Source organism: Lolium rigidum, chromosome 2 (genome assembly GCF_022539505.1).
Source record: "Lolium rigidum isolate FL_2022 chromosome 2, APGP_CSIRO_Lrig_0.1, whole genome shotgun sequence".
In the NCBI taxonomy this organism is placed as follows: Eukaryota; Viridiplantae; Streptophyta; class Magnoliopsida; order Poales; family Poaceae; genus Lolium; species Lolium rigidum.
The window spans coordinates 223,191,264-223,316,155 of NC_061509.1; the positions used below are offsets into that span (position 1 = coordinate 223,191,264).

At 44.7% G+C, this 124,892-nt stretch overlaps 5 protein-coding genes, 6 non-coding genes and 3 pseudogenes across 11 annotated transcripts; 11 read left to right on the top strand and 3 right to left on the bottom strand.

The window, feature by feature from the left end:
• The first annotated feature begins 39,104 nt into the window (after positions 1 to 39,104).
• LOC124688211 (pathogenesis-related protein 1-like) lies at positions 39,105 to 39,959 on the top strand. Its single transcript, XM_047221921.1, has 2 exons — positions 39,105 to 39,378; positions 39,466 to 39,959. The coding sequence occupies exons 1-2, from the start codon at positions 39,192 to 39,194 to the stop codon at positions 39,729 to 39,731; spliced, it is 453 nt and encodes a 150-aa protein (XP_047077877.1). The 5' UTR covers positions 39,105 to 39,191; the 3' UTR covers positions 39,732 to 39,959.
• An 11,233-nt stretch (positions 39,960 to 51,192) lies between these two features.
• On the bottom strand, positions 51,193 to 52,872 carry LOC124690589 (amino acid transporter AVT6A-like). The gene is made up of 5 exons (XM_047223955.1): positions 52,476 to 52,872; positions 52,221 to 52,379; positions 51,938 to 52,141; positions 51,380 to 51,845; positions 51,193 to 51,304 (listed from the first exon to the last, which is right to left on the bottom strand). The coding sequence occupies exons 1-5, from the start codon at positions 52,870 to 52,872 to the stop codon at positions 51,193 to 51,195; spliced, it is 1,338 nt and encodes a 445-aa protein (XP_047079911.1).
• A 5,195-nt stretch (positions 52,873 to 58,067) lies between these two features.
• Positions 58,068 to 63,742, top strand: LOC124690590 (putative U-box domain-containing protein 42). The gene is given in 6 exon segments (XM_047223956.1): positions 58,068 to 58,187; positions 59,060 to 59,114; positions 59,511 to 59,636; positions 60,148 to 61,064; positions 61,164 to 61,473; positions 62,092 to 63,742. Coding segments are annotated over 6 exon segments (3,138 nt in total). The 3' UTR covers positions 63,702 to 63,742.
• Positions 63,743 to 64,608: 866 nt separating this feature from the next.
• LOC124693848 lies at positions 64,609 to 64,686 on the top strand. Its single transcript, XR_007000296.1, has one exon. It is a non-coding gene; the product is annotated as a small nucleolar RNA R160 (small nucleolar RNA).
• A 68-nt stretch (positions 64,687 to 64,754) lies between these two features.
• Positions 64,755 to 64,835, top strand: LOC124693847. Its single transcript, XR_007000295.1, has one exon. It is a non-coding gene; the product is annotated as a small nucleolar RNA R160 (small nucleolar RNA).
• A 260-nt stretch (positions 64,836 to 65,095) lies between these two features.
• Positions 65,096 to 65,174, top strand: LOC124693845. The gene has a single exon (XR_007000293.1). It is a non-coding gene; the product is annotated as a small nucleolar RNA R160 (small nucleolar RNA).
• Positions 65,175 to 65,265: 91 nt separating this feature from the next.
• On the top strand, positions 65,266 to 65,345 carry LOC124693843. The gene has a single exon (XR_007000291.1). It is a non-coding gene; the product is annotated as a small nucleolar RNA R160 (small nucleolar RNA).
• Positions 65,346 to 65,411: 66 nt separating this feature from the next.
• On the top strand, positions 65,412 to 65,491 carry LOC124693844. The gene has a single exon (XR_007000292.1). It is a non-coding gene; the product is annotated as a small nucleolar RNA R160 (small nucleolar RNA).
• Positions 65,492 to 65,573: 82 nt separating this feature from the next.
• LOC124693846 lies at positions 65,574 to 65,652 on the top strand. Its single transcript, XR_007000294.1, has one exon. It is a non-coding gene; the product is annotated as a small nucleolar RNA R160 (small nucleolar RNA).
• A 1,390-nt stretch (positions 65,653 to 67,042) lies between these two features.
• Positions 67,043 to 70,282, bottom strand: LOC124688212 (protein FAM32A-like). The gene is made up of 3 exons (XM_047221922.1): positions 70,191 to 70,282; positions 69,876 to 70,024; positions 67,043 to 67,347 (listed from the first exon to the last, which is right to left on the bottom strand). Exons 2-3 carry the CDS (start codon positions 70,018 to 70,020, stop codon positions 67,094 to 67,096), a joined length of 399 nt encoding a protein of 132 aa, XP_047077878.1. The 5' UTR covers positions 70,021 to 70,024; positions 70,191 to 70,282; the 3' UTR covers positions 67,043 to 67,093.
• A 1,773-nt stretch (positions 70,283 to 72,055) lies between these two features.
• Positions 72,056 to 73,038, top strand: LOC124690591 (annotated as a pseudogene).
• Positions 73,039 to 77,680: 4,642 nt separating this feature from the next.
• LOC124690593 lies at positions 77,681 to 79,094 on the bottom strand (annotated as a pseudogene).
• A 274-nt stretch (positions 79,095 to 79,368) lies between these two features.
• On the top strand, positions 79,369 to 80,412 carry LOC124690594 (annotated as a pseudogene).
• Positions 80,413 to 89,298: 8,886 nt separating this feature from the next.
• LOC124690595 lies at positions 89,299 to 98,523 on the top strand. Its single transcript, XM_047223957.1, has 14 exons — positions 89,299 to 89,715; positions 91,189 to 91,274; positions 91,383 to 91,688; positions 91,820 to 91,903; positions 92,850 to 93,255; positions 95,140 to 95,225; positions 95,334 to 95,639; positions 95,771 to 95,854; positions 96,362 to 96,515; positions 96,876 to 96,963; positions 97,042 to 97,334; positions 97,424 to 97,546; positions 97,654 to 97,944; positions 98,264 to 98,523. The coding sequence occupies exons 1-13, from the start codon at positions 89,299 to 89,301 to the stop codon at positions 97,933 to 97,935; spliced, it is 2,715 nt and encodes a 904-aa protein (XP_047079913.1). The 3' UTR covers positions 97,936 to 97,944; positions 98,264 to 98,523.
• Positions 98,524 to 124,892: the final 26,369 nt, after the last annotated feature.

Consider the following 124,892-nt stretch of genomic DNA (forward strand, 5'->3'; position numbering starts at 1 on the left):
AAAGTTGCGTACATATCTGAGGATCACTCACGTAAATTGGCTTAATTTTCTGAGTTACCTACAGAGAATTAGAACCAGATTCGTGACAGCAAAGAAATATGTTTCTGCGCAGTAATCCAAATCTAGTACTTACTTTACTATCAAAGACTTTACTTGGCACAACAAAACTCAAAACTAAGATAAGGAGAGGTTGCTACAGTAGTAAACAACTTCCAAGACACAAATATAAAACAAAAATACTGTAGCAAAATAACACATGGGTTATCTCCCAAGAAGTTCTTTCTTTATAGCCATTAAGATGGGCTCAGCAGTTTTAATGTTGTGCTCGCAGGAAATAGTTTTTGGAGCAAAAAGAGAGCTTCAAGAGGTAAATTCAAAAAAAATTTAAGTCTAATATGCTTCCTATGAAGAGGAATCTTGTACACAAATGAATTCATGAAGAACAAAGTGACAAGCATAAGAGGATAAAACACGAGTAACTTCAAGATTCTCGACATAAAGAGGGGAAACTTAATGTTATTAAGATGCATATAACCATATTTCCCTCTCTCATAATAACTTTCAGTAGCATCATTGATGAAATCCACAATATACCCATAACTTAAAACATTCTTATCATGGTTCATATGCATAGAAGTATCATTAAATTTGGCATAAGAAAAGTTATTCTCATTAATAGTAATTGGAGCAAGATTATTATCAAGAATTTGAACATGGTAAACAAATTGCATATTAAGGGAATTGTTTTTGGTAATCCAATCATGACTATGACAAGTTTCATAAGGATATTTAGAACATATATCATAGCATTCTTTATAATAATCATCAGAGATCGGGGCACGAGTGTCATTATAGGAAATAGAATAGTTATCTTTCACGAGTCGGTTTATCCGTGTCCACACCATCATTGTTATTAGAAGGAGATGTATCAAGAACATAATGACCAGTAGCTAAAGGATTTTCAAACTCCTCTTCCCCAAGCTTAGAGCTTTCTATATCATTATGGGAGGAAGCATGGATAGTACCGACACTATGGCAATTATTATCATCATTTTCAGAATTAGTTTCCCGAGAGATTTGTAATATCAAAAGTAGTGTGCTCATTCGAATCATGATCGCTAATGTATGTAAAGGGCATAGGAAGATCATCGTATTCAGATTCATTGTCACAATAATCATTAGGAGCAACATACTTACGGTTACCTAGCGTTATCTCATTCACGCGGGGATACGCCGTTACATCTTTCTTTTTATTCTCCTTCTTCTTCTTCTTCTTCGTTCCCTTCTTCTTCTTCTTCTCTTCCTTCTCCTCGTTCCCTTTTTTAGGAGGAAGAGGCTTGAAGGGTGGCTTGTCCGCATAACCTGATTTACTTTCAGAAACAATAGAAGAAACTTGGGAGGATCCCTCCTTTTCATTAATTAGTTGAAAACACACAGCGGTCCTATCATATCTTGGCAAGGTGTCATCTTCTAAAATATTTTGTATGTAAGTATTTGTATGGCTATTATCAATGCAATAAGAAAAACACCCATGCAGGACATCATCAATATCAAGATCACTCATATGTAACAAAGAGATTTTTCTCGACAGTTCTTCACACCCCAAAAATAAAGTAAGTTCATCATGCTGATTAGGAGTAATTTCATCATCACAATACAAATTTGCAGTACTTATTGGGTTCAAATTATTATTGGAGGAACATTGAAAATTAAAATGACCCACTTCATGGCAAACTTCACAAATAAAAGGATAGAGGGCACAAACTTTTTTACCAAGATCATCTAGAGCCCTAAACCACTTTCTAGTTTTTTCATTAGCATGATGGATACAATATTCATCTTTGATTTGATTAATTCCACAAGGTCTATGTATTCCACAAAAATTAACATGCTTATAGGAAATAACATTCTTAGGAGTTTGAGCATGCTCATTACAATAATTAACAACAATTTCATTCTTCATGCAAGCCTCTTTAAAAGGTTCATGATACTTATCAAAATTCTTTTTAGGCAATTCTAAATGAGAAGCAAAGGCTTTATAAAGATTTGCAGCAACTTGAGAGTCAAGACCATAAGTAGCACTCATATTTCGAAATTTATCGGTATCCATAAAAGTTTCAATGCATTCATAATCATAATTTATACCCGACTCTTTACCTTTGTCGTTCTCCCAATCTTCAGCGTTCTCCTTAATCCGATCAAGAAGATCCCTTTTAAACTCTTCTTTGTTGCGCGTGAATGATCCAGAACAAGTAGCATCTAGCAAGGTCTTATCTTGAAAAGAAAGTCTTGCATAGAAATTATCAATGATGATATTACCTGGAAGCTCATGATTGGGGCATTTGAGCATTAAAGACTTCAATCTCTCCCATGCTTGGGCAATACTCTCTCCATCATGAGGCCAGAAATTATATATTCGGTTTCGGTCTTTGTGAATTTCACTTGGAGGATAGAATTTAGAATAAAATAGAGGCACAATATCCTTCCAATCAAGAGAATGCTCATCTTTTAGCAGTTTATGCCAATGCGCCGCTTTACCGATCAACGACATAGAGAATAATTTCTTCTTCACTTCATCCATAGAGATACTCGCACACTTGAATAACCCGCATAATTCATGCAAAAACAGTAAATGATCTCCAGGATGCACAGTTCCATCCCCTTCATAGCGGTTATCCATAACACGTTCAATAATTTTCATAGGTATTTTATATGGGATACTTTTAGTAGGTGCATTTAAAATATCACAAGCATCATTAGAGTTATCGCATATGGGAGATAAAGTGTTATCAGAGCAAATTTTCTCACCTGAAGATGGGAAGCTAAAAAGATCACAAAAACTAGCTTCCCCAAGCTTAGACTTATCCATAGCATTAGCCGTAATTGCATTCATACTAATAACATCGCTACTAGCATGCAAATGAGGTTCCATTGGTTTTTTAATGTTTGCACCAAACAATTCTAAATCAGGAAAAAGATTAAAAAGCTCACTAAATTTTTTGTTGTTTTCCATTATGCCTAACTAGTGAAAACAAGAAACAAAAAGATGCAATTGCAGGATCTAAAGGAAATAGCTTCGAGCACAAACACAATGGCGCCAGAAAAGTGCTGTTACCTGGAACCGGAGTATGAGTGCCTTTTTACCTTTCCTCCCCGGCAACGGCGCCAGAAAAGTGCTTGATGTCTACGGGAGCTTCTATTCTTGTAGACAGTGTTGGGCCTCCAAGAGCAGAGGTTTGTAGAACAGCGAGCAAGTTTCCCTTAAGTGGATCACCCAAGGTTTATCGATCTCGGGGAGGAAGAGGTCAAAGATATCCCTCTCATGCAACCCCGCAACCACAAAGCAAGAAGTCTCTTGTGTCCCCAACACACCTAATAGGTGCACTAGTTCGGCGAAGAGATAGTGAAATACAGGTGGTATGAATAAGTAGTAGCAACGGCACCGAACGGTGCTTTGCCCAGGACGATAAACAAGCGGTAGTAACGCAGCAGTAGTAACGCAGTAAAACGAGTAAACAAGCAGCGATAGCGATATTTAGGAACAAGGCCTAGGGATTAGACTTTCACTAGTGGACACTCTCAACATTGATCACATAACGGAATAGATAAATGCATACTCTACACTCTTGTTGGATGATGAACACATTGCGTAGGATTACACGAACCCTCAATGCCGGAGTTAACAAGCTCCACAATAATGCTCATATTTTAGTAACCTTTAGTGTAAGATAGATCAAAAGACTAAACCAAGTACTAGTATAGCATGCACACTGTCACCTTCATGCATATGTAGGAGGAATAGATCACATCAATATTATCATAGCAATAGTTAACTTCGCAATCTACAAGAGATCATGATCATAGCATAAACCAAGAACCACACGGTGCACACACTAGTCACCTTTGCACACGTGCAGGAGGAATAAAACTACTTTAATAACATCACTAGAGTAGCACATAGAATAGTAGTGATACAAAACTCATATGAATCTCAATCATGTAAAGCAGCTCATGAGATTATTGTATTGAGGTACATGGGAGAGAGATGAACCACATAGCTACAGCGGAGCCCTCAGCCTCGGGGGTGGATTACTCCCTCCTCATCATGGAGGCAGCGATGGCGGTGAAGACGGCGGTGGAGACGGCGGTGGAGATGGCTCCGGGGGCAATTCCCCGCCCCGGCAGGGTGCCGGAACAGAGACTTCTTCCCCCGAATTGGAGTTTCGCGATGTGGCGGCGCCCCGGAGTCTTTCTGGAGGTTCGTCTTTTTTTTCGATGTTTTTAGGTCACGACGGCTTAAATAGGCGAAGAATCGGAGTCGGAGGGGCCACGGGGTGGTGCCACCATAGGGGCGCGCCCCCCTTGGGCCGCGCGGCCAGGTGGTGTGGGCCCCCCCTGGCACCCCTCCGACTCTTCTCCGGTGCTCCGGAAGCTTCCGGGAATTATAAGGCCTTCGGTCTTGATTTCGTCCGATTCCGGAAATATTTCTTTACTAGGATTTCTGGAACCAAAAACAGCAGAAAACAGCAACTGGCCTTTCGGCATCTCGTCAATAGGTTAGTTCCGAAAAACACATAAAAATGATATAAAGTGTGAACAAAACATGTTGGTATTGTCATAAAACAAGCATGGAACATCAGAAATTATAGATACGTTGGAGACGTATCGGCCACCGGTATTCTCCGTCGGGACCAGCTCCGGGGACTTACAAAGGAGAGATGCCACTCCGAGTCCCATCCTCCGCTGCCGTTCGCATGGGCAGCACCGGAAGTGCCGAACTCATCGGCATACGTCGTCTACAAGATTGGTGGTGATCCTAGTGACTACCAATTCCTACCCGAGGCACCCAAGGAGATCCCGCACGGATACGCGTGCGCATACGTACTGGATCGCAATACCCGGGCACTCTCGAACCAGGTTGCAACAGCGAGGGCCTCTGGAACAGCAGGAGGAACGTCGGGAGCCGATCTTGAGAAGCAAACGTGGTTAGCTAAGTACGCCACTCCGACAAACCTCCAGAGCCCAGCTCCTGCAGTTGGCTCAGAACCGGGAAAGCAAGCATGGCTGGCTAAGTATGCCACCCCGGCGAATCTTCACGGTTCGACACCTTCAGCCATCACCGCGGATCAGATTTGTACAATTCTAAAAGATCAGTTCGGCATGATGCCGAAAAGGAAGACGTTCGGCTACACCAAGCCGTACCCCAATGATTACGAATTGATCCCGCTACCACCCAAATATCGGCTCCCGGACTTTACAAAGTTTAGTGGATCAGATGGTTCCAGCTCCATCGAGCATGTAAGCCGATATTTGGCACAGTCGGGCACGATCTCAGCATCGGACGAGCTGCGTGTGAGGTTCTTCGCACAGTCCCTCACGGGATCGGCTTTCGGGTGGTACACATCGCTGCCACCGAACTCCATCCGGACTTGGAAGCAGTTGGAAGAGCAGTTCCATGAGCAGTATCACTCAGAGGCTTCCGAGGCTGGCATTGCCGATCTAGCACAAGTACGACAGAAGCGCGGGGAGACAGTGTCAGAGTACATCCAGCGCTTCAGGACCATTAGGAACCGATGCTATTCGGTTCACGTTAGTGAGAAAGAAGCAGTCGAGTTGGCGGTGGTGGGTCTCTCATCATCGATCAAGGACGTGGCCTCCCAAGCAGACTACCCTTCATTGGAGCACATGGTGCGAAGCCGTCGGCATATGAACAGCGCCACCCGGATGTTTACCGAGGACAAATTCAAGCGTGCGGTGGCCCCGGTTGAGGCAGACGAGGATGAAGGTGCTGCGGGAGATCGAGAGGTAGCAGTGGCTGAATGGACTCGAGCGGCAGGCCCCGTGTCCTGCAAATGGGTTAAGCCACAAGGCCCTCCAAAAGGGTTCGACTTCGACGTGACAAAAACTGAGCAGATTTTCGATCTCTTACTCACGGAGAAGCATATAAAGGTACCCGAAGGCCACAAGATCCCCACGGTGCAAGAGCTGAACGGAAAGCCATACTGCAAGTGGCATAACACGTTCACCCACACCACTAACGACTGCAGGGTGTGGCGGCAGCAGATCCAAATGGCGATAGAAAATGGACAGTTAATTTTCAACCAATACGCCATGAAGGTCGATACACACCCATTCCCCGCCGTGAACATGGTGGAATGCACTTACCCCGAAGGTTGCCAGCCAGGATCCTCGTTCAGCATCAACATGGTAGGACCTGGGCACCACTCTGGCAAAGATGGAAACGAGGGCAGCTGCTCTCGTAGCAAGGACACAGAGGAGGCCGCTCCACGCGATCGGCTCCGTCATGATGGCAAGCGCTACGTCACAGAGGGAGAAGTGAAGAACATAAGATATCAGCGACCTCTCTCCGATCACCTCCTCAACAAGTATGTGAGTCGGTATGACCAACGCCGACGATCCAGCGATGAGGATGAAAGAGATCGTCCGGCTAGAGAAGCCGAAGACATCGTCGGCACGATCGCGATGAGGAGGAGCACGAGCGCCGTGCCAAGGAAAAGTCGGGGGAGCGAGACGACGAGGACGAGCACTCGGGACTGTCCCTCTTCAGACACTGCTGGGATTCAGGAATGAGCCGATTGCCCACAATCGGCAATCGCCCAGAATGCAACCAGAAGAAGAAGGAGACAGCCAACGAGTCCGTGTTCAAGCGCCTAGGGCCTCTCCCGCCACAAAGCAAACGTGCTAAGTCCCCTCGGTTAGAAGATCTCGAGGATTCAGAAGACGAGGGGGAAGAAGAAGACAGGTACCACCGGCCAAGGTGGTGCCCTGATGGGCTCAGCCGTTCCCAAAAGCGCAGGGTTCAGCGATTGCGCGGCCCGGAGGAAGCCGAAAGGTTATACTTGCATACACCGAGGAAGGCACGACCTGATCCGGCTGCGAAAGTTCAGCGAACCCTGGATGAAGAGGGTCGTCCACGGAAAATGGAGTGGCGCCCCAAGCAAAGGAAAGCCGATGATGAAACATCGGCTGGCACAAACATGGTGCTCGTCCTTCCGATGAAGCTTAGTGCTCCACGATTACACGATGCACTCAAGGTGGACGACAGCAAGCGCACCAACATGATAAAGTCAGAGATTGGGCTGGTTTTATCCACCGGCCTGACCGAGTAGCAAGAACAAACCAATGAGCAAGTATGGCGAGGCTGATCCTTGTGATCGGCCCCAAAAGTTTATGGAGGAACATTACAAAACCTTCATCGAGCAAGCAACGTGGAGGCCGATTCCAGCAATCGGCCAAAATTATCCTCACCATCCATTCTGCCTGGGTTCAGCATTTAATCCAACAGGGGATACCCGAAGAGCCGATACCATCAATTCTCTTGACAGAATCGGCTCGGGGGGCACCTAGGTGGATGAAACACGAGGATATGCGAGTAGGAATGTCTTGCAAGTGCCCAGCAGCCCAAGATATTCTTTGATGATGGGTATTGAGGTATGGGGGCCAATACATAAATCGGCCGTAAAAAATTCAAAAAATTTTAAGCACAGCCGATGCAGCAGACATCGACTTAAGGATAGAAAGCTGATGCCGCCGCCATCGACTCTAGAACAATTACACGAGACCCACGAGAGCAGCCTAGGTTGCAATAAGCCTCGGTTGCAATAAGCCGACAACCCTGTGCGATAGTTCAGCGGTGACATCAATTTGACATGCAAGACACCGGCGTTCAACGGAAAAAAGCTGATCGATGGGGCAAGTTTGGCTGGCTCTTCCTGGTGGCTGTTTCGGATTACCAGATTACCTAAAGTCAAAGCCTTTCCTGTAATGATCTGTGCATCCTCGCTGATGTTCTCGCCTTGATTAAGGCTCGGGGGGCAGCTAATTTGGTGGATGCTCTATTTTTCGGGAGCCGATTGGAGATGCATCGGCTGACCCTGTATCGCGGCCTTCTCCGAAAACACTGAGCTGCTTGCAGAGGAAGACTGCTAAGGCTACAGAGGGGAGTTGGAAAGGGAGGCTGTCGTCTTTTACAGGGTTTGGACCGTCTTGTTGCTACAAAAAAGGGAGGAAGACTGGATTCTCAAAAATGGCCGATGAACAGTCATCGGCTATAGATTTGCGTAGTATCAAATCACAGTCTGAATTTGAGAAGTGCTTGACTGACGGTCTAATCGATATCTGAGCCCGGCTTCATGGGCGTCTAGAAGAGGAGGGGTCTGATACGTTGTTGTCGGCCTTGGTGAGACGAGCTGGAGGATTGAAATTGAACTAATTGAAAGATAAATCGGGAGAACAATTTTCATTAGTTCAATGGAGCAGCTTTACAAGGAAGAGCCGATGGCTCTCAAAAAGAGGGATCTGGTGCCTAGTGCACTGCTACTACTAGTCCTACTCTACTAGTCGTCGCTGTCCTCATCATCGCCGTCGTCGATGTCGTCGGCGCTGCTCCCAGGAAGCTCCTCGTCGCTGCTGCCCCAGCCTTTGGTCGGAGCTTCGTCTTCCTCGTCATCCTCATCATCCTCGCTGTCCGCCCAAGAGCGGAAGCGTTTCGTCGGCGGGTACCCAGCGGAAGAGGAGGAATCATCTTCCTCCTCCTCCTCTTCTCCTTCTTCGTCATCATCTTCGTCCTCGCTGTCCGCCCACATGCGGGAGCGCTTCTTCGGCGGGAGCTTGGCGGAGGGGAGGCCTTGGCCTTTGCTACTTCTCCTTCTTTCTTCTCCTTGTCGGAGGAGATGGGGTTCGCCCCGGAGTGAAGGTCGTCCTCATTCTTGCTCTTCGGCGAGGATTGGAGGGGGAGGCCTGAGGGAGAAGAGGAAGAGGAGGACATTGTTACAGGAGGAGAGGGTTTTTTGGTGCCGACCGCTAGAACAGAGGGAGGGGATGAAGAGGACTGATCAATCGGCACGGTTAAATAATGGGGAGCCTAGTGGAGATTTAATGCCACAGCAGTTTCCGAGGAGATGATGCCCAACAGGAAAATTTTGCGGCCACGTGGAGAAGTGGAAGGGGCAAGGCATCATGATGAAGGATTCTGCGGCGGTTTCTGCTCTGCCACGACATGACCCGACGAAAGAAAAGCATAATGATTTTGGAAATGTCATTTCCAAAACCAGGGGGCATGTGTTATCACCAGAATTTGACCGAGTCAGAGGTGGGCCGCGATCAAGATGGACTTGAAGATATATATAGAAGAAATACGTGAATCGGCCTTACATGCAAAGTTTGGGCTAGTTTGCCCTTGTATCTGTAACATATTAGGTTACGTGTCGATTAGGAGCTAGAGTTTTACCCGTGCACGGTTAGGTGCACGCTTGAGTTAGAAAGTCCCCTGGACTATAAATATGTATCTAGGGTTTATGGAATAAACAACAACCAACGTTCAACACAAACAAATCTCGGCGCATCGCCAACTCCTTCGTCTCGAGGGTTTCTCCGGTAAGCACCATGCTGCCTAGAGCGCATCTTGCGATCTAGGCAGCACAAGCCTACCCACGTTGTTCATGCGTTGCTCGTGCTGAAGCCTTTTTGATGGCGAGCAGCGTAGTTATCTTAGATGTGTTAGGGTTAGCATTGTTCTTCGTATCATATGCTGTCGTAGTGCAACCCTTATACATCTAGCCGCCCTTACACCTATCTTAGGTGTAGGGGCGGCACCCCGCTTGATCATAGTTTAGTAGATCCGATCCGTTACGGTTGCTCCTTGTTCTTCAAGGATTAGTTTAATATCTGCAATAGTTAGGCCCTACAAAGGGTTGGAGGATCCAGCGGCGTGTAGGGTGGAGTTTGCTAGCCCTAGACAGGATGTTCCGGGGATCAACCTCGTGTTGGTTTTTAGGCCCTGTCTAGGATCGGCTTACGATCACCGTGCGCGAGCGCGAGGCCCAATCGTGAGTAGGATGATCCGATTATGCGGTGAAAACCCTAAATCGTCGTAGATCGCATTAGCTTTATCTTGATCAAGTAGGACCACCATATATTCGGACACCTTGTACGAATCATGGGTGGATCGGCTCTTTGAGCCGATTCACGAGATAACCCGAGAGCCGATCGAGGCTCGTATTTAATGTTTACGTGTATGCCATGCAGGAAACTAAGCGAGGCATCATCCAACACCTTCCTGACCAGGTATAGGTCAGGTGGCACGCCCTTGCGATAGCATCGTACGTGTGACCAGGAGGCTTTGCGGGCCGTCGCTCTGAGGGACTGGGGCCAGCCGCAGCCCTAGTTGTTCCCGGCTCTACTGTGTTGCCAGTCGCTGCCCGCCGGTGGGTTTCTGACGCCAACAGGTAATCTCATGATCCTAACAATGTATGTACATGAGGAATATCAGTTAGAATTGATATTGCAAGATTATCTAGTCTCTATGTGGTATGCCATCTTCATGAGAAATTTAAATTCTAAATATCCATTAATATCTCTTGTTGGATCTTATTTTTCTCTTGTGAAATTAAATTCCTTATCACATTATGGGGGAGTAATAAGCTTTGTGCATATTACAAGCCTAGAAAATGTGAACATTTGAGGTTGTGTCACATAGAATTGATATTGTAAATTATCTCTCTCATATGTGGCATGTTTGCTCAAACAAGTTCTAATTTGCTTAAATGGCTTAATTGCTAATATCTTTGTGGATCTTATTTGTGAAAGTTCTTCTTGGCATGGTTTTTCACAACATGTCCCTCAATACACTTTTGGGAAACCATGTGCCTCAAGTCATTCTATTAATTGCTTTGCATGTTGGCATGAATGCTATTAATTGCTTTGCATGTTGGTATGACTAATTGAAGCCATCAAGAAACTCTCTTTGCATAATGGTTAACTCTTATCTTTTACCATATGCTTTATTTGGTGTAAATATGATCTTACGTATACTTACAAACTACCACCGGGAAATATTTCCTAATACCTCTTGTCGTAGGACAATTGGCAATCTATTATGAGGTAGATATTTATTGATCATATTTACATTGGCTCATGTGTTTAAATTGCCTTATTTATTGCCATGAATTAGTTGTGCTTTGACTCCCATGTGTCTTCCTTGCATCTTATGGATCTACTTTGTCTATTCAAACTTTCTTAGCATTTTTAGTAGATATAGGTAGCGAGATGATCCTAGTTTTGTGAATTTTGTATTCATATGCAAAATCCTAGATAATGCACTAATCTTGGGGGAGCTCTCCTATATTTGTTATAATGCTTAACATCTCTTGATCATTATCAAGAATTTTGTTTTGGGAGACAAAACTTTTCTTGTTGGTACTTCGTGCCATCATAAAAAGTGTTGAGGGTTTGGTTTATTTGTGGGAACCTTTCTCTCTTGGGAGTTGTTTATCTCATTCCTTTGTCTTTGGGTTTAATTAGCTTCTTACAATGAGATAAGTCTTTGGAGTCAATCTTGTGTTGATTCGATTCTTTGATATAATTTGGACAACCATTGTTTCTTGATTTATTTGGAGTTATGTCCAAATTTTATCTTACTTTGGTTCTTGAAAGTATTGTGCATGCATATTTAATATATGTATATCTTATGGCATGTGTGACTTTCTTTGATCCAATATATAGGGTAAACGCCATCTATTCCTAATTTGGCTAAGATGTGCATGAAAGTCAATTTCATATCTATATGCACATAGTTTTGTGGAGTTTGTTCTATATGTTGTAGTGTATCTAACTACTTTGAACCCAATTAGTTTGGGAACCATTTTGTATTTAATTTTGTTTTAGGTACAAGGAGATATGTTGGATGCTTGTCTCACACTTAGAAAGAAGTGGTGACTCAATGGTAATTTGAGGCAAGCTAGGATGATCAACGAACTCCTATCTACTACCTCCACACCAATGTTATCTCGGCAACAAGTATCTTCTCATGCATATTTTTCTAGCACCCAACCGTGTGGTTGCATCTTGGCATGAATCTCTTGATTTGCAAATATTATGCTTCTTGCAAAGATTTTAATGAAACCTTTTTATTGCAAATGTGAGTAAATTGTGATGAGCACATATGTTGGGAAGTATATAAAATCATGTTCATGATTCATCCATCCCAACTATGCCTATCTAGCAATTTTATTGCATATCAATTCCTCAAGCCTCTCACATGTGCAATATCGATGAAAGTGCAAATTGAGTTATTTGTTTTGGTATCCTTTCTTTGTGATACTTGTTGCTCCTCTCAAAGTATCTCAACTATCTTCTTCCCTTGTTGATATTTTTGATGTCTTTGATGTATTTATGGTTGAATTTCATGAATGTACAATAAGATAAAATTGAGCCTTTGGCCATGCTATTAAGCAAAAAATTCTTATTGGTATATTGCATGACTTCGTCTTGGATATCATGCTATTTTTCTTGTGTATATATTTTGTGTGTGCATGTTTCTTTGTGGATAAATATCTTTGTGATATTGCCCACTTAGAGAAACTTATACACATAAGAGATGATACATCTCCATTTGATATCTTATTTATTTATTGCGTGTTGATTGGTCATGCTAAGCAATATAATTCTTTGAAGACTATGATGATGTTTTTTGGTCATCCTTCTAATAGTCTTATAATATGCTTTATCATGTCTTTCACATATCCTCTTGGTTGAGCCTTTTTTTTTGTGCCTCTTACTTGTTGCTCAACTAATTTTCAAGTGTTAAGCTTATTTTTCTATATATGATCTATTGCAAATGTGTGTGTTTTAAATAGTAATGAGGGAGTGAGGATTCCATGTTATGCATATTGTATTCAAATGCAACATTTTAATTTATACATGTACCTTGGGGAGCTTCCACATTTATTTAAGGCACTATTTTGTGGTGATCATTAGAGTTTGATTCACTTGGTATACTCCAATGCAAATTGTCTAGTTTTGTGCACAAACCTTGGGGAGCTTCCTCATATTATTTAGAGCAATCTTCTTGATCTTATCATAATATCTATCTTTCTTTTGGTATCTTCTTTGTGGTTCATTTGGTTGCTTGCTTCATTTGTTGAAGCTTCTTGACTTTGTTATCTTTTTGCAATCTTTGATCCTATTTATAGTGTGATTCCTTCCGAATATTCTTCATTGGATACGTGCATTTGATTCCACTCAAATTATGAGAAATGCACACGCTATGGAGGAACTCTCACTATATTGGCCTTCTAAATTTTTCACCCATTTCGGCAATTGGTGCCAATGGGGGAGAAGTTTGGAGGGTTTAAGGGAATTTGGTTATTTCTTTGCTTTGTGCTTAAGCATGTGCCTTTATTGCACTGCATCTTGTTGCTTTGCATAGTTGAATATTTAGAGGAAACTCCACTAGGCTTTGAATGCCAATATATGCAATGAAAGTCAAGATCATTCACACATGCATATATTATTGGGGAGTTTTCTCTATATATTCAACTTGTTTGTTACTTAAATTCCTTATATAAACCCTCTCAAAGAGATTGTCATCAATTACCGAAATGGGGGAGATTGAAAGTACATGGAGCCCCTATGTGTGGTTTTTGGTAATTAATGACAACCCCTATGGACTAATGTTTGCATTGAGTTATATTTGTAGGTGTTGTCCATAGGCAATGATTGAACCATATGTTGGCTTCAAGGTTGCAATAAGAAGAAATTGATGAAGAATATCAAGTGCCAAGTATGTCTTGAAGATGAAGATGAAGTGAGCCCTCAAGTTACTTCAAGACATCAACATGATGAAGAATGAAGAAATGAAGTGCAAGTTCAAGATGAGCCATCTCGAAGAGATCATTTGCTTGAAGCTTGCAGCTTGCCATCCATATGGTGATCATGGATATGTGAAGATGTGCCGAAGAATAAGCTCTCCCATGGTGGATTATGGGGAGAAATACACAAGACTTCGTCAAACAAGCACAATCAAGAAGGGCGTTCCATCTTGTTGTGATCAAGATCGTCATCATCGAGCTCAAGAGGAACGCGCAAGGTTAAGGTTTGCTCTTGATAGGGTTTCTTTATTACCGGTCTCATGGTGTAGTTGGAGACCGGTTTATAGTTTAGTTGCCGTACTATCAAGAGGGCTCTCGAGTGAGTAACTCGATCGTATCATTCAGAGAGAGCTCAAACCTTTGCATCCTTGCATCATCTTTCTTGGTTGTTATTTGGATCTTATCCATGTGTTGATTTAGAGCTTGTGGTTATTTCCATAGCAAACTCTAGTTCATCGAAAACGGATTCCGCATGAATCACTTGTTGCGTTTTCGATATTGGAGTTTTTCTTGATTTCTCGTATTAAGAGGTTTCACTCTAAATTGCATAGAAAAATCTACCCCACCTGTTCTTAAGTTTTTCTCTCTTTTTGGGGTAGCTCTTGTCATCATCTTTACAACAAAATTGGTTTCACCTAAATCCGAGTTTCCTAACTCAAGTTGTTGCATTTTCCATATTGGAGGTTTTACCGGTTTGTCTTTTATAGATAGGTAAAACCTTTATTCATTTGTTTCTATCCTCCCTTGCTGGACTATGATTTTTCTATGCATATTTTTGTAGAGCTCGTTGTTGTGATTTCAACGAGTCCAAGATCATCGAAATCGGAGTCCGGATGCAAAAGTTCTTAAGGTTTTCGTATCGGGTGTTTAGGTAAAAAGGGAGGCCGGAACTGCCGCCGGGTGCACCCCGGAACTTCCGCCGGAAGCACCCCGGAACTGCCGCCTGGACAGGGCCAGCACTGCCGGCCTGGCACGATTTTGACCATAACGGTCAGATCTGTTGGGACCTATTTAAGGGGTCTTCTTCCCCAAAATCTGTGCAACTCTTACTCTCTCTCTCCACCATTGTTGACCTTGAAAGCTTGCCATATCTCTCTACTCCTCCAATGCTTCTTGAATCTTTTTGAGGAAAAAGTAAGAGGAGATCTAGATCTACATTTCTACCAATCAAATCCATCTCTTTGTGAGTGGAATCCTCTAGATCTTGATCTTGGTGTTCTTTGTGAATTCATGTGTTCTTCCTCTCTTATTCCCCCAATAGCTTTTATAGCTTTGGTGGAATTTGAGAGTGAGGGAATTGCCATTGGATTTGGTGCATTGGTTTGAGTTCTCCACGGTGATTCGTGGAAGTGAAAGCAAGAAAGTTGTTACTCTTGAGTTCTTGGAACCCTAGACGGATTTGAGGCCTTTGTGGCGATTTGCTGGGAGCCTCCAGTTAAGTTGTGGATGTGTGTGATGTCTACGGGAGCTTCTATTCTTGTAGACAGTGTTGGGCCTCCAAGAGCAGAGGTTTGTAGAACAGCAGCAAGTTTCCCTTAAGTGGATCACCCAAGGTTTATCGAACTCAGGGAGGAAGAGGTCAAAGATATCCCTCTCATGCAACCCTGCAACCACAAAGTAAGAAGTCTCTTGTGTCCCCAACACACCTAATAGGTGCACTAGTTCGGCGAAGAGATAGTGAAATACAGGTGGTATGAATAAGTAGTAGCAACGGCACCAGAAAAGTGCTTTGCCCGGGACGAGTAAACAAGCAGTAGTAACGCAGCGAGTAGTAACGCGATAAAACGAGTAAACAAGCAGCGATAGCGATATTTAGGAACAAGGCCTAGGGATTAGACTTTCACTAGTGGACACTCTCAACATTGATCACATAACAGAATAGATAAATGCATACTCTACACTCTTGTTGGATGATGAACACATTGCGTAGGATTACACGAACCCTCAATGCCGGAGTTAACAAGCTCCACAATAATGCTCATATTTTAGTAACCTTTAGTGTAAGATAGATCAAAAGACTAAACCAAGTACTAGCATAGCATGCACACTTGTCACCTTCATGCATATGTAGGAGGAATAGATCACATCAATATTATCATAGAAATAGTTAACTTCGCAATCTACAAGAGATCATGATCATAGCATAAACCAAGTACTAACACGGTGCACACACTTGTCACCTTTGCACACGTGCAGGAGGAATAAAACTACTTTAATAACATTGCTAGAGTAGCACATAGATAAATTGTGATACAAACACATTGCAATCATAAAGAGATATAAATAAGCACCTCACTATGCCATTCAACAGTGAATAAGTATTCTGTGAAATATAGCCTAAGAGACCCACACGGTGCACACACTCGTCACCTTTACACACGTGGGACAAGGAGTCTCCGGAGATCACATAAGTAAAACTCACTTGACTAGCATAATGACATCTAGATTACAAGCATCATCATATGAATCTCAATCATGTAAGGCAGCTCATGAGATTATTGTATTGAAGCACATAGGAGAGAGATGAACCACATAGCTACCGGTACAGCCCCGAGCCTCGATGGAGAACTACTCCCTCCTCATGGGAGCAGCAGCGGTGATGAAGATGGCGGTGGAGATGGCAGCGGTGTCGATGGAGAAGCCTTCCGGGGGCACTTCCCCGCTCCGGCAGGGTGCCGGAACAGAGACTCCTGTCCCCCAGATCTTGGCTTCGCGATGGTGGCGGCTCTGGAAGGTTTTCCGTATCGTGGTTCTTCGTATCAGGGGTTTCGCGACGGAGGCTTTATATAGGCGAAGAGGCGGCGCAGGAGGGTCGAAGGGGTGGCCACACCATAGGCTGGCGCGGCCAGGGCCCAGGCCGCGCCACCCTATCATCTGGGGCCCACAGGGCCCCCCCCGCGGCTCTCGGGTGTTCTGGATGCTTCCGGTGAAAATAGGAACCCGGGTCTTGATTTCGTCCGATTCCGAGAATATTTCGTTACTAGGATTTCTGAAACCAAAAACAGCAGAAAACGAGCAATCGGCACTTCGACATCTTGTTAATAGGTTAGTTCCGGAAAATGCACGAATATGACATAAAGTGTGCATAAAACATGTAGGTATCATCAATAATATGGCATAGAACGTAAGAAATTATCGATACGTCGGAGACGTATCAAGCATCCCCAAGCTTAGTTCTGCTCGTCCCGAGCAGGTAAAACGATAACAAAGATAATTTCTGAAGTGATATGCCATCATAAACTTGATCATATTGTAAACATATGTAATGAATGCAGCGATCAAAACAATGGTAATGACATGAGTAAACAACTGAATCATAAAGCAATGACTTTTCATGAATAGCACTTTCAAGACAGGCATCAATAAGTCTTGCATAAGAGTTAACTCATAAAGCAATAATTTAAAGTAAAGATATTGAAGCAACACAATGGAAGATAAAGTTTCAGCAATTGCTTTCAACTTGTAACATGTATATCTCAATGATAGTTTGTCAACATAGAGTAATATAACAAGTGCAATATGCAAGTATGTAGGAATCAATGCACAGTTCACACAAGTGTTTGCTTCTTGAGGTGGAGAGAGATAGGTGAACTGACTCAACATAAAAGTAAAAAGAATGGTCCTTCGAAGAGGAAAGCATCGATTGCTATATTTGTGCTAGAGCTTTGGTTTTTGAAAACATAAAGAGAGCATAAAAGTAAAGTTTTGAGAGGTGTTTGTTGTTGTCAACGAATGGTAGTGGGCACTCTAACTACCTCATCAACCAGACTTTCAAGAGCGGCTCCCATGAAGGACGTTATCTCTACCAGCAAGGTAGATCATCCCTCTTCTCTTTTGTTTACACATGTACTTTAGTTTAGTTTTTCTTTATTTATGGATGACACTCCTCCCAACCTTTTGCTTACACAAGCCATGGCTAACCGAATCCTCGGGTGCCTTCCAACAATCACATACCATGAAGGAGTGTCTATTTGCAAAATTAAGTTGCTTACCGATAAATCGAGCAAAACATGTGAAGAGAATTATTAATGCAAGTTAATTAATCGGGGCTGGGAACCCCATTGCCGGCTCTTTTTGCAAAATTATTGGATAAGCGGATGTGCCACTAGTCCATTGTGAAAGTCCGTCGAAGTAAATGACAAGATCGAAAGATAAAACACCACATACTTCCTCATGAGCTATAAAACATTGACACAAATCAGAGGTGATAAATTTTGAATTATTTAAAGGTAGCACTCAAGCAATTTACTTTGGAATGGCGGAGAAATACCATGTAGTAGGTAGGTATGGTGGACACAAATGGCATAGTAGTTGGCTCAAGGATTTTGGATGCATGAGAAGTATTCCCTCTCGATACAAGGCTTAGGCTAGCAAGGTTATTCGAAACAAACACAAGGATGAACCGGTGCAGCAAAACTCACATAAAAGACATATTGTAAACATTATAAGACTCTACACCGTCTTCCTTGTTGTTCAAAACTCAATACTAGAAATTATCTAGACTTTAGAGAGACCAATTATGCAAACCAAATTTTAGCAAGCTCTATGTATTTCTTCATTAATAGGTGCAAAGCATATGATGCAAGAGCTTAAACATGAGCACAACAATTGCCAAGTATCACATTATCCAAGACATCATACCAATTACTACATGTAGCATTTTCCGTATCCAACCATATAAAAATGAACGAAGCAGTTTTAACCTTCGCCATGAACACTAAAAGATAGAGCGAAGAACACATGTGTTTATATGAACCAGCGGAGCGTGTCTCTCTCCCACACAAGCATTTATTCAAACAAAAACAAAAACAAGAAACATACAGACGCTCCAAGCAAAGTACATAAGATGTGGCCGAATAAAAATATAGTTTCAGGAGAGGAACCTGATAATGTTGTCGATGAAGAAGGGGATGCCTTGGGCATCCCCAAGCTTAGACGCTTGAGTCTTCTTAGAATATGCAGGGGTGAACCACCGGGCATCCCCAAGCTTAGAGCTTTCACTCTCCTTGATCATAGTATATCATCCTCCTCTCTTGACCCTTGAAAACTTCCTCCACACCAAACTCGAAACAAACTCATTAGAGGGTTAGTGCATAATCAAAAACTCACATGTTCAGAGGTGACACAATCATTCTTAACACTTCTGGACATTGCTCAAAGCTACTGGAAGGTAATGGAACAAAGAAATCCACCCAACACAGCGAAAGAAGCAATGCGAAATAAAAGGCAGAATCTGTCAAAACAGAACAGTCCGTAAAGACGAATTTTAAAAGGGCACCAGACTTGCTCAAATGAAAATGCCCAAATTGAATGAAAGTTGCGTACATATCTGAGGATCACTCACGTAAATTGGCATAATTTTCTGAGTTACCTACAGAGAATTAGACCCAGATTCGTGACAGCAAAGAAATCTGTTTCTGCGCAGTAATCCAAATCTAGTATTCACTTTACTATCAAAGACTTTACTTGGCACAACAAAACACAAAACTAAGATAAGGAGAGGTTGCTACAGTAGTAAACAACTTCCAAGACACAAATATAAAACAAAGTACTGTAGCAAAATATCACATGGGTTATCTCCCAAGAAGTTCTTTCTTTATAGCCGTTAAGATGGGCTCAGCAGTTTTAATGATGCACTCGCAAAAGATAGTATGTGAAGCAAAAGAGAGCATCAAGAGGCAAATTCAAAACATATTTAAGTCTAACATGCTTCCTATGCATAGGAATCTTGTAAATAAACAAGTTCATGAAGAGCAAAGTAACAAGCATAGGAAGATAAAACAAGTATAGCTTCAAAAATTTCAGCACATAGAGAGGTGTTTTAGTAACATGAAAATTTCTACAACCATATTTTCCTCTCTCATAATAACTTTCAGTAGAATCATGAGCAAACTCAACAATATAACTAACACATAAAGCATTCTTATCATGAGTCTCATGCATAAAATTATTACTACTCCCAACATAAGCATAGTCATTCTTATTAATTGTAGTGGGAGCAAATTCAACAAAGTAGCTATCATTATCATTCTCATCAAGTGTAGGAGGCATAGTATATTCACAACAAAATTTACTCTCCATAGTAGGTGGCACCAAAAGACCACTATCATTATAATCATAAATAGGAGGCAAAGTATCATCAAAGAAAATTTTCTCCTCAATGCTTGGGGGACTAAAAAGATCATGAAAACCAGCTTCCCCAAGCTTAGAACTTTCTATATCATTATCAACAATGGTGTTCAAAGCGTTCATACTAATATTACTACCAGCATGCAAATAAGATTTCATAGGTTTTTTAATTTTCGCATCAAACAATCCATGTTTTAAATCAGGAAATAGAATAAGAAGCTCATTGTTGTCCATTATGCCAAACTAGTGTAAACAAGAAACAAAAAGATGCAATTGCAGGATCTAAAGGAAATAGCTTCGAGCACACACACAACGGCGCCAGAAAAATACTTTACCTGGGACCATAGTATGAGTGCCTTTTACCTTTCCTCCCCGGCAACGGCGCCAGAAAAGTGCTTGATGTCTACGAGAGCTTCTATTCTTGTAGACAGTGTTGGGCCTCCAAGAGCAGAGGTTTGTAGAACAGCAGCAAGTTTCCCTTAAGTGGATCACCCAAGGTTTATCGAACTCAGGGAGGAAGAGGTCAAAGATATCCCTCTCATGCAACCCTGCAACCACAAAGCAAGAAGTCTCTTGTGTCCCCAACACACCTAATAGGTGCACTAGTTCGACGAAGAGATAGTGAAATACAGGTGGTATGAATAAGTAGTAGCAACGGCACCAGAAAAGTGCTTTGCCCAGGACGAGTAAACAAGCAGTAGTAACGCAGCAGTAGTAACGCAGATAAAACAAGTAAACAAGCAGCGATAGCGATATTTAGGAACAAGGCCTAGGGATTAGACTTTCACTAGTGGACACTCTCAACATTGATCACATAACAGAATAGATAAATGCATACTCTACACTCTTGTTGGATGATGAACACATTGCGTAGGATTACACGAACCCTCAATGCCGGAGTTAACAAGCTCCACAATAATGCTCATATTTTAGTAACCTTTAGTGTAAGATAGATCAAAAGACTAAACCAAGTACTAGCATAGCATGCACACTTGTCACCTTCATGCATATGTAGGAGGAATAGATCACATCAATATTATCATAGCAATAGTTAACTTCGCAATCTACAAGAGATCATGATCATAGCATAAACCAAGTACTAACACGGTGCACACACTTGTCACCTTTGCACACGTGCGGGAGGAATAAAACTACTTTAATAACATTGCTAGAGTAGCACATAGATAAATTGTGATACAAACACATTGCAATCATAAAGAGATATAAATAAGCACCTCACTATGCCATTCAACGGTGAATAAGTATTCGGTGAAATATAGCCTAAGAGACCCACACGGTGCACACACTGTCACCTTTACACACGTGGGACAAGGAGTCTCCGGAGATCACATAAGTAAAACTCACTTGACTAGCATAATGACATCTAGATTACAAGCATCATCATATGAATCTCAATCATGTAAGGCAGCTCATGAGATTATTGTATTGAAGCACATAGGAGAGAGATGAACCACATAGCTACCGGTACAGCCCCGAGCCTCGATGGAGAACTACTCCCTCCTCATGGGAGCGAGCAGCGGTGATGAAGATGGCGGTGGAGATGGCAGCGGTGTCGATGGAGAAGCCTTCCGGGGCACTTCCCCGCTCCGGCGGGTGTCTGGAACGAGACTCCTGTCCCCCGGATCTTGGTTTCGCGATGGCGGCGGCTCTGGAAGGTTTTCCGTATCGTGGTTCTTCGTATCAGGGGTTTCGCGACGGAGGCTTTATATAGGCGAAGAGGCGGCGCAGGAGGGTCGAAGGGGTGGCCACACCATAGGCTGGCGCGGCCAGGGCCCAGGCCGCGCCACCCTATCATCCGGGGCCCACGGGGCCCCCTCCGGCGGCTCTCGGGTGTTCCGGATGCTTCCGGTGAAAATAGGAACCCGGGTCTTGATTTCGTCCGATTCCGAGAATATTTCATTACTAGGATTTCTGAAACCAAAAACAGCGAGAACAAGCAATCGGCACTTCGGCATCTTGTTAATAGGTTAGTTCCAGAAAATGCACGAATATGACATAAAGTGTGCATAAAACATGTAGGTATCATCTATAATATGGCATAGAACGTAAGAAATTATCGATACGTCGGAGACGTATCAGTGTGCCCCAACCTTTGTGTAAGGTCCGGTTTCCGCCTCGAAGAAATCCCTTAGTGGAACCGTGACCTAGGCCTTTATGGCGAGGGTCACCGGAGATTTAGGTGAGGCACCTTCGTGGCGCTCGGTGTGTGGTGTGAGTACCGCATCTTGGGGTGAGGCCTTTGTGGCGTTGGTGTGCATCGAGTAACCACATCTCAAGGTGAGCCTCTTGTGGCGTTCGGGAGCACTAAGCCACCACACCTCTCCACCGGAGATTAGCACTCGCAAGAGTGTGAACTTCGGGATAAATCATCGTCTCCCGCGTGCCTCAGTTATCTCTATACCCGAGCTCTTTACTTCTGCACTTTACATTGTGATAGCCATCGTGCTTGAAGTTATATATATCTTGCTATCACATAAGTTGCTTGTATTGCTTAGCATAAGTTGTTGGTGCACATAGGTGAACCATTGCTTAGAATAAGTTGTTGGTGCACATAGGTGAACCATAGTATATAGGCTTTGGGCTTGACAAAGTAAACGCTAGTTTTATTCCGCATTTGTTAAGCCCATCTCGTAAAAGTTTTAAACCGCCTATTCACCTCCCCTCTAGGCGACATCCGTGTCCTTTCAATGATGCTGCTGTGAAGCTCAAGTCCAATGAAGTCAGGATTGGACCAATGACACGAGCTCGTGCGAAGCTACTCAAACAACAGGTGAACTTGTTCCTAAGTGATACTTTGATCGATGAGAACTTTATACTGCCTAAGTCCTTTTACTTATGTACGATTAAGTATGAAGAAGGAGCAAGCATCGCACGAGGAGGAGAGGAGCAGCTGGACAAGAAGCTGGACATGAAGACATCCCATGGAAGCGCGAGGGAGGAGAGGGAGGCATGCACGAGGGAAGAAGACGAAGTCCAGACTGGCGCCAGGCCCGGTCTGACCGGCCGCCACGACGACACGCCCGGTCCCAGGCCCGGTTCAACCGGGCGCCAGACCGGCCCAGCCCGGCGCCGACCGGATCCCCAGCTGGTGCCAACCGGGCACTTCCAGTAAGCCCGGACCCCTAGCCCGGTCACCACCCGGTGCCAGTCCCGGTTGAAACCGGATGGCCCGGTCCCAAGCCCGGTCGACCGGCCGTATGACCGGCCGACTCCGAGTCTGTCTCGACCAGATCCGATCTGGGTCGTTTTTCTATGTGTATTTTCGACTTCTGGTCGTCCTGAACTCCTATATAAGTGCCCAGGACGCCCCCAAATTAGGCAGACGGCGCTTAAGATAAACCCTAGTTAATAGTTGATTGCTTTGCAACTCTATCGAATTTCTACACCATATTGCATTGATTTGGTGTATACCCTGAAAGTCTTGTATGATCTGTTGTTCCATTGGGAATTAGACGGTTGCAACTTACCGCTTTGTGGTCGACGGCGACGTACGCAAGTGTGTGGAGTTGCGAATATCTTGCAGGGTTGAGAGCTGTTGCATTGGCGATAGGGACCAATCGAGAGACTTCTTTGCTTCATACAGGTTATCATCAACTTCCTCATCAAGTTATCTCCACTGTGTTCATCCCATGATCATCATCACCACCGTGCCTACTGAGAAGATCAGACAACCCCTTATCACATGGCCAATTGTTTGGTGGGCATGGGTGGTATGGAGACTGGTTGGAGATGGCTTATGTGGCTAGGAACACTTGGCTCTTGGAGTATCCGCATGTTGGGTGTAGAAAAGAGTGTCTCATGGGTATGAAGAGAGGTGGCAAATCGATTCAAATGAATCGTTGGAAATATTTAAGAATGGAAATTCAAAGGGCAACATAAATCACCAAATAAGCTAGATATTTTTTTCAGATAGAAGGATTTTTTTGAGTGGTAGAAGACACCAATAAAACAGTGGGTTTATTTTTTGGGTGTTAGAAGAAGTCTCATAAAATCCTTCTCGTGGGAAGCATAATTTAGTTCACATCTACTTTGAATGATAAGTCCATCATAAAAAGTGCATAAAAGTAACGAAGATGATGATCCATGTTGAGGGAAATGTTCGAGAAAACTTTTAAACCTTCCATAACTAGAGTTACCAAACTTTCACCTAGGCGGCGATTAAAATGAGTGACCATGTGTCTTGCTCCATAGGTTCCACTTTCTGGATAGGAGCGAGTCGAGAATGTAGTGGATATGCTAGTTACCAAAATTTCACTTGGGCGGTGATTAAAATGAGTGATGTGTCTTGTTCCATAGGTTCTATTTTCCAGATAGAAGCGAGTCAAGAACGTAGAGGATAAACTGCTTCATGTGTCAGTTGTACATATGGAGAAATCTTTATACCAAGTGAGTGCATATTTTGTACTCCCTCCGTTCCAAAAAAAAAGTTGTTGAATCACCGCTAAGTGACCAAAAAAATTCAGTTTTACATCTCTATCAGTAGAATTTTTCATTATAAAAGTGCCACAAACTTTTTCAAAGTAATCAATATGCGAATATGGATCTTCAGTGTTGGCCCCTATGAATTCATTAGTGTACATCAAATCAAGTAGGAAGGGATTAATTTCATATCCTCATGATTCACATTTAAAGATACCTTTACAAGCATTTATTTGTGGCTCTCCAAGCGCTTGAAGCGAGGCTAGCTTAATGATGTGGTCAAATGATTGAATATGGTGAGGAAAATACATGGTGTCTGCCCAGTACCTACAAGCATCTCAATACAGGTAGTTAAATAAAATAACATAAAATAAAAAAGAGCTAAGCTCACCTGCAACGGTGCTAGAAAATATATTGATACCTGCAAGATCACAGATCGCGTGTAGCTAGTTTTCATAAGTAAGTGTATCAAACCACGGTGGAGCCGACTGGTAATAGTTTTATTGATTCTTGTTATCTTCACGAAAATGTACATATGAGTTATCCTTAATTCTAAGAAAGAGTGTTGAAAAGTGTTTTGGTTTTGGAAATTTTAAACAAAGTAATAAATAGTATTAAAGTGAACGGGCCCGTGCTATCGATGGTAAAGTGAATGAAACTCAACAGGGGTGAAGTGTTCCGGCGGAGTTGGGGATTTACCACTAGCATCATTACTAAGTTGATTAGGATTTAATATGTCTTTGTTGCACGTGTGAAGTGAAAAATAAAGGTGCTTCCGGAAGTACTATTCTACACCCCTCGTAACCACTATCTTTCCTCTTGCGAGCCGTGGAGGTCCGGTAATTAAGGGTCTCCCCATGGCTATGGTCATATGCTCTTGTACCCCGTACCCCTCGTTGAGATATGGTTGAAGGAGGCGGCGAATTTTCCACTCTACACCCACGTACCTCCAACCGCGCTCAACGATGATTGCCTTCAGTGTCCCTAATGGAAAATATTGCGTGGTGCACAACATACAACACCATTGAAGACAACCACCACTTTCACATGTTATAAATAAAAAAAATATTAAATCTTCATTTTAAATCATAGAAGTGACAGGGTTCCTCCATCTCCCTAGGAGTAAATGGAATTACTCACTCATGGAGGCAAACAACATCATCATGAATAAGTGAATGAATAATGAAAGGATCGAATGGATACAAGTATAAATTCAACTCAAAGTTAAGGATTACAACATGATGAACAATGAGGATGGTGATGATGATCAAGATCAAGATCGATTCTGGTGCCTCCTTGTCCCAAGTATTCTCCTCTTATCCATTCAATGGTGTGGTGGTGGTGATGAACATTTGTGGAGCCGGCACTGCAATAGGGCTCCACTGTGTGGAGATGTGATGGAACGGTTGATGGCGGCTAGGGTTTTCCCCTCCTTATATAACTTCTCAGAGGTCGGTTTTGCATCTGGGGTAATCCCCGCACTAGATATGGCCTTCAGACCTTCGCAAATATTGTTTAGTTTGACGAAACGGTCCCGATGGAGGTCCGTATGGTCATACCAAACGGTCATCACAACCATACGAGTGGTCGTTAAACCTTCTGATTTCCTTCAGTAATTCGATCGTCATTTACTCATAAGAACTCTGATTGAGGTGTTCTTTGGCTCATTGGATTTGTTTGAAGAAGGCTACAATATCATGGTGTTGGATCTTTATTATCTTTTCATATAGAATGTCACTTTTCCACCCTTGAAATGGCTAAGTCAGGGTGCGTGTAACTCTTCCATATTGCACCCCTTTGGCTCCTTTCCGCGTGCTTTGTTCATAAACATTCAGAACACCTACACACACATTAATGACATGAAAAGGTGATAAAATACAACTAAAAATACTAGTTGTGCAAATCTATCATGAAACTGAATCAATACTTGTAATCATGCATTTTGGACATACTAAGAGCTTGATAGAGCATGTAATGAGACAATAAGTATATGTTTATGTAATGAAATCATGTCGTTTTTTGGACTCATCAAATAAGACCGCCAAGAGCATGTTCAATGGTGACCTCTGCCGTGAAGACATCCCACTCCGATCCAAGAGAATCCACGTCATCGGTGTCGGAGGAGGGGTCTCAATGACGGAGGGTTTATGCACAAGAGTCCTGCTTGGCATACTCAAGGGAACCCTTCGAGGTGAGAAACTCCTCCATGGCTTGGGTCTCCGCCGATGCAGTGCCTACTCATAGATGTCAATGATGCTGAAATCATTGGTGATGAGCTCCAAGATGCCGAAGTGGATGGAGCCACCAGGAGCTTCCGAGCTAGGCGTGCAGGCGCCGCTAGGATGGCTCTCGGCAATGACGATGTTGCTACCGCGAATCGGAACGATGAACCCATAGAGATGCTTGAAAGTGATGCAGAAAGCTCCTACCTGGCACGTCAACTATCGTGGTTTCGATTCCTGGTCATAAATTTATAGGTGCAAGGGCTTGTGATCACGAATCGATGGGCTAACAACCTCAAGACATGCTATATTTCTACAAGTACACACACACCATATGATGATCCGATAACAACTATACATCCTCTGTTGGCTTTATTATATGGAGTGTGTGAGGTGCTTAGGTGTTACAGATGGTGGTATTCCGGCTACAAATCTAGCTGGAACGTTTGATAGTGAGGATGACAGCTAGGAGTCTAGCCGACGTGTCTATTACGGCTAGGATATAGCTCTCTTGCATGGTATATTACATGATTGACCATGCTAGAAGTTACATGATAATTATGATACACTTCGCAACTAGGTAAAATGAATGACTTACTTCTAGTGTTAATGGATACCTATATATAGTAGTTTACACTAAACCTAGGATATAGATGACAAAATCTTCGGAGTGGTGGTTTGGAGGTAATGATCTAAGCCAGCCACATGAGGCTGGTTTTTGTACATGTGTGTAAGAAGATGAAGATGGGACTTAAGCTGGAAACAAAACTGATCAAGCATCTGATGGAGCTGGTACTTCTTCTGGGCCTTCTCCTGGTCAACAATCCGATATAGCGGGCACATCTGATGGTGTTCTTGGTGGTGAACCAACTACAGATATTTCAGGCCATAACTTAACTATGGGTACAAATGCAACCTGCTTCAAATCAGGTGCGCATACAAGTGTGTCACAATCTAGTGAGGACAGTGGTAGTGATGCCGAGGTTCATTCGACACCTAAAGCACTAGTATGCCTTGCAATGCTTGTGCTTATACAAGCAACGGTGGAAAAGACGTGCAGATAGGGAAGAAGTACAGTAAAATGATCTGAGTTATTGATGGTCGAGGAGAACCGCCGCCGCCATGCGACCCAAGCTTTGTCAGGCGATGCCCTTGGTGGCGGCGGCGGGAGTGGTCTACGCATGGAGGAGGACGAGGGGATGTGGGCGGCATGGTGGCACCGCATGGAAGCGCGGTATGGGCAGGGCTAGGGAGAAGTCACGGTGAGCGGTCGTCGTTAACTAGTCATATTAATAAATTAAGGTCTCGTTTGGAACGTGTGTGCTTGAATACTACTGTTTTCCCTTTTCAAATTATTAATTTTAATTTTTTTACCGTTCTGAGTTCAACTTTCCTAGATGAAATTTGTGTAAAATCGATGTGATTAGGACGAGGGGACGGGGCCGGGGTGGGCATCCTGGCACAACGAGGCGGGGAAGGGGTAACGTTAGGGAGAGGTGGCGGTGAGCGGTTGCTGATAATTAGCCACATTAACATAGTAAGGTCTCATTTGGAACATGTATGCTTGAATACAACTGTTTTCTTGTTTAAAATTATTAATTTTAAACTTTTTCTTTACCGTTTTGAACTGAGCTGTTCTAATTTTAACTTTAAAGTTGTTTGTGTCAAACCAGCACCTAGAGGTAGGCAGCCAACAAGATGCATGTCCGGGGCGTTGAGAACTTATTTTAGCTGCTTTTTGTTGTGAAATGTATAAATAGATTGCCTAACCCTTTCCATCAGTTCGGATTTTTGGTTCAAGTGGCTAGTGCATGAAGCTTGACATGGTATCAGAGCCCCAGGTCTCGAGTTCAAATCCTGGCTTTCACATGGTTTTCGCAATTAAGCCTAAAAATTATTGTTTCCCCGGTTTTCGCAATTAAGCCTAAAAATTGCTGTTGCCCCCCTCTTTAGCCACCGCTGATGCCTTGTTTCGGTGTGCTCTTCTTCTTTCACGTGTTGACTTTCTCTTCTCCCGTCACACGCGAGTGGGGTGTTGTGAAGCGTATAAGTAGATTTCCTAACCCTTTCCATCAGTTCGGACTTTTAGTTCAAGTGACTAGTGCATGAAGCTTGACACTTTTCTTTTTTGGCATGATTATATGAAACACGGATCTGTTTTATAGGGAGAGACATGTGGGTTCGGGACTTTGGGAGTGAGCTGTCGCCTTCATGGGCGGGTGCCGGTAAGATGTTTTACTAGTATGGTAAAAGAGCGATCAGTGAGGAAGCGAATCAATATTGGCTGCTCTTCCACATGGCTGAACCGAGGTCACTTCATAACAGTAGCTCAGCCAAAACGATGGGCGTTTCCTCAAATCGAAACTCATCGGCATGGCCTCATCGCGAGACCCGAAGCAAGAAAATTGAAGATTGTATGCTTTCGGCTCTCTCGGAGGCCCTCATGGCCGCATAATGGTGTTGAAGGATATAGAGAGAGAGATATGCGGAATATGATGGATGTATTATTAAGCCTCATGGGCGAGTATATATAGGCGTACAGGGATCATCTTGGAGTCGGCCTGGGGTCCGGTACGACCGGCCTGGGCGCCGGTCCAATCGGCCTTGGGCCCGGTCTGACCAGCCGGGGCGCCGGTCCAACCGGCCTGGAGCCCGGTCTGCCGGCCTGGGCGCCGGGTGACTGGGCGGAAGCCCCTGGATAGCGGCCCGGTAGGCACCGGTTCTGGGCCCGGTTTGGTCCGGTCCGACCCGGTCTGGAAGCCGGTCCTGTCGGTTGTAGCGCCGGGTAATCCGGTCAGGTGGCCGGTCTGCCGGCCGTGGCGTCGGCCCGTCCGGTGCTGAGGACGGTCGGCCGGGTCGTGGCGCCGGCCGCCTGACGGATCTGACCGACCGCGGCACGATACGCGCCATGGCGCGAACGACGCGCAGATCGGAGTCGATTGCGGCGTTGTCGATGTAGTCCCGGTCGATGGCGACGAAAATGGGTAGGCGATGGAGACCGCGCGAGCAAGAACAGCCTACTGCGATGCACGTAGGGGCGCCCCGTGTGCGGCACGTGCGGCTGTGCCGTGCGGTTGATGACCGGTGCAGGTCGATGCCGTTGTCGGAGTAGAGGTGCAAGAGGACGACGGCGATGGGCGACTCAATCCGATCTATGATCGGTAAACCAAAAAGGAAAAATGCCGGTCGAGCGACCGGCGACGCAAAAAGAAAACCAATCTACGGATTGGAAAAAAAAAGACTCGACGGGCAGCGGATCAACGGATCGGCGGACGAACTCTTGTACGGGTTGTGCGGCCCCCGGAGTAGGCCATGGAGATTGACCTTCCCGGGAGCGGGGTGGGCGGAAGCGCGGTCGGCGGCTAGGTCAAAATCAGCGCCGCTCTGATACCATGTTGAAGAATAGAGAGGGAGAGAGATATGCGGAATATGATGGATGTATTATTAAGCCTCATGGGCGAGTATATATAGGCGTACAGGGATCATCTTAGCAAGATCTATCTTTATCCTGAACTACCTAAACCGTACGTATACTCACAAATGGCTACTTCGCAAGATATGTGACAGCACGAAGCGATATCATGCCAAGCACTAGCAGGGCACGCATGCACCCGAAGGCTACTCGGCTAGATATAAACGAATCGATGCGGTTAGGGCTTATCCTCCTCGAGAAAAAAAAAAGATTCCTATTTGATATCATCTCTATCCAATTCGCATCGGACGCATCCTTGCACATCACGCGACTATAAAAGTGTGCTATCTATATTCGCATATGATCCATCTTTACAAGTCTTTTCCTTTTTATCTAGGCGCCGATTCTTCTCTTTTCGCACTTTGGGCCGCTAGAACTAATATTGTTATGTATTGTCATATTACATGTGGTTTTATCATATTGTAAATTATCCTTGTTGCTAACTTTTATTTTTCTCTACCCCTTAGATGTTACTTCCTCAGTTAGGGATTACAATACCAGCGTGTATCCCTTGGTCATAAATTTGACCAACGTAATACAAAGTATATACTATCAAACATGTATCATTAGAAAGTTCATATATCTACTTTCTAATGATATAATTTGTATGCTATATAATTCATATTATGTTGGTCAAATTGACGATCTAGAAATACATGTTGGCCTTATTATCCCGAAAGGAGGGAGAAACATGGATAAGTAAAATTATATAAAAAAAATCAATTGTATCAAACGGGTGCTTGTCGATGTGCATGTTGAGGAAGCGTACCATATCTTTTTGTTAGGAAACACTCCATGCATTGGTGCATACAAGTTTGGTACAACAATAGAGGACAGTGGCATCTATGTTGATGGACTCTCGTGCAAAATTATAGGCTTTCATGTTAATCTTTAGTTGTTACCTTTTCCACGCTTTCTCAACCCATGTTGTCTGGATCTGATGGGATTTGGTTGTGCGCACTTATATTTTAGGCCATGTGGCTTTAGGAGGGAGTGATGTGAAGCTTCGATGTCTAGTGCCATTATGGGATATGTCAGTTTTCTATTTACATGGAGAAGACAATGACGGAGAATGTTATGACGAGTGAGGTCTGAGGTATAGTAATGGCGGACTGAGTCTTCATCGTGAAGAGGATTTTGTTTGATGTTCTTGTATTACAGCAGCGACATCAGTAAGCAGCGGCGTCAATGTCGGAGTACAGAGTCTTATGTTTCAGAGTGAAAATTCAAGGTCTGATCTTAATTGGCTGTGACTAAAATTTTTTGAAGGCATTGTTTAAGAGGGCGGACTTGCTCCAAGGTGAAAATATGTGTGGTATGGTCTTAATTGGTTGTGTCTAGTAATGGTATTGTTGAAGACATTATTTTGAGAGCGTGGACTCCGGGTGCTGTCTTGGCACTGGTTTGTGTTGCAACTGAAAGGTTTTGATCACCGTAGCGAGATCTTTTGTGTTTTTTTTTTTTTTGTAGTGGGGTTGTGTGCATTCGTGATGTTTTTAGAATATTTCGCTGTCGCACATGACGGATGCAATTGGTGTCTTCGTGATATTAATATATTCTTTTTTGTTAAAAAATATTACCTACTTTTATTCAAAGTGTAAATGATGATTGCTTGCATCTAATCTCATGATTATCTCTTGTTCTATATATCATTCCACCACTTTTTGTTATGAATTTTCTACCAAGAGTTCCCATATTTATAGTTACTAGTAAAATGCCCGTGCGTTGCCACGGGAAAATAAAACATAAATAGAGACGATTTCATTTTACTGCGTGATATAAGTATGACGATTTGTAGTATTCGTCCCAACACTATAGTTTGATATTTTTATTCTTCCTCCTAACAACTCTTAACCCCTCTAATGACCAACCATGTGTGTTCTTTATCTCTTTTTACACATTCGTCTCAATCTAGCGAATTTCAACCATGTTAGCCATCTTTGCTTAAGACAGTTAGCAAAACTTTTATGTAAGCACGTTAATAATAATAAGAATAGTTTTGTTGACACTAAATCAAATCCGAAAAGTGCAACAATCTTAAACAATAACATAAAATGCAAAAATCAATTGGAAAAATATAGAGTGCCTCTCTTTCCTATACACTGTGTGCATTTCTTGATTAGTATTATATAAGAACTATATTGACAATTGACAATTCTCTGCAATGCATAAAACAGTTTATTGTAAATCCTTTATATCCCCTTGATGTTAAAAAAAAATCCCCTTGTAAGTGGCCACTACATGCTTCTCGAAGGGAAAAAAAAGGTCGGACATACAACTCTACATCTTATGCTTATAAGTTTTTTAAGATAAAAAGCTGTATGTAAATAGTTATGAACATTTTCGCATGAAAATTAAGCCACATAAGATGTACGCATAAGATGTTTCTTCCATTCATTTATAGTCGAGAGTATAAGTTTAACAAACTAAAAAACATTTTCCATTGAATTGTGTCTTCTGGAAATGTGAAAATAGCAACACTAATCACTAATAAATCATATCTGAACATTTAAGTTCAAATTGCCATACTAACTGGAAAAAATACGACAATTGAACAACACATGTTGTTGGTTCAGATTTTACCAGGGACATGAGTACAGAGTACTCCATTACAAAATAGCATGGCACCAAGTGCGTATTCGCAAAGGCATTGACCTCAAAAGCTTACTTCCTACTACACAGACAATCATCTCAAATAAGAGGAGATTAATTCTTAGTACTACAGTGTTAAGGAGTATATACATCTCCAAAATTTATGCACCATTCGATATGTGTATTGACTGCTCTCCGGTGCATCTATGGATGGTGGAGAGTATGTTCTGTCCCGATTTGAATACTCCAGAACGTCCAGACAACCCATCGTGTGCCACCGCCCTGGTCTTGGCACATTACATCAATTAGCCACAAAACCACCTAATCCTCTTCTTGCCTTCCTCCTGCCTGTCCTTTTTCTTCCGCACTCATTGCCAGACCACAACATTTATGCGCTCTCCAGGCTTAATGCCACTCCTCGTGGATGGATGTCCGACCATGTGAACCTGAAAACCATGTCGGACGATTTTAATAATCAAAAAGATGTACTACTTCTAAGGTAAAAAAAAGTGTTTATTTGAATTTTCCTCTTAACTATGGATTACAAAAAGAAATAAGTTGAATTAAAACTTCCAATATACTTCAAAATCCATATTCGTCGGCAGAAGCAAAAGTGGTTTCTTACATGACATGGCATTGGGATCTCTCAGAGCCTCCATAGAGCGTTGCTTGATAGGGAACCCTGCAGCAGCAATACACGGCATTGGGATCTCTCAGAACCATCAACGATCCAATCACAAGAAGATACGTGATAATAAATATAATAAATCAGAATCTACCGGGGAATGGGAGGAGTTGCGGACCTCGTCATCTTCTTCACACCAGACGGCGTCGCCTGACAGAGTCGTCGGAGGAGAGGTTGGCGTTGTCTTCTCCATCGCCGTGCCCCATTCCGGACAAGGCGCTGATATCACTCGGGCAAGACAAGCGAGATTCAGGGACGAAGAATTGAGGCTAGCTGGGTTTTGTTACGGTAAGAGATTTCTTTTACCATCAAACCAAATCTCATCGTGTTGTAACTTCTGCACCATGATTCCAATTAATATTAAAAAAATCTATACACACGGTTCCAATATGAACATGCCTTCTATTGGGTAGAACCGTTGCTAGACTGCAGACCAAGTAGTCCGAGGAGAAATCAAATTGAAAGGGATTGGTTTCTTTTCGAATCCAGTTAGAATATTTGCAGCATGACCAAACCAGTTTTTAGCATGGTGCAAGATCAGCGGTAGAAGGACATTCATTTTTAGCAGCATGACCAAACCAGTTGTAATTTGTTCCTACAAAGCGAAAAGAACAAATGACTAATGCTATATCAAAGCATTCTCTATTCCTCCAATACTACTCTGCAAAGTTGCAAGGCGATACAAATGCCAGAAATGAGGCATCATTTTAGCTAATGGATAAACGATATCAGGTCAAACTTTGCAAATAATTCTAACCTACATTAGGCAATGACAAGGTCAAGACACATCAAGCACAAATGCAGGACATAAATATAACACATATCTGAAGTCAAATTAGCATTCAGCCACACGGTTCTATCCTGAAGTTTCAGGATGATGTATATTTGACATTAGATTTTTAATAACCGGACAATGCAAACTTGAAAATTATCAAAGAGAGAAATGGGAGATAAAAGAACTGGTCATCGATTTCCTATACGGAGAAAAGATTCCTGTTGGTTGTTTAAATTACAGGAGAGGGTCTGTGTGCATATGAACACCTCTTCCTGCGCCTGGCAACAAATGACAATGTTAAAATTGTTCCTCAGGCGAACATCGGTGAGAACTAACCTCGGAGATGGAGCTTCTTAAAGAGAGAATCCATGCTCATGTTGCTCAAGTTTGGAGTTAACATGAATGAGCTGCCACCTAAGTAAGTTTGCAGTTATGGTCATGGTGTGTTGGTAGCGGCTCTGGTGTTCAGAACTGGACTATCAGATGACCAGAACAATTACCCGCATGTGTTGCAGCAGATTGTTCGGACTGGCTTCCTGCACCTCCATGGTTCACCCATGCTGAAGATGTGCATGTCGAGTCCTACATTTGCATGTCTAAAAAACATTCAGAACAGAACTCAGTGTTAGATCAGTAGTAGAATTCTGATATAATGGTTCATTTCCTATCCTTAAATACATCATTTCTCATGACATGTTGACGATTTATTCTGGTAACAGAGAGACAAGCTCTTCTCACGAGGGAGACGTGCTTTGTCTCGGACCGACGTCATAGAAATATTTCTTACTTAAGGGTGACTATATGAAGAATTTCATTTTATGATTTCCATAACAGGGACGAAGTGGTACCTTGCTGCCACCAGGGTAACAAAAAATCAGAAAGCAAATGCAATGCTACATGTAATTAATTACTTATCCACCACTGCAGTGTTGGCATGATCTTTTCTGAAAGTACCAATGAAGCCTCGCACGAGAGTAAGTGAGAACTTATACATGCAATTTTAATTTTTAGTGGAGATTCAACCAAGATTCATATCCCAACAGATACATGAAATTAAAATGCATTGACAAGAAGCAAGATGTGTAACTCACTTTATTACTATGCAAAATACGCAAATGATTTGGCATGGCATATACGCACAGGTACTCTCTATGCAGGTACTATCTTCACTCAAAGATATATTACATGCAACCAGTTACTGAACTCGCCTTTTGAACCATGAGAAAAGCAGCTAAATATACGACATTCCACCTAAATTAGAAATACAATTCAATTCCTTATGTGATTTTTGAACCTATTTTATGTGATCTGTGTTAAAGATGCAGTTGTACACAGAATGAACATGACTTGGATGACTTTGCTTGTACATAGACAGAACTAACCTGCTAGGCCCGTAATATCCATTGTCACTTTTCCCTTCCTGATTGTTGGGACTGAGCCACACTCCATAGAAGAACCGTTCTTCTGTTGGAGGGCCTGTCATCAGCATGCTGCCCACATACGCAATCCTACAAACAATAGCCATGCACTGTTTATAATTTCAGAATTTTGAGGACCAAAATGGAGAACCAAATTGATATTTTGGGATTGATTGGTGCTTCTTCTAAGTGGTCCTTTTTAAAGATCAACATGCCCCTATTCTCCTTAATGATTAATTCACTCTACACTACTCAATGTTATTTGTTCGTTTTAGCTACCATTGTCATCTACTCTATTGTACTAATCAAAAGCAAACCAATCAACTTATGCCCAGCCTGTCAAGACTGCCATCTGGTTTTATCCAACAATTCTTAAATAAAATAAAAATTAAACAACACGACACTTGTTGCTACACCCCAAAACGAATTTCATCCTCGCGAAACTTCAACCCTGAAACTCATCTATTGCATTTCTTTTCCTGGAGTTTTAAGCTTCTGATGCTAAATAAAATAGAGTATGATAGAGTTGAAAGCCTAAAACCTGCTACTTTATAGGGTTGGAGTATACGTAGCTTATAGGATTCTAGAGAAAGCCTCCCAGTTCTCACTGAGCGTCCACTGATCCTCTGCGCCGGAGGCGTAGTAGTTGTACACCATCTTCGCAGCTTCTCGAACTCGGACACATTCTTGAGCATCTCCGTTCCCCTTCTCAAATATATCATTATTAGTTCGCAGTACCTAACAAAAAATGATAACTCGGTGATGAACCACAAGACAAGCATGGAGGATTAGATAATATTAAATAACAAATTGAACATTGGTATGTAGCAGAGAATAGTGCTGAAACAGAAAATCTACTTATCATTGGATAATAATGGCATAAGAGTAGAGTGACCATATCAAGGACTCATGACCACAATCTTTACCACCATATATCCTGCTCACACAATATCTGGATGTCTTGACCAGCAACAACTTAGTGCAGCAGTAGCCGATGACTGGTTGCCCATGTGGCTGAAGGAAGGGACATGGGGTGCTTAAGGATGAGAATTATGCAAGAAAAGTACCAGCAAGAAAAAATGCATCTGTTGTTGCTAATGACAATATTGAAGCAATTCTCACCTTCCAATCTTGTCGACTCTTTTAAAATTGTTGACATCTTCATCATTCCAGGACTGCAGCAAATGAAAAGCAGTATGCATATACACTGGTATAAATATTAATCAAAATGCTTGTTTGAGATAAATATAAAAATTGTCGATGAATTATTGTAAACATGAAACTGGTAAACAGTGTGTTAAGCTAAACTTTTAAGTGCATCCGTTGGATATGGTTCAAGCTAAACTGGTGAAGTTGTTATAGTCTAAATGCCAAATGTATATGGAATTATTCAAAGTTCAGGCATCATACCTTTTTCCGAATCTTGAAAGACAAAATTATATGCCATGCCGATAATCTGAAATTTAGAGTTATAGAGATAAAAAAACATGCAACACCCAAATCCTCTGCATGGGAATCGCCAAATAATATGTTGGCCAACATAGAATGACAGACAAAACATATGCAATATATAGTTGATCCGCTTAGAGCAGACGAATTCAGGGTTGGCAGCTAACTTGATGTTATCCATGAGGATGATCCGCATCTACATAACATGAGAAATGAAGTTGAGAGTGACCTCCATTCCCTGACAGCTCCCTTCGCGTCACCATCCTTCTCATACATCATGCACATGCTTCTGTATCTATTGGAAACCTACCAGATCTATTAGCCAAGATGAAATTCGACAAATTACAAAATAAAAACAGGAGAAACGAAGGGGAGCCGCAGTGCATCCAGGCCCTGAGGTTGAGGCGGCAGTGGAGGCGTCCGGCACGGGAGTCCGGGGAGTGCAGCGGCGGTGGTTGTGGAAAAGCGGTGGAGCAGCAGCCAAGGCCGGGGAGAAAACTCCTGGTCGTCATGGAACAGCTCCTCAGCCGTTCGTGGTGGTGGTCGTGCTCCTGCGGCGGCCGGTCGTCGTGGTCGACCTCTTGCGGCGGTCAGTTGTCTTGGTCGAGCTCCCGTGGAGGGAGAGGTCGTTACTACAGAGGGAGAGGGCGGAAGAAGATGGTCGGGATCCGCGGATGGGGACGACCAGCATAGACGTGGGAGCTCGCCGTCAACCAGGAAGAGAGCGGCGGCGCCCAACCCTAGTTCGCGCGAGAGAGAGACGTAGAATCGCGGGATCCTCGCTGGTTGGGGAGAGACAAAAACATAACAGAGATAATGAAATTGGGCCAGGCCCATAACTCCATAAGGGATGAGGCGATAGACGAAGCACGACGACGCGGACGAAGGGGTAGTACAGCCAGGACGACCAAACGTATTGGCAGAATACGGAAACAGTTTAAACTTTTTAAGTAGTAGAGATTTCTACTCCGACCTTGTCATTGGCCTTATTATGGTTATTCACCAAAATACCGATGTTTATTAATTGTCCCTACTTATATCTAAACGATATATGTTTTGTTCAATCCTAAGCATTCTTTTTTCTTAAGCCCGAAAACAAGAACTGTTTGGCGCATGGGGCGAACAAGATTTTGACATATTCGTCCATATGGAGCCTCTGCAACATATGGTGATAATCGCATGATACAACACTGGTCCACAAATTGCTAATATTCGAACAAGTGGTGGCGAAAGTTGGTAGGAGAGAGAAAATAATTTTTTATTTGCGTAACTATTCCATCCAAGAGAAATGAATTTTTTTATTGGCACAAATATGCCGTTAAATCTGCTGAAAGGATACAAATATTCCCTATCTCCTGCATTTGAAATACTATTTACATTTCGACCTTGTAAATGCCGGCAATGGCCACAGTTGACCCTTAACAAAGGTGTGAATACATCTTGCATATATGAATGCACCCTCAATTAATGTGTCACGAATTTAATCAAAGATTTTTTTGTAGCGGGTCTCTAAATTTTAAAATAAGAGCAACTTATATATTTTAGACGTAAAAATTATTTAAAGTCTTAGCAATTCTAACTTATTTGTTCCTTCTTTTATTTTCTTCTAGGGTCTTCCTGGCGCTTCACAACCTCAAAAAATTTATTTGCTCAACTGATGCTCTTGCATATGAATAGCAGGTCGCATAGTTGTGTGTACATCCGCTTCGAAGCAGTGTGTTCTTATTTGAACGTAAAATACATTGCCTCATCGCCATATTAGAAAATCTTGAAAATAAGTAAGCTACATGGTGATGATAACACACAGGAAACACTTCGTTTGATGGAATAGTAGATGATTCCTGATTGAATACAGTAGGTTTGTGTGATATGCGAATCTATCTTGCGCCCATGATGATTAGCGCTACAACTCATGAAGCTAGGCACAGCACTGCGTATATGCAATGAGGAAAAAAAAGGAAAGGCAATACACATTAGATGCATCCTTAGTTCCTTACACATCACGCAACTAGGAAAGTGTGCCACCTATATTTGCATTGGACGCATACTTACTCATATTTTGCATTTCTTTTATCTGGACCGTCCATTCTTCTTTTTTCCTTAATTTCTTGCATTTGTTCTTTATAAATCAAACCTTTCTAGCATGTTCTTTCAGATCGATCGAACGACGGTGCCATTCAGTTTGAAAAAGAAATCTTGATGTGCTCACCAGCCCATGCTTCTTCTATTTAAAGCATCCGCTTCCTCTCTACAGGCAACCCTTCAAACATCATATCTTCTCTACGTACAATAGTCTCAGCTCACACCATCTGCACCATTTGTAGTTGATAATAATAGCAATGGCCTCTACCAACAGCTGGACCCACGAGATCGAGTCGCAGGTGGCCGCTCCGCGCATATTTTGTGCATGCGTCACCGACTGTCACACTCTGGCACCCAAACTCGCCCCACACATCATCGAGAGCGCCCACCACATTGAGGGAGATGGTGGCGTCGGCAGTATCGGGCACTACAACTGCGGCTCAGGTACATTATCACACATTTGACATACATTCATGCCACCCTGCTGTATTGCATACATGTGCAAATCATAACACTGGGTTGATTGTGCAGCTGTGCCCTTCAACGTCGTGAAGAAGAAAATCCAGTTCCTCGATGTGGACAAGTACGAATGCAAATACACCATCGAGTGTGACGGCATTGAGATGGCCACGTGGAACATCAAAATTAAGCCAACGGAAAATGGTGGGAGTGTGGTGAAGGTGGAATGCACGTACAAGTGTGTGGAAGGTAAGGACATGATGCTCAAGGCCAAGGACTCTGGCATCGATATGTTCAAGACTGTTGAGGCCTATCTCATCGCCAACCCGGATGCCTAAAACTAAGTTAGCAAAGAGGGTCATACATAATAATGGTGCTTTCTTCCCAATCAAATAAAACTGCTCCAACCTCGGTGGTATGGCAGAGCAAGCTGGGTGTGAACTTATGAAATTAAATATAAGGAAGTTGGGTGCGTACTTCAGTGTGGGTTTTTTTGAAGGTGTTGTTGCTTTCTTATGTATCTTCCTCGTGGTTCTGCACAAGAATAAAAGAAAGTATGTTAAATACATGGCACTGTTATTTGGAATCAGTAGGTTCTTTCCAGACATAAAGTTAACAAGTGTTAACAAGACTCAGAATCCATAGTCTATCAGTAATGGATGATGAGCAATACGTAGAAAATGCACCACTGATGACATGGAGCCATGTCTGTTCTACGGCTTGGCTCTTCAATTGATTCAAGCCTTAATTGATCAACAACTACTTAAAAAGGAGAACCAAAAAGAATAGTTTCCAAACCACACTTTTAAGAATGAGAAAGAATATTCAAGACCTAGAAAAACAACACAAAATCACTACCTAAGCGTAAAACTTGTTGATTGTTAAATATAGATTAAGCCATATAAATTCCCAGTTCTATATATTACTCAAGGCATGTATAACATAATTTATGTCCCTATATCATTTGACCTACGTAATAGAAGGTATATATTGCAAAAATATACATATCATTACGAACTTGTTATACTTTTTAATGGTATGACTTTGATGCTGTATGTGTAATTTAGATTATACTTATCAAATTGACGAACTAGTAATATGCGCAAGACATGTAGACCAGCGCGGAGGGAGTACACAATCAGAAATCTTGCCATATGATCACATCACTTTAGGATTTCCATCATTAGTTAATTAATCCAAAAGTGACTTAATATTTCTAGGATTCTCTGTTCTAAACTACTATATGCTACATTAATGACATGCCATAATTGCATAATTATTCACATGACTCAACTATTCCGGAGTGGTTTCAACATCAATATCGTGTACACCACGAGGACCAGCAGCGAGCACGAACTCCGTTGAGTAGGAACCTTTTGGCGCTGCTGTTGCTGTGTTTGACAAGGCCGGGGCGATCGAGCTCACTCCACAACAGCCAAATGAACAGTGTGCACCTGTGACGTGGCCACGTTACATTTCCGTCTCGCAGAAACACGGTAGCTCAGATAGAGAACTAGTTGAGGGATTATATCCCTTCACCAAGAACTAGGAATTGAATAGAGCGTTGGAGAAGTGTTTGGCAGCTGCGGCCATCTGCCCCGTCAAGCCGCCGCCATTGTTTCATTACCTCGACACGCCAGCTACGACAGTACGACGCTGGCGCCACTGGCCAGGAGAAGTTCTGGGATTCTTCTTCTTCGAATTAGGCTTTCGCCCCGCTTTATAAATAAAGCCACACACGGCCAAACCGATACAAGGTAGAGGGGGAGACCTCTTTACAAAGCAGATCAAAGATAAAAAACAGAGAATAAAAAGGAGATGTCACACCCTCCAAGGTACAACCGACACTCCTATTCATACTCCATGATCAGGTCGGCGCCTCCGTGTATCTTTAGATTTAGAGGGACCGCACCTAGTTTGCTTTGTGCAAGAGACCCGAGCCGACCGGTAGCGAGTCAAGCTCTCACAGGCGTTTGTCGAGCATAAACGGTTTTGACAGCCCGAGCCAGGAGGTCCGGTGAGAACCCGGATGTGAATAACCTGCAATTATATTTTTAAAGGGTCTGTTGCAGTCTCGGCAATAGAGAGAGCCCCTCAACCAACAGTCACATTGGCAGACGCACCGAGATAAGGGGTTGAGCTGTAGATCACCCAGCACATACATATATCTTCTCTGCTGAATATTTAAGGACGTACTTCGAAGACTCTGGCAGATCGAGGGCCACGAAGATGGCAAAGACAACATGAACTGCCGCCTTCATCAGTGTGTGCTGGCATGTGAGATCAGGGAGCCTCGATCTATCATTCGCACCATTGGATTGTGATCAATCGCCACCGAAAAAAGTTCACAACATATGGTCACGTTACATTTTCCCTCTCGTACATGGCCACCCTCATAATTAAACTTGTAGTTGTAGCGATACATGTCGCTAAGCAGATGGCTTCGGATTGATTGATGTATTATTTTGCAATTCTTTGTAAATAATAATATAAAAAGGTTATGTGTAGGCTTGTTTTACGGTACCGAAAAAATACTTTAACTCCAGAGGGAATTAATTGGGGAATCATATACTTATTGTTATAGCCTGAAGAACTAGGAGAACTTTATCTTGTGAGCGCTGCAGAAGTGTTTGGCAGCTGCGCCCATCTGCCTCGTCGGGCTGTTGCTAGCACCGTCGCCGACGGCCGGCTCGTCGTGGCCGTCGTTAGAACCAGAGCAAAAGCGCGCCAGCCAGGAAGCCAGCGCCGCCGGCCAGGAGAAGCTCTCTGATTCGTACTCCATGATCACCAATGGCAACGCACCTCCCAGAATCTTCAGAGTTGGAGAGACACTTTGTTCACTCTATGCAGGACGTGGAAACGAAGCTTAATTTGATTGACGTACTGCTGCGCCTCTTTTACAGTTGCTAGCTAGTACCCATTTTATAGAAAGATGTATTGGGGGAGAGAGATGTGTGCTGGGTTTCTTGGTGGTGAAGTAGCAACGTGCGAGATTTTCGATTGGTTTCGTTACTTTCGTAGACTGTTCTGCGTCAAGGTGAAGCGAATTAGGTGATGATAAGGAGTATGCTGAGCTGAGTGCGGCGCCAGCGCAGCTTCCTCGCTGATGCTGGGCGACCTAAAAAGAATGTTTCAGTTATCTATCTCACGACCTGAGACTTGAGAGTGAAGTTTGGAGAAAACATGTCGTTTTGCTCCCAAAGTCCAATCCTACGTATAGGAGGATGACACGCGCATATTGACTCTTCCGAGTTATGACATCCCCTATGAATGATTGTCCAAAAGCCCTCAGCAGAGAGCAAGTATAATAAGATACAGTCAGCAGACTATAATATTTAAAATAATATAATTTTGCTGAGTTGGATGAGAGAGAAGAGAAGAGAGAAGAGAAACATGCTACAGGATAATAGTCAGCTGCAGCGCGTGCTCCTATACACTTTGTGGGTTGACTACAAGTAAACTATAGATAACATCGACAGGCACGTTTGGAACCTGGGTACGCGCGTACCCAGTTTTCCAAAAAATGGAAAAACGATATTTAAAAGTTTCAAAAAAATGTGAAGTAAAATTTTGCATGTACATATTATGTTGATACTTACTCGTGTGTGTTTTCACGAAAAAATATCATTGTATGTGGCCTACACAAAAATGACAAAATGCCCTAATTACAATAGTGAATAGGAATTTGTACTATTCACAGATCCGAAAAATGCATTTTGTCATTTTTGTGTAGGCCACATACAATGGTATTTCTTCGTGAAAACGCACACGGGTAGGTATCAACATAATATGAACATGCAAAATTTTACTTCATATTTTTTTGAAACTTTTAAATAGCATTTTTTTGAATTTTTCATAACTGGGTGCGCGCGTACCCAGGTTCCGTTTGGCATTTTCGTAGATAACATGGCAAAAACTCTTCTATTATTCTTGCTCTTAACGATTGCACCAACCACCAAGTGAATGTCCTTTGCATGCTAAGTTACGCCCGCACAGCATGCGTGCGAGTGTGACGCCTTGGAAATGGGGTGGACCGTAGCCTGGCATCTTTCAGAAATTTCTTGAAGAACAAGAAGCAAGAAGCACTAAAAAGAAAACACGGCTTATGCTTGGAGCTGCCTGGAGCTTTAGCACCGGTTGTACAACCCAGACTAAAGGGTGTATTAACATCGGTTCGAGCGGTCAGGACGTCGCAGGGACCTCAGGGTTTTAGAACCAGTTCGTGCGGGACCTTTAGCACCGGTTCGTGCCACGAACCGGTCTAAAGGGTTAGCGTCAGCCGCGTGGCAGGTGCGAACCCTTAGCACCAATTCGTGCCACGAACCAGTGCTAAACGTGAGTGGTAAAAGGTGCTTCAATTTAAACAACTACCGGTAAGTACTACTAGCTAGGTCCACGCATCTCTTTGATTCTAGTTTCAATACCATTACCGTCCTTGATCATTATTTTGATTCAACTCTGTTCTCGTAAAGTGCATGACGCAAAAATGAAAATAATTTACGTGGATTCTACGTTTGCGAGTTCATTCGCCAGACGACTTGCGAGACGGGGAGAATTTTAGAACAACTTCGAGTACGTAAACAATATTCACAATTTTTATTTTATTACCGTCAATTGTGTTATGTTTCATTCATATATATATTGACCCCCTTCTTTAAATTAGATTGTACGGTTGCGGGACAGTCTTCTAGCAATCGAGCGTGTACGAGCAATTCAAAATTGGTCGGATTCCTACTTAACGAGGTCATAGAACCAACCGGAGAATTCGATCAGCACTTCGATTTTGGACAATAGGGATTGTAATAGAAATTATATTGTATATATGCATGAACGTGTACCATTACATAATATGTTGGACCAAGCACGATGAAAGAGGTCACTTCGATCTCGATATTCATAACGATGTTGTGTAATATAATGGTTTGATATATGTGTGCATCAACGTGTTTCAAATGGCGAGCCCTGTGCGTGGTAGCCGTGGCAGGAAAATTGCATCAAAATGCTGCCGCGGTAGAACCCGCAACCACGCCTAGGCTCGCCACGTGGTCACCCTTTAGCATTGGTTCGTGAATCGAACCGGTGCTAAAGGTTCTCCCGCCCGGGCTCTCGGCCGCCGCCACGTGGTACGCCTTTAGCACCGGTTCGTAACACAACCGATGCTAAAGGGGGAAGCTTTTAGTGTTGATTGCGTTGCACCGGTTGCACAACCGGTGCAAAAGGCAGTTATGAACTGGTGCAAAAGGCAGTTATGAACCGGTGCTAAAGGCCTGGTTTTCACTAGTGTCGTTTGAAAACAGTAGACGGTTTAGAGACATCGTTGACCGTGTGAAGTTAAGAAGAGTAGTTGACCAAGAGTGATTATGAGCCAAGTATGGGAAAGATTTGTCAGATTTGTTAGAATGTGACCTTGGATTCGAAATGAAGATGATCTTGCATTAGCCATGATTTATAGGAGTTAGAGGGGATATATTTACACCTTCGGGGTTTACTTGACTATTTTAGAAGGATTTTTGGTTGAATCATTTGTGAAGGTAAGATTTTTTTGTCACTGTTTTTACTGTTTTACTTCTATGTTTTGAGCATGGAAATGGGAATTTTTCACTTGTGAAGATCACAAATATCATAATAAATATTTTGTAAAACCATACATACATTCTTGTCCATTAATGAATGGTGGGACAAGCTCATTGAAGCAAAACCTAAGAAGGAGCGGCATTCCGTCACTCGTCGCCTCCTCTACATCCATTGGAACGCATGGAAAGAGAGGAACCACCGAATCTTCAATGGGAGAAGGCTCGCGTTCATTGCTTATAATGCAAATAAATTCAAGATTTCTCACCACTTCAAAATTGAAGGTTATCAATCCTGGGTGATTTCTACTTGATAAAGTACTCTATCAAAGATAGTCTATGAAGTAATTTAGTACTAAACTTTTTTACGTCATCATAACTCTTCAATATATTAATGTGTATTTTTAATCAATGCATTATTCGGTACACTATATAGAAGACAAATTTTTTGGATAGCAAACTAATTTACAACTGAAAAATGCCACTCGTTTATATCAACTTGCAATTTTCCATACATTTCCCATATTTATCGTTGTAAATATTTCTAGTCGTACACTAAAACTGTACATTGTTGCATATGTTGTTTGCATATTTTTTGGGGTGTTTAAGAAAATTATTTTTTTCATAGTGGGATTCTCCATAAATTCAACCAAATCAAAACTTTCACATTTTTCACCCAAAAATTAGGTAAATATTTCACAATTTATTTGAGCACTACATGTATTATAATGCATTTGTATGTGTCTTTTCCCAAGGAATCATAAATATATATAGAACTTGATAGAGTGATTTATTGTATATGGATATTGCAAATAAATTCAAGAGTTCTCACCACTTCAAAATTAAAAGTTCAGATATAACTAAGTGTATAGTTCTAGAGTGTATGGAGTGTCAACTAGTCGTATGTTCTCAAATCTCAATGCCGAAGTGTCAACTAGTACTCATTTGTTATCAACCTTTGTTATTGTTTCTAAGCTCATCCATTTAGAAATATCTTCCAACTTGCTAAGAATTTACATTCGCCTGCCACCACATGCAAATCTGGCCTCAACCAAGTCCAAGCCCCGACATGGTTCTTGAAGCATCTCGGCTATCTCTTACATGGGACAAACTACTAGGATTTCAGCCGCTGCCTTCGATCCCCGTAGATGCATTCCTTCCCGTCGCAACCCAGGCCCGTGACCCGTCTAGCCAGTGCTATCGTGTATACGAGTGTATACGTCACGATAATATGATAAGAGGTTATCCGATCTTCTCAGTAAGCACGGTGGTGCTGATTAACCCATGATGAACACAGCGGAGATAACACGATGAAGGGGTGGAGATAACTTGTATGACGCCGATGAAGTCTCTCGATTGATACCTGTCGCCAATGCAACAGCTCTCAACCCTGCAAGATATTCGCAACTCCACATATTTGCACACGTAGCCGTCGACCACGAAGCGATAAATTGCAACCTTCTAATTTACAATGAAATAGCAGATCACACAAAACTTTCAGTAGCAAAACACCAGATCGATGCGAATTGGTGTATAGATTCAATAGAGTTGCAAATCAATCAACTAAGAACTAGGGTTTATCTTAAACGTGGTCTAAAGCTATTATGGGGGCGTCATGGGCACTTATATAGGGGTTCAGGATGACCAGAAGTCGAGAAAATACAATAATAACCGACCCAGATCGGGATCTGGTCGAGACTGACTCGGACACGGCCGGCTGGGAGGCGGTCGATCAAGCTAGGGACCGGCCGGTCCGGTTTGGACCGGGCTGGCACCGGGCGGGGATGCCAGACTTACTGGATGGTTTGTAACATCCCAAATTTCTAATCAATGAAGAAGAAGATTTCCAAATACTCAAATTTTAGAAATAACAAAAACTTTTATTTGCATATAGGGCCATGCATAGGACTTGTGCATTATTGTGTGAACTTGCCATGATGGTTGCTTGTGTGCTTATGTGTTACAACTCAAAACCCTAAATTGATCATGAGAAGATCATCAAGCAAATCAAATAAAAAGAAAAGAAATAAAATGGAAAGTTCACAAAACCCTCACATATGGTTTATGCTATTTTTGCAAATCTTTAACCTAGACCATTTTGGCTTGCACCATTAGTTGTATTATGTTATTAAACACTTATTAACACTTTTGAAATCAAAGAAACTCAAATCAAATCAAATTTGAAATCAAATTGTGCTCACGTGCACTAATGGTCAAATCTGCCAATTTCAGTCTGATCACTACTTTGAGCCTCTGTATTTAGAGATTTTCAAACCAGACAATTCGAACTCTTTGCACCTCATCCAAGTACACATCAAGGTGAACAACTTTGGTAAGACCACCAGTACCAATTCATCCTAGATCAAAAGTTATGCTCAAGCCAAGATGAGACTTTGAAGCAAAACTAAGATCATCCCATTTTGCAAATTTTGCAATTCTTTTTATTTTTAAATACCACCATAACCAATGTGTGTTGTGGATCATCTGAAGCAAGTCCAATCCGTCCCTATCACCATTTTTCAATTTTTTATGCACAAGGCAATTGGACAAAAACTTGGGGATCCAATTCAAATTCAAACCAAATTCACTATTCTCAATAGTGCTGGCCAAACCCTACTCACCATTTGCCTCTACTATGTTCCCTGGTCCTCTCTAACCCTAACCTCTGCATAGCAACACTAGGAGGAGGGCAAGCATGGCCAAACCCTAGCCATGCCGGCCATGTTCCCATAGACATGCCTCCCCTCTTTTCTCTCCACCCTAACCCCTGCAAACATGCCCTACTGAACCCCCTCGGTCCCCTGAGCATGCCTACACTCGCCATTGGTCGAGTGGTGGACGGCAGAGGCCAGACCAACGCGCGCCCGCGACGCCCTGGCGCGACAGGAACGGCATGGCCACGCCATCGCGTGTCTGCCGGAGCGCGCCACGGCCACGCGTCGCCTCGCCACCTCGCGCCACCCCTGGCCCCTTCTCTTCACGTTGAGCCTCCTCGCCGCACCAGGAACCCGCCAGACACGCTCACAACGCTGACCCGCGCCCGCCGCCGCTGGAGACGACGACCGCATCCCGCCATTGCCGCGCAGCACTCCGCGACCACCCGACCGTGTTGGGCACCGCCTAGCCTAGCCAACGCCGCCCAGAGGACCGCCAGGACGTACTGAACAGGACGCGGCCATCGCCTAGCTCGATAGCTCGCCGGAGAGCCCGTGCCATGGTTGCCATTGCCGCAGTACCCTGCCCCTCTTCCGCGCCTATAAAAGGAGACCCCTCCTCGACCATTTCTTCACACCACCGCACCCACCTCATCTCCCTCGACCTCCTCCGCCACTAGCCCATCGACATTAGCCGATGTTGCTCGCCAATTGCAACACCACTGCCGTGCTCCACCGCAGAAGCTCGCCGTCGATTTCGGCCACCGTTGGAGACGCCGCCGGTACTAGGGAGTTCGCCGTCGTCCTATTGAAAGATTTTGAAGGTGAATGTGACTTGTGAATGATATGGTGAACTTTGATAAAACTGATGGTTGGTTTGAATGCGATACCTTTCCAATATTTGAGTACCCCCACAATACCTGATTATGGGTAGGGCTTAACTAGAAGTTTATGCATCTTAGTATGGGTTCCCTCTGAACAAGCATCATAGGTGTTATGCCGAGGCTGCAAACAGAAATTGTAAAGCACCAAAACCCTAACGAGCAGCCTATCGATCGGTAAAACTAGTCTCTTGTGGGAAAGTTTCTAGTCACGTATATCGAAAGGTTGTGTCTATGGTTGGGAACACGTAAACCGTATGCTATGTGGACTTGGAGCAACAAAAACTGAAAACTAGATGATATCAAAACACAAACCCTAGACAATCTACTAGATGAAAGGAAAAGATACGCAAAAAAAAACTACGAAAAGCAACTAAAACTCGAAATTGATGCAATCTAAGGCTATGGCAAACCCTAACCCTAATATATTTGGCTTATTCTGGATAGGAAAACACTCACAACTCAACTATGGGGTGGATTGTGGATGGCTTACCGAGGAAACACTGAAATCTGGTACCAAGATGATAAGGGGTTGCCCGATCTTCTCAGTAAGCACGGTGGTGGTGATTAACACACGATGAACACAGCGGAGATAACACGATGAGTGGATGGAGATAACTTGTATGACGCCGATGAAGTCTCTCGATTGATTCCTGTCGCCAATACAACAACTCCCAACCCTGCAAGATATTCGTAACTCCACACACTTGCGCACGTAGCCGCCGTAAATTACAACCTTCTAATTCCCAATGGAACAGCAGATCCCACAAAACTTTCAGTACAAAACACCAGATCGATGCAAATTGGTGTATAGATTCAATAGAGGTGCAAAGCAATCAACTATGAACTAGGGTTTATCTTAAACATGGTCTAAAGCTATTATGGGGGCGTCCTGGGCACTTATATAGGGGTTCAGGACGACCAGAAGTCGAGAAAATACAATAATAACCGACCTAGATCGGGATCTGGTCGATACTGACTCGGACACTGCCACCGGCCAGTCCGGTTTGGATCGGGCCAGGAACCAGGCTGGCACCGGGCGGGGGTGCCAGGCTTACTGGATGGTGCCCGGTTGGCACCGGTGTGGGAGCCGGCTGGCGCCGGGCTCATCCGGCATGGCGGCCGGTGGGACCGGGCGTGGGGCCGGGCCGGCCGGCGTGGCGGCTGGTTGCGCCGGGCGTGGGACTGGCCTGGACTGCTTCTCCTTCCTTCGTGCATGCCTCTCTCTCCTCTCTCGCGCGTCCATGGGATGTCTTCATGTCCAGCTTCATGTCCAGCTCCATGTCCAGCTGCTCCTCTCCTCCTTGTGCGATGCTTGCTCCCTCTTCATACCTGATCATACATAAGTAAAACGATTTAGACAGTATAAAGTTCTCATCGATGAAAGTACCATTTATGAGTGAATTCACCTGCTTCTTAAGTAGCTTCGCACGAACCCTTGTAATCGGTCCAATCCTAACTTCATTGAACTTAAACTTCACAGCAGTATCTTCTTCATCTTGCAATGATGAAGATAGTGATTCGGTAGGGATGTCCTCGTCATAATAAGAAATGAGTACACAACACAGGGATCTCGTAGCTAAGCTCAAACAAAAGTGTGGAGCAAGGAAACATAATGTGCCTTAGCTTAGACCACAACGCGAGTAACAACCTTTCTTGTGCCTTGCGATTTTTTTCCTTGCTAATGTTAGAAATACTAAAATGGTGTATATGGTGGATTATATGAACCGTAGGTCAGCTTGAAGGTGATCAACCATGCGTCTAGGGATTATCTATCTCCAACGGTCGTTGTAAACGGCGATATCCAAAAAGCCGACTAGTTTAGCGTGTGAGAGGCGTAAATTGATACTCCAACATATGTTGCAACCGGCGCTGTAAGATGGAGCGCGGGATAAAAACGCTATCTCGCGCACTATATCTACCGCGCCGGAAAGAGCGCGCGACACAAATCGCGCGCAGGAACAACTATCCATTTTTACAGCTTCAAAATTTAAAGCTTCTGTTAAAGGTGGATATGGCCTAACGCGCGAAATACGCGAATAAAACACGCTGTAAAGTGCTTTTACAGCGCCAAAATTTAGCGCGACTGTTGGAGATGTTCTTAGTGTGTATCATCTTCTCTCCTCACGGGGTGGATAGCCCATGCGGCATTTCAAAACTATAGAGTTATTTTTTTTTAGCTGTACAGGTTGGTATTCTGCAGCTCTACGGCATCTGTGGACTTGTTTGATGCAACTTTTGTTTCAATCCAGTCTCTATACAAAGTGTGTCCTTCTCAATTCATTCGTTCTTTTGTAATCCTACTCATGCATCGTCACGCTATCAAATAAGTCAAATCTCCGGCTGAAAGAACACCTATCTCAATGGAAATTCAACCATGCCAATTCAGAAGGTCCGCTTACGGCCTTACGCCAATTCCGAACTTCAACTGGAGGCACCTTGGATCTTGGATAGATACAGAGCAACCATCCACAAAAAGGAGTCAAAGAGCTATATATTTCGTAGTGTTGGCATCCAATCCTTACTCAATTTCTACACATGATGCAGAGCCGCGGAAATATATACACTTGAATTTATACGTGGAACTCAAGCCAGTCAGTCTCTCATCACCAGCTATACAATATACAGAGTGCCATGGTGGAGACCAACGTTCGGCGTCGGGGCTGCCATGCCACATGCCAGCATGCCACCAAATCACAAGGAGCAAGCGTCACTATACACGGCCACTCCGTTGGACACCGCCGCGATAACAATCATGAACACCGCCAGCAACTTGTCCCTCTTCTTCGCTATGCCGTGACGATCCCTGACAAGGAAATCAGACGGACAACCATTAACGTCCACGACGAAACACTTGATATCGAGAACAAGTTAAGCTTACCTGAGCACCATGGCGGCCGGGAAGATGTACGCAATGGAGACGGCGGCGGTGGCCCCGGTGAACTGGAAGGCTAACCAGATATTGGGGATGAAGTTGGCGGCGAGGAAGATGACGGCGAGGAGCGACGCCGTGAGCGCGGCGAACCTCCGGTTGTCGCACGCGAGCGGCCGCGCCGAGGGGAAGAGGAGGCCGTCCATGTTTAGGCGGAGCGCGTGGAAGACGATGGGGAAGACGAGCATGAGGTGGAGCGCGTAGCTGACCCTGACGGCGTCGTTGAAGACGGAGCCGTAGGGGATGCCGAGGTCGGAGTCGAAGTTGGCGAGCACGTCGTCCAGCGTGTCCTCGCCGAAGAGCATGAAGCCGAAGAAGCTGGTCGTGACGTACACGACGGAGCACAGCACCAGCGACGCCCGCACGATCGGCTTGATCTGGGCTGGGTCCTTGAGCTCGTTGTGAATTGGGTGCACTGAATGCAAGACAGGAACAATGTCAAATCAGGCGATGCCAATGCACGCAGAAGTGGCCAGACTGAGTTGATCAGATTCAGCTCGTATGTACCGTTGTAGTGGCAAATGTAGGCGGTGACAAGAACTGGAGCGGCCGTGAAGATCCTGAAGATGGACTCCCAATCGTGGACGTCGGGGAACAGCTTGGGCATGGGGATCTGCCCTCTCGTCAGCTTGATGACGGCGATTCCGGCGGTGATCACGACGAACACCACGGCCAGCGCGACCGACACGGCCGAAGTGTACTTCAGTGAATCTATACCGAACCAGCAAAATGTTCAGGAAAAGAAAAGGTATCTGAACTTCCTGTTACTATCTGAACCGGCCGCACGTACCGACGCGCTTGAAACATGTGAGCGGCGTGAAGACGCCGAGGGTGGTGATGGCGAGGATGGCGAAGCGACCGTTCCAGCGGTTGTGCCCGAACCACCCTTCGAACACACCGTGATGGTGGACGCCGCTCGAAGAAGGAGAAGTTCCCGACAGCACATCGCCTTGCTCGTTCATAACATCCAGGAGTCAGACCGAGCATTTCCCAATAGCTTAGATGAAGAACAAGAATATAGACCGGCGATGCTCGGCCGTGGTACCAATGATGATCATGTAGACGACCATGACGCCGACGTTGTTGACGACGACACACAACTGGAGGAAGCCCCTGCCGAGCGCCCCGAAGGCGTCGCCCATTGCCTCGCCGTAGGACGCGGCGCCCACGGCGTTGCTGAACCGCATGAGGAGCTCGATGGAGGAGTCCGTGAGCACGGCGGCGAGCACGACCAGCGTCAGGCCCGGGACGAGGCCCAGCACATTCATGGTGGCCGGGAGCGCCATGATGCCCGCGCCCACGATGGTGGTGGACAGGTTGAACACCGCGCCCGCGAAGGACGCGTCGCCGTCGCCCAGGTCCACGTCGTCATCACGCTTCCTGGTGAGGAGCGGCCTCCTCGCTTCCGTGTCTTCACCGGCGCTCGCCATCGGCATCACCATGGCGCCAGAACCCGAAGGCTCCCTCCGAGGATAATGTGGTTTGCGCGTACGGAATTCCAGCTTCGAATCTCCACGCACCCGCTGATCAATTACAACATTGCGGAACTCCTGGTTTCTTCGGAGAGTCCGGATTCCGGGACGACGTCCGGCACGCGCACCGGCCGCGCAGGCGCAGGAGATAGCGACTGAAGTCGGGGCCGAACCTTCTAACTTTGGCCGGAGGAGGAGACGATCGCCGTCTTATAATTAGAGCGCCTCGTCCCGGTTCGAAGAATTTTTTTAGAGCGCCTCCCGTTTTAGCAACCACCTGCTAATCACACGGGGCTGTACGTGACCTGATAATTCCTCACAGTCATAGTGTCCCTAGCCTGCTGGATCATACGGCGCGGCTGCATGCCAGAGTGTCCTTTCTCTCGCCGTCCGGCGCGCCGCCAACCCAAATCTTCGGCTCCGGGCGCCGCCACGCGCCCACGCCCGTGCAGTGCTTCTTTACTTGCCAACGGTACCGCCGCCGCCTGTGAGCAATCAAGCCCTTTGACATGGCAAATTTTTTTAAATTTTTATTTTTTTTTATTAATTTCACAAATATTGCACGTTTTTATGAATTTCAAAAATATTGTGGCGTCAAGTCAGCCCATCCCGACATGGACTTTTCGGGCGAGGCGGACCCCAAATATTTACATTCCATGAGCCCCGCCTAGTGATAGAATTGGTTGGGCTGGCCAAATCTGACCGAGTCTTGTCGGCCTGGCGGAACCCGACTAGACCTAGCTTGACTGATCCGCACGAAGAGCCATCTGATGTTTCGTTGGTTTACATACATGTCGCGCACACCTACGTCGAAAAGAAAATTCAAGTATATCCTTCTGTGGGTAGGGATGTCAATGGGTATCTATTACCCACTTATCCAGTGGGTAAGAACCTATTGGAAGTACGTGTATGGTACAAAGAAATATCCATGGGTATTTAAATCGTAAAATATCATACCTATTGGGTTGGGCGGGTACGGATATGTGATCATAAAACCCATACCCGTGTATCTTTATACCCATTAGATATTTCACAAGTAGGGTCTTGGTAATATTCTAACGTCACATTAGCTTGGTCAAACCTCAAGCCGGCAATGGGTCGGGTTTGGCCGGGTCGAGCTCTCCCACGCCCATGCCCGATTAACAAATGGGCAAGGGTCTGTGCCCATTACCCTGCCCATGGGTGTGAGATGTCACCCACGCCCGAACCCGACGGGTAACCCGACCCGATGGGCACCCATCGGGTCTGCACAGTCAACACAGCAAACAACAGCATTTTCAGAATTTTAAGCACTAGTGCATAATCCAGTGTTCAAATGCATACCAAATAGATATAGATAGTCTCAGAAATATATATAAGTAGCAGTCAAGGCATCAAGCAGGTTACAAACTCACAAATCAGATTACAGAAATAAATAGTGCAGTCCATCTCTGCAGACTCACAGGCTCACAAACTCACAATCACATCACAGAGGCTACAGAATGACACTAATATTCAAGTCTTGATATTCAACTATTGAAGCATGATTACACAAATGTGAACGCCTAGGAATGAAACAACACATCTTCACTTGGTCCAGAAATGTGAACGCCCAAAAATCCAACGCGAAGCAAGCAGCAAGCACCCTCACCTGGTCTTATTCTTCAGTTAAGATGGACACATCTTCATCCTAACAATTACAAGCATACAATATATATATACATGAATGAGTGTAAGAATTATGTAAAAACATGCAATGTATGAGTGTAACTGTATGACATGTTACCATTGGTTCTTCTTCATCAGCAAGAACAGACTGGAACTCGGCATAGAGAGTAGAATTGCAATCCCCTAATAAAAATTCAGAAAATGACACACATGAGTCAAGACATGGGGGCAGTAGTAAGAATTGTTACTGGAAGCAAAATACAGTATAACAAAATATCAGTACCTAACATGTCAGCGCGAGACCAAGCTTGCATACACATGAGGGCTTCAGCCATATTTGGAGCAAGCGAACCACGGTGTGCACTAAGTACTCTACCGCTAGTGCTAAAGGCAGATTCAGACGCAACAGTTGTTACCGGTATTGGCAATATATCATGAGCCATTCTTTGCAAAGTAGGATACTTGATGCCTCCAAATTTCCACCAGCCGATGATGTCCAGCTCTGTAGTCATTGGGATATTGGGCTCTTCGAAGTATAGATCCAATTCAGTGCGCACACGAGAAGCAGTCACAACTGGCTGAGAAGACATATAGGCACTGAATATCTGCATGGCTTCATCTGTTCCAACTGTGGAAGCAGCAACGCTGCCATGTTTGGATGAGCAACCATCATTCCCAACAGGTTGATATTCTTCCAACAGATCAACCATTAAATTTCTGATTCTTTCTACTTCCATATTTGCATATTCATATCCATAAAGGGAACCAAATAGAGCCTGCAGCATATGCAACTTATATCTAGGATCAAGGACTGTTGCAACAGCCATAAGACCATGGACATCTTTCCAATATTTCTCAAATTTTGTTTTCATTTCCTCAGACATCTTTTTGATAAGAGGATCATCACTAGTGGACCATTTCCTTATTGATAAACGAATGGCAGATATTTTTGGGAAGAAGAGATTGGCTGTGACATATTTAGTACCCGAGAAAAGCACGGTGATGTCAAAGAATACTTTCAACCTCTCGCAAAGCTCTCTTGCAAAGTTCCAATCCTCGTCGGTTGGACAACAATTTTCTTTTGCAAACAGTTTTTCTCGTTTGTTTAGCTTTTCAAAGATTGGGATGTATTGTAATGCAATGTCCAGCATTATATATGTGGAATTCCACCTAGTTTTGCAATCCAGATTTAACCTTCTAGTGTATGCAATATTTAGAGTCTTAGCCATTTTCTCAAACCGTTCATGTCTTTTAGGTGTGGCTGACCAATAAGCAACACTATCACGGACTCTACCAATACCCTTCTCTAGTACATTCATTCCATCTTTGACAATGAGATTAAGAACATGTGCACAGCAACGCATATGTAAGTATTTACCATTCAGCATAAGAGATTGGGTATTCAACTTATCTGTCAACTCTTCAACAGCCTTGTCATTACTTGTGCAATTGTCCAAGGTAATTGTAGATACCTTGCCCTCAAGATGCCAATCAACAAGACACTCATACAAAGCTTGACAAATAACTTCTCCATTATGTGGACATGGCACATAAGCAAACCTGAGACAATATAGCATATAGGTTCAGGTTTGGAATGATTTAACAAACAAATCAGAGACAAGATAGCATACACATTCAGATTTAGAATGATTACCTCAACAAGAAACTCTTCAAGTTCCATGATTCATCAATATAATGTGCAGTAACAACCATGTATCCTTTCTTCTGATGGCCTGCCGTCCACATGTCTGATGTGATGGCTACTCGATATTTCAAGTTTGCGAAGTATCTAACCATCAATTCCTTTTGGGCAGCATGCATTTCTAATATATCCTTTCTAGTATAACATAGAAAATAAGACACAATAAGAACAATGGTACTACCAACAACTGAATACAGCAATTTAACTAGATGATTACCTAATGGTATTCCTGCAGACCATCTTGAACAATGGCTGTAATGTCTTGCAGAATTTCCGAAATAAAGCATGCTCAACAATTGATAGTGGATATTCATGAACACAGATCATTAGGGCAAGTTCCTTCCTTGCAAGCGCTGCGTCAAACACACCATCATTATTCCCGAAATTAACACTCCCATCAACATTCTCTGTTAGCTTTAATTTCTGCTGTTTTAGGCCCACTGGTGCACACTTAGCACCACAAGTTTTTAAGTGATTTATTAAGTGACTAGTACCACCTTTACTTCCTGCACTAAGCCATTTTTTACAATACATGCATTGAGCTTGGTTTTTGACCTCGTCTTTAATAAACTCATCCCATACTGCAGATGTATGCCTTCTCTTTGTGCCTCTAGCAGTAGCAGATACACTAGCACTTGCAGAAGGTTCTGTACCAGTACCTTGAGCTTCATCGAAAGGAGAGTTACTAAGAACACCACCGACAACAGCCGAGCTTGACACTGCCGGCTGAGAAGAAGTGTGCTCCGTGGAAGCCATTCAACTCTTGTGACCTGTCAATGCAAAAACACAACAAATGAGATGGTTGTGGCGTCAAACATTCACGGATTTGCGAGCAAGAAGCCAAGAACACATGCCAAACAGAGAAAAAATGACCAATATTCCTAACCTACTGTAGTGATGCACTGCTGCAGTGCTGCTGGTCAAGAGCTGCTGCGTTCGTGGCGGATTGAGAACCGAGCTCGTGGGCCTCGTGCCGTTCGTGCGCTCGTGAGATGCAGGCACATGTACAGGCCGGCAGGGTCACAGGCTCACAGCCGGCCGGGAGATGTAGGGGGCAGCAGCGAATGAGACGGCGTGGCGTCGTGGCGGCGAACGCAAGGTGATGGAGGGGACGGCGGCCGTGCCCATGGGCGGACGTGCCCATGGGTAAAATTGCCGGCTTGACTCAAACCTCACACTTTCTAGTTGAGAGCCGTCTTTTTTGTGACTATCATAATCCATATCTTTTTTACTATTGATCTTTATGGGGAAGTGTTGTTGCTTATGAGAATATGTTGTTATTTATAGTATGATGTTGTTCATATGTAAGTGTTGATGCTTATAAAGGGCCTGTGTTTATAAATTATGGTTACCTATTGTTGTTTATGGCTATTTTTGCTCAATTTGATGTGTTGTAAATGCAAATATTTTTATCTGAAAATACACATTGACCCTGATGGGTATGAAAAAAATGTATACCCGTTAATGGATATGGGTAGCATATACACTCAAACTAGTCAGGTTAGCCCAACCTGACTCGACTAGATCTAATTGGATTCGGCCAGCCCGACCAATTCTATCACTAGGCGGGGCATATGGATTCGAACCTTTCTGGTTTGTCCACCTGAAAAGCCTAGTCAGGGTAGTCGAACCCGATGGTATAATATTTTTGAAAATATTTAAAACACGTAAATTAAAAAAAAAAACCGCCACCTTTTTTTTTGAGAAAAAAGGCTCTTCTAGTGGGCCGCAGTGGCTGGGTATATGTTGCTCCCATTGGGCCAAGTAAATGAGCTGAACGGATCATTGGGCTGTGGACATGTGGGCTAGCCAGGCCATGTCGGCGGCGGCGGCGGCGGCGTCAAGGGAGGAGGAGGAGTCGGTCTCCGGCGTCCGCGGCCGAAAGTCGGCGCCTGCCACGCGCGAGACAGGATCCAAATTCAGTGCTCAGCTTCCAGTGACGAGATGAACTCCTCCGCGCCGCCAGCCCCTCGCCGACGTCGACGCCCGGGCACACCTCCGTCCGCAGCCCCTACTCCGGTACCTCCCGGTGATCTCCCATTCTTCCCTCGCCCGTGCTCACATCCGCTCTCAGCACCTCATAGCACATTCCATTATTGCCGCCTCAGAGACACGTTGCACACATCACCCTGCGTCCTGCGATGCATTTGGTACATGGTAGTTGACTAGTTGTCCTTAACTGACGCACGCCATTGACTACTGTTAACACCATGACCTCAACAATCAGGTAGATGCGTACAAAAAGAATCTGTCCTTGTGTCATACCATATCCTCACTTATTCTATGGTTGCTCAACAATTAACATACATTGTGTCCTTTTCTGATGCTTTTTCGTAGCTATAACCTGACTTTCTTGCATCCATTCCTAGTCTATATTCGAGCATACTAGTATATCATAGAATACAAGTAGCCAGTAAAGGTTTGGCACGAGTCAGTCCATCAGTTTCATTTAGGGCACTATGGAAGAATCTTTATCCCGCAGTTTCACAAGCCAAAATTCGTGACAACTGACAATTAGCTTATGCAGTTGAACTTGTGTTGACTTTGGTCCCAGAGAATTGTTCAAACCTGCCTAGATTGTATATAATAGTATGATGGGTTAGTTGTGGTGACATTTTTTAACGTGCTTACATTTTAGCCCAATCTGAATGTTCAAAGTAGCTTGCTCTCGCTATCACCTGCGATTGTGATCTGCATCTTTTACTTTACTGATGCATCATCCATGGCTTCATGCTGAGAGTAAGAAATCAAATGTTATGACTTGTTGGGTACTGATGATATCATTTGTGCTATCCTCTATTAATCTAGGGAAACTGGAACCATTCCACTGCAAAGTTTGCACTTCTGAAAGCCTGTGGCCAGAGTATGACATCCCAATGCAGACATCCAATGCATACTTCTAAACTGCAATTTCTCTTTGCAGTGGAATGTCTCCCAATTTACCATTAATCGATGATGTATAGCTTTCACCGATAAGGATGGCGCTGTCATTAGGGTCTCTCGGTAGCTTGCCAACCTACCGCCTAACTTTGTTTCTATTAAGAACGTCATACTTCCTGTTTGCAGGAATGTTGTCATTCTGTCACCAAGATTGACACTCATTTGTCGTGTTCTTCTTTTACTTGGATAACATCATCAGACATTTCCTGTGATAAATAAGTGCATTATTAGAAGGGGGCATAGCAGTACCCAACCGGAAAAGCTGTATACAATTCACCCATTTTGCTGGCTCTTCTCTATTTGCACTCCTCTATAGTAGATTGTGCTTCACAGAAGGCATGGCAGGCTCAGTGCTGGAGATAAAAGAGGCAAACATGCTCATTCTATAGCTCCTCTACAGTGTACACAAAATCGCAGCGTGCAAACTTGGAGGTTATGGATACAGGTATTGTATTATAGCTGTAATCTTCATTCGTTTGTTTGGAGACATTTTGGAAAAACATTGTGTTAAGCTCTTCTGAGAAAAAGATGTTATCCCTTCTTCAAGAAGATTTTTTTTATGCTTTGCCAGCCTAAGGATCACAGATTCATGGCTCTTAGTTGTCTTTTCTGATCTCTGTACTTCAGGTAGAAAAGGCTGCTGCCTGTTCATGCATAGTTTAGCTAGATAGAAAAATCATTAGTTTAAGAAGAGCACCACATGAAAATGTCAAAAACAATGCAGGTCTTCTCTGAGTAACCATCATAGTAGCTTAAGGCCTCATGTGTTCCCTTGTAATGTTTTTTTTTTTCTGAAACACTCTTCAGTTATGTCTGCTCCGATGTGTCATTCTGATTAATTAATTTGCATGTTTCATTAGCTCCCTTATCTGAACAATGTTTGTCGTAGAAGGCTCCTTTATCTGAACAATAACTTGCATTGTTCTTGTCTTTGCTGCTTCTGTATGGATATGCAGTCATGGTGATGGTACCCACTGCCATTGTTAGCCAAGAGGACTCCATGGAGTCAGGCAAGGCCATAATGGAGCGTCAAACAGCTCGGAGGGCCCCTGCCAATATGATACAGATGCTAGAATCTCTATTTACCAGTATCAACCTTGCTAAAGACCTCACTGCAAAGTGCAGAGGAAGAGCACTGCAACTCACAGATGATGAGATGCAAATCATAATACAAGATCTGGAGAATGTCATTGGGAACATATGTGATCATCTTGGTAGTATACCAGCATCAGCACTTGGCAGCAATGCTTACACAGATGTGGCAGACAGGCCCAATAGGAGGTCTGTCTACGACAGTGACATGCCGAGGCTGGTGGACTTTCTGCGGGGAATGTACCATGAATCACATGAATTTGGCGGGCAAATGTTCAACTCTCTCCCGGAGGTCACGGAATATGTTGAACCTCTGTATGATGGATTCTTCTGTCCACTGACAAATGAGGTGATGACTGATCCTGTGATAACAGAGGGCGGTGTGACATATGATAGGAGAGCCATAGAGGAGCATTTTGAGAAGTCTGCAGACAGTTCTGAACCTGTCTGTTGCCCTTTCACAAAAATGCCATTGCAAAGTAAGGCAGTGATGAGCAATGCTTCGCTGAAGAGTGTGATTGCAGAATGGAGAAGGAGGAATGAGGCAATGCGGATCAGGATTGCACGCACTGCACTCTCATTGTCGACTACTGAGGCTATGGTACTTGAAGCCATACATGAGCTGAAGTTGCTGGCCAAGCTGAGGGGGAAGAACAAGGAGCTGATGCATAAGATTGGGGTCACCAAGTTCCTATCACGGCTGTTGGACAACCACAATGCACAGATTCGGTGTGACACTCTGGAGCTTCTGTGCTTGTTGGTTGATGATGAAGAGGGAAAGGTAAGTAGGAATACAATTTAGAATAGTAGACATGCTCAATATCCAAGCCTTGCACTGTATATTATCATGAAAGTTTAAAACTTGCTTCATGGCATACAGGATATAATTGGAAAAACTAAGGCCATTGCCAGGACAATAAAGCTACTGTCAAGTAATACTACTGATGAAAGGCACGCGGCCATCTCTTTCTTGCTAGAGCTTTCAGAGTCACAGTTATTGCTGGAGAATATTGGATCAACTGCTGGAAGTATTCTGATTCTCACCACAATGAAGATTAATGATTCTGATGATCCAATTGCTGCCGAGAAATCGAGGGTAGTCCTCAAGAACCTGGAGAAGTGTTCGAAGAACATCAAGTATATGGCTGAAAGTGGTTACCTAGAACCCCTTCTGAGTCATCTTGTTGAAGGTATTGCCTCTGAAGAAATTATGTAACTCTGTTTCGTTCATTAAAATATGTTATGCTAGTTTAGCACAGTAATAGAGCATATTGTTATTGTTTCCTTATAAGTGTGATTATATTTGAACCACCGAGTTTTTTTAAGCATAAACCATCTTCTGGTTAAGTAATAGCAAGATGCATTGTGTTGCTACACACTAAAAAGATCATAATACATGTTTACAAGAATAATTTATTTAAAAAGACTATTTACCTTATTTAAATGAGGTGTGCTTGGCGAATCCGCAAATTCATAGTAGACATCATGTCTTTTGACAAAACAAAAAGATTTGAGTGGGCAGGGCAGAACAAAAAACCTAGCAGCATTAAAATGTGTACTTCCCAAAGCTGTTGGTAGAGAACCAAACAGTTTTGTACAAACCCTGAGCAGATGGATCATCACCACCAATTTGTTTGTTTATATGAGTAAAGAAACTCAAGTTGATTAGCTACACTACACATGTTAGAACCGTCTCAATTTTATACACTTTAACATCTGAATAAGATTAAGGGTGTTGAGTTGAGGCTCACGGCCTTCTGCTCCAGTAATTAATTGAACTCCAAGCTGACATGAAGATTCCAAAACAGGTTCTGAAGAGGTACAAATGGAGATGGTCAGCTACCTAAGCGATCTGGTACTAGAGCAGGAGCTCACAATTGATGTCAGCAAGAGCACATCGGACATTCTCATCAAGTTGGTGTGCAGCTGCAACACAGTGGTCCATAAGGCAGCGCTCAATGTCCTTGTCCAGCTTTCCTCGCACCACCCCAACAGCAAGGTGCTCGTCGAGGCAGGTGCTGTGCTGGTCATGATTGAGGAGCTCTTCATACGGAAGATAGATGACGAGCCCGTGAGCTACAAGGCCAAGGCTGCCACCGTCCTAGCCAACATTATTGAGTCTGGCATTGATCCAGACACCACCGTCGTGAACAAGGAAGGCCACGTTTTCTCGTCCAAGTACTGCATCTACAACTTCGTACACATGCTCAAGTGCTTCATGCCCGACGACCTCAACCTCCGCATCATCCGCCTCCTGCTCGCACTCAGCGCGTTCGCCAAGCCCCTGGATGTCATGGTCTCAGTTGTCAGGGAGAACCACCGTGGCCATGCCATTGTCGAGCTCATGAACTCCCCAATGCAAGCGCTTAGCATTGCTGCGACGAGGCTGCTCATCACTCTGTCCACACACATTGGGCACACCATCGCCGAGAGGCTCTGCAAGACGCAGGGGCAGCCGGGCAGGCTAGTCAAGAGCATCAGCCACGCCGGGCACGTCAGTGAGCGGCATGCTGCGTCGGTGACGCTCCTCTCAAGGCTACCGCACCGAAACATCTCGCTCAACCTTGGGCTCGTCCAGGAGGGTGTGGTGCCGGTCATACTGAACGGGATAGATGAGATGCAGAACGGCGCAACGAGAACCAGCAGGTACGCGGTACCATACATGGAGGGTCTTGTTGGCTCTCTGGTGCGTCTCACCACAACACTGTACAACCCGACGGTGCTGAAGGCAGCCAAGGACTACAGCTTGGCCTCGGTGCTCACCGAACTCCTCACCGGGGCTGCTGGAAGCGGCGAGGTGCAACGCCTCGCTGCTGTGGGGCTTGAAAACCTCAGCTATCAGTCCATCAAACTGTCCCAGCTGCTGCCCGAGGAGGACCCACGGCCAAAAAGGAAGACCATACTTAAACGCCTGATGGACTCAAGGGTACACAGCAACAAAGCCCCCCAACACCACATCTGCCCGGTGCACCAGGGAATATGCTCCACGGTGACAACCTTCTGCCTCCTCGAGGCCGGTGCCATCGAGGGTCTCCTTGGCTGCCTGGAGAACGACAGCCCCCGAGTCGTCGAGGCCGCGCTGGGAGCACTGTGCACGCTCCTCGACGACCGGGTGAACGTGGAGGGGAGCGTGTCCGCTCTCACCAAGCTGGATGCGGTGAGGCGCGTGCTCGGGGCGCTGAGGCGGCACAGGGAGAACGTGGTGTGGCACAAGTGTTTCTGCCTGGTGGAGAAGTTCCTGATGTATGGCAACGACAGGTGCGTGCGGGAGGTGACCGGAGACAGGACGCTGCCCACAGCGCTGGTGAGCGCCTTCCACAAGGGCGACGCCGGCGCCAAGCAGGCGGCGGAGGGCATCCTCACGCGGCTGCACAAGATGCCCGACTACTCGGCAATCTATCTGTCCGTGGAGATTTAGAGCTTGCCATGCTGCTGCCTGCTGGTGACTAGTATCCTAAGTTTGCTGATGGGCAAATGTTACATGTTACAATGTCTAAAGCAGAAGAACGTTGATACTTAAATCTGTTTGTTTAATTTCCAGTCTTGTGATTTGTGAACCTGGCCGTTTGCACATATGAATCAAAGAGATTGATATCTTGTGACGGAAAATGAACACGCTGAATTGCTTGTGTGAGCTATTCTTTTGCTTAAAATGTCACAGAATTTATACCAAAGAACAGACGATGCTGTGCCACTACCACCCAAGATGCTTATCCATTATAGGCAGATTAAGAATAGGCCTGATTAAGCCCAAAGTGGTAAAGTCGGCCCGTTTATATTTTTCAAGATCAGCCCATTTATATCTGGGATCGCTCGTTTCCCTTGCCGATATGTACCGAAGAGACAAACCCTAGCTTTCTCAAACCTTAGAACCCTAGCCGCCAGGGACCTGCTTAGCTCCTGGCTCTTTTTTGTTTCTGGCTCCTTTCGTTGTTATTTTTGTTGATTCGTTGTGTTTGAGTTCTTGGCCGCTTTGAGAGGGGTTAATCCTTGTTGCTTTAGTTTTACTCGCTAGGAGTACATATTTTTCTTCGTATTGTTTTCTGGATCTGATTGTTTTTTTTATGGTTAACTAGCACCATTAGCCCCCTGCGCTGTTGAGCTTTGGAGCAGGGAAAACTGCGGGAAAAGGGTATCTATGGGTGCAAAATCAATCCATGGGTTGGACAGGAGCTCTATACGTCTGTGGAAGCAAGCGAATTTCCTCAGTATCACTTCTTCTGGCCACATCGCATCGCCTTACTGTGTTATTATAGTTTGTTTTCATGTCTTTACTGTCTTCGCATCATTTATTTGAGTAGACCATTCTCTCGTATTTGTTCAGAAGCGAGTGAGGAGGCGAAATCATCTGAATATTTTTCTACTGTAGATAATACCAACATGGTTAGGGTTATCTGATCGCTTCGTGTTTAAATCTTTCATGAGTAACAGTTGTGTTTGTTCACCTGAGTTCTGTTAAATATAATAGCACGGCAAAATGAGGAAGTCTTACCATCTGAAAGTCTACTATTGTGGATAATGCATATATGGTCTTCAAAGTTCTCTGATTGCTGGATAATGGGCCTACCTAGATTGGTGCCTACCTAGATTTATATAGGAATTATTTTTCCTCGTTCTTTCTTGGTAATTTGCTCTCAAATTGCTTCTTGATGATGCTCGAGTCAAAAACGCATGTTTTAAGATGTTCTGAAGCAAAATGAGTACTTCATATGATCTGAAGTATCCGATGTTGATACTTTGTACCTACACCTTACTGATGTCCATCATGGTATTCTTTCCTTCTTGCTCAAGTCAAAGTTTATATAGTTGAAAAGCAAAATGAGGAGATTATATGATCTGAATATCAGATGTTGATACATCCATACATAGCCTTCAAAGTTCTCTGATTGCTCATTGTAGTTATGCCTACACCCTCTTACTGATGTCCATCTTGGATTCTTTTCTTCTTATTTGGAGTCAAAATGTGTTTTATGTAATTGAAAAGCAAAATGAGGAGATTATATGATCTGAAGTATCAGATGTTGATACATATATTCATAGCCTTCAAAGTTCTCTGATTGCTCATTGTAGTTATGCCTACACCCTCTTGCTGATGTCGTCTTAGTATTGTTTTATGTACTAGTTGAAAAGCAAAATGAGGAGATTATATGATCTGAAGTATCTGCTGTTGATACAACCATACATAGCCTTCAAAGTTCTCTGATTGCTTTAATGTACACACCTATGTTGCTATTTGATACTGTGGCTATATACTTGCATTACAAAATTGTAATGTTTTAGGCGCTTGAGAAGCAAAATGAGAGGATATATGATCTGAAGTATCTGATGTTGATACAACCATGCATGGTCTTCAAAGTTCTCTGATTGTTTCTCATGAACCCTTGAGTAACATGTTTTTCAAGTTCTTTAGCTACACTTTATCACTATTCTCTCCTATATCGTTCTTGTTGTAATTAGTGTCCTGCTCTTTACAAATAAAACTCTTGGCATGATAGCTTTGATAGCAAAATGAGATGTGTACTTCTTGATCTTGTAGGCAAAGAAGAACAATAATGTATTTTTTATCCTTGCAAAAGGGAAATGTATGGCACTCTTTACTTCTAGTTTTGTGCTTTGCATAACTAAAAGATTTGAAAAGTTGAGTGTACACATGCAATCTCTTATGTTAAAAAACTGAAAATTATTTTCAATACAATTTATCTTTCTTTCTGAAGAGGTTTATCTAATGGATTCTGCACTAGATTTATAGCAGCAATATTTCATGTGTGATCAACCTTCTACACTACCATGGTTCTGGGTTTCAAATATCTCAACACGCAAGTGAACGGCTGAGGGTCATTATGTCGGTTGGAATGATCGTGGAAGCTGGTCAAGGCTCAGCCGAGATTATATAGCATCCTGTTGTAGTATTTTGATCTGGTGTACTCAGTGTAGTTTGACTTGTACCAATTGTGTAATGTATGATAACACACCAATTTCTATTGCAGATATTCATTTTGCTCTTTTGTGTTGTGAGTAAGCTAAATAGATAGATCTAAATATATGTTGTTGTGTACTACCTCTGTTCTGTATTAATCGATGCACCTACAAAGCTACTGTGCATAGTGTTGGTTTCAATTAACGGTGGCGAAAAACCAGTTCTGAACTTGGGTGTAGATACTGTGATTGAATAATTTTAAAAAAAATAGTAAACAAATTCATTTTTTTTTTTGCGTAGACCACTACATGTGTCTTTTTTCGGAGATTTTTGGTGTGCAATTAGAACACTTTATGTTCATTGTCCAAAATTTTCCCATATTTTTTAATTTATTTGCTATTTTTCTAAAAAATATATTCAATCAGGAGCATGTACACCTACGTTCAAAATTGCCTTGTCCGGACGGAGGGAGTAAGTAAACAGAGCTATATGCCTAATGTAAATGAACTTCTTGTTATGTTAAAATTGACTTTCAGGAGATAGGTTGATTGTAGGATACAAACGGACAGTAAACCAATTTCTACTCTACTCCGATTGAGGATTTGCCAGTCACAAACCATACAAATGAGTTAGACATTGAAAATTTCTCATATGCAATGTACGAATGAGAAGGGTTCAAATGCAGACGTTATGTCCCATTAATTTGCGAGGGCGGATACTCACAACAGTTCAGCTATTAAACATTGTCTTGAAACACAGATAATGTGCAATCAGTTCACAGGTTCTCAGTTTTTGTTCTTCAGAGACGAGACAACCCATTGTTTCAGAGCGTGCCCATTGCTAGATAAGTCCAGCACAAAGAACATTCAAGTGAACCCAAACTTTCTTGCTTATTAACCAGGGCCGACCTTTGGGATATCGTAGTGCTCACTAAGATTCGCCAGGTACTGGTTGAAGTCCTGGATGCGATCCCTGTGCGACTTGTCAGCTACCTTTGCCAGCTTGTGCACATCAATCTTCTGCTTCTGTTCAATGTAACGACGTTCAGCTGGAGTGAGGTGATCATAATCGCCTTGTGGATCCCCTTCCTCTCCCATCTTGCCAGCTTCACTCAATTCAGGGTCACCAGGCAATTCAGAGCTTCCACCTGAAGATTAACATCGAATTCACCATTCAGTATATTCAGCAGGATGCGGTTTTAGATTTACAGAGTTATGTCAAAGATATAAATAGATACAATCAAGTTGCTGGAAAAATCAACAAGGCATACCATGAGTGACAACTACGGAGTATAGTTTTATTGTATGTATGTATTCATATTAACATGGGCAATATGAATACATACATTCAATAAAACTATATAAAGCAAATACCCTCTAGGTTCAACCACTCAGCAAATTAACATAAGCACCGTGCCATTGCTAATTGAGAGCAAGGTTCAAAAAGGCGCTGGGCGTTAATTAAGCGTTTGGGCACCGTCTAGAGCCTAGGTGGCTTATAGGCGCTGCCTAGGGGTGATTAGGCGTTCCGTAGGACATGCCATCAGGAACAGCTTTCAGGGTGCAGGAGCAGATTTTAGGGTGCAGAACGGAGAAAAGGCAGGGAAGGAATCGCTCTGACGCTGAGAGGATCGTCTAGTCGTGACACAATATAATCTCCACAGGATGAAATATGCTAGTATCTTGTACATACTGTTGGTATTTGGACCAGCCTTTGTGAAAATAATCTCCCCATTTTGAGTAATTAGGCTAAATCGGATATAGAGGGATGTATTAAACAGGAACCTCTAACCCAAGGTTCAAATAGGCATTATTCTAGGCGGGCATAAGCGCGAGGCGCTGGCCAAACGACACGCTTTTTCCCTAGGCGGTGGAAAAGGCGGGCAGCAAGGTCGCCCAGTGGCAGAAAAGTGGTAGCGCTGCAGTCGAAAGAGGTGGCGGAGTATCTGACTGCAAGAATGGAGACAGGCAGAGGAAGCAGCCACAGCTCCTGCAGTGACTGTATGTGTAGCTAATTTAGGGTGCATTGACTGTATGCTCTAAATTAGCTACAGTTCACATAAATACAAACCCCTAGTCCTCTTTATCAGCTCCAAATAATCAGTCCAACCAAGTAACAGCACTAAGATATTTCTACCTATGAGCCTATAGTGCAACACGACGGCCGTAATCACAGCCACGTCATCGATGATCTCGTCATGATGTTGGAACCACAGCAGCAGCACACGATTGCGCAGCCCAGGTTGTGTCGCGCGTTAGCAAAATAGGTTGCACGTTCACTCCATATATTATTGGTTTTTACCTATTACTACTGTGTCGTTACCAAACCAAGGAAGAAAGCTTGCTAGCCAAACTGTGACAATCTGCATCAGTAAAAACTCACTGCAGCTAATCTATCCAAGAACATGCAAAGGATTGACACCAACCATATATAGGGAAACAAAGTTTTGTATTAAGGCGGTCAGTATTTGCTGGCATGGGCATATGCAGCATGTTTAGACAAAGGTAAACCATCAATTAAGTAACCAGCAAATGGGTCAAATCAATTGTTCAGATTTGAGATGCAACAAATCAATCATGATTTCAGACCTAATGGACACTTTAATGCTCAAGGTCACGGTCAAACTCACGGCGGCTACTCAATCCAAACATATATACCAGAGTGACATCAAATAAATATAGTCTATAGGGGAAAAAAGCTGTCTATTAAGTGAGTCAACGCTTATGTTATTGTGAGACAATGGTAAACCATCAACTAACTAGCCAGCTGATGGGGTCAAATCCATTGTCCAGACTTCAGAGGGCAACAAATCAAACATCTGTGCTCTAAATTAGCTACAGTTCACATAAATACAAACCCCTAGTCCTCTTTATCAGCTCCAAAATAATCAGTCCAACCAAGTAACAGCACTAGGATATTTTTACCTATGAGCAGCCTCTAGTGCAACACAATTGTCATAATCACAGCCACGTCATCGACGATCGCGTCATGATGTTGGAACCACGGCAGCAGCACGCGATTGTGCAGCCCAGGTTGTGTCGCGCGTTAGCAAAATAGGTTGCATGTTCACTCCATATATCATGGGTTTTTACCTATTACTAATGTGCCGTTACCAAACTAAGGAAGTAAGCTTGCTAGCAAACCATGTCAATCAGCAGCAGTACAAACTCACCGGCTCACGGCAGCTACTCTATCCAAGAACACATGCACAATTGGCACTAAGCATATATAGGGAAGCAAAGTTCTGTATTAAGAAAATCAATATTTATGTATTTGATGGCATGGCATGGGCATATGCAGCATGTTCAGACAAAGGTAAACCATCAATAAACTAACCAGCAGATGGGCCAAAATCAATTGTTCAGAATTGAGAATGCAACAAATCGATCATGGTATCAGACCTAATGGACACTATAATGCTCAAGGTCAGCTTCTCAATCCAAACATATATACCAGATTGACATAAAAAAAATCTACAGGGAAACAATGTTGTCTATTAAGCGAGTCAATGCTTATGTTATTGTGAAATCAATTGTCCAGACTTCAGAGGGCAACACATCGACCATGGAACCGGCCCTAATGGACACTACAATTATCGAGGTCAAAACCAATTGTCCAAGCAATCTGAACAGATGCTAGCGGTAAGAGTAGAGCAGTTGTAGAAACGAGCGATACCTTCGTACTGCTGGCCATGCTCGACTTGCGACGACTCCTCACGGCGGTGCTTCTTCTTCTTCTTCTTGACCGCGCCGTCCTTGACATCCAGCGGCTTCCCCTTCAGCTTGAGCCTCCCCCCGACGACGTTCTTGTATTCCGACATCTCGCTGCAAACACCAAGACGCAAGAGAGATTCAGCGAAGCAGAATTACTACTCAGATGGTCTGCGGGGTCGGGTGGAAGTGGAATTGGAACGACGGCGCGGCATAGATTTGAGCCGCACCATACGGCAGAACAAACTAGACGAAATCGATCAGGGAAGTTAGGGCTTACGTTGCGTAACAAGAGGAATCGGCGAACCGGAGGAGGCGCGTGCTTCGGTGGGCGGGGCCGCTTGGCGGCGCCGGCGAAGGTCGAGGGCACGGGCACGGGCACGGCGGCGGTCGATTTGGCGAAGGGGATTTAACGATGCGAGACTACCGTCTACCGACCTGGCGGATTTGGGGTCGGGATCTTTTACCGTCGGTCGGTGTGGAACTCGGAACTCGGAAGTCGGAACCGGAGGTTTGGGCCGAGCAAAATGATATGGGCCACGTGGTGTTAGGCCGTCGAAGCCCGAATTGCTGCGCATCGACGTAATGCTACATGCCCACAGCCAACGAAAAGAAGGCGACCTGCTGAAAAAAAAACGAAAAGAAGGCGAGAGAATTGATGAGTAGTAGTCTGGTGCTAAACTTCCAAATATTCTTTTTTAAATCTAAACATCAGTCTCTGCATCGATTGATACTTATAAAATCTTTATATTGTGTTACTGTTTGTTTTCTTACAACTCACGGATCACATAAAGTTGCTATATGCAAAAAAAATATAGTTGCTATATGAATAAGCCATCGAAGAAGAAGAAACGAAGTGAAGCATCTTAGCATTAACATGTCAATCTTCTATCAAGTCATCGGGCGGAAATGTATACCTTGAGAAAGGAAGAAAATGGTATTCTCTTCGACCCATATTAGATGCCACTAATATAGATGTATCTAGACATATTTTAGGCCTAGTTACATCCATAGTAATGACAAGTAATATGAATGGGAGGGAGTAATTAATTTTTTAAACACTAATCCGTGATGCATGACTTGTCTAGCGTGCTCACTTTCAAATCTCAAAAAAGGCATGCTCACATTCAACCTAATTTCCCTGAAATGAGACTGTTGCCAGAACTTGTTCACCTAACGCCTTAAGTTGGATAGGATTTTGGGAAAACTCAGTACCCCCTAAGTGATTTCATGTGAGAGGTATGTGAGCTTTTACCGCTTTTTCTCTTGATTTCTGCAGTTGTCTTATGTTTGAAACAAACACATCAGTAGCTTTGTTCCCCTCTTTCTCCTTCTATTGTCCTAACCCTAGACGGACAGTTGGCGGGTGGGGGCGAAAGCAGTGGAATATTGGTAGTGACGACAACATCAACTTGGGGTGACTAGGGTATACCAATGTTGATCTAGGAGCTCCTTCTCTCTATTTTTCATATTTGTGTGCGCTTCATGTCTTCACGGTGGCTAGTTCATGACCACACGATCGGTTGATGACTAGTAGATTTTAATGGCCACCTGGAAAAGAGCGGTGAATTCGGTGATACCTTTATTGGTACAAGACTCTGCCATATAGATACCATGAATAGGCACACAATGCTCAAAAAATAAGATACATATATCTCCACGGCAGACAAATGTTGATATGTGGTTTCCCTCGTTTAAGAGATTGAAATGTGTGCTATTCTCCAGCAGCTATGGTTTATGTCTCTCAGCTTGGTAGTCCCTCCTCCGAATATGTTGCATATAGAAGATAAACTTTATAAAGTTTGATCAAGTATATGTATTGAAATTTGCAACATCTATAATACTAGAATGCATATAATATATTTTATGATGATTGTACAAATAATGACTTGATATTGTGGATTTTGTTTCCTCATAATAATTGGCCAATCTTGATAGCTGTCGCGAGTGTCGTTCTATGGGGAGCGAGAGCGACCACCACAACCGATCCATTGTTCACCTGCATCCGTTGGATTGGAGCCGGACGTGCACGCCCATCCCGTTCGCCCTCGCCGGCGCCGCCCGTCCGGTACACCAACCCAACCACAGTTTTAAAGCGCCCACGAAAAGCGGGGGGCGAGAAAAAAACACAACAAAACAAAAGCGAAGCGCAGCGAGTGGACGAAAGCAAACGAGGGCCGGAAAAGAGAGCGAGAGCAACCGGGCCGCCGCGCGAACGTCCTCTCCACGAATGGCGAATTATTCGCTCGCCGGCGACTGCTCCTCCGGCGAGGACCCCGCCTCCTCCTCCTCCTCGTCCGCGCCCGCCACCTTCCCGTCCTTCTGGCCGCCCTTCCCCTCCTTCCTCTCCGACTCCGACTCCGACGCCCCCTTCCCTCCCCGCTGCGCCACCGCCGCGCAGCAAGACCCCGCCGCCGCGTTCCTCGGCCTCGATTTCCACGCCGACGACGACGAGGCGGACGTGTGGGCGGAGCCGGACGAGGCCGGCCTGCCGCTCTGCTGGGACTGCCTGCAGCTGGAGGAGCACGAGGAGGCGCACCACCACCAGCGCTGGGACGGCCTCGGGCTCAGCGACGCCGAGGAGTGGGAGCAGGTCGCCACCGGCAGGGACGAGTTCGAGGCCGCCGCCGTGCGGAGCCTCGAGTGGGAGGTGCTCCTCGCCGCCAACAGCCTCGGCAGCCTCCTCGTCGACGACGACGACACGTACTTCCTCGACGACGCAGAGGACGCGCTGTTCGGGCAGCTCGCGGCAGACGCGGAGCACGAGCCCCCGGCCAAGGGCGGGCGGGCGGCGGCGAGGGCCGCCGTCGACGGCCTCCCGACGGTGGCGGTCGCCGACGCGCAGTGCGCGGTGTGCAAGGACGGCATCGAGGCCGGGGAGGCGGCCAGGAGGCTGCCGTGCGCGCACCTCTACCACGGCGCCTGCATCCTGCCCTGGCTCGCCATCCGCAACACGTGCCCGCTCTGCCGCCACGAGCTGCCCACCGACGACGCCGAGTACGAGACGTGGAGGGCCAGGCGGGCCGCCGCCGACGACGACTATAGGTATGGGCATCGCCGCTCGTCAGGCTGAGGCTACGCTGCTGAAACAGCCTGTAGTTTCAAACAGGGAGTCAGGGAGAGAGTGATTTGCTTCAAGGGCCAATGCGTTTGCAGTAGTTCAGTGTTGCTGCGAAAAATCATTTTGGCCAGGAGAGAGGGAAAAGGGGTTCAAATCGATCTGAATTGGAGGATTTTTCTTCTTGGTTTTGCACAGAATGATACGAATAAGGTGCATTTCAATTTCAAATAATGCTGTATCTTGACGAGAGCAGACGAGATTGTTCCTTTCGAATCAAATGGAATGCAAAGGGAATGAAAGAGAATCAGTGATGAGTCCACTCTGTTTCGAACGATTTGAGCATGCATTTGTATCTAGCCATCCAAATTTGATATACTGCTTCAGTCTTTTAACTCTACGCGATTTGAATTGTTCCTAGAAATGCTAGGCAACACAAGTTTCAGTTCGTTGCGGTTTTTGTGCCTAATTTTTGGGTAGAAACGATCGAACGGGAAAGTTATTCCAGCAAACCTCATTTAAGAAATCTGATTCTAAAGCAACAGCAACTTCTTCTTGCACTTTGCTGGTACTGGTTTATCCACAATCTGCAGTGAGGAAATCCCAAGCAGATTGGGGTGAAAGAGACAGAGTACACTAAACTCATTTGTTTCTTCATCTGTATTAGGACTAGTGCGCACTGCGCAGCCACGCAGGGTCTGAATCCAGCGTGGGCACTTGGTATTCCTTGGAGTGTTTTCGCTCGTTCAGCAGACGTAACGTAATCCGTGTGTTGTGTAAAGGGCACCTCGCCGTGCCCGGCGGCCGGCGTGCACGAGCACCAAGCTCGTGGCCGTGGGGGTGTTTCCGTAGCTTGGGAGCAGGGCGACGCGTCGAAGACGAAAGGCTGGGTAGGAAGAATGGAATCGGTCGACGTCCCGCCCACGGGCCAATGCATCTATATTCTCTTCTGCAACTTTGCTTGCCTCGCACACTGCTGCAATCTCTTCATGTGGTGGTGTGGAGCTGATCACTGATGCGGTGCATGAGGGCATCTCCATTGGGCCCACGTTTCAAACCGGTCCGTGCCGATAGGTGGACCCATCGCACACGCTCCAGCGACGCGATCTAAATGGACTGATCCGTTCGGCGCACATCATCGGTCCACCAAATTTAAGGAGTTGATGCGTCTGCCACAACCATCAAAACAGTCGTTGACCACTGCCAGCGCCACCTCAGCTCTACGCCGACGTTGATGTTGATGGCGCTGGGACGTTGCACGGGGATTGATGGCCAGCCCTACTTAAACTGCCAGGCATGCTGCTATCATCCCCATAGCCATCGACATCGCCTACAAACCAATGCCGCCACTTGTCCAGATGGCTCAAGAAGACTGCCAATAACCACGAGGCGAGGTCGTCATCCTACCGCTACCGGGAGTCTCCACCTCGTTGTAACCATGCGCGCACTCGAAATCTGTCACCCGAAATCTCTTGTCGCCTCCACGGGTGATAGATTTCGTCAGGCCTCAAGCCGCGATGACGCTCTAGCAGCCTTCCCAAGAAATAAGAGCGCAACGGACATTGTGTGCCCTTGCTGGAGTGCCAGCGAGGGTGGGCGCATGCTAACCCATCCCTTCACCGTGAAGTCTCCCTGCTCAGAGGATGGCACCTCAACAAGGGCACGGTGCTCGTGCCGCCTGTATCGACCGACGAGCCGACACTTCCGGAGGAGATGCGCCACCACGTCCAGCGGCTACCGCCTGCGCTACTACCTCACCTACCTACGCGCCGCGCATTTCTGTTGTGGGAGCACGAGTCGAGGTGAACGATCCAGGATCATAAAGACTCGAATTTTGTCGTTGGTAATGGTTAGAAAAAGCACCAATCACCAGTCGAAGCAAGCCTAGCTCCCAATCCATACACATAACATGTCCAGTAGCGCATCTAACATGCAAATCCACTTGCGAACAGATTTTGGGCTTTGAACGGGATCGGTAAAGTTTAGGGTTCCTTTTATACCAAATGAAGCATTTGGAACTAAAAGTGGACTTGTGTGAAAGTTGAAGGATAATACTCCCTCTCCATTCCATTAAAGTTGTTTAAGATTTATCCGCGGGTGTATCTATACGCTAAATAACATATAGGTGCATCCAAATTTTGACAAATCTCAGACAAATTTAATAAGACCCATGGAGTACTTGAACTTTCATCTTTGCGTAATTTTCACTCCATTCTTCTGAGCTTTAGGAAATCTCGGAAGTTAGAATGAAGCACATAAGAGCGAGTTGAATAGTATAGTCAGCTACTGGCTATAAGCAAGATGACACATGTTCTCTATAACTGACATATAGCTAACATGTACAATAGTTGACTATAAAAATATATTATCAATATATGACCCAAAATGTTATATTTAAATTCTTATATCCTATTAACTTACTTTATTGTACATGCTCTAATATAGAAATGAGATCACCGTAGAGGGACATCGATGCATGCCATCCATTTGCATCGGAGTCGAAAGCCATGCAAGCATGTCGAGCAGTCAACCCAAACATCGTCGTGTATATTTCCCTTCCCTCACAGTTGCCTTGTCGTGCTAATCTCCGTGCTCGACCTCTGCACTACCCATGTCCTAGCGCATTGTGAGTTAATGGCACCCGATGTCATTGAACAAGTTGCAAAGCGAACTACAGTACACAACTTAAGGGCATCTCCAGTGGAGCGACGCATATTTATGCCGGTTTACGTCGGGCACGGACACAAAAAACATGCGTCTGCCCCTTCTCCAGCGGCAGGGACATACTTATTTGACCGCATGCGTGATTAGAGAGGAGAGAGAGAAAGATTCTGTTTGTGTGGCTAGCAATAAGCGCATGCTTGATTAAAGGGGGAGAGAGGGCTGCATGCAGCCCAACCGGACACAAACGGACGCGCGGACGCGTCCGCAGAGACGCATTCCTGGCGCATATTTGGTCCACGTTTGCGTCAGGACGGACACTGCGGACGTTTTGCGTCGCCCCGCTGGAGGGCGTTTTTTGTTCGCGCAGACGCAAACGGACGAAAAACGTCCGTTTGCGTCGCCCCGCTGGAGATGCCCTAAACCGTGTGCAGGCGAGGTCGCAAAACGGTTTGATGCCCCGTTTTTGGTAAATGGCGATCACACGTGGGGCATGTTGATGGAATTTTGGGCTTTTGGGCTTTGGTCCATGGTCCATTATCAAATTCTGAAACTCACATGGTTCATTCAAAAAATCGGTGGCAACACTAGTGGGTGCTAAAGTTTAGTCCCACATTACTAGTTGGGAGAGAGTTGGTGTGGTATATAAGGTGAGCTATTCTAGTCCTAGTAAGTGAGTGAGAAGAGAGAGAGAGCTCTCGCGCACTCCTCCTCCTTCGCCGCCCGCCTCGCCTCGTCACGATACGGCAGGTCCCGCCGCAGGTTTTTCTGGATCGTGGCTGTACCGACTCGGACGTGGGCTGCGCCTCACGACCTTCCCGAACCGCACTACATAAGACTCTGCGCAACCCTAGCCGCAGAGATGAGACGCATACGCGACTACCTGTTTCCAGTTTATTGCGCCGCCGCCTTCGTCTTCCTCATCCCGTCCGTCGGCGTGCACCGACTGCTGGGACAGTAGACCTCCGGAACCCTGCCTCTCGTGAACATGTACGGGTGAGGGGCAATCAGGTTTTTGGGAGCGCTCCGGCGCGACTACTGGCATCACGACGTCGTCATCGGACGACGAGTTCCTCCACACCGACAACTTTTTCCCGGACCTCACCGACTTCTTCGATAACCTCAACATGGGCGACAACGACGCTGCTGCGAAATATGTGATCTTGTGGTTTCTCTTTCAGTTTCTATTAGAGTTTCTTCTTCTAGTTTCTGTGGTAGATGCGATCGGTTTGACTTGTTTACATGTGATCTATTCATCTACCTTACTAGTCTGCACGATTAGTTTATCTGTTATTTTCATAGTCATGATTTATCAATTACTTGTACGGATTATTTCATATGGATGTTTGCTTATATATTCAACACATGTGAGGTAAATGAAGGAATGGTTTTGCTAAGAACTTAGGGCTCCTTTGATTCATAAGAATATGGAAAATGTGGGAATAGGAAATATGTAGGATTGAAATGTTATGCCAAGTTGAATCATATCGAAATATGGTGTGTTTTTTTATTGTAGCAAATGAATTTTTCCATGAGATATGAGCTAATGCTTTTTTCTATAGAATTTGCACTATAAGATTCCTATATGAATAGTTCCTATAGAATGTATTCCTATGAATTAAATGACTTGTATAGAAAATTTTCCCATAGGATTCAAATCCTACATAATTCCTATGTCAGTCCTATGAATCAGAGGAGCCCTTAGTTCGTGCTCAGTCAAATGATGTCCTATTCGATTGCATTGTGATTATTGCATATGAGTTGTAAGTTGGGTTAGAAGCGAGATTTTTTCGTAAATAAGGAAAATCCTCCAGACCGTAGATTTGATTCGTGATTCTTAGTTGCAACATGTGTTTGCAACAAAGCTTGTTGACATCAATCAAATTTTACAGAAACACCCTAGACTTACGCGTATTTACACAGCCTAAGTCTACCACTCTCGCACACTCGCATGGTTTACGCGTGCGTGCTCTACGTTGCCCGTGCCGCAACACGCGCCGAGCGAGACATGTTTCGATCAACTCCGCTCCGGCGCGTCATCATCACGTACGTCAGGCGCGCGCGTCGGATGCCTGCCACACCTTGACCGAGCCATCGAGGTTGCCGCTGTACACCGCCCGCTGCCGGTGGCCGTCCGCGTCGAGGGACTCCTCCTCATCCATGGGCCGGCCATGGCAACGAACTGCCGTTCCTCGGCCCGTGTGGCCGGTCAACACGGCAAAGCAGGAGTGGTCGGCGCCGTCGTCGCGCGCGGCGCCACACGCAGATCGTCCTGTCGGCGGACCCGCTCTGGACGACGCGCCCAACCACCGCGCGCGGGGGATAGCCCGGCCATCTTGTGTCCGTGCAGCGCCCTGCCGTTCCTCGGCGCCGCTCTCCTGCGCGGCGGGGTACCAGTGCGTCACGGCCCTGCCGTTCCTCGGCCGCGACAGCGATGGTGGTCACGGCGCTGTCGGCCTTGCGCGGCACCCGCTCCATGACGTGCCTCGTGGCGCCGCCCTTCCCGGCGCCACACCTTGACAATGACGTCGGCGGAGCCAGGGAAAGCCAGCGCGTCGAAGCCCACGGCCACCACCGTGTTGACGGCGTCGTCGTGGGTGCCACACCTTGAACGTCCTGTCTCTTGTGTCCCATGACGCGGAGTAGATCAGCCCGGCTTCGGCGTCCAGGCTGAGGCACGACATGGCGGCGAAGTACCGCAGCTACATTGGAGCTTTGCTTGCGCTGCCCCGTCTCCACGTAGTGCGACGGCCTGGCAGAGCTCATCAAGAACTCCCCGAGCCGCGGGAGCGAGCCGACGTGCTTGTGCACGACGGGGCCATCGGCGGACGCTGCCGGGTACCTTGCCGTCCTGGTGAGCCCGCTCCCGCACTTGAACCCGGCGAACTCGCGCCAGTCGCTCCACACCCGCGCGTTCTTGAGTCCGCGCCGGTGTGCAGCAGGTCCCCGGCCGCGGCGAGCGAGTAGACTTGCCCGCCCGCCCTTCACGTGCCACGCTAAATTTTACATAGCATGGAAATTTAGAGAGGTTTCTGTAAAATTTGGAATAGCAAGAAAGATTGAGATCATTAAGCCATGCCCGACCTTTGAACTGCCGCTTCTTTGGCGCACGCCGGCCGCGTCCTCGAAGAGGAGGAGCAGGAGGGCGGAGGCTGTGTCTTCCTCGTCGCCGGGTTCCACCTCTGCGCCACCTCTGCCCTGTCGCACGCCGTGTCATACTACCGCTGCACTGCACTGCCGTTGCCCTGGCGCACTGTTGATAGCTGAATTTGGAATTGCAAAGTGCAGGAAGCATCCAGCATAAACTGTACTAACCACTGCTGTTAACTGAATTTGGAATAGCAAGAAAGGTTGAGATCAGTAAGCATTGTTGTTGTGATTGGGTGCTATGACCCCAAAAGAAGTCCAGTTGCGACAGTACATTGTGCAATGTGCAAACTGAACAAAAGTTGCTGCATTTGCCATTTAGTTCAGCTCAAGTTCAGTTGTGCCTGTCATGCATTTAGTGTAATTCAGTTAGGAGCAACAATTGGCATTCGGTTAAGAGTTCTAAATATCTATCACTTAAATTTGCACAAGCACTGCAAACATAGGAACATCTTGCCTTGGTTCAGTGATCTCAACCTTTCCCTGCAGTTCCAAATACAGTTACTAGCGATGACTAGGTTGGACAGTTCGTCCACTTTGCAAATTTTTGGCACGGTTGTTGTTATGCTCAGCGATCCAAATTCACTTAACGATGGCGTCGCCAGCCAGACTCGCCATCCTCCTCTTTGAGGACGCGGCCAGCATGTGCAACGGCGTCGGCAATGAAATCGGGTTCCTGCTCTCCTCTTGGAGGACACGGCCGGTGTGCGCCACCGCCACGGCGTCAGGGCAGCAGGAGCGCAGGGCTCGTCAGGTCGAGCGCAGCCGCCAGGAAAGACACGGGCGCTGGTTGAGACGGCCTCGACGGCGACCACGTCCGTGAAGCTGGGCGTGCCGGGGAGCGAGTCGTTGAACTGGGCGGACTCGTCGCTGTGTTTCCAGGGGTTCGATCTGCTGCCGTCGGATGCGCAACGAACAAATCGGAAGCGTCGACGTCCCTGTGCGGTACTTTCCTAGACGTCAGGCGATCGTTCCGAAAATGTGCACGTTCAGCTGATGCGGCACCGCCGCGCAGCAAGACCCCGCCGCCGCGTTCCTCGGCCTCGATTTCCACAACGACGAGGAGGACGGGGCCTTCACGTGGGCGCCGCCGGACGAGGCGGGCCTGCCGCTCTGCTGGGACTGCCTGCAGCTGGAGGAGCACGAGGAGGCGCACCACCAGCGGTGGGACGGCCTCGACGCCGGGGAGTGGGAGCAGGTCGCCACCGGCAGGGACGAGGCCGCGGCGGTGCGGAGCCTCGAGTGGGAGGTGCTCCTCGCCGCCAACAGCCTCGGCAGCATCCTGCTCGACGACGACGGCGCCGGCGTCGACACGTATTTCCTCGACGACGACGAGGACGCGCTGTTCGGGCAGCTCGCCGCGGAGGCGGAGCACGAGCCCGCCGGCGGGCGGGCGGCGGCGAGGGCCGCCGTGGACGGCCTCCCGACGGTGGCGGCCGAGGAGTCCGGCGGCGCCGCGCAGTAACCGGTGTGCAAGGACGGCATCGAGGCCGGGGAGGCCGCCAGGAGGCTGCCGTGCGCGCACCTCTACCACGGCGCCGACGTTCCGCCAACGGGCCAATGCATCTATTCTCTTCTGCTCCTTTGCTTGCCCCGCACATTGCTGCAACCTCATCACGTGGTGATGTGGAGCTGATCACTGATGCGGTGCGCCGGTGGCTGAGGGCATCTCCACCACGTTCGAAATTGTCCGCGCAGACAGGCAGACCGGCCGCGCATGCTCCAGCGACATAACTACTATACTATTTGGGAACAAACATCTTTTTTGTAAGAATTTTGAGGTATGCTGAGAATTAATGTGGAGCTGACACGTTTGCACTTTATACTTTAGATTTCTGCTGGGTTTGAAATGTGTGCACTTTCGGTGCTTCCTACAAAACTTTAAGAAGCGCTTGGATTATGTGACCCCTTCATGTGCGTTTGATTTTTTTTCTGTGTGCGTGTAGCAGTCTAGAGCTGGACCCGCAAGTTCCAGTGCGGTCAAAGCGACGCCCATGGTTCCACGATCACCGCTTAATTGCATCTGGTCCCCATCTCTCCCATCTGTTCTCTTTCTAGGCACCGCCGACGCCATCGTCCACCAGGACCGGCGAGCGGCGAGCGGCGAGCGGCGAGTAGGACCTCCGTCGACGGGACAAGCCAGTAGCGCAGTGGAGAAGCCCCGCGTACATATCTCCATTGCGAGCAGATGGCGGCGCGGAGGCCTCAGAGCTCCTTCCTCTCCCACCCGAAACATTGCCGGAGCCTACACGGCCGTCCTCGTGGTATCCCACTATGCCATGTCTCTTGCCCCATGCCCAAGCCTCCTGCCCTGGTCTCCTCCCCGTCCCGATTTCCCCAGATGTGGAGGTTGACTAGCTGTGGGGAACGCCGAGAGCCCTCGCCGACGTTTTCGATGCTGATGTGGAGGTTCGTGCGCGGAGTCTTCGCCGGCGGCCGTCTGCCACGGGCACGGGCCGATGCGCCGCCAGCCCGTGACGGGAGGAGCACCGCCTGGGCGTCGCTCAGCGTCGGAGGGTTGGAGGCCGAGGAGTGCCACAGTCTGCGTGCCGGAGGGTTTCGCGAGGCCGGCCGTTGGCCTCCATGGCCATGAGCTGATGGTTTAGCTCCATCTTCATGGACCTCCTCCTCCCTCGAGCGGCCCTTCACGGGCCTCCTACTCCCTCGAGCGGCCGCCCAACCCCACCTTTTTCAGTCCCAATTCTCCCCGCCGCGAGGCGGTCGTGGACTGAGTCGGCTGCTCCCGGACGCCGGGGACAGAATCCCCGCCGCGGCTTCCCCGCCGTAATTACCTCACATGGATGGCAGCCCTGGACGGCAGCAGTCCCGCTGCCTACTCACTTTGCTTCTCCACATATCTGCTTTTATTTTCTCCTCCGATCTCCTGGGTGTAGACTGTAGACTGTAGATCAGGCCCTGATTCATACCCTCCGTTCATCTTCTTTGTCTTGCATCTTCATCAATATTTTCTTCGCGTGGCCATCTTGAGGGTAAGCCCTTCTGCGTGAATTCTGTTTTTCTACATTCAGCTTATGATCGGTGTGTTGTTTGGCCCCTGTTGAATTGTCTCCTTTAGGTTGGCGTCCTCCGCTATCGAGCCGGACAGCCCTGGAGACGGAGTATTGTAGGACGGTTAGGCCTCTTGTCGTTGGACGACAAAGACGGTGCAGATCCCCTGCTCCGGGGCGGGCTGCTTTTTTCCGCGCCACCTTCGCGCTTACTTGAGGTGAGGTGATTTTTTTTCTTGATGGCCTGTACTTCCTGTTGGGGATTCATGATACTTTGTTCAGAGCTTTGATAAAATTGCTTGAGAAAATCTGTCCTATGAAGATGGCACATGAGAAGCAGCTCTGCTTCATAGATGAACATTACTCATGCGTGTACATTCGACATTGATAACAATTGTTACCTTGGATGCATTCACTGTTAGCCTCAGAACATGTTTATGTCTAACTGGCACAACCTTTTGAAATATGACAGGCTTTATGGCTTATGGACTCCAGGATGATAAACACATGAAAATCTCAGACATGATTCTGCACTGCAGGTATACAGTTTTTAAAATTTTAATAGCTACTGTCATATTTGTACTCCTAAAATTAATTCTTGAGCAATGTATTTCCAGGCTGCATATTGTGTCGGTGGGCATTCAGGAAACTGGCAAGTTATTCAGAACTCAATTCTTGGATGTTACTTGCGTCTTCCTACTCTGGTATGGCAACCACCTACATAGCAGTTTATATCAGCAAAACAAACACAATCAAATTTAATAAGCATAAGTTGCTAATAAGCTAATGGTCATACGGTGGTTTTGTACGCTATTTACGCCCATCAACAGAATCGGCATCATGGAGCTCCATACATCCACATGCTCTTCGTCAGCCAGAGCCCATGGCCCAGTTTAGTCTTTCCCCCGGATCATTTTCAGATCCACCTTTAAGTTATACAACCAATGGTAACGTTTCAACTGCAAAATGACCACATTATCTCACTGTAAGAAATATCTGCATTTTTAAATATGAAGTGATCACATTATTATTAATCTATAAAGCCTCTCCAGGTAAAGTTATACACAAGTAAGGGGCCATATCATCAACTAGATCAAGACAACACTGAATTCGTTGGAGCTAACGTTATGGTCAGGAAGCATACCATCTTTCTTCCCAATGTTCTCCACTACTATGCATGGATGCTGCACTGGAGTTGCCTGATATGTATTGAGATGGTACGCAGGAGCATGCTTGAAGCCCAGTGAGAAGAAATGAGAAAATTTCTCAGGAGGGAGAACATGCTTGAATGTTGCCGTGTAAGTCTTCTTTCAGATACAATGTACACATGGATTTGGGTGAGTACACACTGCGTCTTTCTTTCTCAAATTGTGCTTGCTTGAACGTTGTTTGCTGGCTTCGGCAGCTTTTGTCCATGGCTTCCATGCGTGTGTGCACATGAATTGGGGTGAGTACACACTACACCTTTCTTTCCCAAATTGTGGTAGCTTGGACATTGTTTGCTGGCTTCGGCTGCTATCGCCCATGGCTTCCATGCGTGCAACCGTACCAGTCGCTCTGTCCGGTGGTGTAATTGGAGACAGTGTGCACAACAAGTCAACAACTAGCTAAACTTTTCTATGTGCTAATGTAATTAATCTTCCAAAGGGAAGTATGAAAGAAACAAAAGAATAAGCTATAAAGAGGAAAGGCATATGATCCAGAGCCTTCTAAGGCGTGAACATGACAGTTGCCGGTTCTACCGCCACATTGCCTAGGTAGCCATGAACAACTACTAATTCCAATTATTATTCATGCCCGAAGTTGAAGTTCAAGATGCACCTCTATTTATGTCCGACCAATTCCAGGGTGAGGGATTTTCCTACCAGTTCAATATGTCCAAAGTGAAGAAAGAAAAGAGAAGTGAGAAATGCGCAAACGTACACTTTCAATTGCCATGGTCTGCTGAATTGATTAATTTGTTGGAAGGTAAGGTTCTTCAGATGAATCGTTCCCAAATGTAATTGCATTATGTATTCTTCTCACAATATTTTAGGTTCAACTTGCAAAATATTATTCAGCATGATTGTAAGAAATTTATATGTTGAAAAGCTGCTCATGAAAAGATATTCGAATTAACTGTTGGGAAATTTCAATTGCAGGTTTATAAAAAATAGAGATTAATCATAACAAATACTTTTTAATCCAAGAGTACCTAGGAAGTGTAATTATGCCATGTGATATATCACAATTTTTTAATAATTTTTTTTAGCCAGAATATTAGCGAATCAGAATTGCCTGTAGTGGAGTAGTATGAATTAACAATATATTAGCGACCAGGTTTCCCGACATGTTCACTGAATTGCATGTTTTGTAATTTCAGGTCAACCAATGTTAATTATTGTTATCGACCTTCTTGCTATCGTTTTAGTGGCTCTTAATATTGGTGATGTAAGACGACCTCCTTGCACACTTCAAAGTTCATTTTTGCTTATGCCAAGTGGGTCAGACTAACTAAAGGGTGGTTTTTCTTTGTTCTACTGTGGTAATACATCCGAGCGGAATGTATAACTCTGAACTTTTATAGCCAAGTGATTTCTTTTTTTCACCTTCAAAATGGCAGTGTAGTTCTAGATGTAGTAAAAAAAACATTGTTGGAACACTTTTGCTCAATTCACCTCTTACAGATTGATGCCATTTTGAAAGATTGTTCAATGGCAATTGCCCAAACCATTTGTATGTAGAAAATGCAACTCTCTGTTCTTCGTTTATTGTAACTAGCTAGCTAGATCAATTTATTATATCTCTGTTCTTCTTTTACTGATAACTAACTAGATCAGTAAATTATATTCACATATATCTCCCAAATTAACACTGCATGCTTATCTTCCAAATGTGTTAACAATGAAGTAAATCAGTTCAAGTAAGTAAGGAAGAGGAGAGATACAAAAGGAGAGAATGAAGATAGATATGTCAAAACCTTTTGTTTTTGTTCTTGGATCCAGATCCTTTTCTTTTCTTGATTTTTTTTTCCTTATGAATTGTAGATCCAGTTCTTGTTAATTTACATTTTGTTCCATGCCGCCTCTTCCCACCAGCTATAGAGAAGTCCACCCTATATGGAGAGTATGGAGCATACAGAGCTATAGAGAAAACAAATGCTACTGCAATTTCTTGGGCTAGCTTGCCTCCTGAAACCTGAATTGCTTTGAGATATGATTGAAGGATTTGGCTTTCCCAATGGTCTTTGGTTAGTTATTCAGTACTCTTGGATTTATTAGTTATGTTTCCTCAACACAAACATTAGATTACTATAGTGAACTGCGACATACTCACAGTTCAGGTAAGAAATTGATATTTATTTTGTATCTGTTAATACACGTGTTGTAGCTATTTGAGTTTGAGTGGTTTGGATAGATGGAACGGTGGGTTTTCATTGTTGTAGTAGATATTTGAGTTTGAGTGTATGCAGTCCTGCTGATAGGCAAGCAGCTGCCTGTTGCTGCGCCAGCCACACCATATTGGTTCCTCTCCATCAGGGCCGCTCCATTTAGGGGTGAGTGTACTCATTTTTAGATCAGAGAATGGGAAAAGGACCAAACATAGTGTACCAATATGTTGATAACTTATTTGTCTAAGGTTAATAGATTTCTTAGAACTCTTTGTTGGTTTCTTAGTCTTTATCATCTAGCAATAATTTCCATGTCACTGGTCATGGCCTTTTAAGTTTGTAACTGTCGTTCGCCATGGCAGCGGCGGTGGTGACGTTCAGCCTATTTTGGGAGCTGAACCCGAATAAGATGTGGCCAGGAAGTGGATCTACCACAACGGTAAAAAAAAAAGCTCAGCCAAACGTGTCAATAAATGTCCATCTCACCAGACACGAGGCCACACACAGCATACAACAAGCCATCGATCACCCATTACTCAATACCAACCTTTCACCGCAACCATCTACAGACCAGTAATAGTGTATTAGTGTATGTATAAATGTCACACAAAAATAAACCAACAAATACACCATGCCTTTAAATAGCAAGAACAAACATAATTCCCAAAAGAAAGACTAAAAGACACATTCATTTAGCACTACCAGAAATCACCATCACTCGGCCACACATGGCGCGGCGTGCCGCCGCGCCCTTCTTTGCTAGTAATTTAAATGAGCCGATCGTTCGACGCAACTTATCGGTTCACCAAATTTAGGGAGCCGATGTGCGTGCATCATTGCATGAAGCGGAGACTCCTGGTGGCGGTAGGAACTAGTGAAATGTAGTGAGAAAATTCCAAGCAAATTGGGGTGGAAAGAGACAGAGTACACTAAATCTCAATTTTCTTTGAGTAAATTCTAGTTTTTACCCCCTAATTTCACACTTTTGACGCAAATTACCACATTTGGTAAGTTTTTTTTATTTTAATTACCTATTTAGCAAAAATTATGCCAACTTTTACCCCTTGCAAAATTTCATTAGTGTTGGGTACATAAACCTCTCTCTTCTCTAGTGTGACTTACTGCTATGTTTGATGTTTCCCACCTTCATTGGTTAGGTTTACTTGGATAGTTGGATTCAGAGTAGATGAATCGATCATTAAGGGAAAAGAGTACAATATATATGATCTAATGATTATCACAGGATTATTATTTGGGAGTTTTACTCTCCCTGGACTTTGCATATCTAAAAGTTTTCTTACATCAATCCATGAACTTAAATCCAGGAATATGGGAATATGTGAAACACTATGAATAAATCTGTTAGGTTTTTGCATGATATGTTTGCAATGTGTTTACCTCCCTATATTGGAAAATATTAATTTAACCCTTATGCATTTGAGCAATACAAGTGGTATTATCTGATAGATAATGGTGGGTGATTCTGTTGAATCTTAACCATATGATCTTGAATGTGGTCAATCATTATATGAAGCCATTAGAGTCTATTTTGTATTCTTAGTTAGAAGGCTCTTTCATTGAATTTAGTCTATGATACGACATTTTTGGGACCAGGTAATTATACCCAATGTAGATTACATGATGGTCAAATCTTGATATTTCTCAGGGAATTAATCAAGATCGTTTGTGCCTTAAATATATCGGAGAATATTACTTACACCACTTTTAGTTGGGGTTATACTTTAAACAAGTTTACAACAAAACATTCGCATTCGTGATGTAGTTTATATTGAGATATGGAACAAGAGGTCCAATATCACGTCATCACTACTACAATGTATGAATGAATTTGTATCCCTGTTAGGGATAGTGTGACCATATGTATCTTTAATTTGATTTATCCATATTTAATTTCTCCAAAATTTTATGGACATGTAAAGACTGATAGATATGTATTCTGAAGGAATATACTCAAGTTATAAATTTGGTTAATACTTGGTTCAATCCAAATCTCCGTGTTGATATGATTGCAAGGACCTTTCATGTGTATTATAGACTTTGATAACAAAAGCATAGATATATACAAAATTCATGTAGAATCCAATTAGGGATTTTGTTTATGACTACATATAAGCAGTCATCATTGTATGAGTAATCCTTTATAAGAAGGAGCTCTTATAGTCAATTGTACCACATAATTTATGTTTGACTATTTTAAGTCATAGAGTGGCGTTTGTATTATTACACATATGTTACGATTTATTTTGAATTTGGATTTGTAAGTCTTAAGGACTTCAATATAGATATTCAAATTGAGTGACCCATATGATTATGTAATCACTACATCCATTAGCTGCTTGAATAATTTATTTATAAATGCCAATAGTATTAGTATCAAAACATAATTCCACTCATACTAATAGGGTATGTTACATCATATATAATTGATGTTGGATATCTGCGTGAACCCTTGTGCTACAAGTCTCGCTTTTTCACCACCTCATTTTTTTTTGTTAACAAAAAGTCATTTCTCTTCCAGAGGGAAGGTGTTTATGAGGAGTAGGTATTACGATGGTAAATACCTCTCTTGTTGAGCGAGTTTTATTCTTATTCAATTGCCTCCTTCTAGTTGAACCAACATATGAGTGCATGAGGCATTTTTCCATGGACTTTGGTTCAGGGCTCTAAAGGTTTTAGCAATTTTAAGAATAAGTATTTGTCAACAAATTTAGTCTTTTATTGTCTGATTCGGTTGAATCGATAAGATTTGTGGAAATGTCAATAAAATATTTTAACTCCTCATGATTTCCCATAATAATGGAGTCAAAGTGTTTTGATGTCCCGACACCTAAAATTGTGCGCGCATTTGTGTTGGGTTTGGATGATGAGCAGCCGGTATGTGTTATTCAACTTGAAGTTGAACTACATTACTTGTTGAGGATATAATTTCCTCTGTTTCCGCGGAAGCATGTGATAATTTATATTTCATGTGGCCTAGTTTCTCCCCCTCTTGCTCTCATTTGGGGAGGCAAGTGGTTGCATTAGGTATCTTCACTCTTTTGGAACAATGGTTGCATACATGATATGATTCCGTGACAGATTTGTCATGAGTAAATATATGTGGTAGATTTGCAATGTGTTGAAATTTATGATTGAACTTACCTTTCAGATTTTCAAGCACATGAATATGAACACTGAAAGTCTATGACATTTATAATTTATTTATCGGCATTCTTTGTGGTATTAATCTTCCCTAATGCCGGAAAATGTCCATATTGCAAATGCAATCAATGTACAAGCTATCAATAACTTCCATGTTAGGGTCTTATTAAGGTATTTGATGTATAAAGAATTATACCTCAGTTATTTCTCACATATATTCCAAATTTATGTGAGGGCCCATGATGTACATTGGGGTTGGTGATATCGGTATATAACTGAATTATCGCAGATGAGAAATACTTATTTGATTTTCACATACTTAGTGCAAGGGGAAGCAGTATGATAAGCAGTTGTTGTGATCCAGATAGATCTACGGTGTGTAAGACCGCATGTGTCCAACAATATGTTGGTGTATTAAAATTTTGTTGAAGTGGTCATTTAATTAGTTTGATTCCTTTAATAAATAATTTAGTTACACCATTTTGGGTATGTGCAAGAGGTACCTAGTAAAATCATAAATGCTCATGAAATCGATAATCAAATTGGTTAAAAACCAATATGTTATGATAATTAGCTCTTGACTTGATAATTTGAGCTGAACTATTATTAATCGCCAAATACTTTTCGAGACTGCGTGTAGACGTGCCATTTAATCGCGAAATAAAACTTCAATTATTTCGGGGTGCAAAATCCAAGTGTGACTAGAAAGGGAGAACGGAGAAAGAGACGTACTCCAGCTGCTTAGCTGACCCCTCTCTCTCGCGTAGGCCCCACAGCTATTAAGCAAGGAACGCAGATCACACCGACAACGCGGGCCCACGTAGTCGATCAACGGGAGTCCCTGCTTTTCCCCTCCCGCAAGAACAACTCCGCAAGGACACCACCCACTTTCCCGAATTCTCCAGACAATTCCCAATTCCGCCGCTACGCAAGCCGTCGGCGACTTCTGCTCAGCACCGCCTCCCCCCCCCGCCTCCTACTCATGGCAGACCTCTCCCACTCCTCCCCCACGGCGGCGGCCGCCGCTGGGGACTCACTCCTCGCACCGCCGACCTCGGACGCGCCGGAGGCCGCCCTCCCCGCCGCCGACCCCTCCCGCTCCTCCCCCACTGCGGTGGCCGCCGCCGGGGACTCCCTCCTCGCGCCGCCGACCTCAGTCGCGCCGGAGGCCGCCCTCCACGCCGCGGGCCCCGATCTGGACGCGGAGTTCGGGTTCCAGCGCCCCGAGCTCGGCAAGGAGAAGCTCGCCGGCACGGTCGGCTTCCACCAGCGCCACGTCTTCCTCTGCTACAAGAGCCCCGCCGAGTGGCCCTCCCACGTCGAGGCCACCGACTCCGACCGCCTCCCCCGCATCCTCGCCGCCGCCATCAAGGCCCGCAAGTCCAACCTCAACAAGAGCGTGAGCACCTCTACCTCCCTCCCTCACCCCCCTCCCGTTTCGCTTGCTGATTGCCTTGTTTCGTGCTGCGATGCGGTTTTGGTATGCTTCCGGTACTGCTATTTCTAGTTTGGTTGGTGGGAGGGAGCAGGAACTGTGCTTGAGTTTACCGTTTTACTGGCTGCTAGTTCTCGATTAGCTTGAATTACTGCACGATTTACCGCGTTTCTGTTATCTGCACATGATGGTGCTGCCGTTCGCGTAGGAGATCGCGATCCTTGATCGGTCGATCCGGTGTGTGTTGGCGGACGGTGTAGTTTCCGACTGTGTTTCCTTCGGTTTTCTGTTTCTCAATTGGCCTGTAGAAGCTCGCTTAGTTAGTTTGATCGCGTTCGATTTGCTTACTGTCTGGTGCCAGAAATGTTTGCCGATTGGCGTATATGTATTTTATTTTGCTCGCACCTTGTTTTGGCGCATGTTTCACTCGAGATCTGGTCGCTTGGTGCTCTCCATGTAGGCTATTGCTGTTTTAAACTTTTAATTGGGCATGTAGTAAATTGTGCTTTGGGGGTTTGAACTTGTCTCGGCGATCCACACATTTCTAACTGTGTATTTAGTCACGGGCCAGTTTTGGTGGTGATTGAGTGTTTATGTTTCGAGCGTGTTTGGTATGGTTTGGGTAGTTTGATAGCTATATCCATTTATTATCTGCTTGCTGTCTGTATTCGCTGGATGTCATTAAGCACCTTTGAAATCATATGGGGCTCTGTCCAGCAATGTTTCTCTTTTCCCCTTGTAGGAACTTACTCTTTTGTGTGTTTATTCCACATAGTGCAATAGAATGATTTGGTGTTATTGTTCTAACATGGATCAGGTGTTATACAGACTAGTATATGCTGCGGGGTTCCTCTTGCCCTTTGTATAGGTGTTTGTGCATGTCCTATATGGTGCATCTGAGTGCAGAAGCTCTTCTGCTTCTTTCTCCTTGCTACTGGATCTTAGCAACTGTATACAGCTAAGAAAAAATTCATTGCAGTTACTGCATCTACACTATCTGTACATATTAGTACATATCACACAGTATCGTAGAGTATGCGAAAATAAATAGTAAGCACACCTGGGGTATGAGACTGGCATTGTTGAGCATTTCTACCACTTCTGGGAATCTAGGGTGATATTATGCAGTATTACTATGAACCTTCCTAAGATAGTTACTGCCTTGTGCTCTTTCTTTTTTCATATTTCATTTTTAAATTCAATATGTATTATTTCACTGATGTTTTTATATTTTTCTTGTCCTTTTAAATGTCTTTGATATTTCAAATGTACGTGTGTCTGATCCTATAGTGTGACCCAATGATTCAGCAGTGTGACTTGTCATTTTAATTAGGGGTGTAACTTGTGCACAAGCCATCTTGGGATTAGATTAATAGACAAGACTTTCCCATATTGTATTTATTATTGCTAATGAGTGGTCTGTTCTACCTTTCTCAGACCAAGCTGACCATTTGTGAGGGAGAAGATGGGACTGAGTCATCCCTTGGAGACGTGCTGATCTTTCCTGATATGATCCGATACAGGTAGCTGCAAGGCTGTAAACAAATAAACATGCAGTATTTCCCTTTCTGCTGTTAGGTGATGGAATACATACTCAACTAATTATTTTATTCAACACCTGATGTTTGTAGAGGGCTGACCCACTTTGATGTCGACAACTTTGTTGAAGAAGTACTCGTGAAAGATGTTGAATGGCTTCCTGGATCTCCTGAGGCTATAAAAGGTTCCTATGTTTTTGTCTGCGCCCATGGAAGCAGGGATAAAAGGTGTGGTGTTTGTGGTCCTGCTTTGATTACAAGGTTCAAGGAGGAGATTGAAGCCCAAGGTCTCGATGGCCAGGTGGCTGTTAGTGCATGCTCACATGTGGGAGGTCACAAGTATGCTGGAAATGTCATCATATTCAGTTCAGATGCCAAGGGAGAAGTGACAGGTCATTGGTAAGAACCAGGAAACATAATAAAATTTACAGTCTTATGCACTAATAATCTTGATGCCTTCCTGAAGAACTCTCTGACATAAATTTACTCTGTTGAAAGCCAGCCATTACTCACTGTATTTGTAATTCCAGGTATGGTTATGTTGCTCCTGATGACGTGCCTGTGCTGCTGCATAAACATATTGGACAAGGAGAGAACGTGGACCATCTGTGGAGGTATGCTTCCTCTTTTAACTATATACATATATGTTTTCCCCATCACCTGCATTCATGTTTCATATTGTCATTGGGGACAACTTACATTTCCGATTCTGCATCCTTATCCTCTTGCTGCTGTATCTGGGCACTGTCATGCTTATGCAGATGTACAACATATATTCTGTGTTTAATTAATGGTCCATGATTCTGACAATAATATTATAAAATCTGAATGATGTGTGTTATAGTTCATGTATCCTCTTGTTGTATCTGGGCACTGTCATGCTTATGCAAATGTACAACATAGATTCTGTGTCTAATCAATGGTCTATGGGTCTGGTAATAATATTATAAAATCTGCATGATGTGTTATAGTTCAGGTATGTCTACAGCACTGTAGGTACTCTGTTTCGAAATGAATTCGGATACTTTAAGTACCATAATCTTTAGTTAAGGGAAGATACTCGGACGAAAGCCTGCCATTGGATGCTTCTTTTATTGAGCGTTATTGTAAAGTAAACCAAGAGTAAGGCTACTAACTACACGCATCTTAGAAGAGCATACTAGATAAACTTGTTGTAGGTTGTTTTTACTCGTTGCGGCTCCATTTTTTCTTATTTCAGGAATACTTTATTATGTTGTGTTTCCTATGAATCATGTCAAAGCACTTATTTGTATTAGTTATTCTGCTCGTGTGATGCCATAGAGATATTGTTGTATTTCCAAATGTTCTTGATTGTTTATTTGCAATAATAGCTTCAGAAATAAAAGTTTGGTCTTAAAATGGTTTGTCTCCTTGTAACTGAACCGATAACAGAATATTCTATCTTGTTTCACAAACGTTGTAAGAAGCCCTGATATGTCTTGTTCATGTTTAATTGATCTTTTGCGCTATGTTTGCCCCATAGCTGGGGGTACCTTTCTTTTAAGTGTGGTTCTTACAAGTGCTATCCTATCATGACAGGGGTCAGTTGGGTATGACTGAAGAGCAACAGAAGAAAGCTTTGGAGCTGAAGCACATGACGAATGGAGTGACTGGAGATGAATCAAGCGCCAAGGAAGCAAGTGGAACCAACGGTGCACCTGCAGGTGGGTGCTGCCAGGCCAATGGAGGAGGCTTTACCTGCTGCCAAAGTGATCAGCCAGAAGAAAAACAGGACAAGAGTGTTCCAGCTGAGGAGAACCACAAGAGCTCTGCGACAGAGACCGACAAAGAAAGCGGCAAGAAGGAGGCGCTCGCCGGGACGGTGGGCTTCCACCAGCGCCACATGTTCGTTGTCCACGACAACATCGAGGCCACGGAGTCCGACAGCCTCCCGCGCATCCTCGCCGCCGCTATCAAGGCCCGGAGATCCATTTTGAAGAAGAGTGTGAGCATCTCTACTCCCTCTCCACTCCCCTCTCGTTTCGCCTGCTGGTTGCCTTATTTGGTGCTGCGACGCGGTTTTGGTATGCTTCCGGTACTGCTCTTTTTAGTTCGGTTGGTGGGGAGTAGGAACTGCTTGCTTGTCGACACGAGTTTTAGCGTTTAGCTGGCTGCTAGCTCTCGATTAGCTTGAATTACAGGACGATTTAGCGCGTTTCTGTTATCTGCGTGTGATGGTGCTGGCGTTCGTGCAGGGGGTCGTGATCCTTGCTCGCTGATTGATCGATCTGATGAGTGCTGGCGGAACGATGTAGTTTCCGGCTGTGTTTGCTTCGGTTCGTTGTTTCCCAATTAGCCTGTAGAAGCTCGCTTAGTTAGTGGTGATCGCGGTCGATTTGCTTACTGTCTGATGCCAGAAATGTTTGCCGATTGGCGTATCTGTATTTTATTTTGCTCGCACCTCGTTTTGGCGCATGTTTCACTCGAGATCTGGTCGCTCGGTGCTCTCCTTGTAGCTTATTGTTGTTTCAGTTGCGCATGTAGTAAATTGTGCTTTGGGGGTTTGAACTTGTCTCAGCAATCCACACATTTCTAGCTGTGTATTTAGTCACAGGCCAGTTTTGGTGGTGATTTAGTGCTTATGTTTCGGACTTGTTTGGTATGGCTTGGGTAATTTGATAGCTATATCCAATTATTATTCGACTTCGGGTTTTTTTTTTGCCTAAATTCTCACTGCATTCGATTGTGTTCACGAATTTGTGTATCCAGCTCCATTTCTAATGGTAATAAAACCTGTAGGTCCTCAGTATGTTTATTTATGATATAAGGTACCTTGACTCCTTGGAACAGATTCTATGTTTTTTGTTGTTGGGTTTCTGGTCCATCTGGGTCTTATTATTCATTTTCTTCAAATCCACACGCTGTACTATTTTTAGGCGTTTGCTGGTATCAATTGTACCTTGTGATTCTATTTTTGAAGACTTATGCATGTATCAATGGGGTATTATATTTTGGTTCGAAATCAGGCTCCATTCTTCCAGTTTAGATTGTTTTCATAGTTGAACAATGATCATTGCATCCTTTGCTATGTTATCTACTTGCTGTCTGTATTCACTGGATGTCATTAAGCACCTTTGAAATCATATGGTGCTCTGTCCAGCAATGTATCTCTTTTCCCCTTGTAGGAACTATTACTCTTTTGTGTGTTTATTCCACATAGTGCAACAGAAGGATTTGATGTTATTGTTCTAACATGGATCAGGTGTTATACAGACTAGTATATGATCTGGGATTCCTTTTGCCCTTTGTATAGGTGTTTGTGCATGTCCTATATGGTGCATATGAGTGCAGAAGCTCTTCTGCTTCTTTCTCCTTGCTACTGGATCTTAGCAACTGTATACATCTAAGAAAAAATTCGTTGCAGTTACTGCATGTACACATAGTGTACATATTAGTACATATCACACAGTTACAGAGTATCGTAGAGTATGCCAAAATAACTAGTAAGCACCCCTGGGGTATGACACTGGCATTGTTGAGCATTTCTACAACATCTGGGAATCTCGGGTGATATTATGCAGTATTACTATGAACCTTCCTAAGATAGTTACTGCCTTATGCTCTTTCCTATTTCATATTTCATTTTTAAATTCAATATGTATTATTTGACTGATGTTTTTATATTTTTTCTTGTTCTTTTAAATGTCTTTCATATTTCAAATTTACGTGTGTCTGATCCTAGTGTGACCCAATGATTCAGCAGTGTGACTTGTCATTTTAATTAGGGGTGTAACTTGTGCACAAGCCATCTTGGGATTAGATTAATAGACAAGACTTTACCATATTGTATTTATTATTGCTAATAAGTGGCCTATTCTACCTTTCTCAGACCAAGCTGACCATTTGTGAAGGAGAAGATGGCACTGAGTCATCCCTTGGAGACGTGCTGATCTTTCCTGATATGATCCGATACAGGTAGCTGCAAGGCTGTAAACAAATAAACATGCACTATTTCCCTTTCTGCTGTTAGGTGATGGAATACATAATCAACTAATTATTTTCTTCAACACCTGATGTTTGTAGAGGGCTGACCCACTTTGATGTCGACAACTTTGTTGAAGAAGTACTCGTGAAAGATGTTGAATGGCTTCCTGGATCTCCTGAGGCTATAAAAGGTTCCTATGTTTTTGTCTGCACCCATGGAAGCAGGGATAAAAGCTGTGGTGTTTGTGGTCCTGCTTTGATTACAAGGTTCAAGGAGGAGATTGAAGGCCAAGGTCTCGATGGCCAGGTGGCTGTTAGTGCATGCTCACATGTGGGATGTCACAAGTATGCAGGAAATGTCATCATATTCAGTTCAGATGCCAAGGGAGAAATGACAGGTCATTGGTAAGAACCAGGAAACATAACAAAATTTACAGTCTTATGCACTAATAATCTTGATGCCTTCCTGAAGAACTCTCTGTTTTAAATTTACTCTGTTAAAAGCAAGCCATTACTCACTGTTTTTGTAATTCTAGGTATGGTTATGTTGATCCTGATGACGTGCCTGTGCTGCTGCATAAACATATTGGACAAGGAGAGATCGTGGACCATCTATGGAGGTATGCTTCCTCTTTTAACTATATACGTATATGTTTTCTCCATCAGCTGCATTCATGTTTCATAGTGTCATTTGGGGCAATTAACATTTCAGATTCTGCATCCTTGTCCTCTTGCTGCTGTATCTGGGCACTGTCATGTTTATGCAAATGTACAACATATATTCTGTGTCTAATCAATGGTCCATGGTTCTGATAATGATATTATAAAATCTGCATGATGTGTGTTATAGTTCATGTATCCTCTTGCTGTTGTATCTGGGCACTGTCATGCTTATGCAAATGTACAACATAGATTCTGTGTCTAATCAATGGTCTATGGGTCTGATAATAATATTATAGATTCCACAAAGATATCGTGTCTCACAAATGTCCTTCATTCTTTATTTGAATAAGACCTGATATGTCTTGTTCATGGTCAATTGATCGTTTCCATTTTTTTGGGGTTCATAGCTGGATACTTCTTCTATCTTAACTGTTTGTCTTACAAATGCTTATCCTATCATCCAGGCGTCAGGTTTGTTTCGCTAAAGAGCAGCAGAGGTTGAGGAGCATGACAATGCAGTTTGATCTCAATTCCTCACATGTGCCAGAAACACGTGCAGAGATGGATGTGCCTCCACCGCCTCCCTCCCCGACAAGTGAAGCTGTAACTAACTCAGTGGTATATCTCTTCTTTGATTAAAGAGAGATCCTCTTTGTAAGAAAAAATGTTTTTATCTTGAATCTAATGATAAGTTGTTGTTCTATAGACTTGATCAATCTTAAAGAAGTTTTGACTTAGGATAAAGCTAGAACTTCAATTGTTTTTTTTATGCAAGGGAGTAGCTATCTTTGTCTGATTGACCACAAAAGGTTATATCATGCATTTTGTCATCACCTTATAGACCACCTTAAGCAGGGAGACAAAAAAGCCTGAAATCTCTTAAATCTTCTGGTTGATTAATTTTAGATATCGTCTCAAATTTGTAGTTTTTGGATTCATTTACTTAAGATAATGACAAATATCATAACTTATTCGCAGCTTCAACCCCCAAATGGAGGTACTGAGCCAAGAATTGTACTTACTCCTCAAATTGACCAGAAGCTTCTTGTCCCAAGAGAATACGATGGTACGCCTTTTGATGTTTTTGATTTGTAGAAAAATCAAATTATTATTTTGTAGGCATTGTTACAGATTCTATTTCCAGGTGATGTCATTTTGAACGGCTATGAGCTGCATCACTTCTCCCGTGCGAAGGAAGTGAAAGCAGCTGTTGATAAGGCTACCAAGTGGATATCAGGAAAGCTATCATTAGCACTGATGAAGAATGGTAATGTTTTTGCTGTGCAAGCAAAGGATGTCTCCGATTTTCTGTTTCAGGAGACAGGTGCTCTCTGTGTGGTGGACAACGATCAGCTTCCACTGGTTGTTGCCACAAAGAGTCTGTATACCACTAGTACCACAGCTACACTAAATGAGCGTAAACCTGACAGATCTTTGGTAAGTAATTTCAGTTCTCAATTGAATGGAAGTAGAAAGTGTGGAATTAAGTGGATAAACTAATTTTCTTTTGTGAACCTGTACTGTAGGTCTCTGATATTTATATCATCAAAACTGAGTTTGGAGGTAACCGGTTAATGCGCAGACAATATTCGATTGAAGGCGATAATTCATATCATGTCCTTCAGTGGGTACCAGCATCAGATACTGAGGTGAAGCGACACGTAGATCTTTGTTACAGAAGCTTGAGAATTTGTTCTCAGTGCTGATACATTTTTTATTCTTGCTGAATGGAATGTTTTGGACTAACTGATTGCAGAGCAAAGTGAAGTCGCTTGCCAAAGGAAAGCAATCAGAAGAACTTGTTGTGGTGGAACAGATAAATGAAGACCAAGCAGAAACATCTGTGACAGATACTGTGGATGATTTTTCAATTAAGAATTGCATAGCAATTGCAAACGCAATCCAGGATCTGTCTGAAGACGAGAGGGCAATTGCCTACGACATCTTCAGAGATGATCAGAACAGGGTGATATTTGTTTGCGCCGATCCAGCCGCTCGCCTTGTCTGGTTAAGGAGGCAGATGCCTATACCCGACTGAGTCCTAAAGGTAAATAAATGTTCTTATTCTGCACTAAACTGGCTTTTAGGTATTGTGACCCTTATGGCTGTTCAAGTTATGTACTGGTTTACAAAAAATATTTGACGGTTTGAGTCATCCATTTGCCCCTGCAAGCTTTTACTGTCTATGTTTGTATCAGTTACCAGTTATTTGTCTTCATTTGATCACACAAAATAAAATGAACAAAAAACAAACAAGATGATTTAGAAGAGAGAATTGGCCACCTGTGGTGTGATGATACTTGCACTCATGGTAGTTCCACATGCCTTAGGTTAGCTAACATGTTGTGGTTTGACTTCCTTTACAGGAGGTTTCGAACTGCAGAGAAACTACTAAGAGGCTTGATGATCAGATGATATGAGAAGGGGTAACAGGAAACTGCAGCCGGAATACAAGTTGTAAATGAAGTTGCGGAGTTTACATAATGTTCTGTGAACATTACCATGGACAACATGTAGGATTAGGCACCTTACTATGAACATCTTTCTGTCTGTATTGTGCAGTATTGGTTCTATCAAACTATCCTGATTTTCAGGTAGCTTTATGTTTTGTGAGTATGCTACTTTACTGTTCTGATGTTGATTAGATAAAATTAGTGCTTTATGGATGAGTGAATCGTTCTCAACGATAATGATAGACTAGGAACTTGGCGCTGAGGAATCGGTTGATGGTGCATAGGATAGATATAACAACATTGATATTCTGTTAGATTTCATTATATCGTCCATGATCTTGGTGTATGTGAAGGCTTTAGCGGAGCACAAACTTTACTAAATTCAGAGCAGGTGATATGCAATGCAGGTTATATTACAGCGATGGCTCAATCACGTCCTAATTTCAACAGCTAGCATCCTGGTGACAGGTGCAAGAAGTGGCCTCAAGGTACATGACCTATTTGAGAATATACAGTCATTGGGTAGCAGAATAGATAAGATCGCAGGAAGTTGGATTAGGCCTGAGGGCATGTAGGAAGCAGACTGGAGGTCGATTTTTACAATCGCAAGCGTGCTGACACCCTCTTTTATCTTCGATAGTTCGCACTTGACCTTAAATGGTTGTACTATTATACTTTTGTTCGCTTAGCTTCAAACTGTGGGTCATTCTACATAGGAATATTGATTTGATTTCCCGTGGCAACCAATACAGTTTCATAACGTATGCTAATTTGGCTTAATTTATGCTGTCATGAGGGAGTGTGTATATATGTCAGCCCATTAAAAATAAGAAGCCAACTGAGAATATTGATAGTAAGTCAAGTTTCAGGGGTTACAGTTTGAGAAGACATTCACTGGCAAGAATCCATGTTTGTTTTAGTCAGCACAAAAGTATAATATGTGGATGAAGCTAGCAGTAAGCATGGTTGCCATAGCTGTATTCAGATCAAAATTTTGTATAGAGTGAAATGTTGCATGATACTGCTTATGTGCAAGTTGTGCACAACTAACCATAATCAGATAATTGGCGTCAGGCACACACTAAACACATTTAAACTTGGTACTATACATAGTTGATACGTCATACGTTATCGGAAATTCAATTTGGCTCCCGGGTGCATATGCTCGCTCTACCAAAAAATATATTTTGAAGTGTCGAAAAATTTTGACAAAAAATTCTACCTTTAGATCTCCACAATATATGTTCGTACGCCAAGTTTCAAGAAAAACCGATATTTTTTGTGGTCTATATAAAAAAGAGAAAATTTATGTTGTGACAAGCTTTATTTTAAGCACTGAATTTTGCCTTTTTTACACATGCCACAAGATAAGTAGAATTTTGACGAAACAACTTTGTGGACGTGTAGCATGTGAAGATGTTCGTGCGAATTTTTTGTTTCAAATTTTTTGATGTTTCAAAATGTATCTAAGATGCATTTTAAAATAAAGAGATCATATGATTCCATGTGCTAAAACACCACTCCCGTACCTTATAAGAAAACAAGTTTGACATTAGCATTTCTATGGCTAAAATACCATTCTAGAAGGTGGAAATCAGAACAATAATAGACTGATAGTACTTCTCCTCCCGGAAATTCAATTCGGCTCCCGGGTGCGTATGCTCCCTCTACCAAAAAAACATATTTCGAAATGTCAAAAAATTTGGATAAAAAATTCTACATGTACATCTCCATAATGTATGTGCATTCGCTAAGTTTCACTCAAAACCAATATTTTTTTGTGGTCTATGTAAAAATGAGAAACTTTATCTTGTGAAAAACATTATTTTTAGCACTGAATTTTGTCTTTTTTACACACGTCACATGATAAGTCGATTTTTTATGAAACTACTTTGTGAGCGCGTAGCACATGAAGATGTACGTACAAATTTTTTGTTTCAATTTTTTTGAAATTTAAAATGTACATAAGATGCATTTCAAAATATAGGGAGCATATGCACCCATGTTCCAAAACACCGCTCCCTTCTCCTCCCTCCTTCCTACAAGTTGTTCTCGGTGCAACCTTTGCCATCTCATCTCTTCTTTTTGCATCTTTACCTTCCTCTCAACGGCACCTGCTACCCCGACCCGCAATTGAAACAGAAGAGCTAGGTGCAACCTGCAAGATAAACAAGCAAAATATCTTATAGTTAGTATTTTAGTCTTTTTACCAAAACAAAACAGAAAAGTGTAGCAAGACTGCAGCTATCTTTATTAGCCATGATTCCTATGTTCCCAAAAGATGATTTTGTCCTGAGCTTCACATGGTTCAGCATACTTATTCCAAATAGGCCATCCAGGCATAGTATGGAAATTATAAGAGTGATCCAGATCTAATGATTGGGACAACACCATTTTTTCCTGTAGCACACTACTAAAAGTCCCCCGCAATTGGATATTGATAAAGGAATGAGGTATCCAATTGGCTTGGAAATGCTAAGTTTGTAACTGAAGGTAGAAGTCTGTGTAGGCAGATTTCGTAGACAATATCTCCACCTGTTTAAAACACAAACTAGGCTTACCACAAACTCAATCCATCAACAGCATCTTGTAAATAGGGAGATGCAGGAACTCTGAGAAACAAGAGAAGCACATGAAAGAAATCTAATTAACTCATTGCTGTTACAACCACATACATACATGTTAAATTCATGCAGCCAACCCATGGTACAATCGATGCCATACATACATGTTAAATCCTATCAAATTTCCCTAAGCAATCAAAAAAAGATGTATATTGCATATTGGAGCAGCAACAGATTTTGATATAAAAAAGAAAGTCGGTATCAAAACCATATTATGAACTTAGGGGACCTACTTCTAGCTACAACTGCTACGTGTCCATTGGTTTCTTCTGGAAAGCTGACAAAAACTACAACATCGTCAATGTAGACCAAGAAAAGTCACCAGCAGGCTGTTGATCACAGCTGCAAGTGAATTTGTGTTATTATACCTGAACAATGGAACCTCCAAGACCAATTCCCTCGAAGAACTGATGGAATCTGAGGGCACCCACAAGATGGTCGTCTGCCTAAGCGATGCGCCCAGGGACACCCCAATGATCGACGAGTGCACCAAGATTCCCAGCTCCAAGCCATGCACAACATAACCATAGTTAGCATGTTATTATCTATAGACAGTGCCATACTTTGGTGCATTCAGTCACTGCAAAATGCCAAATTGATTGCAGAATCTGTCAATGGTGCTAAATTCCCAAATTTGCAAGGCTGGAAAAAAGGGCTTCATCTCCAAATGCAGAGTGGCCGACACATCATATCAATGGAGCAAGGCATTGTTCCAGTTATCCTCATTTGGATTCTCTAACTTCAGACGGTGACAATACGAATGCCTAATGAGTACTGTGAGAGATATTTAATTTACCAATTTTTCAATTGATGTCGAATCAAGTGGCTAGCACTTTCATTTGCCATTGCGACCTCCAATCTCAATAAAAATTCGAATGTCTGAATTATTAGGACTATGGTTCTAGCCATAACAAACAGTTTTATTTGTAATGATATGCAAGAAGCAGATTTTATATTACCGGTTGGGTCGGAAAGGGGGCTCATCAGAGCGTCCACTCTGACGGATTGCTTCGGCGGCCGAGGCATTCTCCGGCGAGCCGGCAATGGCCAGACCACCCTTGGCCGTGCGCTGCAGAAGCGCTCAAAGACAATAAAGTGTATATGAGATGACAAATAGTCTCCTGAAAAAGCAACCTACTCCCTCCGTTCTAATTTAGTTTACATTTTAGAAAAATGAGACAAACTAATATTGCATTTATTAGTACTACTTAGATATGCGAACAACCAATCCAAGCTACATTGAAAATAACAACAACCAATAAAGAGAGCAAAACCACTTCGTTTTCAGTGTTGTTGTTAACTAAAAGCTAGAATATAGAGTATTTCAGAACAAATTTTAAGACTAGAATGTAGACTATTTCAGAACGGAGGGAGTATGTACCAATTCTTTTCAGCTGTTCCTCATCTGTTTCAGACCCCGCGTAGCGACTAAAAATCAGAGAGATGGACATGAGTAAGGGCATCTCCAACGTGGCCACCCATCCCGCGCCCGCGCGTGCGGATGGATCCAACCGGACAACAACGCGGCCACGCACCGAAAATGCGGATGGCCGCGGCGTCCGGAACGACGCAAACCCGGCCCAAATCTGGGCTACATTTGCGTGGCCGTCCGGATGCTCGCCTGCTCGTCTCCCTTGGGCCCACTTGTCAGTGACCGCGGTGGCTTATTAAATGTGGACTGGAGGGATCTGTCCCTCCAGTCCACTCCCCACTCCACTGTCCACTCTCTCGACGCGCAATCGCCGTCATGGCCCCGAAGCAACGGTTCGCTCCCGGAGCGAACGACGGGGAGACCAGCAGCAGCCGCCGTCCTCCGCCGGCGCTGTGGGCCGGAGAAAACCGCGGCGGTCTCCACATCGGAGAGGCCGCCCGCCGCGGCGCGGCATTGGCGCAACCGGCGCCGCTGCTGCCGCAACCCAAGCCGGAGTCCTCGGCGTCCTCGGAAGAGGAAGCGAAGTGGCCGCAACTCCAAGCGGTCATTCGCACCTCCGCGATGGAGGAGGAGGCCCGGCAGGCGGTCGAGGACGCCGAGGCCTGGGCCTTGTACGACCAGGCCCGCGCGGCGGCAGGAGGAGCCAAGGCTCCGACGCGAGGAGCAGATGCGGCAGGAGGCCAGGCGCCGCGTGGAGGAGGAGCGGCGCAGAAGGCCATGCGCCTCGCCTGGCAGGAGATGGAGCAGCGCCTCAGGGAGGAGGCGCAGCTCCGGGCAGCATCGGTGGAGCAGCGGGCGGCTCCGGACCCGCATCCGCCTGGGAGGAGGCCCTGTGGTCTCCGTGGCCGGAGTCCCCGGCGCGGTCGAGCCACAACAGTGCCTCGCCGCCCGGGGACGTCGTCGACGCCGACATCGACGACACCCACAGGGACTAGGCGGCGCACCGACGGCCACCGCGTCCTCGACCAAACCCTAGTAGAGGGTTTTTATATTTGTTTTAAATTTTAAAGCCCATATAGAGGGCTTCTTTTGTTAGTTTATTGCCCAAAATAGGGCTATGTACAAATTTTCCCAAAATAGGGCATATGTAATGAAATTTCGTTTAAATTTACATTTTTAATTTCTTTTTGTTTTTCTTCACATTTGCACTGCGTCCGCGCGTCCAACCCAAACGGACAAGCGGACGCGGGCCACTGTCCGGGTGTCTGCACGGCCGCCCAAACGGTCCAAAACAGATGGCCCAGCGCGTCCGTTTGGGTCGCAGGGTTGGAGATGCCCTAAAAGGACTCAATTAAGTTACCACAGAAGAGAAAGAAGAAACAACAAGTAATAAATTGCGGAACAAGAAAAACTCACCAAATCGATTCTCCCACTCTGCTAGTGGCCATGGACGATGAGAACTCCACCTTTTTCCTTGGCTTATTTTGCGGATACTTAGAGCATCTCCACCGCCGTGCTCCATAGCGGTCTTGATAGTGTTTTGGGGGGCGGCAACAAAAATAGGATCACACCGGTGCGCCCTAAATAACGCCAGTGCTTTTTCGAGCCCAATAGAAGCGCCGGCAACCCGCCCATTCGCGAAGAGCGCGAATCGGACGCGCCGTCGCCTCGCAAGACGAATTTTTTGGGGCGTGGGAGCCGCTTGTCAGCCACACATCCCAAAAGTATACATCTTTTTCACCAAAACCCCGTTCCCTCCGCCGCTCATTTCTCCCGCCCGCCGCTCCATCTCCCATCCAGCCTCCAACCCAAAAAACCCTCGCCGCCACCATGCCACCGAAGAGAAAAGCTCCGACGAAGGCAGGGAAGGCGCCGACGAAGGTGCCGCCGAAGTCGCGCACCGTCGCACCGAAGGAGAAGCCGACGAACATGTCGCAGGAGGCGTGGGAGGACGAGAAATGCCGCTGCTCCTTTGCGATGGCCGACCGCAGGAGGCGCCGCCTCGCCGCTCTTGAAGCCGCGAAAGCGGCGTCTGCTGCGGAAGTGTGCCTCAGCTTGGGCGGCGTCCAGTCCGAAGGGAGCCAGCAGCCCGTCGGCCTCAACTTCTCGAGCTCACCGTCGTCACCAGGGTACTACGCGGGGTACTACGCGGAGGGGCCGTCGCTCTCGCATATGTGGCTGTCGCAGATGGACGGCCGCGCCCGCTACTCCCCCGAGTGCGCGGACAGCGACATGACCTTCGACCCCAACGCGCCGTTCTCGCCGGATTCGGCGCTGAGGGGAAGCAACGCCTTTCACTTGGGCGTGGACCTGAACTCATCGTCTGACCTGCGCCGCCCAGGAAGCACCGATGGCCACGTGACAGACGACACCGGCATGTCCATGGGCGAGGATGAGGTGCATTTCCTTACTTTTTATGTGTTATGTGCATCGTAAACACCGTCGACGACTCAAAGTAGGTAACTTGTTGCGTAGATTGCCGCCGGGGACGAGATCCTCACCGGCTTCATACGCGGCCACGCCTACGAACCCCCCGTCAATGAGTATGAAGAAGAGGCCGAGGGGGACGAAGGTGAGGAGGAGGTCCAGGAGGAGCTGATCGACGCCGACACCGGCGTGACCACGACGATGATGATGACGACGCGCAGACGGACCGGCGGCATTCATGGTCCGAGGTGGAGGTCTTTGGAGGATGAATGTCTCATCGACGCATGGAAGCAAGTGAGCTTTTGTTCCATCACCGGCGCCAACCAAACCGGAGGCAAGTACTACAAGCGCATCCTCGATTCATTGAACGAGAAGAAGAACTATGGTGAGTACGCCAACATCAACATGGTCCAGAATGAGGGAGCCCTCTCCCATCGTTGGAACATCATCAAGGCGGCGTGTAGCAAGTTCCATGGATATTATGAGACAATTAAGTGATATGGGGTTGCCCGATCTTCTCAGTAAGCATGGTGGTGATGATGATCACGGGATGAACACAACGGAGATAACTTGAAGACGAAGTGGATGATAACTTGTATGACGCAATGAAGTCTCTCGATTGGTCCCTGTCGCCAATGCAACAGCTCTCAACCCTGCAAGATATTCGCAACTCCACACACTTGCGCACGTAGCCGCCGACCACGAAGCGGTAAGTTCCAACCGTCTAATTCCCAATGGAACAGCAGATCACACAAGACTTTCAGGGTATACACCAATTCAATGCAATATGGTGTAGAAATTCGATAGAGTTGCAAAGCAATCAACTATGAACTAGGGTTTATCTTAAACGTGGTCTAAACCTAATTTGGGGGCATCCTGGGCACTTATATAGGGGTTCAGGACGACCAGGGTTCGAGAAAACACATATAAAACCGACCCAGATCGGGATCTGGTCGAGACAGACTCGGACTCGGCCGGCGTGGGTGCCGGTCTACCGGGCCTGGGACCGGCCAGTCCGGTTTGGACCGGGCCTGGGACCGGGTCATGACCGGGGCGTCGAGGTGACATACTGTACACCCCTCCGGTTGGCACCAGTGCAGGATCCGGTCGGAACCGGGCTCACCCGGCGTGGGGGCCGGTTGGACCGGGCCTGTGACCGGGTCGGCCGACGTGGCGGCCGGTCGGACTGGGCCTGGCACCGGCCTTGATAGCTTCTTCCTCCTCCCTCGCGCATGCCTCCCGCTCCTCCCTCGCGCGTCCATGGGATGTCTTCATGTCCATCTTCATGTCCAGCTCCATGTCCAGCTTCACGTCCAGCTGCTCCTCTCCTCCTTGTGCGATGCTTGCTCCCTCTTCGTACCTGACCATGCATAAGTAAAAGGACTTAGGCAGTACAAAGTTCTCATCGATCAAAGTATCATTTAGGAACAAGTTCACCTGTTGTTTTAGTAGCTTCGCACGAGCTCTTGTAATTGGTCCAATCCTGACTTCATTGGACTTGAGCTTCACAGCAGCATCGTCTTCATCTTGCAATGACGGAGGTAGTAGTGTAGTAGGGATGTCCTCATCATCTCCCCCCTTCAAAAGGCGTCGACCTCGACGCTCCAAGGTCTTCTCCGTCATATGGTGTCAAATCAGCCATATTGAAAGAATTGCTGACACCAAACTCATCAATTGGAAGATCTATAGAGTATGCATTATCATTGATCTTGGCAAGCACTTTGTAAGGACCAGCACCACGAGGAAGCAACTTGGACTTCCGTAGCTTCGGGAACCAATCCTTGCGAAAATGTACCCAGACCATATCACCAGGCTTGAACAACATCTCCTTACGCTTCTTTTTCACTCTTGCAGCATTTTTCTTGTCTTTCTTCTCTATCAACTCTTTAATCTTCACATGAATCTTTCGCACAAAATCTGCCCTCTTGGATGCCTCCATATTGACTCTCTCATGTATGGGTAGAGGCAACAAGTCAAGTGGAGTAATGGGTTTGAAACCATACACCACCTCAAAGGGACACAACTATGTGGTAGAATGTACCGCCCTATTGTAAGCAAACTCCATATGCGGTAAACAATCTTCCCACTCCTTCAGGTTCTTCTTGATCATGGATCTCAACAGTTGTGACAATGTCCTATTCACCACCTCAGTTTGACCATCAGTTTGGGGATGACAAGTATTACTGAAAAGTAGCTTTGTCCCCAGCTTTCCCCAAAGTGTCTTCCAGAAGTAGCTCATAAACTTCACGTCACGATCAGAAACAGTAGTCTTCGGGACTCCATGTAGACCTACAATCTCCCTGAAAAACAGGTTAGCAATATGCGACGCATCGTCGCTCTTGTGGCAGGCAATAAAATGTGACATCTTAGAGAATCTATCCACTACCATAAATATAGAATCATGTCCTCTTTTAGTACGCGGTAAACCCAACACAAAATCCATACTAATGTCTTCCCATGGTGTAGTATGTGCCGATAAAGGAGTATACAAACCGTGAGGCTTCAGCTTGGACTTGGACTTGTTGCAAGTAATGCATCTCTTCACATATCTGTCCACATCCCGCTTCATCTTTGGCCAATAAAAGTGGGCAGCTAGCATGAGTAGCGTCTTCTTATGCCCAAAGTGACCCATCAAACCTCCAGGATGAGATTCCTGCAATAAGAGCAAACACACATACGATTCTGGAACACATAGTTTGTTAGCTCTAAACAAGAACCCATCATGTATGTGATATTTTTCCCATGCTTTACCAATAGCACACAAGCGATATGGTTCAGTAAAATCATGAGCAGTAGCATACAAATCACATAGAACTTCTAATTCAGGAATTTCAACAACAAGTTGAGTTAATAGCATCTTCTTCCTAGATAGAGCATCAACAACAATATTATCTTTTGCCTTCTTATGCTTAATAATGTATGGAAAAGACTCAATGAACTCAACCCACTTAGCAAGACGCCTATGCAAGTTAGATTGAGCTTTCAGATATTTTAAAGCTTCATGATCAGAATGTATGATAAATTCTTTTGGCCACAAATAATGTTGCCAAACCTCAAGAACTCTAATTAAAGCATACAATTTTTTTATCATATATAGGATAGTTCAACTTAGCACCGTAAAGTTTCTCGAAAAAATATGCAATTGGGCGACCCTCTTGCACCAACACACCACCAATTCCAATACCACTAGCATCACATTCAATCTCAAATTGCTTATTGAAATCAGGAAGTGCAAGCAACGGTGCAGAAGTTAACAATCTTTTCAGTTTATCAAAAGCATGATCTTGGGCTGCGCCCCACTCAAATGAAACACCCTTTTTAGTCAAGTCATTCAAAGGTGCAACAATAGTACTAAAATTGGGCACAAATCTTCTATAGAACCCAGCTAGACCATGAAAACTTCTTACTTGACTCACATTCATGGGACTAGGCTAATTTTGAATTGCTTCAATTTTAGACACATCTACTTCTACTCCATGCTTAGAGACAACATAACCTAGAAATATGACCTTATCTTTGCAAAATGTGCACTTCTCAAGATTACCATAGAGTTTACTATCACGCAACTCTTGCAAAACATATCAAATATGTATAGTATGATCAGATTCATTGCGGTTGTAGATTAATAGGTCATCAAAGTATACAACCACAAACTTGCCAATAAAATCACGCAAAACATGGTTCATCAGTCTCATGAAAGTGCTAGGTGCATTAGTTAAACCAAAATGCATTACTAACCACTCATATAAACCAAATTTTGTTTTAAAGGCTGTTTTCCATTCACCCCCCTCTTTCATCCTAATTTGATGATAACCACTACGCAAATCAATTTTAGAGAAAACAGCAGCACCACTCAATTCATCTAGCATATCCTCTAAATGGGGAATAGCTAGGATGACGATATCGAATAGTAATGTTGTTTATCGCTCTACAATCTACACACATGCGCCATGTACCATCTTTCTTAGGAACTAGAATAACATGAACAACACAAGGACTAAGACTTATGCGGATATAACCTTTGTCGAGTAGCGCTTGTACTTGCTTCTGTATCTCCTTCGTCTCTTCGAGGTTCGTCCTATATGGCGCCCTATTGGGCAGCGAGGCGCCGGGGATCAAGTCTATTTGATGCTCACTACCACACAATGGTGGCAATCCTGCGGGCACCTCCTCCGGAAACACGTCGCTAAATTCCTGCGAAACACTAGAAACACCAAGAGAAATAGGGGTCATGTCACTAGAAACCAAAACCTCACCCTTGTACATGAGCACAAGAGGCATGGCTGTAGGATCCTCACTAAATTCTCTCTTGTCCTCTTTGGTGGCTAATAAGACTAAGGAATCTACTCTCTCACTTTTCGTTATATCACTCACGGCATTACAATTCTCTCGCCTATCTATAGGTGCATCCTCCAAGTTTACTTCAACTTTTTTGACGAGATTCATTGATAATTTGTTGTGGGGACATAAGCTGCAAGTTAATTTTCTTGCCCTTGAACTCCAAGTGATATGTATTGGCACAACCATTGTGTTGCACAGAACGGTCATAGAGCCATGGCCGACCTAATAGTAGGTGACACACCGTTATAGGAACCACATCAAAATCAATGGAATCCTTATACGTTCCAATCTCAAACTCAACACGCACCATGTGGTTTACCTTCATCTCACCATTGTCGCTCAACCACTGAATATAGTATGGATGCGGGTGCGGTAGATACTTTAGTTTCAGCTTGGTACACAACTCCTTGCTTGCTAAAATGCGGCAACTCCCGCCATCAATAATGACCTTGCAAGCCTTGTCAGGACCAACTAAAGCTTTTGTTTGGAACAAATTGCAGCGTTGAGTAGATGCACTTGGCAACACATTAAGAGCACATTGAGACACAACAATAGTGCGAGCTTCAGACGGATAAGCATCTACACCATCACAGTCATAGTCATCATCTTCTGGAGCATATGGATCAACATCATCTCCAGTCTCATACTCATTGTCCTCATTGATAATCATGACTTTGTGGTTCGGACAATCTCTCTTGAAGTGACCCTTGCCACCACATGTATGACAAGCCATATCACGGTTGCACGTAGTAGACATGCTAGAACCATTTGTACTCGCAGCAGGATCGGGCCTCTTTGTGTTGGACACATTGGAAACTGGCTTGCTAGACGAAGTAGGAAACTGTGCGGAGCGCGATGATGGAGCCGGCGCCGTAGATGGGGGCGCCCTAGGCGTGTAGCGCCCAGCTCCCGTAGCACAACCTTTGATTTGCGCTTCTTCAGCCAACTGTGCTTCGGCTTCTCTTGCATGATGTAGCAACTCATTCATTGTAGTGTAACTGTGATGACGAACAATGCCTTTGATATCATACTTCAAACCATGTAGAAAACGTTGCATTGTCATCTGAATTGACTCACGGACACGGCCACGCTGCATAAGCATCTCCATCTCCATGAAATAAGTATCAACAGTCTTCACACCTTGTCTCAATAGGGTCAACTTATCATATATAGATCGCAAATAGTTAGTGGGAAAGAAACGAGCTTGCATAATGGCCTTCATCTCGCGCCATGTAAGAACTGGCAATTCGTTATCTTCCTGACGAGTACGTGTAACTCCATACCACCAACGCAATGCATAGCCATCAAATTCTGAAGAAGCAAGCTTAACCTTCCTATCTTCAGTATAGTGATGTAAGCGCCACAACTTCTCAATCTTCAGCTCCCAAGTGAGGTATTCTTCAACATCAGCACCTCCTTCAAATTTGGGTACGGAAAACTTTGGCTTACCCAAACCATCGTCTTGCTGTTGTGGATAAGCACGACGAGCTCTGAGTTCAACAAAGCCACAACCTTGGTTACCACGTCTAGCACCACGACCAACACCAGGTGCTTCATCCTGAAGCTCAGGGTCTTCATCTTCTTGTTGCTGTTGTTGGGTGAGATTATCAACAGCTAGTTGCAAAACTTGAAGACTGCGCTGGATATCCGTCATTTGATCTTGCATTGTGGTGGCGGTCTCATTAGTAGCATCCAGCTTCTAGGAGATCTCTTGAGCAGTCCCCCTAAGTTCATCGTTCTGAGTGCGGAATTCACGTCGCATCTCATTACGAAGAGCTTCATACTCCCTCCATGTCATCACATCGGCGGCCTCCTTGTTTTTCGGGTTAACAATTTTCTCATCACTAGAAGACATGGTTAGTAGGTTAGTGCACTAAAACAAATATATATGGTGGTACTCTCACAACTCACTCAAAACTGATAAGAAAATGAAATCTTACCACTCCAAAGTGAATTAGTGTTGCTTACCACTTGTAGTGACAATTAGTGCACGAATGTAGCAAAGCGGATATCAAGGGTATAAGAACAATCACAAGACAAAGCAGGATATATGTAGGGCTGTAGGTAGGCTACCTATTTGCACCAATAACAAGATCTAGCCTTGACCGTAGATAACCAATGATACTCACACAAGGCGATAAATGTGGCAATGCAACTATATGGATGAAAAGGTTGCAATGCACTGGATAGACACTAGCAAAGTTCAACGAAACAGGCACAAGATTGCTCAACTACAGGTGCAGAAAAGTAAACTAGGCCTTCACTTGAAATTTACTAGCACTTCACTTTTTATTTTTGGATTTTCTTTTGTATCACACACGCAGCTATGTAGCTCTTTTTTGCTTCTTTTCTATTTTGCCTTTTTTTTATTTTTATGACTCAACTCCTTGATAACACGGCCAACAAAAATTTCAAAGCACCAAAACCCTAACGAGGAGCCAGTCGAGCGGTAAAACTAGTCTCTTCTGGGGAAGCTCCTAGTCACTTATATCGAAAGGCTGTGTCTATGGTTGGGACAAGCGCACTGTACGCTATGTGGACTCGGAGTAACAAAAACTGAAACTAGATGATAGCGGAAACACAAACCCTAACAATACTAGATGGAAGAAAACGATACGCAAAAACAACTACGAAAAGCAACTAAAAATCGAAATTAGTGCAAACTAAGGCTATGGCAAACCCTAACCCTAACTTTTTATGGCTTTTTCTGGATAGGAAACACTCACAACTCAACTATGGGGTGGATTGTGGATGGCTTACCGAGGAAACACTGAAATATGATACCAAGATGATATGGGGTTGCCTGATCTTCTCAGTAAGCACGGTGGTGATGATGATCACAGGATGAACACAACGGAGATAACTTGAAGACGAAGTGGATGATAACTTGTATGATGCAATGAAGTCTCTCGATTGGTCCCTGTCGCCAATGCAACAGCTCTCAACCCTGTAAGATATTCGCAACTCCACACACTTGCGCACGTAGCCGCCGACCACGAAGCGGTAAGTTGCAACCGTCTAATTCCCAATGGAACATCACATCACACAAGACTTTTAGGGTATACACCAATTCAATGCAATATGGTGTATAAATTCGATAGAGTTGCAAAGCAATCAACTATGAACTAGGGTTTATCTTAAACGTGGTCTAAACCTAATTTGGGGGCGTCCTGGGCACTTATATAGGGGTTCAGGACGACCAGGGTTCGATAAAACACATAGAAAACCGACCCAGACCGGGATCTGGTCGAGACAGACTCGGACTCGGCCGACGTGGGGGCCGGTCGACCGGGCCTGGGACCGGCCGGTCCGGTTTAGATCGGGCCTGGGACCGGGTCATGACCGGGGCGCCGAGGTGACATACTGCACACCCCTACGGTTGGCACCGGTGCAGGATCCGGTCGGAACCGGGCTCACCTGGCGTGGGGGCCGGATGGACCGGGCCTGTGACGGGGTCGGCCAGCGTGGCGGCCTGTCGGACCGGGCCTGGCACTAGCCTAGACAGCTTCTTCCTCCTCCCTCATGCATGCCTCCCGCTCCTCCCTCGCGCGTCCATGGGATGTCTTCATGTCCAGCTTCATGTCCAGCTCCATGTCCAGCTTCACGTCCAGGTGCTCCTCTCCTCCTCGTGCGATGCTTGCTCCCTCTTCGTACCTGACCATGCATAAGTAAAAGGACTTAGGCAGTATAAAGTTCTCATTGATCAAAGTATCATTTAGGAACAAGTTCACATGTTGTTTTAGTAGCTTCGCACGAGCTCTTGTCATTGGTCCAATCCTGACTTCATTGGACTTGAGCTTCACAGCAACATCGTCTTCATCTTGCAATGACAGAGGTAGTAGTGTAGTAGGGATATCCTCATCATTAAGGGCCGGAAGGAGAGCTGCAAGACGATGGTGGATTGGGTATGATCTACGTCCATTTGGTGATGTCTATTTCATAATGCATCATAGTGTATCTATTTGATGATCCATATTGTTCTATATCTTGTTATTGCATCATGTACTGCTAGGTGCTCGATGCCCTCGCGATGTACAAGTTCAAACACGCGGACAAAGATTTCCCCTTCATGCATTGCTTAAACAAGCTACAAGGTTGCAAGAAATGGGATGACATCCGCCACACCCTAAACAAAGATGGGGAAGATGGGCCGGTCGATCCAGCCGGCTCCTCCACCGGGCGCCCCATTGGCAACAAGAAGGCCAAGGGCGAGAGGAATGCGGCCGTGACATTGGCCGCCATGGACGCCTCCCTCCAGAAGATGATATCCTCCTTCTCAATGGAGAAGAAGGAAGCGACGGATAGGGCCGCTGTCGTGTGGAAGGCAATCCTCGACAAGCAAGACATGAAGATCAGGTTGGAGAGGGAGAAGGTGGAGGCGGCAAAGATGGAAGCTCACACCGCTGCCATGAAGGCCACCAACGAAGCGACGCAGCTTTTGGCCGACATGGAGAAGATGGACCCGTTGGCGAGGGCGTGGCACGCGATGTACTGTGAGCGCATCGGCCAAGAGGTGCTGGCGGCGCGAGCTGCGTTGGCGTCTCCCCCGGCACCCTTGACGTTCATGTCTCCGCCGGCGCCGTCGACGTTCATGCCTCCCCCCGCGATCATGGATCCTGTTGCAGTGACGGAGTTGCCGCCGAGGCTCGCCGATGATGAGAAAGTCGTCGAGGTTGAGCTGCCCATGACCCCGTTCATCTGATCATTTGCTTGGAAGCCGAAGTTGTTTTTTGCAGCCGGACTAAACGGCGATTCGGTGGCCCAAACTTCATATTCGAAAACCTATTCGAATTTGGTGACCTGTGTTGGCCCACACTTTAAATTCGAAAACTTATGTGAATATCTATGCTTTTGTTTAAGTTTCAAATTCAAATCATCTATCGCGGCTGTTGTCTGGGGGCGCCGGTGTGGGAGCAGGTCCCCCAAATGGAGGATGCTATGTCGGAGCCCCCCATACGACAGTGCCGGCGCCCCCACCGGCGACTATTTGGGGCGCGCCAGTGGAGATGCTCTTACTCCTCATAGCTGCGGCGGCAACGTGTTCTTCCTCCCTGCAAGTGGCTGATACTGCCTCCACCACACGCTCTACTCCTCCAGATCGCGTCGCCCAGTTCAAAGACGTCGGATCTTGGTGGGACTACACCGGTGTCGGGGCTGAGACGAGTTGTAGGCGGAGAGGAGGGGATAACCTGGCCACCAGAGGTAGCCTCATCGGGGCTGCGTAGAGGCGAGGCGAGATGTGTCCATTTCAGGACTGTGATGGCGGCAACACCCCATATATTTATAGTAGCAAATAGTACATGGTAGATGTACACGAACTTTCACCAGCGACTACAAAAATAGTCTAAAAAATGAGGAAATAGTACATGGTTAGACTTCAAAAATTTGAGGCACATTCAGGGTTAAGGTGCACACTCTAAATAAGAAACTGAAAGTTCTACCCCTAAGTATGGTACTCCTCTGTTTTTTCAACAACATAATTGAGATATTATCCTATCTTTATCGCATGCATGCCTCTTCACCTTCCAGCCATAAATTAAACAGATTCATACTTTTGTACCTGACAACAAGTCAAGAAAACTAAACCAGAACATCACATCATATCTTAATTGGACTTTGGAGCAGTGCACCACAATGGAAGAAGGGCGTTGCAAGACAGAAGATGTTTACTAAACAATAAAAAGCCCAATGCATCCACCATGCAACCAGTGTGCTCAAGTGTTGTAAGCATCAATCAGAGAGGGTACTTAAGTCTCACCTCCATCCTCAGTAGAATGCAAATGACCAGCGACACTGTCATGCTTGCAGTCAACCTAGGCGCACCTTGCCATGGATGGACACCACTATCATAGCACGAGTGACACCATGAATGCCACCTCTTCAAGCATAAGCGGAGCCAGATCAGTAAATGTGTGTACAAATGAACGCCCATTATTTTTTGGCAGCAGCTTGTATAACTATATCTAACTTAAATACAGAGCAATATATATCAAATAAATATAAGAAATATGAGTAAAAATGTAACTTCAGGTGTACTCTGTACACCCATTATTCGTAAGTTGGCTCCGCCCCTATCTTCAAGATATGATAGGGATTATTACTCTCAAGAAACAACAGACCTGCACATATGTTATGAAAATCGTTGTTAGATCACATAGTTACAGGCATTACATAACTAAGTTGAGACATAGTCAATCAAATCTAAACTTTCTACGGACCATCTGAAGAAGAAAAAATACTGCTCTTGGAGTCTTGGGTTCTCCTTAGTTAACCTGTTGATTCCATTATAGTTACTCTGATATAATGATCTGGAAGCCTTTATTCTCTTTGGATAAATTCTTTGAACAGCAGTTTGACGTCTTGCAGAGGTCTTATTAGTAAAGGAAAATTGGTGTAGGCTGCTGCTAAAAACATTGCTTGAGTTGTGCCCATATCTTTGGTCATTAACCTAAAGGAGAGCCTCACCTAAGTGAAGATTGACTGATTATCTCGTTTGTTTACGCACATTAGATAACTAATGTTTAATATGTAGCTTACTACGGCAGCTATAATCGTACAAAATCGTAACCCTTTCAGTCAAAGAAGGAGCGATCTGAATAATTAATTAAAACCTCCATAGAAGTGTATCTACATAATTATTTGAATAGAAAAATTGTATTCTTGTATATCTTTTTTTTTTTTGCTTGAATTGAGAAGATCGATTGATATCAGATAGATGCTAACATAAGATTATTTACAAACAGAGATATATGCTAGCCATACCAAGAGTGCTCGCATCTTTTGTCTCGTTAATTTTCTGCTTGCTCGTGAACAGATGGAGCCTGATTTGGTTCTCGTTGATAAAATTAAACTCTAGAGCCTGAAAGGAGTGGGGCGTACTCAGCCATTGGTCAAGCTACAAATGCAAAACAATGGCAGTTTAGAATATAGTGAGATGCTCCATAAATCATTGACATACACATTATATGCAGAAAGAAACATACATGTGCTTCCTGAATATCATCCCCGCCACATAAGCTTGAATCAGATGCATCACGTGCATTGTAATGAAGAATTGCGTAATAATCCCTGTACAAGATCATCATAGATTCATTGAACATTTGGAGAACACACACATATTTTATAAAGAGAGTCGCTGCCTCATGTATAAATACCTCGATACAGATTAAATGCCCTAGGCTGGTATTTTTTTTAAACTGAAGGCCTCAGCCCTGCTTTAAATTAATAAAGCACCAACAGAACCATACAAAGTCGGGATACATAACGAGCAAACGCTCCCACACCGCACAGAACGAAACACAGGTCCCCAGACCTAACAATAGCTAAGGTTCAAGATGTAAACAACACAAGATAAAGGTTCAGCACAACATCTAGCACCATCCCCCTGGTACAAGGCAGAAATGAAAACGAGGCGATATCAGGAGCCCGCCAGCACCGCCAGGTCCGCATGCATTCGCCTAAGAGAGTCCATCGCCGCATCTACGAGGCCTCTATCCTTCCACTTCACCAGCATCCTCCATTGCTGCATGTAGATGATCATTTTGAACAAGGCATCAGCTGGTTTGCCAATAAGAACGCATTCCATAGTTAGCTTATTACGAATATTCCATAAGGCCCAAGCTAACGCCGCGAAGGAGAACCAAACTACTCGTCTATACGCCCCGGTCAAGCCATGAGAGATAGCAAGGAAATCGCCTGCCCCTGCAGGGTTCCAGGAGCAATGCAGGAGCTCCCTAACTCCCGCCCATAAGAAGCGAGCCAATGGACATTTGAAGAAGATATGGTCGCAGTCCTCAGGCTCACCACAGAGAGTACAAAGCCCATTAGACGGACCTCTCCGTTTGGCCACCTGCATAGAGCAAGGCAGTTTACCCCAGAGGAGTTGCCACAAGAATACCCTTATCCTTGGTGGCACCCTCGTCCGCCAGACTTCCCTAAAGTGCGTAACCGCCGCGCCCTGCGACAGCCGGCAGTACAGAGACTTAGCAGAGAAATCGCCAGAAGCCTCCAAGCGCCAAGAAACCACGTCGTCATCAGCGCTGGCCTGGGTGAAGTCTAGCTTGACATAGGCATCCCAAATGGGCCTGCCAAAGATAGTACCCGGGGTTTAATGAAGGCCCACTACCCGAAGAATAAGAAGGTTCGAGAGCCCAAGATATATTAAGGAAAGTAGAGTTGTAATAGGAAGTGTTGTTTGTAATCCGGCGGGATGAGTTAGAAACCGTCCCGGACTCGTAACTTGTACAAAACGAAACCCTCGGCTCCACCTCTTATATAAAGGGGGAGTCGAGGGACGAGGAGATCATCGAATCATTGTTCACAAACCCTAGTTTTCATAATCGTCGAGTACTTTTCGGCTGAAACCTTCGAGATCTACTTGCCCTCTACTTCTAACTAAACCCTAGCCTATAACTCGTAGGCATTGACAAGTTGATACCTTGTCAATTGGCGCCGTCTGTGGGAATTAGAGGCGTAAGGATCTGATCTCGATGGCACGTTCAAGATCTTCGACATCGTCAACCGGAAGCAACACAATGGATCGAGGTAAACAGATCGCTGCTGGTCTTGTTGATTTTGTTCCTCACCCACCCTCCCGTTTGGATGCATATGCGTATCTGGCGGAGCCCATGGAGATGACGTTCGGAAAGTTTCACTTTCGCGTCGGGAAGGAAGGATCGTATCGTGTCGAAATTCCGATTTCGTCGGGATCGTCGACGGTCGATTCCGATTTTTCAAGCTATGCATCGTCAACCGAGTCAGGAGAAGAAGAAACTTCGGCAACACGTTACGTCAGCATCAGAGCAAGAGAGAAACTCGCCAAGATCTTCAGCGACATGTCATTTGAGTCATCTGCGGACTCATATATAAGCGATGGCTCAAGCGATGTCGACAGTTACGACTTCATCGACAAATCTATCACAGTGGGCAAGGTCTTCATCAATCTCAACAATGATGTCACCAAACCCAACATAGATCTGAGCACAAAATATCATCAGATTTATGCCATTGAAAATCAGGAGGAAACATCAGAGGCTTTCGACGATTTGGGTAATCCCTATGTCGATCCCTCAGATCTAAGGAGAGGTATGGGCACTAAATATGTCGGGCCCACACCACGTGTCAGAGTTCAACTTCCACAAACGGCCTGGGATAGGGCTGCAAAAGCTTTAGATGGTTCGGAGCCAATGACGACAACTGCTACAGTCCAGGAACTACAAGCTTATCAATATAGGCTCGCACGAGCTGCCAGAGAATTGGAAAAAGAGACAGCTGAGTTGAACAGGAGAAAGGAAGCAGCTTCTGCATCCAGCAGAAGAAGGGCAGATCTAAGTCGACAATCTAGAACCTCGGGAGATAGTCACAGAGAAGCTCGGAACAGAGCAAGGTCCAGATTGCAACACATACCTGAAGGAGAAAGAGAGTACCTGGTTCAAAATCTCGACATGTCTTTTATGTCGATAGACACAAGAGGGAATATTATCCCTAAAACACCAGAAGCTGGGTATATGGCGACACAAGCTTTTATCCTTGCATCCAGGCCACCTCCAGGAGATCCAAGGGAGGCTTTGTACAACATGGCGATAGCAGGACAAGAAGTCATGGGAACGGCGTTTGTATCAACACCACCAGAAGGAGCTGCAAGGCAAAATAGTCCACGACCTGCGGCAGCAGCAGCAGCAAACGTCGAAGGACCAAGTGGAGCAAGAGACACGACAGCACAAGCAAGGGTAGACAGAGCACGGTAAGAAAGAAGGGAACATCGACAATCTCCAGAACTAAACGACGAGGATATGTGCGGCCTGCCGTGCTTCACAAGGAGAGTACGAAAAACTCGAGTCCCTTCGGGATTTAAGTTGCCTGATCACTTCAAAAAATTCGACGGCTTGCAAGATCCAGAGGATTGGCTAGTTGATTACCTCGAGACGGTGAAGTTAACTGGAGGAACTAGGGCAACAGCCATGCAAAGTATTCAGGTGCACTTAAGTGGAGCCGCACGATCTTGGATCAAAAAGCTTCCACCAGGATCTATCGACAGCTGGGAAAGTTTCGAGGATGTATTCGTCAAGAACTTCAGGTCCACGTGCAAAAAACCTGCGTCATTAGAAGAGCTGAGGGCATGTCGACAAAAGCCAGACGAGTCAATGAGAAAATACATCCAAAGGTGGAACATCATAAAAAACTCGGCAGAAAATATATCTGACGAGAGAGCAATAGATGCGTTTGTCGCAGGAATTAGGCGTGGAGATTTTGTCGAGGACTTGGGAAGGACCAATCCAAAGACAGTATCCGCGTTGATGGAGATAGCAAATAGATGGGCGGATGGAGAAGACGCTGTCCACAATAAACGGCACAGGTCGCCAGAGGAGGACCGTGGTCGAAATTATCAATCGAGGCGACGATTTCCTCGGCAGTATCCGAACTATGACGCCCCAGGGCAAATCTCGGCAGGATTTCGGGCAAGCACAGGAGGAAACAATAGAGATGATTATCAGAGAAGCAATGAGCAGCGAAGCGATAATAGGGACGACTCCCGCAACAGGCAAAATAGCGGGTCAAGGTTTCCAAGACCTTTTGTGTCCCCCGAAGAAATGCTAAACGGACCGTGCCAGATGCATTTTTTCCTCGACAGCAACGGGAAAAGACAGTCATGGCACCTGCAGAAAGACTGTCGAAATTTTCAGGCAATGTTCAGATATGCAGAAAACGCTCACGCTCGAGCAAGCACGGAGAAATCCTCGGGAGCCCAGGAGCGAAGTTCACCTACCACCACCTCCCGCGATTACGTGACGACAATCGGCATCAGCTCGGAATAGCGGCAGCACCTCCACCACCACCTTATGTCGATCCTAACTCAAACGGAGCGGTGTCGATGATTCGAAGGGAAGGCCGTCCAACGTAACTCGAAAAGTAATCTCGAGACAGGTGTTCATGGCAGAGAAAATGCCTCCACCAACAGTTGAGTACCTCAATTGGTCAGGGCAAGACATCGGCTTCACCATAGCGGATCATCCGCAGCAAGTTCCTCGACCGGGGCAATCAGCACTTATTCTGCCAGCAGTTATTGCGGGATTTGATGTTTCTCGAGTATTCATAGATGGTGGCAGCAGCTTAAACCTTATGTATGCAGATACATTGAGGAAGATGAACATATCCTTAGCAAACTTGAAGCCAACAGACACAAGGTGCCACGGCATCACACCGGAGAAACCAAGTTACCCATCGGGGAAGATCAACCTCGACGTTCAGCTTTGGAACCCGAGAAAATTATAGAATCGAGAAACTGGAGTTTGAAGTCGTGGATTTTCCATCGCAAGTATCACGCTTTGTTGGGACGACCAAGCATATGCTAGATTTATGGCAGTACCACACTATACATACCTGTTGTGGAGATTGCCCGGACCAAAGGGACCAATCACAGTCAAAGGAAGCTTCGCCTTAGCTGATAAGTGCGACAAGGATTTTCATCGGTTATCAGAAACTTTCGGGATGCAAGCTGAGTATTTGGCGTCAAAAAGTATGACTGATTACGACGTACCGCCGTACGTTGGAAGGCCAAATAAAGAATCAACTTTCAATACAGAGAAAAATTCTAAGGAGGTGCGGATTCACCCGACAGACCCGAAAAAGACGACATCTATCGCAAACAACATGGATATCGCATAGGAAAGCGCGCTCGTCGAGTTCCTCCGTGAGAACTGGAAAATCTTCGCATGGTGTCCAGCTGACATGCCAGGAGTACCCAGGGAACTTGCCGAGCACCACCTAAATTTGGATCCATCAGCGAGACCAATCAAACAACCTTTGCGGCGTTTTTCGAAACCAAACCGCAAAGCTATGCTCGTCGTAAATCAATCGACTACAAGAAGCTGGTTTTATCAAAGAGATATTCACGAAGCCACATGGGTAGCAAATCCCGTGATGGTGCCAAAGAAAAACACTAAGGTCCTTCGCATGTGCGTCGACTTTACGTGTCTCAATAAACATTGTCCAAAGGATCACTTTCCCCTCCCAAGGATCGATCAAATTATCGACTCCACGGCTGGATGCGAACGTCTTTCCTTCCTGGACGCGTATTCTGGTTATAACCAGATCAGGTTGAAAGAAGAAGATGAAGTAAAGACCGCGTTCATTACACCTTATGGCGTGTTTTGTTACAGAACAATGCCCTTTGGTCTAAAAAAACGCGGGAGCAACATATCAGAGGATGATGCAGAAGTGTTTGGCGACACAGATTGGGAAAAACGTGCAAGTATACATCGACGATGTCGTCATAACATCAAAAGAGGGGACAACGCTGATTGAGGACCTCAAGGAAACGTTCGACAACCTCAACAAATTCTGCCTGAAGTTGAACCCGACGAAGTGTTCCTTTGGCGTCCCAGCAGGAGAACTCTTGGGGTTTCTAGTCTCAGCAAGAGGGATTGAAGCAAATCCCGATAAAATACAAGCTATTGTAACAATGAGAAAGCCAACAAAGTTGAAAGAGATACAACAGCTAACTGGGCGAGTCGCAACTTTGAGCAGATTCGTCGCCAGGCTAGGAGAAAAGCGTTACCATTCTATGCTTTGATAAAGCAAGGAGACAAATTCCAGTGGAACGAAGAAGCCGACAGAGCCTTCGAAGATTTGAAGCGCAAAATCTCGACACCACCAATTTTGGTGGCGCCGAAGGAAAAGGAACCTCTCCTGTTATATATCGCAGCCACGCCCCAAGTGGTGAGCACGGCGGTAGTTGTCGAAAGAGAAGAAGAAGGAAAACTCCACGGCGTACAGAGGCCGCGTTACTTCGTCGACGAAGTTTTATCGCCGTCAAAACAAAGGTACCCTCAATACCAAAAGCTAGCATACGGAGTGTTCACAACAGCACGAAAATTGCGCCACTATTTTTCGGCACACCCGATCATAGTGGTCAATGAGGCTCCTCTGTCAAATATACTGAACAACCCAGAAGCTACGGGTCGTGTCTCCCTTTGGGGAATAGAACTTTCCCCTCGGGACATCACGTATGAAAAAAGAAAAGCAATCAAGTCGCAAGTTTTGCCGGACTTCATCGCAGAGTGGATGGAACTGCAAAACACAGGACCCCAGACTTGTCGAGAACCTGGACCATGAATTTCGACGGGTCCAAGAGAATAGAAGGAGCTGGCGCAGGAGTAGTACTTATATCACCTGAAGGCGACAAATTGAAGTACATCCTTCGGATGACGTTTCCTAACGCATCCAACAATGAAGCAGAATATGAAGCCCTCATACACGGGATGAAGATGGCGAAAGCATGCGGCGCAACTCGACTAAAAATCTTTGGCGACTCACAATTGGTGGCCCAGCAAGTTATGAACCAATGTGATGCAGTCAATGATAGCATGGTAGCGTACAAGGAGGTGTACAATGAACTCGAGAAGCTATTTGATGGATGCGAGGTAAACCACATCAGTAGATTGAGCAACGATGAAGCTGACGTCCTTGCAAACATCGGGTCGCAGTGCCTCCCAGTCCCACCAGGAGTGTTTTGGGAAGAAATATCGGAGAGATCTACAAAGCCAAAAAAGGTGCAGAAAAAAGAAAAAACTTCGACACCCCTCACAGAAACCACGGACAAGGAAGAGGAACAAGAACTTGTGATGATGGCACAGGTTCCTTGGATGCAAGCATATATATCATACATCCTCAGGAAAGAAATACCCGACGATCCAGTTGAAGCAAGGCGAGTAATTCGACGGTCTAAAGCTTTCACGGTGATCAAAGGAGAACCGTACAAGCGAAGTATTTCAGGCGTTCGCAAAGGTGTGTAACACCCGAAGAAGGAAGAGTAATTCTGAAGGATGTACACGAAGGAATATGCGTCCACCACGCGAGTAGTCGAGCCATCGCAGCCAAGGTTTTTCGGGCAGGGTTCTACTGGTTGACAGCAATCGAGGACGCCAAAGAAATAGTAAGGACTTGCGATGCGTGTCAAAGGTTCGCCGCAAAACCTCACTCTCCAGCAGCAGAACTAGCACCAATACCATTGTCGTGGCCCTTTGCACAATGGGGACTCGATATGGTGGGCAAGTTACACAAATCATGGCCAGGAGGAAAGGAATACATGCTAGTAGTTGTCGACAAATTTACAAAGTGGATAGAAGCGAAGCCGATAAATTCGCCGCATGGAGCATCCGCAGTAAAATTCATAAAAGGCCTTGTCTTCAGATTTGGAGTGCCTCATAGCATCGTCACGGACAATGGCAGTAACTTTACATCCCACGAATTCAAAGATTACTGCAAAGAAGTGGGTATCAAGCTGCACTTTGCGTCGCTTGCACATCCTCAAACCAACGGGCAGGTCGAGAAAGCCAATGGCATCATCTCGCAATGGCATCAAGAAACGTCTGTTGGGACCATTAGAAAAAGCTCGACATACCTGGCCTGAAGAATTACCAAGTGTGTTGTGGAGCATCCGAACAACACCAAATACAGCGACACAAGAAACCCCGTTTTTCCTGGTCCATGGAGCGGAGGCAGTACTACCAATAGAAATAGAGCACGACTCCCCTAGAGTCACAGGGTATAATGAAGAAGCTTCAAGGACAGCATTGGAAGACGACGTAGACGCACTCGACGAAGCTCGAGACGAAGTATTATCAAGGGTAACCAAATACCAACAGGACCTGAAGAATTACCATAGTCGACGTTTGCGGCCAAGATCCTTCCAAGTGGGAGACTTAGTTCTTAGGCTCACGCAAAAAAGTCATGAAAAACTCGAGTCACCATGGCTTGGTCCCTATATCGTCACGGAAGTAATCGGAGGAGGAGCATACAGGATAAAGGACAAGAAGACAGGGGTGGAGGAGCAAAACCCCCGGAACGTGGCGCAACTCAGGCGGTTCTACGCCTAGAGCTAAAATATAGTCCTTGTAAAACTTCAATGTACTGAAACGCCCATGAGTTTTCAGACGCACTCTTTTCCTTTTTCGGGGCACCGAGTGGGGCCGGGAAAGGTTTTTAATGAGGCGGGCTCGTGGTGCTGCAATATAATAAAGATAGTGTCAATATAACTTTTCTTTCTCGACATGCTCAAGTCTCCAACCCGACGAATCTCAATATAGTTCCTCGCATAAAGAAAATCCTCGCCTTGGTATTAAAATACCTCGTGAGTCAATAAAAATACAAAATAGTACTAAATAAAAAGCTCGGGGGCTGATATTCGCCAAAATTACATATTATTGCCTTGGTTCAAAACCTCGCACTATACAAATACAGCGAATAGTCACCGAAAACACTCGGGGGCTAGACAAATATAGAAATATGATGTTCGCTTCACAATATAATCACAATCACGATTTACAAGGAAGAATTAGCTACCAAAGGAAAAATTAGTCTTGGTTCAATATATTGTCAAGGGTAATCCTGTCTTCTTCGGGAGCAGCACCAAGAAAATCAGCATAATGTCCATCTGCAAAAAAGTCGGCATCCATCCGAAGAAGGTCTTCAATCATTTCCTCAGCTATGGGTGAAACCTTCGTGTTAATACGGTCGACACCAACTCTTCGGCGCCGTACCTTCTCATGGACTCGCGCAACAACTTGGGTCAGATCAAGCTTTGAGTGGCAGATCTGAAGCATGATAAGAGCAAATCTAGCGCCAGCTACCAGTTGAGCTTTGACAAAGTCATGGATCCTGTGCGCATCCTTAAACTTTTCCATTAGCTCGAGAAGAGTCTTTGGTTGAACGTTTCGAGGAAACATAGAATTATAAACCATAGACAAGGTCTTAGTACAGAAGTCAAGGAAGTCGCGAG

Excerpts from the sequence above, each read along its gene's own strand:
- LOC124688211 (XM_047221921.1), top strand. The coding sequence starts at position 39,192 with ATGGCCTCTACCAACAGCTGGACCCACGAGATCGAGTCGCAGGTGGCC. Across the intron at positions 39,379-39,465 it reads GCACTACAACTGCGGCTCAG|CTGTGCCCTTCAACGTCGTG; the intron begins GTACATTATCAC and ends TTGATTGTGCAG.
- LOC124690589 (XM_047223955.1), bottom strand. The coding sequence starts at position 52,872 with ATGGTGATGCCGATGGCGAGCGCCGGTGAAGACACGGAAGCGAGGAGG. Across the intron at positions 52,142-52,220 it reads CACATGTTTCAAGCGCGTCG|ATTCACTGAAGTACACTTCG; the intron begins GTACGTGCGGCC and ends GGTTCGGTATAG. Across the intron at positions 51,305-51,379 it reads CCGGCCGCCATGGTGCTCAG|GGATCGTCACGGCATAGCGA; the intron begins GTAAGCTTAACT and ends TTTCCTTGTCAG.
- LOC124688212 (XM_047221922.1), bottom strand. The coding sequence starts at position 70,020 with ATGTCGGAATACAAGAACGTCGTCGGGGGGAGGCTCAAGCTGAAGGGG. Across the intron at positions 67,348-69,875 it reads GCATGGCCAGCAGTACGAAG|GTGGAAGCTCTGAATTGCCT; the intron begins GTATCGCTCGTT and ends GTTAATCTTCAG.
- LOC124690595 (XM_047223957.1), top strand. The coding sequence starts at position 89,299 with ATGGCAGACCTCTCCCACTCCTCCCCCACGGCGGCGGCCGCCGCTGGG. Across the intron at positions 96,516-96,875 it reads AAGCTGTAACTAACTCAGTG|CTTCAACCCCCAAATGGAGG; the intron begins GTATATCTCTTC and ends ACTTATTCGCAG. Across the intron at positions 96,964-97,041 it reads TGTCCCAAGAGAATACGATG|GTGATGTCATTTTGAACGGC; the intron begins GTACGCCTTTTG and ends TTCTATTTCCAG.